At 35.3% G+C, this 121,410-nt stretch overlaps 2 protein-coding genes across 5 annotated transcripts; one reads left to right on the top strand and one right to left on the bottom strand.

Moving 5' to 3' along the window:
• Positions 1–1,329: 1,329 nt before the first annotated feature.
• Positions 1,330–30,007, top strand: LOC149808053 (ribosome biogenesis protein BRX1 homolog). Its single transcript, XM_089949100.1, has 10 exons — positions 1,330–1,475; positions 5,437–5,548; positions 12,193–12,236; positions 15,363–15,433; positions 17,566–17,615; positions 18,926–18,999; positions 20,237–20,287; positions 22,345–22,480; positions 25,767–25,861; positions 29,688–30,007. The coding sequence occupies exons 1-10, from the start codon at positions 1,359–1,361 to the stop codon at positions 29,874–29,876; spliced, it is 939 nt and encodes a 312-aa protein (XP_089805226.1). The 5' UTR covers positions 1,330–1,358; the 3' UTR covers positions 29,877–30,007.
• Positions 30,008–34,694: 4,687 nt separating this feature from the next.
• Positions 34,695–119,743, bottom strand: LOC149808052 (SWI/SNF-related matrix-associated actin-dependent regulator of chromatin subfamily A member 2-like). Of its 4 annotated transcripts, none has more exons than XM_089973063.1 (32): positions 119,607–119,743; positions 112,781–113,333; positions 111,457–111,699; positions 104,949–105,152; positions 101,941–102,307; positions 97,849–97,975; positions 94,730–94,903; positions 92,454–92,627; positions 91,780–92,007; positions 88,535–88,665; positions 86,410–86,544; positions 84,162–84,285; positions 82,285–82,448; positions 78,579–78,756; positions 75,725–75,853; positions 74,160–74,273; positions 70,936–71,049; positions 70,232–70,333; positions 68,106–68,239; positions 65,588–65,918; positions 65,041–65,271; positions 62,279–62,314; positions 60,019–60,096; positions 53,647–53,754; positions 45,541–45,651; positions 43,477–43,715; positions 42,762–42,867; positions 40,205–40,306; positions 39,838–39,988; positions 37,884–37,948; positions 37,266–37,340; positions 34,695–36,144 (listed from the first exon to the last, which is right to left on the bottom strand). In XM_089973063.1, the coding sequence occupies exons 2-32, from the start codon at positions 113,310–113,312 to the stop codon at positions 36,139–36,141; spliced, it is 5,013 nt and encodes a 1,670-aa protein (XP_089829189.1). In that variant the 5' UTR covers positions 113,313–113,333; positions 119,607–119,743; the 3' UTR covers positions 34,695–36,138. The 4 variants fall into 4 exon arrangements, with proteins under 4 accessions (XP_089829189.1, XP_089829200.1, XP_089829197.1 ...); XM_089973074.1 differs by having other exon boundaries at positions 101,941–102,304; XM_089973071.1 differs by lacking the exon at positions 119,607–119,743 and adding an exon at positions 119,471–119,487.
• Between the last annotated feature and the right edge of the window lie 1,667 nt (positions 119,744–121,410).

Below are 121,410 nucleotides of genomic sequence, written 5' to 3'. Positions count from 1 at the left end.
AATTAATTCTTCAAGACAATTGTTTGTATGCACAGTGATTTTTCTTTATTTTGCTGAAACATTTTTATAATGTAAAAGGTTTTGGGTTAAATAATCTTCAAACTAAGGGTTTGTTTTAAAATGTTCACAGATATTTCATGTGCTACATGAATGTTCGTATGCATTCAATGTCTGATGACGCATGTCCGCATCACACATGATAAGCATACGACGTATTTGGTGTGTGTGTGTGTATGTGTGTGTAATTTGTATTTTGAACGTACCTTTAACAAATTTTCAGTTACATCGCTTCGATGTCTGTAGTGTGGCAGTTTAGAGTGATATCTTGCACTGGGACATTATGGCGCAGATATGTAGCATCATGTCCCACCAATGATACCAAGCCCACCAGTCCTTGCACTAACCTCTTAATGCCGAACGCCAAAATGAGGCAGATGCATCCGAGTTGAACGCTCTAACCACTAACACCGGAGTGGTCCATACGATGGTGTTGTAGGGTTTAACGCCATTTTCAGCACAAGACAGGGTATACATGGCGGCCAGTATCACTGGTGGAGGAAGAAACCTGGAAAACCACGGGAAAAACCACCGACCCACGAGAAACTACTGGCAGGCTTTCTCACGTACCCACGTTAGCCGAGCCTGAGACTCGAACCCACGCAGGCAGAGGTGAGATGGCAGTGATCCAGAACGGCCACTCGGGGCCCCCGTTCCATACAACGTGCCATTCATCTCATTTAGACTGCAGTCAGACTCATATTGTTACACTGTTACCTTATCAGCCAGGAGAAACTCCCCGTGTGAAAATATACAGACCAATATTTTAGACAACTAATTTTGTTTCTATGTATTAAAAAAATGGCGACCTAATGTTAAATTCTCATGGTCACTTTACCCTGTGTAACACATGATCTCCCTTGTTCCTGTATTGTCATATTACACTTCTCATGTATTACTAATACTATAGCTTTGAATCAACCCATGTGTAAACGAAACAATAATTGCAGTTATAAAAATAAAACTGTGTGAAGGCTGCTCATTGATACGTTAATTTATGATGATTATTTTGAGCTGATTGTTCCTTTATAATATCTGATAATATCGGTTAAATCGTGGTATTTACAAAAGTTGAAATACTTTGGATGAAATCGTGTGATAAGGCATCATAAACAAAGATTAAGTATTTTATTTGTAATGCACGATGACCTGCGAAACTTGGATCAACGTTGCACATAACATTTGCACCTAATAGACTGGTTACAGAAAATTCCGCTCCCGTTCATGTGTCACTGTAAATTTTTAGTCCGTTTCTTTTCTCCGGAACACTACTGCATTTATCGTAGGTAGTGATCAGAAACATGGGGAAGAGGAAAAGAACACGTGAAACTGACAAAAATAGTGAGAAAGAAAATGTCAGTAAAGAAATTGAAACTTTACCCGCTACTGTATATTCTGATGAACCTCCCAAAAAGCAGGTAGGAACTATTAGTCCACTTGGCGTTATTATACACAGCACGTGCACATTACAGTTCATTACTCAGTAGGCATTTTGTCGACGCTATTATAGTACAGTAGTTTTGCATAATTCCCGTTTGTTTCTAAACACCCCCCCCCACTGATTTCATTAAGGAAAATCGTTAATACGATAAGAATGCACATAATTGGCCATTTCTTTCATTGACTTATAATTTCTATAACATGTTCAAAACAAATAACTGGCTTCTGTGAACAATTTGTGAGTAATGAACTTGTGTTAGACACAGGTGCTCGACGCGAGCTTGATGTTAAGAAAAAATAATAATGTAAAGGAAAAAAATCATACAGAGTGACAAAAATACCTTAGATTACCCCGATGACCCGTTTTGACATAGGACCCTCTCTATCATAATATATAAGAGAGAAGGTACGGAACTTCCATATACTTCACTCCACCTATGACCCTCGATTTCCTTATGCTATTTCCGTCTTTAAAGGCATACGTCCATACTATATGGCTTGTTTTATTCCTGAGATATTTTTCCATCCATCAAGCCATCATTGACTTTTCTGCGTTGTACCAAACTGAAGTTACGGCTCCGAAACGTGCGATTTTTGCGAAGTTTTCCTTTGTGGACACTTCCGTGCTCCTATGATAATAAGAATAACCTTTTGAGTCAATCATATTTCGGGGTTGACGTTAGTGACGCCTATTTTGAAAATAGAGATGCATGTATACGATTTGTTGTGCAGTGAAGAAGACAATGTATAATACTTGCATGGAACAGGATTCCTAAAGTTGAATCGAGTTAATGGTAAGTAAAACCTTACTTTTGCATCTATCGTTGTTCTGTAATTCAAGAAGGGGTGCACCATAGAGTTGAAAACATTGTCCATATTGCTCTTGTCACCAGTTTTCAGATGAGCACGGAAGTGTCCACAAAGGTAAACTTCGCGAAAATTGCACGTTTCAGAGCCCGTAACTTCAGTTTGGTACAACGCAGAAAAGTCAATGATGGCTTGATGGATAGAAAAATATCTCAGAAGTAAAACAAGCCATATAGTATGGTCGCGTGCCTTTAAAGACGGAAAAAGCAGAAGGAAATCGAGGGTCTTGGGTGGAGCGAAGTATTTGGAAGTTCCGTACCTTCTCTCTTATATATTATCATAGAGAGGGTCCTATGTCAGAACGGGTCATCGGGGTAATCTAAGGTATTTTTGTCACTCTGCATGATATTTTTTTCCTTTAGATTATTATTTTTTTCTTAACATCAAGCTCGCGTCGAGCACCTGTGGTGTTAGACTGCTGAAACTATTTAAAGCCTTATTCGCAACAAGAAGAGGTTATAAATACAAATTGTCCATGCTTTACTCCAGTTACACTGATGATCTGAAATTAGCTTTGCGCAAAAAATAATTTTCACAAAGTAATAATCACTTTTTGGATTTACCGGTGTCTCACTTAGTCCTACATGTAAAATCTTGATGCTGATATTTATGTTTTGGGCATCAGGGTCTTACTGCCTAACTAACAGTGCTGTATGTTTTGATGTCGACTAACATCGTAATGAAAGTAACATTTTCGGGAATAACTGGCAACTAAAATAAATGCATTTTTCTACAAAGTAAAGTTATGTTTTTGTCAGATTTTACTTATCCTGATGTCTTTTCTCTAATAAATTCAAATTCTCACAAAAGAAATGGACCTGTTTTCAAGTTTTATTGGCCTACAGTTGTCTGGAAAGTGATGAAAGCTGGGATATGCCAAAATCGGGTTAAGTTGAAATATTCTTTAACAAAACGAATAAAAATATGTGTAAGCGACCCACTGTCCACTTTGTAGAAACCTTACACAAAGGCCCCTCTTCTTGCAAGAAGTTTATGGGTTGGCGGATTGTACATTCTTTCAAGGTGTCTGTTTCATTTGGTTCTCGTTATTTTGAGGTTGACTGCCCTCGATGTTATTGCTCACTTAGATTAAATATAAATGTAGTGGTGAAACTTATAGGTGGAATAGATAGAGATGTGAGCAGATATATCTAACAGACCAACACGAGCCCCCGTACATGTAAACAACAATTTAATCAATTACATAGAACAACTGTGAGAATTCCATACATCAGGAATATACTCTGCTTCTAGAAATAAAACTTTCACCGAATTACAAAAACACAAATATATTGAAATAAAGTAGCTGATCTGTTTTACTGATAGAATCAGTTCATCATAGGATCGAGCGAACAATGCCTTGTACAGTTGCATAAGCTGCTTCTCTGGTTCACTCCATTTCCACTGTAGCTGTTCCTTTGACTTGCCTCTGTCTTGCCACTTTCGACCCTCAACTCTCTGCGTATCATGTAGATTCACAGATACCTGGATCTCAGGATAATATGTCTGAGAGATAATGCATAACAGGATATGTCTCAGAATACGTCTCATAGATAATAGTCACAGGAGCTATTTTCTCCCTTTGAGCTCTCAAGCATTTCTAGCTTCTACCGCCAAATTTGTTCATCGGTTTTTCTCGACAACAGTCCTCTTGATCAACAGTTTTATGAGAGAATTTCTCCCAAATTTACTCTCAGTGTCTTCTTACACTTGTTTTCTCTTGCAGAAAAGCTTAGGCTGATGTGTATTTCGATGAAGACATTATTTAATGCCCAAAGAGTTTCGTGTGAAAGATGCACCCTTAATTTAGCGTATCCAGTCAGAATCAAATATATCTGCTGATTTTTTCCCGAGGTGCCAAAGTCGTGGTCAACTTGACCTTGTAGTTTGAGTAACAGTGTTCTGGAATCTTTCAGTTCTGACATTTACATTATGGAATCGAAGTCAGCTTTTGTCTCCACCAGTCTTCTGTTGGCTAAATAAACAAATACTTAATTAAGAATAAAATTCTTACCTTGAAAAGACATAACCGATCATGACAGTATGGGATGTCTTTGTCTAAGAATTCTGTATGAGCGCTCAAATCTTTACAGGAAAGTAGAATTGTCCTTTAGAATCCAAATAATTTGAATAAACATTAAAATGTAATTCCCAAAATGTCACAACAAAAGAAACACCTTTATGTCCAAGTGTTTAGAAGCCCAACTAGAAATATCTCTATAAACAAAGATTATACAGTAATTTGAAATGCAAAACAAATTCCCGGATGAGGGTCAACTTTCCAGAATCGTCAAGAAGTATTTCTTTCTAAAAGCACATCACCCCAGTATGGCCTTGAAAAAGACCAATCATTTTACTCCAAGAATAGTATAAAAATAAAAAGTTGTTTACTTGTCTAAATGATTTCTGAATTAAGGTTATGAACTAGGTCAGCATAAGGTGTTTACAACTGAAGAATCAAGGTCAAACTATTTTCTGAAATCAAGTTCCTAGTTAACAAAACTACATTATTTTGACATGTAATGAAATTAAAAATAAAATGATTTTAAAACTTACACACAATTAAATTAAATCAAATATAAATTAAATCGAATATAAGTAACACTTGACACTGTCACTCAGGCCCTGGCATTCTTGACTATATTGGATACATAACAATCTCGCAGTCCCTGACATTTTTGTTGCTATATCAGCTACTTGACACTGTCATGCAGGCCCTGGTTTTCTTGTCTTTTTTTATTAGATACTTGACACTGTCATGCAGGCCCTGATTTTCCTCTCTCTTACCAGATACATGACACTTGTCATACAGGTCCTGGCTTTCTTGTCTCTTTATCAGATACATGACACTGTCACACAGGCCCTGGCATTCTTGTTTCTATATCAGCTACTTTATGCTTGGTATAGATACCTCATTTTAGAGCTAGAGAATTGCATGTTATAAAACCTGTTAACTTCTTTCAACCGAGTGGTTCAGTACATGTACTACATTGATTTGAAAAAATATTTCAGTACATTACATTTACATATTTTTGCTTGACAATCATTGTTATATCTCTCTCTCTGTTGTAGACCAAGTGGACCAACAAAGAGAGGGTACTAATATTTTCCTCAAGAGGGATTTCTTTCAGAGCACGTCATTTAATGATAGATCTTCGCACATTGATGCCTCATTCAAAATCAGGTACAATTCACTGTGTTATGAGTAATTTTTGTGTTGCCTGTAAATCGTAGACAAGACATAGGAATCACTTTCCAATGTTGTCATCATGGATGTCAATGTTGACTTTTAACATTTAGTTAGCTTTTCCCTGGCACTGTTTTATGTATGATCATGAAACTTGGCTGAATTAATATAACTCACATTGGGCAAAACTAGAACAGAGGCATGGGGGGGGTGGGGGCAGCAATAAAACTTAACTAAAGTTTTCTACTATGAGCTACAATGTGGACATTCATGATGACCACTATCTGTTGCATACAACTGCATGGACGGATTAATTTCCACTTTTAAAAATTGATTTTCTGAAATCCACAATGTGTGTATTATATATATAATCATGAAACTTGATCAGTGTATTTATTTTGGAGGATGCTATTCACAGTGGGCAAAGTAATCATTAAAACTTGATGGGGGAATCCATCTTGGAGGATGCTACTCACATTGGACACAGTGATCAATGAAACTTGATGGGGGAATCCATCTTGGAGGATGCTACTCACAGTGGACACAGTGATCAATGAAACTTGATGGGGGAATCCATCTTGGAGGATGCTACTCACAGTGGACACAGTGATCAATGAAACTTGATGGGGGAATCCATCTTGGAGGATGCTACTCACAGTGGGCACAGTAATCAATAAAACTTGATGGGGGAATCCATCTTGGAGAATGCTACTCAAGTGAACACAGTGATCAATGAAACTTGATGGGGGAATCCATCTTGGAGAATGCTACTCACGGTGAACACAGTGATCAATGAAACTTGATGGGGGAATCCATCTTGGAGGATGCTACTCACAGTGGGCACAGCAATCAATGAAACTTGATGGGGGAATCCATCTTGGAGGATGCTACTCACAGTGGGCACAGTGATCAATGAAACTTGATGGGGGAATCCATCTTGGAGGATGCTACTCACAGTGGGCACAGCAATCAATGAAACTTGATGGGGGAATCCATCTTGGAGGATGCTGCTCACAGTGGGGAAAAAGTAGTCATGAAACATTGATATATCCATCAAAAGTCAATGAAACTGGAATGGTGTATTCATATTGGACAGTAAAACTCATCTTGAGCAAAAGTAGTCATGAAACAATAGGGAAATCAAACATTGAGAGCACTACTTCAAATGGGCAAAAATAGTCAATAAAACTTGATGGGTATATCCATCTTGGAGAGTACTAGATGTCTTGGGCAAAAGTAGTCAATAAAACTTGATGGGTGTATCCATCTTGGAGAGTACTACTTGTCAAGGGCAAAAGTAGTCAATAAAACTAGTTGGGTATATCAGAGGTCTCGCTAGGATTTTAAAACTAGGAGTCCAGAAGTTGCAGTCCCCCTCAGGTTCAAGCTTTACTTGAATATTAGGGAAAAGTTACTACTCCTTTTGGACAGAACAGGGAGAAATGAGAGCTCAACAGGGAGAAATGAGAGCTCAACAGGGAGAAGTGGGAGCTCAACAGGGAGAAGTGGGAGCTCAACAGGGAGAAATGAGAGCTCAACAGGGAGAAGTGGGAGCTCAACAGGGAGAAGTGGGAGCTCAACAGGGAGAAGTGGGAGCTCAACAGGGAGAAATGAGAGCTCAACAGGGAGAAGTGGGAGCTCAACAGGGAGAAGTGGGAGCTCAACAGGGAGAAATGAGAGCTCAACAGGGAGAAGTGAGGGCTCAACAGGGAGAAATGAGAGCTCAACAGGGAGAAGTGGGAGCTCAACAGGGAGAAATGAGAGCTCAACAGGGAGAAGTGGGAGCTCAACAGGGAGAAGTGGGTGCAAAGCAAGAAACACAAGATATATAACAACTTAGACCTTACAGCACATCTTGCGAATTCCACAACATAGCATTGTCCCATATGCTTCTGACCTACATAATTTACATTTTAAAGTTAAATCTTTAATAAAATAATACCTAGGCTTTGCTTTCAATGAATTGTATATTTGCCCTATAATTTACGAAAACAGACAATCTAATAAACTGGTACATCTTAGATTTAGCGAAGTCAGCCATTATTTCCTGTTAGGCCTACTGGTTCACTTACAGTTTCAAACTAATTTTAGGATGAAATAGTGTACAAGAGGCAGACAATATATATCCAGATCACTGATTCTGATCCTAAGACACAAATTGCTATTTACACACTATTGTTAAAGTTTTGAAACCCAAGTTTGTATGTTTTTATCATCAAAGGATAGCATGTCTTGATGAGGCCATGTGCACTGTTTATTCCGCTACATTCGGAAATAAACACAATAACGAAAGCTAAAGACGTTTATTTGATGTACTCTTATAAATGACCACATGGCAAAAATAGTCAATGAAACTTGTTGGGTATCTCCAGCTTGGAGAGTACTAGATGTCATAGGCAGAAGTAGTCAATGAATTTTGATGGGTATATCCATCTTGGTGAGTACTACACATCATGGCAAAAGTACTCAGTGACACTTTATCGGTATATCCATCTTGGAGAGTACTACTCTTGGCAAAAGTAGTCATAATACTTGATGGGTATATCCATCTTGGAGAGTACTGTATGTTACGAGCAAAAGTTGTCATGAAACTTAGTGGGTATATTCATCTTGGAGAGTACTACTTGTCAAGGGGAAAAAGTAAATAGCAGCAGCCTACCTCTTCATTGAAGTTATTGCATTTAGCTCACTAGCTCTGACAACACTATGTAGTTATGATCTCTTATTATCTTGGACAGTACCACTAAACATGGGGCCCTGAGCGGCTGAGTGGTCTAAAGTGCTCACCGTTACGGATCACTGCCATTTCACCTCTATCTGTGTGGGGCTGAGTCTCAGGCTCAGCTGATGTGGGTATGTGAGAAAGCTTGCCAGTAGTTCTTACTGGGGTTTTTCTGGGTCGGGGGTTCTTGCTGTGGTTTTTCTGGGTTCTTCCTCCACTATTTATACTGGCTGCCATGTATAGCCTATTTTGTGCTGAAAAAATGGCATTAAACCCTATAACAGTAACAACTACAACCACTAATCACTGGCAAACATAGGTCATTGGAATCTACTTTTCACATTAAATTGATTACTTTAGTGTTTGCATTTGGCTCACTTTCTCTGACAATACTTTATGTAATCATGATTTTGTATTATTTTAGAGAGCAGAACTAGCCACTGGCAAATGTAGGTTGTAGGGATGTACTTTTCACATTTCATCGATTACATAAGTTTCTGCATATTGCTCACTGTCAAGATTTTATAATGGAAAGTACCAATCATCACTGGCAAAAGTAGGATATAGTGATCTACTTTTCATATTCTATCAATTACTTTAAACTTTTGTATTTAGCTCAGTTTTATGCTATCGTGGAACAGAATTAAGGTCCTTAGAGATTTCATTCCCAATCCATCAGCTGAAAATCTGAATAAGAGCATGGACATCAAGCTAAATTTTGTCATACCATTACAGTTAGAAAGAGAAAAGCATGGACATAACTTTTTTATTATAAAAATTAATTAGTCAAATGCCATAATGCTAGAACTGACTGCTGATCGTAAGTCATCACTGTTTTGATCACTAATAATAATAATAATGAGGACTTTATATAGCGCCTAATCTTTAGAAGCTCTAAGCACTTTACAACTTTAGACAACACCTATAAGATAAGAAACATAATAATATTATTACAAAAACAAACATGAAATTAGAAAAACATTAAAAAAATAAAATAAAAAACATGCTGAGAATATTCAGGTAGGAAACATTATTAGGTCTTTAAGTTTGTTCTTGTTGTCGAAATAAGTGAGTTTTGAGAGCACTCTTGAATGTGATCACAGTGTCTTTGTGTCTAAGTTCAGTGGGCAATTCATTCCACATTGCTGAGCCCTGGTATGCAAAAGAACGCTGTCCATATGACTTTGTTTTCATACTTGGAATAATGAGTATACGATTGTCAGAAGAGGAGCGTAAGTATCTTGCTGGTGTGTACACATGGGTGAGGTCATTAAGGTATGTTGGACTAGAGTCCAACAGTGAAATGTAGCACAGAGATCAAGTTTTGTGTTTGATTTTGGATCGAAGGGATAGCCATTGTAGGGTACAGAGCAGCGGGGAGGTGTGCTCTGATCGTGGTACTCTAAGTATGATCCAAGCAGCTGTGTTTTGAACTTTTTGAAGTTTCTGGAGCAGATATTGAGATGAACCAGACAGAATTGAGTTACAATAGTCCAGTCTTGAAAGTACTAATGAACACACAAGTGTTTTAGTGGCATCAACTGAAAGATATTTGCGAATTGAGCTGATGCGTCTCAGCTCGAGATATGCAGCCTTGCATATGTTCATGACATGTTGGTGCAATGTGAGAGTACTGTCCAGAGTAACACCAAGGTTTCGTACTGATTGTGTGAATTTAATGTTGGTGTTGCTGATATTGTTTTAGGTAAAGGATGTGAATGAGAAAGTCTTTGTGTTGTGATCAGAATGGCCTCAGTTTTATCATCATTCATCTGCAGCTCGTTACAAGTCATCCATGATTTCACATCAGAAATGCACCTCTCTACACCTTGGACAGTAGCATCAACTTCAGTTGGGTGGCTAGATTTGTATATTTGCATGTCATCAGCGTACAGTTGATAAGACACTGGATGATGATCTATGACACTTGAGAGTGACTTGAGTGTATAGAATGAAGAGAACATGTCCAATAACAGACCCCTGTGGAACACCACAACATAGATCAATTGGATTGGAGTGTATTCCATTTGCAGATACAATTTGTGTCCTGTTGACCAAGTAGGACTTGAACCACAGTAAGGCTGTATCATGAATGCCAAATACATGCTGGAGATGGTGAAGTAATATGTCATGGTCTATTGTGTCAAATGCTGCAGACAAATCAAGGAGGGTGAGGACTGTAATCTTTCTGCTATCCAATGCAGAGAGAATGTCATTAACTACTTTTAGAAGAGTAGTTTCAGTACTGTGGCAAGGGTGATATGCAGATTGTACATTGCTAAAAAGACAGTTTGAATTTAGATGAGATACAAGCTGGGATAGAACAACCGTTTCTAAGATTTTTGAAATGAATGGGAGATTAGAAACTGGTCGGTAGTTCTTTAAATCGTTATGGTCTAGTGTTGGTTTCTTCAGCAGAGGCTTTACAATGGCAGTTTTGAAAAATGATGGGAATTCCCCAGATGAGAGAGAGGTATTAATAACATCAGTTAGTGAAGGCAATACAGGATCTAAGCACTCAAGCAGCATTGATGTTGGAATTGGATCAAATTCACATGACTTTGGTGCACTCTTCATCACGATTGTACAAAAAGAGTATGCTTGCTGTTAAATTCAGTTACAGATTTGCCTCAGTAGTTCAGAATGGTCAGAAGAAAATGGGTTAAAAATTTTGAAACCTAAAATCTGTATGTACTTCTGCTGATACGTAATACTTGTGATGATCACAGTTCTAGTTTGACAGTTCTTTTATTCCTGATGTAGAGGAAACTGAATTTGTTGAACTTTATTTTGACTGTAACGTAACTTTTCTCCCATATATTTGATATCTGAGGGACAAGTGTCTCAAAGTCCTGGATTTAAAAAGAGTTGTGGTTGTTGTTGTTGTTGTTGTGGGGTTTAACGCCATTTTTCAGCACACAATAGGCTATACATGGCAGCCAGTATTAATGGTGGAGGAAGAACCCAGGAAAACCCTGGAAAGAACCACTGACCCACGAGAAGCTACTGGCAAGCTTTCTAAAAGAGTTGTGGTAAATACATGCGAGGGAGCAGAAGGGAGGCCCTGCTCAATTTATATGCAACTTTAATAAGATCTAAACTAGACTTTGGTCACTTTGTGTAAAGATCAGCTTTTAAATCTTTTCTGCAATTACTTGATCTGATACACAGTCAGGGACTAGGACTTTGAGGAGTCCATTTAGATATTCCTCTTTAGAAAGCTTTTATGTTGATTCATATGAACAATCACTTTTTCTTAGCCAAATGAAATGGTATTTAGCAAGATCTAAACTAGACTGGTCACTTTGTGTAAAGATCAGCTTTTAAATCTTATCAGCAAATACATCAGATACACAGTGAGGGACTAGAACTTTGAGTCCATTTAGAACTTCTTAAGACAGCTTTTATGTTGATTCATATGAACAACCATTTTTTCTTAGACAAATGAAATGGATTTTTTTTCAGTCTATCACACTATCCTCTAATTCATCTAATCTCACCAATGACATCATTTTATGCCCAAATCCCACAGCTGTTATCCTCAGAAACCAAATATCATTCCACCATTTGGCATATATGAATTCGTCCTGATCTAGAAGTACAGAAATAAGTCTTATCTGACCACAAAAGTTTCTACAACAGTAGTTGTCGATGATCAGTTGTATAAATTTTGTACTCATCTTGCCCACATGAATATCCTTCAGAAATGACCATGTATTTTTATTAACATTTATTTTGGACGATCATTTATCTCACAATGTTTGTCTCCCAGGGACTTTGGATAATTAACTTTGACCATTATTTATCATGTTTATTATTTTCCTTTTAGAATGAAAAATAGATGCAAAATTTATATTTAGCTTTATGTCAAAGGCAGCATACCTATCTCAAATGATTTGGTATTATTGTTTTCTTTTAGAGTCAAAGATGGATAGGAAAGATAAACTTTTTGTCATTAATGAGGTAAGTACAGATATAACTGAACAGTTTTCAATTTCAGGTTGTAAAGTCTTTATGATATTGTCCCTTGTACTTTTCAAAGAAAACAAGAACTGCATGTGTTCTTCATTCTCATGGCTACTGGGGCTGGAACATTCCCAAAATAGTCAACTTAAGGAATCAAAATTCTTATTAACTGCAAAAAATCTATTTATTTTTTTTATTATCAGATTCTGTTTAAAATTCTGAACAAGTGATACAGTTTTACCTGTAGAACAATGGATTTTTCCCTTTCCTGGTCCACTGTTATGGAAGCAGGTTATTTGAAATAAGTTGTGTCCATGTCAGTTTTTCACCTTGGATGTAAGATTGAGATTAAAAATCCCCTTATAAAAAAAAATCTTGGAGTCAGAACTGGGTCAAATGAAAAATGGAGGGGGGATTTAGTGCACAATTGAAGGTAAAATGAAAAACTGCACATGTAGGCACCTTTGTGTGGAAATACACATCTGTTAAACAGTGGTTCTTAACCTTTGTTGGGCAGTGACCCAGATTATGTTTGTGGTGTTGGCCTTATAACCCATGGAATGCTAGAAAGAGCACTTGGGCAGGACATTTCAGATTATTATGGTTGATCTTGGTGACCCACTTAAGACAGCCAGGTGACACAGTTTTGGGTCACATCCCATGGATTAAGAACCACTGTTGTAGAATAACCTGAGATCTGCTGTGGAATCACTGTTTTTCATCTTGCATAATTTACATGCTGTCGAAAATGTGCACTTTTTGGCATAACCATGAAATTTTATTGCTATGCATTTATACCTCTCCCTCTATAACTTGCATACGACATGGTAAAAAAACACAGACTGCATAAACAAGGGTGTGGCAGGACTCTGAAAAATTGAGGGGTTTACTTGTACATGGGGTGGTGGGTGTAAGTGGTTGAATATTTGTTTACCAGTATTATTATTTAATAATCACATTGGAAATAATAGCTTTTTCTAATGAAATTCTTTGCTGTTTTGTATCAATTACTTTTATTTTTAATATATCCAGTTTCACTTGACCAGACTTATTTAATTGGTAACTATTTCTTTAAGTATTGCCTGGCATTGCTGTCATTTGTCAATAGCTTTGTTGAATTTTCTTAATTATGGTTTGTTGTAGGAAAACCCCAGATAATATAACAAAAAACTTCTAAATTATTTAAAAGCTAGTAAATTTCATGGTGTTGATACAGAATTTCCTGCCTCTAAACACTATTTTTGTTAATAAAAACAAACAATATATAAAGGTTTTATGTACCATTTTTGTTGCAATTTTTTTCATGTTCAACAGATACAATTTTTTTCATTTTTGTGCATGGATTGTGTTAAGATGATTGGTTTAAGTAGTTAATTATTCAGAGATTTATTTTCCTTTTATCTGGTAGCTGTTGTAAAATTTGCAAATATATATTTGCTGCTTGCAGGTACAAATCCTAACTTATATCTGGTAGCTGTTGTTAAAGATGTGAATATATACTTACTGCTTGCAAGTACAAATCCTAAACCTTAATGTCTGTATGATTTCTGTCTATGTATGTAATCATGTAATACATTGAGTATACCATAAGTTGTGTTGAAAATTGATGGTTTTATATTGTTACATTAGTAAAGTGTAAGTTGTATTGAAAATTGATGGTTTTATATTGTTACATTAGTAAAGTGTAAGTTGTATTGAAAATTGATGATTTTATATTGTTACATTAGTAAAGTGCAAGTTGTGTTGAAAATTGATTATTTTATATTGTTACATTAGTAAAGTGTAAGTTGTGTTGAAAATTGATTGTTTTATATTGTTACATTAGTAAAGTGTAAGTTGCATTGAAAATTGATGGTTTTATATTGTTACACTGAGTAATCTGTAAGTTGTGTTGAAAATTGATGGTTTTATATTGTTACATTAGTAAAGTGTAAGTTGTGTTGAAAATTGATTGTTTTATATTGTTACATTAGTAAAGTGTAAGTTGTGTTGAAAATTGATGGTTTTATATTGTTACATTAGTAAAGTGTAAGTTGCATTGAAAATTGATGGTTTTATATTGTTACATTAGTAAAGTGTAAATTGTGTTGAAAATTGATGGTTTTATATTGTTGCATTAGTAAAGTGTAAGTTGTGTTGAAAATTGATGGTTTTATATTGTTACATTAGTAAAGTGTAAGTTGTGTTGAAAATTGATGGTTTTATATTGTTACATTAGTAAAGTGTAAGTTGTGTTGAAAATTGATGGTTTTATATTGTTACATTAGTAAAGTGTAAGTTGTGTTGAAAATTGATTGTTTTATATTGTTACATTAGTAAAGTGTAAGTTGTGTTGAAAATTGATTGTTTTATATTGTTACATTAGTAAAGTGTAAGTTGTGTTGAAAATTGATGGTTTTATATTGTTGCATTAGTAAAGTGTAAGTTGCATTGAAAATTGATGGTTTTATATTGTTAAATTAGTAAAGTGTAAGTTGTGTTGAAAATTGATGGTTTTATATTGTTACATTAGTAAAGTGTAAGTTGTGTTGAAAATTGATGGTTTTATATTGTTACATTAGTAAAGTGTAAGTTGTATTGAAAATTGATGGTTTTATATTGTTACATTAGTAAAGTGTAAGTTGTGTTGAAAATTGATGGTTTTATATTGTTACATTAGTAAAGTGTAAGTTGTGTTGAAAATTGATTGTTTTATATTGTTACATTAGTAAAGTGTAAGTTGTGTTGAAAATTGATTGTTTTATATTGTTACATTAGTAAAGTGTAAGTTGTGTTGAAAATTGATGGTTTTATATTGTTACACTGAGTAATCTGTAAGTTGTAATGAAAATTGATGGTTTTATGCATTTAATTTTGATAAATGATAGAAAATAAGAAAATATGCCATTGTTCTTATATTGTTCATACACATTTCCTTTGTGGGAAAAACCACTTTATTCCTATATTTCTGCACCCAGGTCAGCCTAACGTCCTGTCTGTTGACAGGTATTTTTGTTTATCTGCAGTATACACTTTAAATATTGCATGACATTATTGGTTACATGTATTTGTGTTTATCTATAATATACACTTTAAATATTGCATGACATTATTGGTTATATTTCTTATTTTATTTTGATGCAGATGTGTGAGATGAAAAATTGCAACAAATGTCTGTTTTTTGAAGGGAAGAAAAAGCAGGATCTGTACTTGTGGTAAGATTTTTGTCTTAAGTTCTTGTCATGTCCAATTTTTCAGTGTTTATAGCCTTACCATCCAGTCTTTTCTAATAACTTCTACATCTTTGAGCAGGAACTACATGTATTCTTGTTTTACTTGAAATTTGCCAGGGATTTCAGAAATGGTGTATATAAGTGCCTAGGACTTCAAAGATGATCACCTGTGTTAACCTTACATTCTATCACATTCTTGGGTTTGTACTTTGATGTGGAAATTTAATGTGTTACTATTAATAGCTTTCATTTAAAGAAAGCTTGTACTAAACAGCACTTGTGAAGGTTGTCAATCCACGTGTTAGCTTCAAAATATCAGTGTTTTATTGCCATTTTATGTCCAAGTTTCAGGTACTGGCATGCTGTATTTGAGAGTTCGAGTTGCTTGTCAGGGCACAAATTTAACATTTAAATGCAACGTGTGAGTTATTTTTGGGAAATGACAGTTGAGATTTCAAGCTGTTGCTTCATTTGGGGAATGATAAATTTTCCCATGACATACAGCAAAATCAATAATAAAACTCCTTGCAGTACATAAGTTCTTGAGCAAATAACTCATGTGTAATTCCAAGACATTAAATGAAGGCTGTTTTGATGTTCTTCACTTCACCAAGAGATAAGGAGTTTAGAATGTAGCCTAAAATTTATATGGCTACATCATTATTTCTATCACTCTGTATGACTAAGATTAATCGGGTCATGAGAGCATGTTTTATTTTTCTACTTGAAAATTTCTTTTTTGTGACTGGAGATTCCTACAGTCAGTACACTAAAATTATAAAGTGTGAAGAGTCACATGCTCTGAATGCAGGGCAGAGATAAAGGAGAACTGTATGCATTTTGTTGTGCCATGCATCTCCTCATGTGGTCTTAATAATCAGAGTGGTAATGCACTCATTTTCCATCACTGCAGTTCTGTGTTCAATGTCCAGTTTTCAGCAAATGAAAATGTAATAGGTCACCAATCCAAGAAAATGTATTTCCTCCAAGTTTTCAGGTTTCTTCCATATTAAAAAGACTACATTATACCGACATCAAAGTGAATCAGTAGTAAACTAAACTTACTTTACAATGATTTGCAATAAATTAAATCACATTTTAATAAGTTGAACGATAAATGTCTAATTTCTCAACATACCTGGGCAGTACATGTTCATAACATACCTGGACGATACATGTACATAGCATACCTTGACAGTACATATGTAAAACATACCTGGATGGTGCTATTATATTGTATGACAACCTTTGCAATAAGATGACCTTTGTCCCTGAAAATGGCCATTTTTGACATTTTATTTTTAGTTCTTAACAAATATTCTAAAATAACTTCCTTTTGTACAGATTCATGTGTCAGCCTCTTGTACAGATTCATGTGTCAGTATGTCATGGGAATAAGAAGAAAAGCATATTGGATACCTTGTTTCCATCTCAGACCAACAGGCAGTGAAGTACCTAAATTCCCAGCCATTGCTCTCCACAAACTCGAGACATTGTTCATTTCATTTGAAAATTTTGAGATTCTTTTCTTTCACAAACCTTGCATGACATATTTTTATATTCCAGTCAGAAATTTTACATAAACAGAATTTTAAAGGTTTCAGTAATTGAAGACTGCTGTCAAAAAAATAAAATATAGGATTTGTACAGTCCTTATTTGATTTACCATATGAATGTGAAGTCATTGTAGTAGCAATATTGACATAAAAATGTTTCAAGAATAGTAAAATGTGATGAATTTGTGGTGTGTGTGTATGTGTGTGATTTGGATTTTTAACATAGCTTTAACAAGTTTTCAATCATATCACTACAATGTCTGCAGTGTGGCAGTTTATAGTGATGTCTAGCACTGGGGCATCATGCCGCAGACATGTAGCATGATGTCCCTCCCAGTCACATTATCCTGACACCAGGCTGACCAGTCCTAACACTAACCTCTTAATGCTGAGCGCCAAGCGAGGCAGCTGTTAGTACTATTTTGTAAGTCTTTGTTAAGACTTGACAGGGGATCGAACCCACGATCTCCTGCATCCGAGGCAGATGCTCTAACCACTAGGCCACCGGTGCTGTCTGATGAATTTGTGGAATTAAACCAGAATATTTTGTCTTTACAGGGCATCAAACTGTCCAAGAGGGCCTTCAGTTAAATTTCTTGTGGAAAATGGTAGGAAATATTTTTTACTTAGACAATGTAATCATATTGTGTTGATATTATGGTTGTCCATATGTTATAGGTTGTTATAAACCTCAAATTTTTACAAATTTTGAAAGACAGCAGGGTGCCAAAAAATGTAATTTATGTTAGTTGCAACACTTGCTAGTATAAACCTTTTTAAAATTTGTGTCACCACTGAGCAGCATATAAACATTTTATATTGTAACTATACTTCATTCAGTGAATTCAGAAAATAATATTGTTAACAATATTCTTTGGTTTTAAATTTTGAAGGGAAAGTCCAATTACAGACAGTAAAAATATAACATGGCATGTGCCATCGCTGTCCTCACAGCTTGGTAAGTGAGAGATTTGAAGTGAAATGTGTCACCATTCATACTTTCCTAATGATTAAACATTTTGATTAAAAATCCTGCTAATCAACAAATCAAGGGTTTGAATTCATGAATTCAAGGGAGAGCTGTTCTGGCCATCCAGATTATTTTTTATGTAAAGTTTATAGATTCAGCTTGGATTTCAAAGGCAGTTCATGCAAAAACCAGTCTAAAGTCATCAAGAGTCAACAGTTCAGGAATATGTAATTGTAAGATCGGAAAAATTACAGTAGATCAGTCCTAAGAAATTATCAAATCATGAACTAAGTTGGAAACTGAAATTAAATGACTTTTGCAAATGTGTAATATTTTAAGTTAGCTTTTGACATTTCATCCAGCCATATTGTCTTATTTAGATTACAACAAAGCAATTGTTGTTTATGTTGATAATCCCAATCTAATACGTTGATAATCCCAATCTAATACATTGATAATCCTAATTTAATATGTTGATAATCCCAATCTAATACGTTGATAATCCTAATTTAATACATTGATAATCCCAATCTAATATGTTGATAATCCTAATTTAATACGCTGATAATCCCAATCTAATACGTTGATAATCCTAATTTAATATGTTGATAATCCCAATCTAATATGTTGATAAACCCAATCTAATACATTGATAATCCTAATTTAATGCTTTGATAATCCCAGTCTAATACGTTGATAATCCCAATCTAATATGTTGATAATCCCAATTTAATACGTTGATAATCCCAATCTAATACGTTGATAATCCTAATTGAATACGTTGATAATCCTAATTTTAATACATTGATAATCCCAATCTAATACATTGATAATCCCAATCTAATATATTTTTTAATTGATGGTTAATACCATGCATATTTCTCAACTCAGTCGAAAAGATATTTACATTTTTTTAAACATTGTTTTTCTTCTGAATTTTTTTAACAGTTCACACCATGTCAGAGTTGAAGATGACTGGAAATTGTCTCAAAGCTTCAAGACCTCTTCTGTCATTTGACCCGGTTTGTATAGCTCTTCTGTCATTTGACCCAGTCTATATAGCTCATATGTCATTTGACCCAGTTGGTATAGCTCTACTGTCATTTTACCCAGTGTCACAACTTGTAAATCCATGCAAAATAATACTGTCCTACCTCTTGTCACATTACAAAATGAATTGGTTAATTTCACTTTGTTACCAGAATTTCATAGAATATTTTCAGTTAATCTGACCAAACCCCCTAAACTTTTTCAGCTTTTATTATGGAAGACCAAAATCATGTCTGGTACAGCTGTTCTGTTATTGGAACCAGTCTTATATATAGCTTTTCTTTCATTTGACCCAGCTGGTATAGCTCTTCTGTCATTTGACCCAGGTTTGTGTAGCTCTTCTGTCATTTGACCTGGTTTGTTTAGCTGTTCTTCATTTGACCCAGTCTATATAGCTCTTCTGTCATTTGACCCATTTTGCATAGCTCTTTTGTCATTTGACCTAGTTTGTATAGCTCTGATGTCATTTGACCCATTTTGCATAGCTCTTCTGTCATTTGACCTAGTTTGTATAGCTCTTCTGTCATTTAACCCAGTTTGCATAGCTGTTCTATCATATGACCCAGTTTGTATAGCTCTTCTGTCATTTTACCTGGTTGGTATAGCTCTACTGTCAGTTTACCCAGTGTCACAACTTGTAAATCGATGAAAATAATACAGTCCTACCTCTTGTCACATTACAAAATGAATTGGTTAATTTCACTTTGTTACCAGAATTTCATAGAACATTTTCAATTAATCTGGCCATTTTGTAATGTGATGCATTATTGAACCATGATAATTACATTTATTAGAAATCAAATTTGAATTAATTAATATGCCAGAGGAATAGAACCAGCCTGCATGTTTTGGCTTTATTCAACTTGTAGACTATGTACATGTATGTAACATGATTTCATCATTTTGGCTGGCCATTGGTATGCTTACACATGAATGTTATGGTCTCTTTGTATTGAATCACATTAATCATCTCCATCTATTCTTTGGACATTATTGGAGAAATAATAGGTACCTAAATGTAGTTTTTCTTATCCCCTGGCTTCAGATTTAACCATAGCAATTTAATTCATTGGTCCATCTTTAAGTTGCCCTGTCTTCTAAATGGCTTAGTGGAAGTTCACAAAATTCTATGGTTGTATTGTCCATGTAGTAAACGTGTACTGGTTTGGTTATTGTTTTTGTCTCACTATTCTTTTTCCTTTGTTACAGACCTTTGATAAGGAAATACATTGGAGTTTAATGAAGGAACTCTTCATTCAGGTAAGTGGGGAATTTGTTTTTTATCATTAGTCTTCTGATTGTCAATTCATTGCAGCACAGTATTAGCACTGTACTGGTGTTCCATAGCATTTGATTGTCAATTCATTGCAGCACAGTATTAGCACTGTACCAGTGTTCCATAGCATTTGATTATCAATTCATAGCAGCACAGTATTAGCACTGTACTGGTGTCCCATAGCATTTGATTATCAATTCATAGCAGCACAGTATTAGCCCTGTACCGGTGTTCCATAGCATTTGATTGTGAATTCATTGCAACACAGTATTAGCACTGTACCGGTGTTCCATAGCATTTGATTATCAATTGATAGCAGCACAGTATTAGCCCTGTACCGATGTTCCATAGCATTTGATTGTCAATTCATTGCAACACAGTATTAGCACTGTACCGGTGTTCCATAGCATTTGATTATCAATTCATAGCAGCACAGTATTAGCACTGTACCAGTGTCCATAGCATTTGATTATCAATTCATAGCAGCACAGTATTAACACTGTACCAGTGTTCCATAGCATTTGATTATCAATTCATAGCAGCACAGTATTAGCACTGTACCGGTGTCCATATCATTTGATTATCAATTCATAGCAGCACAGTATTAGCACTGTACCGGTGTTCCATAGCATTTGATTGTCAATTCATAGCAGCACAGTATTAGCACTGTACCAGTGTTCCATAGCATTTGATTATCAATTCATAGCAGCACAGTATTAGCACTGTACCGGTGTTCCATAGCATTTGATTGTCAATTCATAGCAGCACAGTATTAGCACTGTACCAGTGTTCCATAGCATTTGATTATCAATTCATGGCAGCACAGTATTAGCACTGTACCGGTGTCCATAGCATTTGATTATCAATTCATAGCAGCACAGTATTAACACTGTACCAGTGTTCCATAGCATTTGATTATCAATTCATAGCAGCACAGTATTAGCACTGTACCGGTGTCCATAGCATTTGATTATCAATTCATAGCAGCACAGTATTAGCCCTGTACCGGTGTCCATAGCATTTGATTATCAATTCATAGCAGCACAGTATTAGCACTGTACTGGTGTTCCATAGCATTTGATTGTCAATTCATAGCAGCACAGTATTAGCCCTGTACCGGTGTCCATAGTGTTTGATTATCAATTCATAGCAGCACAGTATTAGCCCTGTACCGGTGTTCCATAGCATTTGATTATCAATTCATAGCAGCACAGTATTAGCACTGTACTGGTGTTCCATAGCATTAGATTGTCAATTCATAGCAGCACAGTATTAGCCCTGTACCGGTGTTCCATAGCATTTGATTGTCAATTCATAGCAGCACAGTATAGCCCTTTACCAGTGTTCCATAGTTTTTGATTATCAATTCATAGCAGCACATTATTAGCACTGTACCGTGTTCCACAGCATTTGATTGTCAATTCATTGCAGCACAGTATTGGCCCTGTACCGGTGTTCCATAGCATTTGATTATCAATTCATAGCAGCACAGTATTAGCACTGTACCGGTGTTCCATAGCATTTGTTCTGTGTTCTTTTTCTTGAATACCATAGGTATTTTAGTGTTTACTTTCAGTTTTGAAATAATCAGCCTAAATGGCCCAGGGAGAAAATGACTGGGTAGACATACAAGTATTGTTATGCTCTAAAAATTCATTATATTGAGATTATCATGAATTTTGTAAACAAAAATTGGCCAAAAACCCCCATGTTTATACAAATGGTGACGTAGTTGTACAGCATGTCGCTTAAAATGTACCATCCTAATCATAGCATCTTTAATTAAATCTATTAAGGCCACAGCTCACAAGCATTAGGCAAAACCCACTTGTAATGTTTGCAGTATTTGACAGATTATCTTCAATCCAGAGTATTAATTCTGGCATTACGTGAAAAAGTGTTTCATAGTAAAGGTCAGCCCCAGTCTTTTCTTTCAGACAACACATAAACATAGAAGCTAACAAATCATGTGTTTACAGTTCTTCATTCAGAAATGAGAATTACTTCTTTGTGATAACAATATTTGCCCATCTTTTTCCAGACATTTAGCACACCCAACCATCATCCCAAGAGTCAGCCATTCTTTGATCATGTCTTCACTTTTTCTATACTGGACAACCGAATATGGTTCAGGAATTACCAGATACTTGAAGAAGATGGATCACTGGTAGAAATTGGTAAGATACAGCAGCATGTAAAAATATTTTAACTGTGTTATGTTGATATAGAAAAACTTCACACAGCTTGTATGAAGTACCTTTTTTGGGCACACATTGTGGCTAACATAATTTTTTAGATGGAAACTGGAATACCTGGAGAAAAATCTACAATTTTTTTTCACAAGCAACATGTATGCTGTACTTTCACCAGACATGATTTTTCTGTTTTCTCCTGACTTGAATCAGATATTTCTTGATATAGTCAGTTTTTTTTATCATCTTCGATCTGATTTTTACAAAAAATGGTCTGTCCTGTCACATTCGGCAACGACCCTTGTAAAGTATTTGTTCCATATATTAGTTAGCACAAGAGTCTCGTAAAGACTATTCTGATTGGTCAAAAATTTAAATTCATCCAATGAATCTTCATGTAATGGAAACTGATGACAATGGAAAGAAGAAGCAAGCTTGCAATACATGGCATCTTGAGTTGTTGAGAGAGACCATGACACAAAAAGTTTAGATAAAGGCTTAAAAAATGTATGGAAATGGTAATGGCTGGAGGAAAAAGTTGATGGAAATTTAGTTGATCAGTTTATCTGCAGGAAAGATCTGAATTACGGTAATTGTGTTTGGAACAGCACCTGCAAAAGAAGCTGCATGCAGAAAAATTAAAGCTCAGAAGGCATCTGGAAAAAGTGCAGTTAATTACTATAAGAAGAAAGATTTCTTGCATGAGAGAACAGATGTAGCCTTCTGTCAGAATATGTGTATTGCATGTCGCCAATACAAGTACCAGCTTGAAAGGAGCAAGGCTGTCATTGAGAAGGAAAAGAAACAATTGCACATTGAGCCAAAAAAGTCAGTGGTGACAAACAGGAAGGCTAAAGAAATCTTTGCAAAAGTTGTAAAAAAATGAGCTTGACTGGTATATCAACAGGTTGTGTCCAGTGGAGAAAAAGACAAGTGAATGTATGGGATTATTTGTATATAGTTGATGTACTTGGGTGTTTATTTTACAGACTTGTATATAGTTGATGTACTTGGGTGTTTATTTTACAGACTTGTATATAGTTGATGTACTTGGGTGTTTATTTTACAGACTTGTATATAGTTGATGTACTTGGGTGTTTATTTTACAGACTTGTATATAGTTGATGTACTTGGGTGTTTATTTTACAGACTTGTATATAGTTGATGTACTTGGGTGTTTATTTTACAGACTTGTATATAGTTGATGTACTTGGGTGTTTATTTTACAGACTTGTATATAGTTGATGTACTTGGGTGTTTATTTTACAGACTTGTATATAGTTGATGTACTTGGGTGTTTATTTTACAGACTTGTATATAGTTGATGTACTTGGGTGTTTATTTTACAGACTTGTATATAGTTGATGTACTTGGGTGTTTATTTTACAGACTTGTATATAGTTGATGTACTTGGGTGTTTATTTTACAGACTTGTATATAGTTGATGTACTTGGGTGTTTATTTTACAGACTTGTATATAGTTGATGTACTTGGGTGTTTATTTTACAGACTTGTATATAGTTGATGTACTTGGGTGTTTATTTTACAGACTTGTATATAGTTGATGTACTTGGGTGTTTATTTTACAGACTTGTATATAGTTGATGTACTTGGGTGTTTATTTTACAGACTTGTTATGAAAAGAGAGATGTATAAGTATGTCTGCTGCAAAAATTAACAATTTATTGTGACTTAATTACAATGTGAACACTGACATGCACATGAAATAACTTCAGCATCAATAGTATTGGAGAATAAATTCATGTGACAATACATATTGTGAAATTACTTAAGTTAAGTTGAACATTTTAGGCAAGTTTATTAGTTTTTCAAATGATATTTTGTTTTATATTAAGTTCATAGGTTACACCAGGAGCAGCTTTTTTTTGACAAAAAATACAGGTCATTGAAACCTGTTGGCCAGTAATCTTCCAATTCAGACATGGCTTACTATTAAGAATATCTAGGGTCTGCATCTTAAATAAATGTACTGTATTGTATTGTACATTAGTATATTTATACTGTGCTGTTGTATTGTAGTATGTATTGTATTATCTGTTGTATTGTATGGTATGGTATTTTACTATGCTGTATTGTTTAGTATGATATTGTAATGTATTGTAAATTGGAAAAAAATGAATCCCCAAGGTCAACCATGTCCTGCTATACTAGAGGACAATTGAACATGGGTGGGCATATAAGGCACCATTTACAGTACTATATACACTTGCTTCAAGTCCAACTGTAAATAATGTAGACCCAGCTCTGTCATCACATAATGTGTTTGCAGATTAAGGTCTGTTTATATGAAAACTGAGAAACTAAGTCCAGTATGAGAGTATTAAGGAAATAAATCATCAATTCAATCTCACTACAAGGGCAAGACATTGTGAAATGTATTGGTGATGTGAAATGTATTGGTGATGTTGACTACTTTATTACAAATAAATTTGACCCAGTATTAGCTTACTGGAAAAGAGCAGACAACTGCTAGTTAATTAATTGACTCTACCAATAATGTGAGTTGTCTACATTGAGTCTTCTGGCTAATCACACTGAGTAATGAGTTGTAGAGTGTCAACTTTTTTTATTAATATGACAATGTGGGTAATCAAAGTCGTTTCAAAATCTGGCATTTGTCTTTTACCCATTTTTGAGTACAGGTGAAACATGCATTAGCTCATAATCCACCTTGGATGTTTTAGTTTTTATCAGCTTTGAACAACATATTTGGTGTCTGGAAATTTTAAATAGTTGTCTGTTAACATTTGATTGATAAGTAGAGAAAGCCAATGATCGATCATTTGTTCAGTTGGTCTCTTTGGAAATTTTGATTTTTGTAGCATGCACAAAAAAATCTACCAAACTTGGTACTTCATTAATAAAGGGAAATGCACATCACTTTTATATAAATTACCACATATTTACAACCCAGAATAAGAAGGATTTTGTTATAAAGGCGAATACACATCACTTTTATATAAATTACCACACATTTACAACCCAGAATAACAAGGATTTTGTTAAAAGGGCTGTTCATTGCACATATTTTGGTAATTTGTTAACTGAATAGACATAATGCAAATCTTAAATTGCATATCAAATGATAAAGAAAATTTTTAAGTATTTCCCTCATGTTGTAATTTAATAATACCAATTAAGCAGCAGTGCAGCTTTATGAGGCGATACTCAAACAACAAGTAGGGGTTGAAGTAAAAACAGGACAAAGTATTTCTTCACTTTTATTCCAGTGAAACTTCTCTATTTACAGGTCCCCGTTTTGTGTTGAATCCCATTCGAATGTTTGAAGGCAGCTTTGGAGGCACAACCCTGTATGTGAATCCACACTACATTTCACCCAACGAGGTAATTTAACAGCAGGATCCCCAGGTGTCAAACTGGATTTGTATGACAAAATTCAAAGACTGTTCAAGGCCAAGGTATTCATTTTCAAAACTGAAAAATGAGAACCAACATTATAACTAAAAAATAAAGATTACAGTCCAGTTTGAATGTTTGCAACAGTTTAGCATTAGGCCTGTCCATTAATTCCATATGTACGTGATAGGCATACATCCCAGAATTTGTGCATGTGCAAGTACGATCACATGGTTCCATAGATTGTGTTGAAATTTGGTTGATAATGTTTCCATGGATTAACATGCAGAGCTGTGTCCCTTTTTGGTGTAGACTGTATATGGTAATTCTTGTGGGTGTAACTAGTACTACAGATTTTGATAACTTGCCGTGAAATTTGGGAGACACTATTCTGGGCTAGAATTAAACCTTTTACTACTTGCAGTTTTTCATGAGTGAATAAAAATAAACTTGCAAAATCATATTTTTACTAAATTTTGTTTACCATTTACTGTTACTTGGGAATAAGAAAGAAATCTACTTTGCTATCAGTTTCAAATCTAATTTTTATTACCATTTTAAATTTTAAAAAACTTGTTGTCCAGCTGATTTGTTTTTCTTGTTTACAGCTGAAGCTTGATTTATAATTGTTTTTAGGTTTGTAATTTTGGCCCATGTTCATGAACGCTAGCATCACTAGTTTTGTAATTTTGGCCCATGATAGGTTCATGAACACTAGCATCACTAGGTTTGTAATTTTGGCCCATGATAGGTTCATGAACGCTAGCATCACTAGGTTTGTAATTTTGGCCCATGATAGGTTCATAAACACTAGCATCACTAGGTTTGTAATTTTGGCCCATGATAGGTTCATGAACACTAGCATCACTAGGTTTGTAATTTTGGCCCATGATAGGTTCATGAACGCTAGCATCACTAGGTTTGTAATTTTGGCCCATGATAGGTTCATGAACACTAGCATCACTAAGTTTGTAATTTTGGCCCATGATAGGTTCATGAACACTAGCGTCACTAGGTTTGTAATTTTGGCCCATGATAGGTTCATAAACACTATCATCACTAGGTTTGTAATTTTGGCCCATGATAGGTTCATGAACACTATCATCACTAGGTTTGTAATTTTGGCCCATGATAGGTTCATGAACGCTAGCGTCACTAGGTTTGTAATTTTGGCCCATGATAGGTTCATAAACACTAGCATCACTAGGTTTGTAATTTTGGCCCATATTCATGAACACTAGCATCACTAGGTTTGAACAAAAACATTTTTATAAAGAACCATACATTTTTTAGTCAGGATAATATCTCGTATCTCCAGTTAGCTGTAAAACAGAAAAAATTCCAGAGCAAGTCATTAGAGGAAACGTTAACAGATTTTTCCTAAATGAAATCAGATAAATATTTCCTTATTTGTAAATAAAATGGTTAGGTGTGAAAGAAATAACCTGCTTCCCATTAAAAGCATAACAGTTGTGCCCTTGTCCAAATGTATGGGTACAGTATTAGGCCTATCTCATGGTAAAGAAATTAATGCCAACTTGGCATTGTTTTATGTTTTAGAATTATGTCTGTGTATTTGAGTGAATTTGCATACTTAAGGAGTTTTTATTATGTCCTAGGTTTTAAAGTGATCCATAAAACACTGCTCAGATTGCATTCACAAGATTGTCTTGCAAAGCATTCATCTGCTGCCAAAAAAGGGTAATAACTGTAACAAAAGTCATGAGAGCATAGTGCTTTCTTTATGTGTAATTTAAGGTGATTATAACATGTACAAAGTGTCCTGGTAATTGATTGAAAATTGCGAGTGGGTGCATTCACAATATTCAGTCATACACTGCATTTGACACCAAGTCAAAGCAAGCAAAAGCTCTAACAAAACTCACAGGAGTATTGTGATCTGTCCATAGGCCCATCTGAGATGACCTTAATAATGTTTCCATTTTCACACTGATCCATCATTAACTGTAGGGCTTGTTGCATTCCAAGATCCTGTATTGCACTGCTGCAAAAGAAAAAGGGCAGTAACTCTAATATAAAATGCAGGACGGCTTGTTGATTTGTATATCTTAAATGGTGACCATAACAAAGTTTCATGGAGTTCCTAGATATGATGTAGACTTCAGGTCTGAATACAGGGCTGACAAAAGGGGGGTCAACCGGGAACATATCTCCGGGGCCCTGGGTCGAGCACCACTTTTTAATTGTATAAAAGAAATATTTTGTTTGAACAAGAACTAGGAGAGGCTTGGGTGTTTCTTACCCCAGGGCCCATGATCACTCTCTACGGCCCTCTCTGAATCCCAAACATTGTGCACTCAGAATCCGAATTTAATTGCACCTTTTTGCCCTCACCTAGAAGCAGAAGAACTCTTTGCAGTTATTGCAGAATTCTGTATTCACAAATCACTATTATCATAACCTCTCAAAATATTTTACCTTTTTGGATTCAGAAGTCCTCAACTCAAATCCTATTCAGTTTCGGAGTGAATTCAGCTAAATTAGATTCTCTTAATGAAGCCATACATTCCTGCACATAGTTCAAGAGATGGAGACAAGATTGGAACTGCCATTGACACCCTACCCCGTGATACCATCTTTAGCCAATTACTGGATAATGCCTCAGTTTAATTTTCATTAATTACAACCTTACCTAAGTCTGTGAACTACATGGAAACCTCTCAAAAACCAAATTTTTGTCATACTTGGCAAAATGTGGAATGAAAACTCCACAAACTTCAGATCAAGTGTTAGGGAATTGTATCCTCATATAGAACTAATTGTAGAGAGGACATGGTATTGTGCTGATCACATATCAAATGGACATACCTGACTTGCACATACCTCCTTAAAGTTGAGTCACCACCAGAGTGCATACCATACAAGTGTACACTGACAGTGGAACACATTCTTGTCATGCATGTTGATTTGCACCCTGTGAGAAAGACATGTTTTATGTGAACTGCATGAAGATGTACCAGCTAAAGGAATCATGAACTTTTGGAGACATTGCAGTCTATGTAACAAAATGTAGGACTAGTTTTACCCAGTTTCATAGCAGTCCTTCAAAGCCTGTGGCACTAGTTTTACCAAGTTTCATAGCAGTCCTTCTGAGCCTGTGGGACTAGTTTTACCAAGTTTCATAGCAGTCCTTCGGAGCCTGTGGAGTAGTTTTACCAAGTTTCATAGCAGTCCTTCAGAGCCTGTGGGACTAGTTTTACCAAGTTTCATAGCAGTCCTTCAGAGCCTGTGGGACTAGTTTTGCTAACAAGACTCTGCTGGACAGATTCACTGTATTCAAGATAAAAGGGCAAAAGCCGGTTTTAAAATTTTTAGGGCAAAGTGATTTGTCGATATTTGTATCTTAAGATGGTGACCATTACATGGTAATCCAAGGAAATCTTAGACTAGTTGCATTCACAAGATTTTGCCTTACACTGCATTTAATTGCAAGACAAAAAGGGCAATAGCTTGTACAAAGGGCAATAACTTGTACAAAATTGTGGGAGATTTGTTGATATACATACATTAAGATGATGACCTAAATATTTACCAAGTTTCAGGGTGATTGAATAAATTTGCAACACTAGTTGCATTCACAAGATTTTGCCATGCTTTGCAATTCATCTGCAAGTCAGTGAGGGCAATAACTCTTTGAAACTTTGTGCAATAAAAGCAATTTGTTCACATCTTCGGGTGATGACAGTAACTATTATCATTTAGTTTAATTTAGTTGAAAGATATTTTTTTCTCATGCACACAAATGGAAATGTGAAGATCCCATATTTGGTAATCTTCTCTCTTTTTTTCACAGCATAGAAGAGCACTGAGGGCCAAAGTAGCTCAGAAATACATAAACAGAATCCATGCCAAGAAGTCATTGGAAACGAGGAACACTGGACAGAGCTACATATTGGACCCAACAGATGATGTTTTTGTAACTATTAGACCAGAGGAAGCAACTGGTGCAGCCAAAAACACTTTCTACCGAAAGGCAGATTGAGTCACTCGTGTTGCAAGAAATTCTTGGGACTGCACTCAGTTTTAGATCAGACAAGTTTCTTGTCAAGTTTCCACGGGAACATGCACGAATCTGCGTACAGTGTATAATATTCATTAAAACTTTAATTTTGGTATTGTTGTTTTCATTCAGCACAACCCATCTTTCACATCGATTGGTGCATTTTTACTTCATAGTTAAACTTTTAATGAAAATATGCCATATATACTCACAAGTTGGATGACCCATATCTGCCATTGCATAATGTGCCAGCAGATCTAGGTCCATGGAGTTCTTTAGGACTGATCAAACGACATGGATCCTGATCTACCTGCACATTATGTGACAGCATATCAGGGTCTGAGTTGCTTGCATTTGGCTCCAACTTACAAGTGAGTATATACAGTCAACAGGACACATTTGTGTGATTGTTTTACCATCCATACTATGGAATCTGTTACTTCAAAACTCCTCAAAATTATTATATAAATGCATCTTTCAATGAGTAACTAAATTGTGCCAAAAGCATACTATCAAAAACCTATAAGGCGTATTTAAGCACTTTGATTATTCCATCACATAGAACTTTCAGATATCAAAATAGATATATAAAAGAAAAATGTATTAAGACAGACTGATATCATGTTGTAAGATGTTCTTGGACATCTTAAAATGATATTGGGGCCCCGAGTGGCCGAGTGGTCTAAAATGCTCTCCGTTACAGATAACTGCCATCTCACCTTTGTCTGCATGGGTTTGCGTCTAGGATTCAGCCAATGTGGGTATGTGGGAAAACTTGCCAGTAGCTTCTCGTGGGTTGGTAGTTCTTTCCGGGGTTTTCCCGGGATCTTCCTCCACCATTAATACTGGCCACCATGTATAGCCTATCGTGATCTGAAAAAGGGCGTTGAACCCTACAACAACAACAGCAACAAATGATGTTAAATTATATTGTATCAGCAATCATCTGGTCCCTAACTTTCTTTTAATGATATAGAATACAGTGGTCTATTATTCATGTACGAGTCACTTTTGTTTATTTGGATGACTGTTTATATTACCAGTTTTCTTTGATTAGTGCATTTTCTTTGACTTTTGCATCTTGTGTTGCATGTGGATGCATCTGTAAATAATTGGATAATTATTTTTGGAGAAACTTAATTTACTACCAGATTTGCTTTTCACTTGAAGCAATAATACATAATAACTTTTATCCTCCTACATGCATCTAACATCCTTTGATTACCTATATTGAGTTGTTCCATGTCTCTATTTGCAAATTAGCAAAATGTACTCACCCACTGCAGTCTTTAAACACATCTCACTAGCTGTAATATGTGAAATTGTGGTTTGTACCTGACCTCTTTGCCTTTTAATTACCAATATAATTGCCCAAACAATAGTTTTACATCAGCTCCAGTCATGATTGTTTACTGTTTATATATGCTACATGTAACGGGCATATATTGATTGTAGTGTTTTTATTTTCAAAGATGACTGAAAATTGTTTTCTTGTCGGGGGGATTGGGAGTACAAATTGTGTTTTTTGCGTGACATGCCAAGTTACAATTTGATTAAAATCTCCATTTTGTGTAGGACAGTGGTGATCTGATTTAGATTGTGCCGCGTTATGGCAGGTATGTCAACTTCTTGAAAATACATATCTGCATTTCATCAGTTTCATCAAAGTTTTCTGTGACAAATTTGATTTTTTTTTTTTGTCTTCCCAATCCCGACAGACACCTCTTGTAAAATACAGGATGGGCCCAATCTGAAATTAGAGGGGCCACAGGTGTCTAGCTAATAGAGTTTTTGAGCACTGAAGAATATCTAAGCTGAGACTTGCAATGAGGAACTATCGTGAGTGCTTTGGAGTTAAGTGATTTACAGTAAACTTGGCGATGTAGCTTTGTGGTGTTGGACCCGAGATAGATGGGTGAACGGTTACCAGTTTTACCCATCCAATTGTTGGACAGCAGTTCAGGGGCCTGAACCACCAGTCATTGGACTACTTTGCTTAGGTCACATTTACCCATTTTCATGTTGAGCCTTTACCACTTGTAGAGATAAAGATTATGGGAGAAAAATATTTATGCCACTGTACTTACCTAATAATAACATGTTAGGAGTACATCCACTATCTAGCAAATCCAGTCCTCCCAAGTAAGATATATGTTCACCATGAGTTGCCTGTTTTTTGCAAGAAAAGTGCTTAAAAGTCTTGTGCTTGCTAAATGGAAGTCTGACAAGTGGTTTTTACTGGATTTAGGAGCTGGCACTGAATTAACATCAGATGTCAATTATGTACCTGTTAAAAGGGCTTAGGAATAAATAGAGGGTGTTTACTTTTCCTACAATAATACTAGATAATACATTTATTTCATTGTGTGATACTACAAATGTATTTTAACTAGTGGCAAAGCCATGAGGAAAAGACAATTTTTTTTCTTTTTTTTGATATACCAAACTTGCTCGAGAAGCTGTGTGTAGAAAATTAAGCTCACTCTTTGGCAAAATATGCTGCCCCCCTCTTTTTTTGTTGTTGTTGTAAACTTGCCTTACTTTCATAGCCTGATGTATAAATATAAATGACAAAAATGGTTGGATTAGGTTGTCCTAATTTTTCACAGGAAATTACATTTTTGTAAAGAGAATTAGCTTGTGCCTCATCTGAAATCGTGACATAATGCAATGAACAAGTATGACACAATTTGTAATAGTAGTGCTTGGTCTTATTTTAAAAATATTCTCCACAAAAAAAATCGACTTTCTGATTTGTGACCAACTTGGCTATTTCGGAGACAAAAATTGAAAGTTAGCATTGTTATTTACAGAAAAATCATACATTTTGTTTGCAAGAAAAGTCCTTGCAAAATGGAAACTGCAGTCTATTTGGACAACCATGGTTATTTCTTTGATTTTATTGACAGAAGTTGCAAATGAAAATCTAGTTTCATGCATTTGCAACTTTCTGTCAATTTTTGTTTTGTAAGTATTTGATATAGTAAGGCATACATTCAAGGTTACGTTCCATAGGATTGACCAGTAAGTTGCAAATGCACTGTGCAAGTGCAGATTTGTTTTTTGTGTAAGATGCAGCTCAACATTGTGTGTGTGGTCCACAAAATTACTTGGTAGAGTTTTAAGTTTATCCAAAGTGCTGAACCTGTAGATGGTTTTGAAACAAAATTCATAAGATGCAAATTTCTTTAAAAAAGAATTCATAAACTTGCTATGTTATGGTAATTGCAGATGAGATTTAATTACAAGAATGATTAGGGTTTGACATTTTGTGTATTAAAAAAAGCAAAAAAATTGGCTGTTGGAAAATGATCTTCGTACAATGAAGTGTCGAGGTGATTTTGGGGTCAGAATGTCAAAGGCAAAAGTCATTGTGGCTCCAAGAAAAATTGGGTTTGTTCAATAAATTTTGTTCTATATCGAGTTCCTTGACTGAATTTTTGGGATGGTTTGCAATTGCGAAGGCATATTAAAGAAACTTTAGTTTTTGTATGTGAAGGTCACGGTAACTCTAAGAAAATTGTTATTTAAGTCAAACTTAAGTAGGGGCAGGCATACAGTTTACTATTTATGGCACTCACTGGATTATGATACAGTCATTACATAGAATTGCTTTATATTGTTAGACATACTGGGATCAGATTTCAAATGGACATATATCTTGGCTAAATGTAAAGATGACACAACCAAGCTCAGGTTGCTTAACTGATGGTTGATACCTTGCTAGTTTCATATATAACTCCAGTAATTTCAGATGGTTAAAACTCGTATCACACTTGCAGTTAAAATGTTTTTTTTTATAGCTGAATAGGAAAAATCTAAATTTTTTAATTGGTTACTTTTTAATGCCACATTTTGGCTTCATAGATTTAGTAAACATACAATTCAATCCTTTGGGTTCTCAATTTCTCGAGTAACACGTATATTTTTAAAGTGATTTTGTTCATATTGCATGACGTACATTCATATAGTTCATGGAAAAATGTCAATATACTTTATATTTCCACCATTAAATCACACTATTCCATACCTGTAAGCTAAAACACAATGCTTCCAACCCTGAAGTTGTCAATGAAATGCAAGATTTTCAGAAATCTTAAAACAAAACTAACAACCACCTCAGTATATGCCTATTTTGCATAAATGGTACAATGTACCTTCCAGTCTCAAATATGTGCAAAGATGAACACAAATGGCCTTAGTTTCAAACCCCCTACTGAACATTTTAGAGCAGCAGACTGCATCTAATTAACGCTATTCTGCCATTTAAGGGATTTTAAATACAGAAATTTGGTATATTTTTTATTTACTGTTGGTGTGGATGTGATTATGCAAGTATGTGGTGGTGATATCTGACATTCCTAAGTCTACCAGCTATATTTTTGTTGTTGTAAGTGTACTGAATGAAAATCATTTTTTTTAAATTCAGATTTTCTGTCATTTTCTATAAATTTATAAGAAAAGATAGTTTATTCTCCATTTATTCTCTTTTTTTAAATATATATCTATTGGACATACCATAAACTCACTTGACCTTATGAACTAAACACAGAGCAGCTAATATTGCTGATGTGGTATATGTCATGCCAGTCACTGTTGAGAAAATCAGTTTGTAGGTTTTAACTCCTAGACCCTTGGAAAACCTTTAAATGTCGATGGATCTTAATGAACTGCACACTACAGTACCGAATACATGACAGTGTGGCTAATATCTGTTACAAGAGAGACTTTGAAACTAAATGTAGATTTTTCAACTGTGTGTTTGATGAACACAAAAAAATAAAGAACAAAAACAATCAGTGCCTTTTTAACTTTATTACCAAGTACAGCATACTCATGTACAAAAGCAATATCATAAAAAGTCTCTAGAGGCGACTTTGCATAATGCAAGATATGATACTAATTTGTCCTTGGTCATGACGGAAAACTTGGTAATGCATCATGATGACCCATTATGAACTTTATTCATAAAGAATGAATACAACACAAAGGGTATTTTGGAATAATACCACTTACCTGTCCAGTACCACTGGTACTCAGTACAAAGCAAAGGTATCACATGAAAAATACATGTATAGCCTATGACCTATTTTCTACCTTTTTCTTAAGAACACAAGGACATAAACACATAAAATCAAATTTAAATACATTTCCTATTATTTCCTAGCTGATTTCAGATGTTACCTTAATTTCACTAGATCTTCATGAATAGATAGTGCTTATTTTAGTCATGGCAAATGTGCCGAAATTCTTTTTTTTAAAAACATTAATTTAAAATTTAGAAGTTTTTATTTGAGAAGCAAAAACTAATTCTCTAACCATCAGAAAGGTAAGGATGATGAATAAGGAGTTGTGATATTAAATGATTCTTCTACACATGACAATGAAAACAATATAAAATAAACATTTGACAAAAAAAGATAAACATGTGCAGTGACAGTTTTTATACATTCATAATTGCAGATAGCAGTTGAACACAATGATCAGATAAATGAAAAAAACTAATTTGAACCAATTAAAGCTGAAAAATGATATAGTTTAATCCAATTTCTTTATCCTTTTCCAACCTCAAAATGAAAATATAAATTGATCCAAATAAATGCAACTCTGTCTCTGAACAGAAACATAATTTATATGTTGTTCAATGCTAAAAATGAAGAAATATCTGCATTTGGAGCATTTAATGTCAATTTTCCCTGGTTTCAAACATCTGTACATTTTCAGTTTTAAAAACCACCAGTGGCTTAAACATTTGAGAACTTAATGTAAGTAATATGCGAGTAATTCTGTAAAAGATAAACATTACAGAAAAAAATCATGGAACTAAACATTAATACAATACACATATATGTAAGTCTGAAGTTTTAAAATGAATTGATGTATATGTACATGAACATAATTTACAGAATTTTCCTCCAGCTGATATGCAGCCAATGTATTTGTTTGCTCCAGACAAAACTGTTCAATTAAGTACACACTCAACTCGCAATTTTGTCCTTCTGCTCATTTTCTAACGAAGTTTTTATTTGTCACTTTCTCAATGATGAGCCCACAAATAACACGCTTGTTCCAGCAATTTAGGTTCAATGCAGTTATCCTATCATAAATAATCAGCATGCAAAGTCTGCGCTGAGATTCAAAGTAGAGACATTTTATAAAAGCAGGACCAATTCTCCATTGGGAAATTCTTGAAGGCTGGACAAAGTTAGTAATTGTTCATTGTTCCAAGTCTTGTGTATTTCTTTCAATCCTGAAAAAGAAAAGCACTGGTCTTTTTAAAAATCTAATCACATATTTCACACTTTCTGACCTAATGCTAAAAGAGTACTTTTTGTTCATTACATACCCTTATGTCTGATCAACAGATATTTCCATATCATTCAGACTAAACTATTCAGGTGTTTTCTCTGATGTCTGCACATAAATAATCTTAGATTACTGTTATAAATCCCAATTCAACTGAATTTCATTCCACTGTAAAGCTAAAAGAATTCAGAAAGCACAAATGACAAAATATTTAATAAATAAAAAATCATATTCATGTTATGTTCCATGTCGAGGGAAAAGAACTTCTTTGATACAACTTATAAAACCTGTCTCGGCTTGATTGCCTTGAGATAACCCTATGTCATAATGAAACTTATTCTTTATACAAAACACACATACATCTTCCTACTTTTTGTTATTTTAACTCCAATTGAGCAAAAATGTTTTCTTGCCCAAGTTCCTCCAGCATGAGATTAACATTGCTGTCTACATCTTCAGACCATTCAAACTCTATCCTGAGGTTCCAAGACTATATCCTATTTCAAGTTGTGCCACCCTATGCACAGAAGGGGGGCACCTCAACAATATGCAGACTGACAGGGGTACCTCAACAATATGCACAAATTGATGGGGCATCTCAACAATATACACAAACAGGGGACACCTCAACAATATGCACACATTGATGGGGTACCTCAAGAATATACACAGACTAAAAGGGGACACCTCAACAATAAGCACACTTTGATGGGGCATCTCCACAATATGCACAGAAGAGGGCACCAACAATATGCACACACTAACGGGGCACCTTAACAATATGCACACATTGATGGGGTACCTCAAGAATATACACAGACTAACAGGGGACACCTCAACAATATGTACACATTGATGGGGCATCTCAACAATATGCACAGAAGGGGGCACCAACAATATGCACAGACTAACAGGGGACACCTCAAAAATATGCACACATTGATGGGGCACCTCAACAATATGCACACACTGACAGGGGACATCTCAAGATCCAGATGAATACAATTTTACATTTGGTCACATTGTGTGCATACATGTATCATCCTTTTTACGAGATCAACATACCTCATCGTCCTCATCATCACTGATAACTGGTTTCTTGCCCCGAGATTTTCTCTTTACACTGACAGTTGATTTCCCCTGCAACAAAGAAAATGAAACTTAGATATCTATATAAAAAAATACCAATATTATCCTTGAGTCAATTAAATGGTGAAGCTTTCATGCTAATGAAGGTTGTCGAATACAATAACTCCACAAAACCAGGTACCTCCAAAAACTGTGAATTAAGAGTTACCAGGTGTCTTACCTGTTGAAGAATCCTGACAGTTCAGGAGAAAAAGGGGAATTTATTTTGTTTTCAATTGTGCAATCCATGTAATATTTTCTCAATGTTTTACTGTAAAAGTGAACGCTGTGGAAGATGTGCCTGAATTTAATTCACCATATTAAGGAAGTCATCTAAATAAAGGTTATTGTCTACTAAAAGGTTTTTTTCTTTCTTTTAAAAAAGCCTTCAAACCCTGTTACCACAAAAATTATTCCTGTTTTGCGAGTCACATGTCTTAATGGAATACCTTTTAATTTTGAGAGTGAAAAGCAACAAATAAAAAACCCTTCAGAAATAACACTAATCATGTTCAAAGATGTTATGAAAATGCTATCACAAGAAGTAAAACAAACCTTGTCTGACACTTTGTCTTTTTTCTTTGCCTCCTCCTTAGAACTCTTCAACTTTATTTGTTGACCTGCAAAAAATTTAAACATTATACAGTACAGATCATTAACTTATAATGACCCATTTCTAACAAGATTTATCACCTAGATGATCATCCGATCATGGATCTATGTTGTACATTTTTCACAATGTGACCTCCTAACAAGACTCCATAGCCAGTAACTCATTTAAATGGGTGCTAAAGTTGTAATCCAAGGGTAGCAGATTGATACCTGTCCATGACATCAAGGGTCGGCTGCCGGGGTGTACTTTTAGAAGACACGTGGCTTCCATTTCCTTGACATGATAGAGTCAATATGTTAAAATTGATGTAAAAACCAACAAAAAAAACTGATGATACCAAATTTTCATTACAACAGTTAGAGGGAGACAAATGTTTCTCTATGGAACTCTCACAAAGTGAACAAAAGCAACCTGGATGATTTACCATCAAAAGACCCTAAGATTTTGCTCATACAGCTTAATATGACCTACAATTAGTCCTCAATTCCTTTTGTACACAGTGACCTGTGGGAAAAATAGCCATAAGTTGTTACACGTGTGTTTTCTTGCTTTGACTGTGTGTAAAGTTTAATCCCAAAATGTTTTTAAATGTCACTGTAATTAAAAATTGCAGTACAGTTAACCTAGTGACCCACTTCCTATAACTAAAATGTAGGGAACCAAGATGAGGTCCAAGTGGGCCTGATATTGCTTAACTGGGTGTTTGTGTTTTTCAGACTAATAATGTAGCTTTTCCAATTTTAGTCATATCACTACAACATCTGCAGTGTGACAGTTTATGGTGGGGCATCATGCTGCAGACATGTAGCATCATGTCCCATCCAGTCACATTATCCTGACATCAGACTAACAAGTCCTAATATTAACCTCTTAATGCTGACCACCAAGCAAAGCAGCTGCAAGTACCATTTCTGTAAGTCTTTGGTATAACTCAGCCAGGGTTCAAACCCATGATCTCCTGCATCCAAGGTAGATGCTCTAACCACTTTGGCCACCAGAGTGGTCAAATAATGCTCATCTTGCTTACACAACAGTTAACATATTTCACTATTAATAAAATATGGTACTGTAAGAACAACAACCAATGTAAGCTATCTCCCAAACTATGCATCATGTAAATTTTACCTATTTTGCTATAGTCTGATACAAATTATTTAAGGATAGAGACGCTATTCATACTGCAGCAAAATCAATATAAGAAGAAAAAATTATTTGCAAACAAACATCCATAATTGTGTAAAGAAACTCTGATCCTTACTTGCATCAATGCACAGTTTATCTTAGCCTGCAATTTAACCTTTTCATAAACTTTTTGAAATATGTGCATGCTCGATTCCAAAATTATTTCATTTAATCTGATTTGCATTATTTGGCAAGGTGATATACTCTTTGTAACACCAAACCTGTGATTCTCAATAGTCAATATAATGAATTATTTGCCTTGCTTCCTTTCAATGAATGAAACAGGTTAAAAGAAAAAAGAAATTGGTTGCATGGCATAAAAAAATACCCTATTTCTAACTGCACTAAATTTCAATCCTTTGGATAGATCTTTCTGAAGATAAATTAATTGTATCTTGATGACACAAGCAAAATAAAATTCAGAAATAGTTACTAATGTGCTGACAGCCTGTCAGATACAATATCACCTCATCAATATTAATTTATTTCACTAAAAACAGGAGCATCAGAAGCAAAACTAGCTTTTCCAGTCACAAGACAGCTAACTCTTGCTTGAATGTAACTAGTGAATATAGAATTATCTGTTTCTGTGTCGGTAATCCATTATTTATATTATAAACCTACCAAGGTAATAAATGGAAATGTTTCAAGCACAGTCCATGCTGCTTACAGTGCAAACTCATTTTAATGATGAAGGAGATGAAATTTTCTTACTTTCTTCTTCCTCATCTTCGTCATCACTATCATCGCTATCGTCACTATCATCACTATCACTATCATCCGAGTCTTCTGATTCCATTTCTTTCTCAAGCCTTTCTCTGGCCTCTGTAAAGACTGACTGCAGTACTATTGAATCTTCATATATCTGAAATTAATGAGCATTCAAATTTAATTTTAGATGTAACTAGAGTGGTTGAAAACTCCTTGTACATTACTTCTCTATAACATTATTATGCCTACATTTAGACTTCTTTCAAATTATGTGAATATTTAGGTCTACTGTCACACTGTGCAAACTTGACAAATTTAGAATTCAACCTATTTTCAAACTATGACAGATTTTAGGCCTCCATTTACTTACCACAGATCCCTCCACATTGTACATTTGAGCATTTCCACACAGGAGCATAATGTCATCTTCCAGGTCATCTACTGATCGATACCTGTGCTCTTTAAAACGTTGCTGTGGAGTAAATGCAAAAGAACAGAATGTCATTAATGTACTTCAGACACAACTCAACCTCTTCCCTCACGAATCAAGCCAAGTTTACTTTAGTTATGAAGGTCATTGGTCCAGATTATCAATCATTATGTATTTGACAATACTTAAGGAATGAGGCACTAATATTAATTATTATTTCATTAAAATAATTTCCAATCTTATTGTAAAAAAAATTAACAAACTGATGTGATAGTTTCTATTAAGCGTTTCTTCTGGAACCTGCTAACTCAAGTGTCCAACTCAATGTGTCGTTTCCAAGCACGTTCCAAATTGAAACTTTCAGAACTGAAATTGGAACAGCATAATATTTTTAATAAAAAAACCAAAATATTTGTCTGTAGCTGTCTTTGTATTTTGTGCTATTATATATAGAATTCTGTTATAAACACTGAATGAAATTGCCATGGTATTTCCATACAATGTTTAAGATTGTTGACTTTTTTCTGCACATGGTGGTTGTCAACTTCTTGGTTCTTACGTGAACATGGTCTGATCTGAAATGCAAGTTATTCTGTCCCTTATTATGTATTTTAAATTTTCACTTAAATTTGGTTTTGAAAAGTGCTGTAGAACTTCAGTGATGAAAAAAATTAACATCAGTAGACTCAATAGTCATAGAACATACAGTACAGGTAAACCAAAGAGTTTCCAACAACAGATGGTCCGGCTTCTCTTTTAGTCCAGACAAAATTACGAGCGGGCACTTGAAATTCCCGATGCCGCCAAATTAGTTTACTGAGCGTGCACTCATTTGGATTGTTTACAGTTGTTGGTGGTGATACTTGTATTTTGTGCAATTCTTAGCTTATTTTACTTACATTTAACCCTAGCTATCGCTTGAAAGATTCAAGTGTCGGTGGTGGTGTCAAGCGTAACCACTCAATATTGATATAAAATAAAGTAGAACTGTTGAAAAAACTGGACCATGGTGTTTCCATGCTAAAGCCCTGATACATGTGGTATTGGTTCATCAACTGTTTACGATATAAAGAAGCAGAGGGACAAAATATTGAAATTCTATTCAGACAGAGATTCCAAGAAGCGAATGAACATTAGAAAAACTATGAAAGACGGTAAGAGTACTGAGCATGACTGAGTGATGATGGAATGGTTTAGAAAATGTTGGAGTGATTGAGTGGACTTGTCGGGCAGGATGGTAATAGACCAGGTTCAGGTGTTTCATAAAGAACTTAAAGTAGAACACGAGTGTGACTATAGTGAAGGATGGCTTCAAAGATTCAAGAAGGATCATGGAATTTCCATGCATAAAGTGTGTGGAGAAAAACGATCTTCAGACCAATTAGGAGCTGCCGAGTATGTGGATGAAATTCAGAAGCTTGTAGTTGATGAGCACCTTAATCCAGAGCAGGTGAATAATGCAGATGAAATTGCATTATAGTGGCGATGCATGACCTCGGTTGGTCCGGCAAAACTGTTAATCCGGCAAGGCTTTGGAACCAAGGGTGCCAGAAAATTGGTGGTTTACCTGTATGTCAGTCCCCAGGTAACATCTTGTAATTTTACATACGTTACAGCATACTGATCTATACAGGTACTCATACTAAATAAATGCACTCACAAAGCAGTATTTAACACCAAATACTTTACTAAAAAACCATAAACTTCACTTACTCGTTTATTTACAATCAGTTTAAACTTTACAGTGTACTTCAGCAACAATTATTTGTGCCTTTGGACACTTAAGTTTTGATTCTATTTCACTTAAATAAATGATGTACATTTTTATTTCAGTCATAGTTAGAAAACAGCAAGTCTTATAATGAATGTCACAGTAATTAGGAAGATACCCATGTCATATTTCAGTGGAATCAGTGGCAGGTAAATCTAATGGATTAAAATAATGATTCTTCATTCAACGTGACAAATACTGTTGCGAGTCCTTTGACGAGTTACTGACTCCTTTCCTTTGATTACGAGTTAAACAATCATTTAGGTTCTGGTTAATATGCATTACACTGTATACACCTGCATGGGATTTCAACACACAAATAGCTCATTATTATTCATAAAGGTCAAGCAAGTGCTAATTACAAGTTACCAATGAAATATGGAAAATAGAAATAGTATTATTCTCTATTCATAAGACAAGTGCTTCACTCTGCACAAAAAGTTTATAGATTTATATACAAATATATACCTATGTCTTGACCAAAGCAGGAGACTGAATATTAATTATTTACTGGCGACTTTCAGGGAGTCTATCATATAAATTCCATATTTCTTGTTTAAAATTTGGCAGGCAAAGTTGATCAACATGGTGGCGTATTAATTTTTTTTTTTTTTTTTTACAAACCCCAGTCAATTTACTTAGCATATGGCAATCGACTGGCTAGAACTGGAGGTATTGCATATCCTGTATTTACTGCATATGCAGTTTCTCTGCTAAAATAGTTACCTTGATTTTTTTGAAGTCCACAGGGCTGGAGATGATCTCATAGTATTCTGGTAACTCCTTCTTAGATGGTAGTTTATAGAACACCTGACTGAGAACTCTACCATCACTGAAAACGATCAGGAGAAATGTTCACAAGAGGAAATTCATATTATATAAGAAAATGGCTATAAAATAGTTGTACAAGTTCTAAATTATAAAATGTGGAGTTTAATCTTCTATAATGAATTTAATTCTGGACCGCTTATGTATTCAAAGTAATACTGTAGGAAGAACAAATACCTTTATATTTCATTACAGTATTTCAGAAAGAAGTCTAAGTGTTTCTACAATATAATTTTGTCTAAAGTAAAAAACAAAAAATAATTATATCCAAAACAAGTGAAATACAAAATTTAACACCATAAAAAGGAAAAAATCTGTGGAGTACAATTTATATTAATAAATAATAATAACAAAAGACTTTAAAAAAATATGGAATTTAACTTGAACTATTCAACAACATTCTTCCTTGTAGAGATAGTATATGTAAATGGAAACATGATACTGCATGCAAAAATAGAGGATATTCTTCCTTTGCTGTATGCATATGATAGAATGCATTCATCATGGAACATTTTCAAAAACAAACTTTTCTTTACACACACATCTGCATAGGTAAAATATTTTTGAAGGACTTGATGTTAAATCCATGCATGGTGTAAGTTTGGAAACTCACTTGTCCTTGTAGTTCAGGACTACATCCAATAATTTCTTCAGTGTGTTTGCAAGTTTAGGTGGATTGGGTTTCAGCTTCTCCATTGGAGGTCTACCCCTCTTTTTCTTGGGCTTGGGTGTCTCAGGCTGAACCTGAACCTCCTCCACTACTTCCTTCTTTCTCTTTCTTCCAGGACCGCCTTTCTTTTTACCTTCCCTCTTCTGCTCTTCAATCTCCTCAAGATTCCCATCCTCTATGGCCTGTTAATATAAAAAAAAGGGGGAAAACCTGGATTGTTTCCAACACTTAAGTTTGCAGTAAGTAGATGATAATGTATCAAACTGCTAAATCCAAGTCCCTTTCTGGTTTTATAGAATGGTCGCAATCAGCAGCTGTTAACTGCTTTCTGTGATTGAAATTCCCTTACAATGGTTGAATTTCAGTAAATATCCTTATTAGATCATAAAAATCAATTTAATACATTTATATTTCTTTCATTTTTTACAAGTACATGTACAACTATCAGATTTATCCTGAAACTACCTGGATTTTGTGGTTCTTGCATCAATATTAAACATTTAATAATCTTTCATGCAAAGAACATAGATTTATTACTGATTTCACTGAGGGGGTGGGGAGATGCTAGGATTCTTCATAGTTTGCTGCAGTATGAATAAAGAATTGTTTTTATTTCATAACTGAATACAAAAAGTAGAAACTGCTTTGAATTTGGTTGGACATTAATGGAATGGGAAATAATTATCAAAAGTAATTCTTTTGGTTACTTACAAAAACAAGAGTCCATTGACAGGACTGATGATCTATTGACTGAAAGGAATTTCCAGGATTTCAAGATATGGCCATATCTTCCTTTTAACAGCTGAGTGTTGAAAGTGTTTCCAATATTCTTCAGCAATAGCAAGGTTTTCAAAAGTAGCTGCTCTAGTGGACATACTGGTGTCAGATTGGTACAATTTTCATTTATGACCATTAAGACATTTCACACGAACAACAAGACACCACACAAAGTTTTCAGGAGGAAGATTTTTTATGATGGGTGCTGTGGTAGCCATATTAGCACCATTTGCATTTTAGTTGGTTTGATGCTGTGGGGTTTAACATCATTTTTCAGCACATGCTTTGACTATATATGGCAGCCATGTATATTTGGTGGAGGATGAACCTGGGAAGACAAGGGAAAAAACCACTGACCCAAAGGAAACTACTGGCAAGCTTTCTGACATAACCATGTCAGTCAAGTCCAGACTCCAATCCATGCAGACACAGGTGAGATGTGAGTGATCTGTAAAAGCCTTAGACTACCTGGCCCATTTCATTTAGGACAGGTGCTAACAGTCAGATGGAAGATGGATGAAAGACAACAGAACATCCCATAGGTTCTTCTAGACTATGAACAGTAGAGCTAAACAATGCACAAACCAGAAACCTGCTTTGATCAAAAAAATTCTGATTCTGTAACAATAACAATTCCCGATTTCTTCATTCTATTGTGCTCTTGAGTAAAACACAAGAACTGGATTATTCCAGTTGACTTGGCTGCAAATGGGTACAGAATTTGCAGACAGTTAACCTGTGATAGACTGGTGTCCCATCCATGGGAAGTTGTGCAGGTTAATATAGTCACTTCATATCAAAAATAAAAAAAGGTAAAATCTGGCTTTTGAACCAATTGCTGATGAAAGAAGTTTTCAATCAGTATTTAATTAAATTTTGAACCAGGTTTATCAAACTCTTTGTGGATATGAAATGAATATTCACAAAAACTAGAATTTAGATGAACATGTGAAGATGGAAACTTCCATGGGTTGTATTTGTGCAAATATATGATTCTGGAGAATGTTGTGTTTAATTTTTACAATTTTGGCAATTGACAGCATGAAGTGTTTTTCTCCATTATTTTCCATGACTTTGTACTTGACTGAAATAGTTGCAAACACAAAACTACCCAGAAATTGTACACCATGTACTACTCCAAATCTACATCATTAGGGGACATACATGTTTGAATTATAAAAATAAATCTAGATGAGCAAGCTTGAGAAAGATGTAATCTTGATAACGTACCCTCATCCACTGTTTCTCTGTCAATGAATCAGAATAGTCTACTTCCTTGCGCTGACGAGAGCCACGGCCAAATAATTTCTCCTCTTCCTCTTCAAATGTCAGTCTATCAACCTGTTATGATCATTAACATCATTACATCTGTTACGATACTTTCATGTATTAAAAACACATATTTTGCAAAATATAAAGCATAAATTATGTAAGAACTGAGACAGACTATTGATGCTACAACAATCAATGAAACATCTAAAATTTAGGTTTAATTTCTAAGTAGAAAATATTACAGTCATGTACAAAGAGCTATATAAAGACAGAAGTAAACATAAACTTAATTCAGTTGAGTATTGTGAATGGCATCCATGTCGGAGGCTCAGTGAATTTTATTGTAATCATCTCAAAATATAGATAAAATTACGTAACTCGTTTTGCATATGAATGATTTCAACAGAGTAACACCGCTCATTCCAACAAAAAAACATTGGTACATGTAATCTGCCATGTTGATATTAGAGCAGGGGTGCACAACCTTTTTTGGCCAAGGGCCAGATTGCATTTTCTAGGACCACCTGAGGGCTGCAAACACTAATTTCTTTAATATAATTACTGTTCATGGGCCAGATTTCTATGTTGTTTTAATTGACCCTAAGGGCCGGACAGAACGCGTTCGCAGGCCAGATCTGGACCACAGGCCAGGGTTGTGCACCCTGTCTTAGAGTAACTGATGAGTCTATTTTTTATACAGAGTAACTGTGGCAGACATCGCCTGTCACAATTAAAAAAGTCTGCATCATCAAGTTTTCATTAAACTATATTAAATTTCTATTTAATATGTTTATAATTTGTCAAATGAATAGACAATGTCTAAATATGACATGCAATGGCCCCTATAACAGGTCAGTCCTGCATCAAAACTGGATTACATCCATAACTTCAGGATCCGCAGTCTTTTCAGCATGCATCAAATGGATGCTCTCTACGTCGATACAAATGGTGCTGAAATTCGTGTGCAAAACAAATTTGGTAACTTTATCTACTTTTCGAGATACTCACATGAAAATTTACTGAGCAACAGACTTGGATATCATTCATGATGCAAAGCTGAATAAACTCTAATTACATCCTTTGGGCTTTAAAAAACCCATATCAAGCCTTATTACAAGTAACAATAGTAATTAATAAATAAATGACCTTCAAGAAAGTCAATAAATGAAAAACATATCAATAAATTAAGAATGGTTTAAGTACATACATTTTAGAATTGTAACTCATAATACAGTCAGCTTTCAATCTGTTATGAACTATAGCCACTTTCAATCTCTGCCAAAAGCATTTACCTGGCACAGTTACAACCAAAAGTATTTAGCTGGCACAATTACATCCAAAAGTATTTACCTGGCACAATTACATCCAAAAGTATTTACCTGGCACAGTTATATCGAAAAGCATTTACCCTGCACTGTTACATCCAAAAGTATTTACCTAGCACAGTTATATCGAAAAACATTTACCCCGCACTGTTACATCCAAAAGTATTTACCTGGCACAGTTACATCGAAAAGCATTTACCTGGCACAGTTACATCCAAAAGTATTTACCTGGCACAAGTACATTCAAAAGTATTTACCTGGCACAGTTACATCCAAAAGCATTTACCTGGCACAATTACATCCAAAGCATTTACCTGGCACAGTTACATCAAAAAGCATTTACCTAGCACAGTTACATCCAAAAGTATTTACCTGGCACAATTACATCCAAAAGTATTTACCTGGCACAATTACATCCAAAAGTATTTACCTGGCACAATTACATCCAATGCATTTACCTGGCACAGTTATATCAAAAAGCATTTACCTGGCACAATTACATTTAAAGCATTTACCTGGCAGTTATACTGAAAAGCATTTACCTGGCACAGTTACATCCAAAAGTATTTACCTTGCACAATTACATCCAAAAGCATTTACCTGGCACAATTATGTCCAAAAGCATTTACCTGGCACAGTTATATCCAAAGGTATTTACCTGGCACAATTATATCCAAAAGCATTTACTGGGCACAGTTACAATCTAGTTGAGAATTATTTAATCCCTTCATAGTGTACAAATTTAGAAACATACCTTGTGTCATCCACCCAAACTTGTGTTAATTTGGAAAAATACAGTAGTTGTCAATGGAGAGTGCGATATTTAATTTGTGCTATTTTATGGAGATTTGGTAGCTTAATATAAATAATAAGCTGTGGGTGGGTTTGACCATAATTTTTATTCAGGAAAATAAAAATAAAGTACTTATACCAGTATATTGTATACATCATGCTAGATTCCTACCACATCAATGGTTACAATTAAAATAAAGGTAGATGAAACTACAGTTACAAAATTATCTGAATCATAACATAACCTTTAAGTAGAGTATCTTTGTAGTATTATAGGTGAAATATTCCACAATAATACAGTCTGAACAAAAGTGTAGTTATGTTTGAAATTTAATTCATATTTGAATGGAATTTAGCATGCAACCAATTTTACTAACATTTAAAAGGAATATGTCATGTAATGTTACTGTTACTTTTACTATTTAAAGAAAATTTACATAGAGATAAAAATCTTAATAAATTTCTTAATTTTAAAATTATGATAGAAATACCATGCATTACTTAAAAATGTTATTTATATTTTTACTTTTATCTGTCATCAATATTTATAACCAAAATCAATTTGTCTGAACATTTTTATTATTAGATTCCTCATGCATGTTAGTAGTTCTTTTTGTCAATAATAATAATAATAATAATAATAATAATAATAATAATATAATAATAATAATAATGTCTAAATTAGTTATTTTTGAAATATAGTCAAAGAAATGACATTTTAAATTCTACTTAATTGTGTGTTTAAAAAAATTATAAAGCAATTTTTATCCAGGCTGCGTTATTGAGGAATATTTAACATATAATAAAAATGGGATAAAATAATTCAGTCTCCTTATATGACATTTTGATGATTAAGAAAACTTTGTCACCATGGCTTCATCTTTGAATTGCAGACTTTATAACAGTAAGTATGTTACTTAGTGTATACTGCAGACATGTACCTTAATTGCAGACTTTATAACAGTAAGTATGTTGCTTAGTGTATACTGCAGACATGTACCTTAATTGCAGACTTTATAACGGTAAGTATGTTACTTAGTGTATACAGTAGACATGTACCTTAATTGCAGACTTTATAACAGTATGTTGCTTAGTGTATACTGTAGACATGTACCTTAATTGCAGACTTTATAACAGTAAGTATGTTGCTTAGTGTATACTGTAGACATGTACCTTAATTGCAGACTTTATAACAGTAAGTATGTTACTTAGTGTATACAGTAGACAGTTACCTTAATTGCAGACTTTATAACAGTAAGTATGTTACTTAGTGTATACAGTAGACATGTACCTTAATTGCAGACTTTATAACAGTAAGTATGTTACTTAGTGTATACTGTAGACAGTTACCTTAATTGCAGACTTTATAACAGTAAGTATGTTGCTTAGTGTATACTGTAGACATGTACCTTAATTGCAGACTTTATAACAGTAAGTATGTTACTTAGTGTATACAGTAGACAGTTACCTTAATTGCAGACTTTATAACAGTAAGTATGTTACTTAGTGTATACAGTAGACATGTACCTTAATTGCAGACTTTATAACAGTAAGTATGTTACTTAGTGTATACTGTAGACAGTTACCTTAATTGCAGACTTTATAACAGTAAGTATGTTGCTTAGTGTATACTGTAGACATGTACCTTAATTGCAGACTTTATAACAGTAAGTATGTTACTTAGTGTATACAGTAGACAGTTACCTTAATTGCAGACTTTATAACAGTAAGTATGTTACTTAGTGTATACAGTAGACATGTACCTTAATTGCAGACTTTATAACAGTAAGTATGTTACTTAGTTTATACAGTAGACATGTACCTTAATTGCAGACTTTATAACAGTATGTTGCTTAGTGTATACAGTAGACAGTTACCTTAATTGCAGACTTTATAACAGTAAGTATGTTGCTTAGTGTATACAGTAGACAGTTACCTTAACTGCAGACTTTATAACAGTAAGTATGTTGCTTAGTGTATACTATAGACATGTACCTTAATTGCAGACTTTATAACAGTATGTTGCTTAGTGTATACAGTAGACATGTACCTTAATTGCAGACTTTATAACAGTAAGTATGTTACTTAGTGTATACAGTAGACAGTTACCTTAATTGCAGACTTTATAACAGTAAGTATGTTACTTAGTGTATACTGTAGACATGTACCTTAATTGCAGACTTTATAACAGTAAGTATGTTACTTAGTGTATACTGTAGACATGTACCTTAATTGCAGACTTTATAACAGTATGTTACTTAGTGTATACAGTAGACATGTACCTTAATTGCAGACTTTATAACAGTATGTTGCTTAGTGTATACATTAGACATGTACCTTAATTGCAGACTTTATAACAGTAAGCATGTTACTTAGTGTATACAGTAGACATGTACCTCACTTGCAGACTTTATAACAGTAAGTATGTTACTTAGTGTATACTGTAGACATGTACCTTAACTGCAGACTTTATAACAGTAAGTATGTTACTTAGTGTATACAGTAGACAGTTACCTTAATTGCAGACTTTATAACAGTAAGTATGTTACTTAGTGTATACAGTAGACATGTACCTTAATTGCAGACTTTATAACAGTATGTTACTTAGTGTATACTGTAGACATGTACCTTAATTGCAGACTTTATAACAGTATGTTACTTAGTGTATACAGTAGACATGTACCTTAATTGCAGACTTTATAATAGTAACTATGTTACTTAGTGTATACAGTAGACATGTACCTTAATTGCAGACTTTATAACAGTATGTTACTTAGTGTATACTGTAGACATGTACCTTAATTGCAGACTTTATAACAGTATGTTACTTAGTGTATACAGTAGACATGTACCTTAATTGCAGACTTTATAATAGTATGTTACTTAGTGTATACAGTAGACATGTACCTTAATTGCAGACTTTATAACAGTATGTTACTTAGTGTATACTGTAGACATGTACCTTAATTGCAGACTTTATAACAGTATGTTACTTAGTGTATACAGTAGACATGTACCTTAATTGCAGACTTTATAACAGTATGTTACTTAGTGTATACTGTAGACATGTACCTTAATTGCAGACTTTATAAAAGTATGTTACTTAGTGTATACTGTAGACATGTACCTTAATTGCAGACTTTATAATAGTAAGTATGTTATTTAGTGTATACTGTAGACATGTACCTTAATTGCAGACTTTATAATAGTAAGTATGTTACTTAGTGTATACTGTAGACATGTACCTTAATTGCAGACTTTATAACAGTATGCTACTTAGTGTATACAGTAGACATGTACCTTAATTGCAGACTTTATAACAGTATGTTACTTAGTGTATACTGTAGACATGTACCTTAATTGCAGACTTTATAACAGTAAGTATGTTACTTAGTGTATACTGTAGACATGTACCTTAATTGCAGACTTTATAACAGTATGTTGCTTAGTGTATACTGTAGACATGTACCTTAATTGCAGACTTTATAACAGTATGTTACTTAGTGTATACTGTAGACATGTACCTTAATTGCAGACTTTATAACAGTAAGTATGTTACTTAGTGTATACTGTAGACATGTACCTTAATTGCAGACTTTATAACAGTATGTTGCTTAGTGTATACTGTAGACATGTACCTTAATTGCAGACTTTATAATAGTATGTTACTTAGTGTATACTGTAGACATGTACCTTAATTGCAGACTTTATAACAGTATGTTACTTAGTGTATACTGTAGACATGTACCTTAATTGCAGACTTTATAACGGTAAGTATGTTGCTTAGTGTATACAGTAGACAGTTACCTTAATTGCAGACTTTATAACAGTATGTTACTTAGTGTATACAGTAGACATGTACCTTAATTGCAGACTTTATAACGGTAAGTATGTTGCTTAGTGTATACTGCAGACATGTACCTTAATTGCAGACTTTATAATAGTAAGTATGTTACTTAGTGTATACTGTAGACATGTACCTTAATTGCAGACTTTATAATAGTAAGTATGTTACTTAGTGTATACTGTAGACATGTACCTTAATTGCAGACTTTATAACGGTAAGTATGTTGCTTAGTGTATACTGCAGACATGTACCTTAATTGCAGACTTTATAACAATATGTTGCTTAGTGTATACTGTAGACATGTACCTTAATTGCAGACTTTATAACAGTAAGTATGTTGCTTAGTGTATACTGCAGACATGTACCTTAATTGCAGACTTTATAACGGTAAGTATGTTACTTAGTGTATACTGTAGACATGTACCTTAATTGCAGACTTTATAACAGTAAGTATGTTGCTTAGTGTATACTGTAGACATGTACCTTAATTGCAGACTTTATAATGGTAAGTATGTTACTTAGTGTGTACAGTAGACATGTACCTTAATTGCAGACTTTATAACAGTATGTTGCTTAGTGTATACTGTAGACATGTACCTTAATTGCAGACTTTATAACAGTAAGTATGTTACTTAGTGTATACAGTAGACAGTTACCTTAATGCAGACTTTATAACAGTAAGTATGTTACTTAGTGTATACAGTAGACATTTACCTTAATTGCAGACTTTATAACAGTAAGTATGTTACTTAGTGTATACAGTAGACATGTACCTTAATTGCAGACTTTATAATGGTAAGTATGTTGCTTAGTGTATACTGCAGACATGTACCTTAATTGCAGACTTTATAATAGTAAGTATGTTATTTAGTGTATACTGTAGACATGTACCTTAATTGCAGACTTTATAATAGTAAGTATGTTACTTAGTGTATACTGTAGACATGTACCTTAATTGCAGACTTTATAACGGTAAGTATGTTGCTTAGTGTATACTGCAGACATGTACCTTAATTGCAGACTTTATAACAGTATGTTGCTTAGTGTATACTGTAGACATGTACCTTAATTGCAGACTTTATAACAGTAAGTATGTTGCTTAGTGTATACTGCAGACATGTACCTTAATTGCAGACTTTATAACGGTAAGTATGTTACTTAGTGTATACTGTAGACATGTACCTTAATTGCAGACTTTATAACAGTAAGTATGTTACTTAGTGTATACAGTAGACATGTACCTTAATTGCAGACTTTATAACAGTAAGTATGTTACTTAGTGTATACAGTAGACATGTACCTTAATTGCAGACTTTATAACAGTAAGTATGTTACTTAGTGTATACTGTAGACATGTACCTTAATTGCAGACTTTATAACAGTAAGTATGTTACTTAGTGTATACTGTAGACATGTACCTTAATTGCAGACTTTATAACAGTATGTTGCTTAGTGTATACTGTAGACATGTACCTTAATTGCAGACTTTATAACAGTATGTTACTTAGTGTATACAGTAGACATGTACCTTAATTGCAGACTTTATAACAGTAAGTATGTTACTTAGTGTATACAGAAGACATGTACCAACATTTCTTTTCTACCTGTACAGTCTGCAACACAAGTCATGCCGCTTATCATTTATGTTAGACTACTTCAACTCCTAAAAATGCATGGATTTAACAATGCACTCACGGTTGACAAATGTATTTTTGCCAAATTACAGAAATGTCAGTGGATGGAGCAAGACATGGTTTAAAATTTTAAAGGCATGAAGAGATAAATAATGTTTAGCTAGACTGTATTAGGTAAAATAGTTTCAGAGATAAATGGAAGGGTACAATTCATAATGGATCAGAAGCTGACTCAAGCAGAGCAGGAAATTAAATCGGATTAATTTAATACCTTCAGTTTGTATGTTTCTGTTGGTGACTTGCTCACTTACAATACACAAGCTGTAACACAATTTTCCTATCAGATGTAAACTAATCATGTGAAAATTTTGTTGCCAGATTTGTTGTATATCTTATGAGCAAGAAATCCATTTACATTTAATGAAGTGAAAGCAAAGAATATGGAAAGGTCTATAAACAACATTACCTCCGCTTCGTCCTTGACTATCCAGGCTGGCAGTTCATCTTCCTCTATCAGACGAGGTTTGCGTTTGGGATTACGGGCCTCTTCCCGACGCCTCTCTATATCCATACGCTACAGTGTAAACAAATAACACATTTTAAGGTCATACTAAGCCAATTCTAGAGAAAGGAGATTAGCATATCTTAGTGTCACTGTCTAACAATGAAATGATGCATATTTTAGTGCAGGGGGCTCAAACACGCTGCCTGTGGGCTGCATGTGGCGCACCAAGCCATATCCTATGGCCAACAAAGTGACTGGCATCACAAAGTATCATGAGTGATAACAAAGGTGGTGTGGCCCTTGGGCCATCGAAATGCCCTCAAGTGGCCCTCAGGGTGGTTTGAGTTTGAGACCCCTGTTTTAGTGTCACTGTCTAACAAGCATATCTGAGTGTCACTGTCTAACAAGCATATCTTAGTCACTAACATGCATATCTTAGTGTCACTGTCTAACAAGCATACCTAAGTGTCACTGTCTAACAAGCATATCTAAGTGTCACTGTCTAACAAGCATATCTTAGTTTCAATGTCTAACAGGCATACCTTAGTGTCACTGCCTAACAAGCATATCTTAGTGTGACTGTCTAACAAGCATTTATTTTGTCTTGGTGTAATTGTCTAACAAGCCTATCTTAGTGTCACTGTCTAATAGGCATATCTTCGTGTCACTATCTAACAGGCATATCTTAGTGTCACTGTCTGGTAGTCTTTCCAGGTTCTTCCTCCACCTAATATATTGTTAAAAAAACAAAACAACAGGCATATCTTAGTGTCACTGTCTAGTAGTTTCCAGGTTCTTCCTCTACCTAATGTATTGTTAAAAAAAAACAAACCAAACCAAACTAAATCAACTAACTAATCTACTGTGGCAACAGCAGCAAAGGTACTAGTCCATCATTTTTATCACAGATGTACGAGTTTATAAATTTTGACTCTAGTAATTATTGTAGACCTTTGAATATCGTCAATTATGCCTTTCTGACAGTTACCTAAAAGTCATCATCAGTTGGTACAAATGGAATTTTCATGGTAAGCATATGAGATGGAGAAGTCTTCAGCAATCCTGCATCACGTGCTGCCAAAAACTTTACATTTTAGCCCACTTAAAGTTTCTTTAACAGTGTCAGTTGTTCCAACTAAAACTGCTTATAATTTATTCAAGCTATATTCACAGATATCTTGAGATGTGCATCTGTAATACATATTGTAACAAAGTATGAGAATGCATCAATGTTTTTCAATGATGCATTTGAACTGACCAACAACCAGAATCAACAAACCAAGAAATGAAATTATTCACATCTCTCAGGCAGAAGTACAGTGTATTATCATGATCTGCCAAAAGATTTTTCAATCTTTAAATTTGCTAAATTTTTTCTCCAACCATACAAATTCAGTGGACACAATCACCAGAATGGACAGAAACAGACCAGAACAGATATAACCAAAAGGTTAAAATCGGTTTATTACATCTTTTAAGTAGATAAATTCACATTGTTTAGTTAACTGTACACCTTTTGTCTTCCCTTGGATGTAATTTCTTACTGAAGCTGAGAAAATAATGTTGTACACATAAAAAGAGAGGCACACTTCTACTCATTATTGTTGTTATTAAACTTTTCCATTCCAGTCTGTTCTTATGATCTTGTCCCTCCCCCACATACTGTTTGTCTTGTTTATGATATCTATCTAAATGTGTCACTTACTTTTCCTACTTCTATACTAATTGTCTCAATGTGAAATGCAATGGGGAGACTAAATCCAAGATTAAAAACCTCTAAATTTCTGGATGTATTCTGCTTGGGTTCCATGTTTTTGCACAAAACTCAAGAATTCAGGACTCGCTGTACTAATTTAGTTCCCACTGTAAACCTGTGCAAACACCATGATATTAAAATTCAATAACTTTAAATTTTGAGTGCTCATGATCAAATTTGTATCAGTATAGACACATCTATGACGACAGCTTTTGTGAAAAGAAAACCATAACAGACACACCATTTTCTGTATCTAAACAAGTATGAAATGTGTGTTTTCAATACTACACCAAAAAGTCAGCTGCTGATTTCAGTAACGAGTCTTCCAAACTCAGGTCTGTAAAGGGCCGGAAATTATGTTAATAAAACAATGCCACTCACTTTTTTTTCAGTTATAAGTAGGACAAGCTCTCAAAAGATTCTTTTTACTAAAACTTACTTTCATTATCAACCAATCAGGGACAGTCAAACCCATATATACTCTATTTTATCTTCACTGATTTATAGCATGGTTCTCATTCTTTCGTATCTTTAGTAATGTGAATCCATCAACAACTCTCAATGGTTGTAAGCCTTTTTCGACCATGCTGACTGGACACACTGTAAGATAATGTTCAAGTAACAGAAATACCATGGGATAACCAAAGACCAATAAAATCAAATAAAATGGTCAAGTTATCTCCCCTGCAGGGATGCTGCCAGGATTTCAGGATTTAATCTAAGTTTTGTGTGTGTGTGTGATCTCCAATGAGGAAGTGGTGGTGGGAGGAATAGCCATTGTTAAATATCTCCCTAACACTTATATATCTGCCATTCTTTCTTACTGTTCCACTCTGTTAAGGCTCTCCTGAAATCAAAATACTCGAGATGTCATCTTTTGTTGTATAGCGATTATTATTGTGATGTCATTGGGCATGGTCACACGGTTGTGGTTGAGTCTTGGTTGCGATGGCAGAAAGACCATAGGCTTACTCCATATCTGACAGCTAACTACGATGTTGTCAAACGAATTAAACATTTTCTAACAATTTAGTTGGACTCTGATTATATACTTGATTCATAGTCAATGAACAGGTTCTAAAATTGATGTGTTTATTTTGGAGCCATGTTCCTTCATCACATTCAAGATCTGAATATACCAAAATTAGGACATTTCCATCCTAAATTACTACTATCATGGCTACTTCAAATGTTATTTAATGTGAAATTAGTACATTTGCATCCTAAATTACTATCATGGCTACTTCAAATGTTATTTAATGTGAAACTTTAATGCCAGAACTCATAGCTTCAGTGATTTTTGGGTTAAAAAATGAATTTCTTCTCAAACACAATCTCTCAAAGTCAGCATTACAATGGTAAAGAACCAATATAACCTGACAAAGAAGAGGAAATTATGACAGAGACAACCTGATATGTACAATGATGGAAACATTTTTCAAATATAGAATGCAACTCCTTTATGAATTCCAGTCATCACTAATGCAGTATCAGCTGAAAACCCCATACAGTTCTGCCAACTTACGTTTATTCAAAGCATTATCAAGCAAATAATGAAAATGGTTTCTCCAGTGGAATCGACTGTTAATTCTGGTAATGAAAGAAGAGCATGGCTTCTGCAATTTTAAGTGAAGTGTCTTCTGACAAACACAAAACAATATTACATGATTTTGTTCTTGCACTTGCATATTTTCTGCAATTTTGGAATTGGGAATCATCCGTTTGAACAAAGGACAAATGTAGTCTTCTATCGCTAGGGGTAGTCCATGTTTTATTAAGAACTCGGTAGATAACACCTCTGCATTTATAAAATTTGTGTCCACAATTAAGTTCTGCTGTAAAAAAGAAGTTACCTTACTAATGAAGTTAGTAAAATGAGCTAATTCAAGGTTTCTTTGTTTTACCACCATGGCCAATATTAAAATCCTTTCCATGTAGCCTGCAAGGGGCATGAAGCTTCCCTAGAATGGAACGCTGTATTGTGTAATTCATGTATTCATCTGTGAACCATTTTTTTTTCTCTCCTAATCCATCTGTGAAATTATTTGAAAAATACTTTTGCTCTAAAACACATATCGACTAGAATAAATCTGTGTCGACTTTTAGACTGGTTCTGTACAATATTAGAACAAATAATCTGTGAGCAAAGATTAAAAGTTTGAAAACCAGTCTGTTCTCTCCTAACTAAGGCATACAGCTGCTATAAATAGCAACCGAGGTCAAAAGTAGAAACCAGCATGTTTCTTGGAAATAGGTCAACTGCTATAATTAGAACATAATACTGTTAGGAAAGTGCATGCAAGTCTTTGAACAAGTGTACTCTTATGTCGTAGTTACATAGAAGCCTTCTTTTCTAGAATACGGTCTGTGGGATTAATGGGATGTTAATAAAAATGAGAAAACAAATTAATTTTTTTGGAGGGGTATATACTAAAATTATGTAATCTGAATACAGTTATGCGTAAGGCATAATTTAGTGGAAAAAAGCATAACGATTATGCCAAAAGCATACTGGATGGCATGTATTTGTTTTTTTCTGACAACCCCACCATTTATTACTCTTTTTTTTAACACAACCCACAACAGAAGGGATTTTCCTAACCAACCTTCCATGTCAGAATCAAAATAGTTTGCAACACAACCTCCTACAGAATTTTTTTTAAAGTACTTGACACCACAATTTCAATTGACTCGTCGTCACCATACAGTAGGGATACAGAATTTGAGCAGCAACAATTAGCAGTATTTGAACCTGTCTCTATGGATTTCGTACGTACAATCCTGATGAAGAGTGCACCAAAGTCATGTGAACTTGATCCAATTCCAACATCACTGCTGCTCGAGTGCTTAGATCCAGTATTGCCTTCACTATCTGATGTTATTAATACCTCTCTCTCATCCGGGGAATTCCCATCATTTTTCAAAATTGCCATTGTAAAGCCTCTGCTGAAGAAACCAACACTAGACCATAACAATTTAAGGAACTACCACCCAATTTCTAATCTCCCATTCATATAAAAAATCTTAGAAAAGGTTGTTCTATCCCAGCTTGTATCTCATCTGAATTCAAACAGTCTTTTTAGCAATGTACAATCTGCATATCGCCCTTGCCACAGTACTGAAACTACTCTTCTAAAAGTAGTTAATGACATTCTATCTACTTTGGATAGCAGAAAGATTACAGTCCTCACCCTCCTTGATTTGTCTGCAGCATTTGACACAATAGACCATGATATATTACTTCACCGTCTCCAGCATGTATTTGGCATTCATGATACAGCCTTACTGTGGTTCAAGTCCTACTTGGTCAACAGGACACAAATTGTGTCTGCAAATGGAATACACTCCAGCCCAGTTAATCTATGTTGTGGTGTTCCACAGGAGTCTGTTCTTGGATCTGTTCTCTTCATTCTTTACACTCAAGTCACTCTCAAGTGTCATAGATCATCATCCAGTGTCTCACCAATTGTACGCTGATGACACCCAAATATACAAATCTAGCCACCCAACTGAAGTTGATGTTACCATCCAAGGTGCAGAGAGGTGCATTTCTGATGTGAAAATCATGGATGACAAGTAACAAGCTGCAGATGAATGATGATAAAACTGAGGCCATTCTGATCACAACACAAAGACTTTTCTCATTCACATCCTTTACCTCAAACAATAAATATCAGCAACACCAACATTAAATTCACACAATCAGTACAAAACCAAGGTGTTATTCTGGACAGTACTCTCATATTGCACCAACATGTCATGAACATATGCAAGGCTGCATATCTTGAGCTGTGACGCATCAGCTCAATTCACAAATATCTTTCAGCTGATGCTACTAAAACACTTGTGTGTTCATTAGTACTTTCAAGACTGGACTATTGTAATTCAATTTTGTCTGGTTCATCTCAATATCTGCTCCAGAAACTTCAAAAAGTTCAAAACACAGCTGCTTGGATCATACTTAGAGTACCACGATCAGAGCACACCTCCCCGCTGCTCTGTACCCTACACTGGCTATCCATTCGATCCAGAATCAAACACAAAATTTGTTCTCTGTGCTACGTTTCACTGTCGGACTCTAGTCCAACATACCTATCTGACCTCACCCATGTGTACACACCAGCAAGATACGTACACTCCTCTTCTGACAATCGTATACTCATTATGCCCACTATGAAAACAAAGTCATATGGACAGCATTCTTTTGCATACCAGGGCCCAGCAATGTGGAATGAAGTGCCCACTGAACTTACACACAAAGACACAGTGATCCCATTCAAGAGTGCTCTCAAAACTCACTTATTTCGACTGCAAAAACAAACTTAAAGACCTAATAATGTTTCCTACCTAAGTATTCTCAGCATGATTTTTTTTTTTTTTTTATGTTTTCTAATTTCATTGTGTTTGTTTTTGTAATCATATCGTTATATGTTTTTTATCTTATAGGTGTTGTCTAATGTTGTAAAGTGCTTAGAGCTTCTAAAGACTAGGCACTTTACAAAGTCCTCATTATTATTATTATTTATCTACCCAATGTTTGATCATGTTACAATTACAACTGATCATAGTATACTGACCTGATAGGCATCAAATTCCTCCTCTGTCCTGGCCAACATCTGGTTGATGGTCTCATCATCTGGAACCTCATCTTCCTCCTAAAAGAAGGTAAAGTATGCATTCAAACTTATAGGCATTATCCATATATCACATTCCCTCAAGGATAAATCCTCATGTTTCACATAGTATGATATTAAATCCCACTGTCTGTTCTTATGAATCAAATGAACAGCACATTCCTTGAATCCTCCTGTGCATTATATGACAGCAGATCCTCGTCTACACAAATTAAATCAAGAGCCCCTCTATGGGACTGAGGTTCTAATGGCCAAAAATAAAATTAGTTGCTGTAGTGGACATAACAGGTGTCATATTGTCACCATTTTCAATTAGTCTTAATATACCACCCCATTTGTTTGTACCCCTACTGATTTAAAACACGAAAAGCATAAATGAAATAAAAAAAGGCACAGAACTTAGTTCATTCACTGATTCATAATTTCAAACTTGATTATAACCAGGGGGCCCCTATCACTATTATCATCTGCGCGTTTCACACCAAATGAAAGTTTTCAGTGAAAAAGACGACCCTATTTGCTGCTAATTTCCACTTCCAGTATAAGACCATCTTCAGCGAAGGGGTGAATGCACAGCTACACAGGTATGTACATAGAAGGTAAATACTACATCATCTACTTCTGATATTTACAATGTCAAATCAAGCAAAGGTAAAGAATGACCACTACAAACAGACTTAAGAAGTGGTGTAATTTTTACATATATATATGCAAAGGAATATAACTTTCAACTCTCAACCTTACAGCTATTTACAGAATTATCTGGCAGTTACCAGATAGGATGAACTATGTCACTCTGTTGTCTGAGAAAATAGACTTACCCATGGTGCAGCCAATACAGCACCATGTTAGCATGGAAACTCCAATAAGTATGAAACACACAGACAATGAGAGTGTTAGGGCTACCCAGGTCACAGTTAGGTTAGAAATGATAAATTAATGAAATAAATTACTAAGTTATGAACATTTTTTTAATCATGTTAATGGTTTTTATTATTGAAATCAGTTGACGGATACAAATAAACAAGGATTTATGCAAAAACTCTACAATTAATAAGACATCACTTGATGTATTTTGGTGAAAACCCCATGTCAATATGACCAGTCATCCTGAGGGAAATAAGGACAAGATTTTCAAGACAGCCATCATGGCAGTCATAATAAATGCACAATTGGAGGGGCCCCGAGTGGCCGAGTGGTCTAAAGCGTTCACCGTTACAAATCACTGCCATCTCACCTCTGTCTGCGTGAGTTCGAGTCTCGGATTTGGCTAATGTGGTTATGTGAGAAAGCTTGCCAGCAGCTTCTCATGGGTTGGTGGTTCTTTCCAGAGGTTTCCCGGGTTCTTCCTTCACCATTTATACTGGCCGCCATGTATAGCCTATCTTGTGCTGAAAAATGGCGTTAAACCCTACAACAACAACAACAGCACAATTGGAATCTAGGACTAACAAGGTATCATAAGAAGCCTACTGGTGAAAATCCCATGTTGATATTGTGATCCATTTGAGAAGAGAAAGATAACAATATTTTCAGGATGGCCACCACTGTGCACTTAAAGAGGTTAGTCTGCATCCTTTTTCATTCAGGACCAACTAGTAACCATTATGAAAACCCAATGTCAGAATGACTTTCCATTTAAAAGTAGTGTTAAGATTTTATAGTAGCCATACTGGACATCATATCAGCCTCATTTCATTCTTGACCAACATAATAAAAAGTCTTCTGGTGAAAACCCAAATTCAATACATTTTACATTCAGAAGCAGCAATAAAATGAGTTTAAAATGGTTGCCATGGAAGCCATATAGGATGTTAGAATAGCAACATTTTCACTGAGGAATAACTAGACATCGTTAGAAGTCTTTTTTGAAATCCCCATGTATATATTGCTATCCATTCAGGAGGACATGGTTCATACTGATATTCCATCTGGGAATTCAAGCACCTTTAAAAGGCAAAAGAAAATCAAGCACTATAATTAACTGCGTTCAAACTTAAGAAGAATGTTGATTACGATAAACAGAGTCCTTACAATATCAGAATTAACTATTTCCACGCAGAGCAACCATGACAGCGATAGAAGTGTAATTAATGGTAATATAAGTGGCCAAAGGGTGGAATAAAAAGTGCAATCTATATGTTATATGCCATAATTACAGCAAACTGTATGAATAAAATGTGCTTTTAATTATGCTACTAACCTGGTCCTGCAGCTGGTCAAAATTCTTGTCAGAAATCTGCAAAATCCATGTGGATTAGAACCAGAAGGCAAACACAAAACATACTATGAATTATTTGTAATCAACACTCACTTTACCAAGTCTAAATGTCTAACTTTTGCTGAATAATCGCGAATTCCACAATTTCTGCAATGAGCATGATAATGTACTCAATCTGAGTGCTTTGTTAAATCACTTCTATTCTTTCTTTCAAATCTGTAAATCAGAGTTGATTTATCCTTTTTCTGATCTGATATGTTTTGAAATTTGAAAAGATCCTTCTGCTCAAACATTTTTCAGTCATATTACATCCACAAGCCTGTTCTGATTAGCATCTGGTGCCATTTTCTTTAAAAATACAGACTAATCCGCTATATTATCAATGTAATGAATCTGTGATGCAATGTATCAAATAGAAGAAATCCATCAATTTTCTTGGTAATGTGTCATATAAAGCTGCTATAAATAGAAAATAAGGCAAGCACATATATATCTAGGATAGTCAAATGCAGCAATCTTCTTTTTTTTTTAGAATATTCTGAAATTTATATGATGAGTGGGATTAAAGAGATGATGTAAAAACGACAAGCACAACTTTATTACTATATTTTTATTCTTTTTTGTACCAGAAATGTGTAATCCACATACAGGCAAGCCTAAAAGATAATTATGTCAAAAAGCATAATGATTATGCCAAAAGCATAATGGTTGGCATTTATGTATTAATTCTGAAACAAGAACTTAGTATTTTTTGTTAAGCTAGGCCTGGAGGAAGAAATTAGGTCAATGGGTTTTGAGGGATAGGGTTGGGGTGCAGTCATCTCATCTACTTAACATTTTAGGAAGCTACCAGTGTTATTTATTTTGACAGTTTTTCCAACTCCATGAGTTTTTCATGTTTTATGCAAAATATCCTGAATTCATTTTTATTATCATTATTTCATTCTATTATTGTTTCTATTATCTTTCATTCTTGTTATGCTTTTCATTCTTGCCACAAGACTTCAAGACTTTTATGCATTGATCTAGTTGTGGTCACTTTAGCTCTACAAGTCCCTAGCTATACTCACTGATCTAGCTGCGGCTGCTTTAGCTCTACAAGTCCCTGGTTATACTCACTGATCTACCTTTAACTACCTTAGCTCTACAAGTCCCCAGTTATACTCATTGATCTAGCTGTGGCCACTTTAGTTCTACAAGTCCCTATTTATATTCACTGACCTAGCTGTGGCCACTAGCTCTACAAGTCCCTAGATATACTCAATGATCTAGCTGTGGCCACTAGCTCTGCAAGTCCCTAGTTATACTTAATGATCTAGCTGTGGCCACTTTAGCTCTACAAGTCCCTAGAGGTGCCATATTTTAGCAGTTTTTAAATTTCTTCAATAATTTTAACTAATAAAATATGTTAATTTTTTAGAAGCAATTTGAAACTTGTTTTGATTGTCAGACTGCAGGGCAAGAAGCATACCAGTTTAAGACTTTGATTTTGATGACCATGATCTGAACATATGCTGATGGTAATGTAGCCACCATCAATAGTGCTTATCTAATTTCTTATTAGAAAATAAACTTCCTATCACAAAGCACTTGACTGATTTTTTTCCTTGGCCTTAATGGCCTAAGCAACGCAGTATTCATTCATTTACACTAAACGATTACAATCACAAACACGGCAAAATACTAATAAGCATACAGAAGTCATACTGAATACACAAGTGACTCAACTGGAAGCCATAATGAATACACAATTGACAGAGCCAGAAGTCTTACTGTATATATAAGGAAGCCAACAAAAAGTGTAACTCAATACACAAGTGACCCAACTAGAAGTCTTACTTAATACACAAGCGACCCAACCGAAGTCTTTCTGAACATATAAGCAAGTCAACTAGAAGTCCAACTCAATACACAAGCAATCCTTCCTGAAGTCTACTCTTACTGAATATACAAGTAACCCTACCTGAAGTCTACTCTTACTGAATACACAAGCAACCAAACTACAAGTTTAACTCAGTACACACACAACCCAACTACAAGTTTTACTTAATACACACGCAACCCAACCAGAAGTCTTCCTGAATACAGAAGCAACCCAACATGATATTAAAATCACATGGTGATTGGGTTTAAAACTTTTTTAAAATAGATCCTTATTTTCGTTCTTGATATTTGTCTGTAAACTGATAGTTTTCAAAGAAATGTGCTTGTTTAAAAAAATTCAAGCATTTTTCAGAACTACTGGGTGTTTTCAGGCATTTTTCCTGTACTTTTTAAAGCTGATTTTACATGCAAGTACTTTTAAAGGTAAACACCAAAATTCATCCACTTTTCAAGGTGGCTCCTGTTGCAGCCATAATTACTGTCCAGGCTGCAGCATTTTTATTTGGGACCATAGACCTTGGGATGAATGTGTGCGTAAAATTTTATGGCAATCCTACAAGTAGTTTAGGATGAGTAGTGTTAAAAAACTTGCACTGATAGATGGACAGAAAGATAATGGACAGATGTTAAAAGGCCATCCCAAAATTTTTCTGGCCATCATTGAACAGAACTCAAAAAAAACCCCAAAAAACTTCAACATTGACATTGAGGTTAGTCTTGAAAGCAGATGCATATATGCACATGGCTGCAAAGAAGGCCAATGTTACCTTCTGCCATAGTAGGCTTCATGAAAAGAAGTGTAATTATGAGTATGCTAGAATAGGGTATTAAGTAGACAACAGAAATCAAAATGATCTCACCTCATCCTCATCTATTTCTTGGGTCAGTAGCGCTCTAAGAAACTGTTGTCTCTCACTGCCTGTTGACTTCTGGTCAAACATACCAGCTTGGATAACCTTCTCATCCACATTCAGCTTGTAACGAGCTGCAGCCAGGATTCTCTCTTCAACACTGTTCACAGTCATCAGACGTAGCACACGAACCTCATTCTGTTGACCAATACGGTGAGCTCTATCCTGGGCTTGAAGATCCTAAAAAGATTCAGGATTCAGAATTATAAAAAAAAAAAAATCCTGTAAGTTCTAAAGATGTACAGGCCTGTTCTAATAAATGAGGGTCTACTGTTGGGGCAATAATGAACTCTAGTTAAAATCATAATGTTTTTTAACACACTTTTATTATTTAATTTGTATTAGTTACTGTGCAAAATGGTACATACAGTAATCTATCAACTTTACTTTGGATTATCTTACAATCAGATGAATTAAGAGCAGTGTTGAGTTTATTAATGTCAGACTTGATCTGTACTATATGAACAACATTAAGCAAGTTGACAAATTTGTGTACCTGGTGTGGGTTCCAATCAGAATCAAAGATAACAACTGTATCAGCACTCTGCAAGTTCAAACCAAGACCGCCAGCACGTGTGCTTAGCAAGAAGATGAAGTATGGCGAGTCCTCCTGATTGAACAGGAAGAGGAGTTGCCCTCTATCCTCAGATTTGGTAGTCCCATCAAGGCGAAGGTATCTGTATCCACGGTACAGGAAGTAGTCCTCCATAATGGACATTAGCGATGTCATCTGACAGAAGAGCAGTACTTTGTGGTTGAAAGCCTTCAGTTTTGGCAAAATCCTGTCTAGCAGCTCAAACTTTCCGGCTGCTCGATAAAGCTCAGGTCTACAAAGTTAAAGAAATCAAAATGAGGTTGGTAGTCTATATGAGACAAGTACTTGCTTTCACTCAATGCATATTTACACTAGATACAAATTCAATAACCTGTGTTGCACCTTGGTTGAGCTGTCAAGGGAATACTTAGCAGTCCTACTATAATGATCAATGAATATGTCCCCTGGGTTCACTCAAGGTGCAACAATAAATAACTCCCTTTGTTCTGATTCCATCAAGAAATATAAGACCTTGATACACGAACATTGTGCCACAAAAAGTGATGTCAGAAGGTGATAAAAAATTTTTAAGAAAATGTTTCAGAGATCACAGATAATAAAAGAACTTAGCTGAACTGAACAAAACACATTAAGAGTAGATCCACCGCTTTACAAATCCAACCTCCTCATGTTTAAAGAGAAGTACATCACATATTCTGTTTTTGTATTAGCAAAATAAAAGTTACTAAAAGGTCATCTGCTTGATTAGGCAGAAGTCAGACTAGAGTGGTCTCCTCTTGGATAGATGCCACCTCTAATCAGTTGTCAACAAAGTACTAAAAAGTCATCTGCTTTCATGCAGAAGATTAGAGTGATCTTCCCTTGGATAGTGGGCTTGGTGTCAAATCCTGTCCAATGTCAGTTATTGTTGGAGCAGATGTGCACACTTCCAAGAGATGTAACTGCAGGCAGGTTGGGATGTGTGCCTGTATTATGATTAGGCACTGTAGTATCAATAACTTTCACGGGTTTCCATTTTTCAGTGATTTTGTTGTTGCCACCATCCTTTTCTTACTGTGTTTTATTCCCAGAGATAAAAAAAAACTAGTAGATCCTTATTTCTGTAATATGGTAATAAAATATTTGCAATTACAAGTTTATTTTAACCATTTTAAGAAAATAATTATATTGCATTTATACTGTTTCAATGGACACATATCTAAACGGTAACCAGGAGTGTAATTTCTTGTAACTGACTTTAATAGAAACTCACTGATATGTACCTGTTTGTAATGGAATTACACAGATATTAGGAGTTTTTATAAGCACTAGAGAGTTGCATGTACAAAATAATTATAGTCCGAACTGAAATGTGAAGTTGCTTAGGCTCCCCATGCAAGTACCTAAATGTGTGACGATGACAAAGTGTTAGCAAATTGTAAAGGCAGAACTTTATTGGGAGATATAGATGGAGTATGTTTCCTCAGAAGTGAAAAACTCCAATTTGTAATGGTATATCTTCCAAGTAGATTCTGGCTTTTGCGAGGTCTCTCATGATGAGAGTGTGCTTCTTGACACACGCAGAGTAGTTCTTAGACTTTGCTGCCAAGTCTTATACATACGATTAGATTACTCTGTCTGACTGCCACATAGATCGACAGATAACTTCCAGCTCCCTTTAGCTAAAAGTAGTTGCTGGAAGGGCTGGATTTGAGAGGTAGTAGTAGTTCTCCCTAAGGTATTATGATTGGGTAACATTTAAAGAAACAAAAAAAAGGTGCAATGCTGCAAAATAAAAATCACATTTTAGAGATTTTAGTAGTAGTAGTTCTCCCTAAGGTATTATGATTGGGTAACATTTAAAGAAACAAAAAAAAGGTGCAATGCTGCAAAATAAAAATCACATTTTAGAGATTTTATCATTAAATATTATGCATGCTGTGTACAAATGCACACTCTGAGATGTCTATTTTCAGTTTGGAAGCAGCTTATTAGCTTTCATATTTATCAAGTGTCATTTTTTTTTTGTTTCAACAATAATAAAAATCATTCAATTTAGAGATGAAATTATAAAAGGAACTATGATCGAAAATAACATGGAAAATGCAAACATACTGGATGAACTGGAATTATTTACATTTGACTGGCATGTTTTAAATCAGTTATCGTGTTGGCTCTCCCTCAGAACACTATAAATCTAACAGTTGTCAATAAAAAATTTCAGACCAAAATGAAACTGAATTAATATAATGCATAAGCATAATGTTAGATATCATGTTCAAGTTCTTTTGTTCTTCTGTACATCAATTCTAATCTTTCTACCACCAGACACATGAATTTTTGCCATGTTAGATCATCTGAAAAGTCAAAGTTTTCCACTATTTTACCTAAAAGGATGTGAAGTAGAGTGTCACTGTCATGACTGGATAACCATTGTTAGTGTAATATTAAGTGTGTGCCTGTATGTATGTGCAAATACCCAGAAAGAATTCCTCCAGTGTAACCAAGATGTTCAGCAATGGCCTCTTCAATATGCTGGAACATGAAGGGATGGTTACAGATCTTCCTCAGCTGCATAATGGTGTTCATCAGAGCTTTGGCACCACCCTTACCCTGTAAAAAATAATACAGGCACCTTTCAATCTTATTTCATAGGTGAAAAATATTAATTTTTCCCAGTGGTTGGTACTTCAGACTTAGGATCAGAAAGTCAAGGGATTAAGTCCAACTACTGTCATTTCTACTGTAACCTGGAGCAATGCATTTAAACTTCACCAGTCAATACAACTTTGAAACATGCTATGGAATGGCAGTGTCATCCCATCTAGAGGGAATCACACTTTCTTTAATTTTCATACATTTTGTCACTGTGAGAAAGTCATGTGGGATACACTTTGCCATGTGAGAACGTTGTGTGGAATATGCCAAAGTACTTACACTGTAAATGACATCATTAACCTTACAGAATTTCCAGTGTCTTCAGTGTTTGTTGTGGCTTTAGAACCAATTTGTCCAGCCTATAAGTAATGATTCCTGTTAACCAAGAAATACTAAACTTCTATGTTCTTTCTAATGGCCTTAAAAAAAACTATGAAATACTTGGTAGTTTGTTTAAATGTATCAATACTGATAATATTGTATTTGTTGGGACACCATAAATTAACTTTGAAAGTAATTTTTTTGTGCACTGTGTGTTCTGGGACACGTTTTCTTGAGTCATAACTTGTGGGACACCTTTTAAATCATTAGAAGATTATGTGTCGGAAAATGTACTCCAACTCAAATTTTGTTTAAAAAAATATAAAACTGTGCACATGAGATAAAACTCTTTTAATCCACTTCTGCATCATCTCGTCAACAAAACCCTTCTCCTGCACACTTACGATCCATTCTTTCAGTGCATGAATATTTATGTTAGCTTTCTCATACAGTGAAAAATTGTCATTAGAGGCAACACATCACCTAAAACAAAAACTGCAAGGACTAAGGTCAGATTTTTTCAAGTCTGCACCAGTCAATCCAAACTCCTCTACTTCTGTTTCCCCCCCGACCATTGTCACTCCGTCCAAGAATGATATCAAAGTACACTAGAAATTCATCCATGTTAATGATCATTTTGTTGGCAAAATGATCTGTTTCACCAATATATATGGTAAATACGCTATACCATATTTTTTTCTTCAACATTTTCCAAGTGAGAAAAATATGACATCATATATGTCAGTCTGGGATAAGGAAATCCAATAAGTATGTGTACATTTCGAATCACATAAGTATGTTGTTGTTGTTGTTATAGGGTTTAACGCCATTTTTCAGCACACGATAGGCTATACATGGCGGCCAGTATTAATGGTGGAGGAAGAATCCGGGAAAACCCCGGAAAGAACCACCGACCCACGAGAAGCTACTGGCAAGCTTTCTCACATACCCACATTGGCTGAATCCGAGACTCGAACCCACGCAGAAAGAGGTGAGATGGCAGCGATCCGTAACGAAGAGCGCTTTAGACCACTCGGCCACTCGGGGCCCCCACATAAGTATGTGTACATAAGGAAATCCCATAACGATGTATACATAAGGTAATCTCACACTCAGGATGTATACATAAGAAAATCTCCCCACTCAGGATCAAAGTTTGTTGGCTTAACTTAGCAAAACCTTATTCCTGCCTAAAAATAATGACACTTAGAAGGGGTTTCATTTGATGAATTTTATTTTCCTGTTCATTCATGCCATGAAAACTGGAATACCAGTAGTTATAAGATTCATAAAAAGACCTGAAAGGACTTTACCCAACTGTGGTAGATGAAAGGGTTTTCCTATGAGTAATATGAGTAAAACAAGATAATGCAGCTGTCCTGCTTCCAACTTTCTTTTTATTCTCAGGCAGCTATCACAATATAGATTCAACATGTATACATAGTAAATTACCTACAAAAGTACCTTGCTCATTTAAACTCTTCAAAATACATCAAAAACAAAATGCTGGAGAACAGATAAACAGTGGGTTATACCAAAAAGGCAAGCCAATTAGATGATCCTTAAATATGATTTGGATAACAGTCATGAAAGACATATTAGTCGAAAAAATGTTGAGTACCATACCTTCTTGTCCTTGTCATCAGTCAGCATAACTCCTTTATTTTGCATGTGACGGTAGATTAACCTCTGCAGGGCAGACATGTCACATTTGATCACATACTCCACCTATAGATATGAACAACCATGAATTAATGTTAATATAAAGTTAGGGTTCCATAATATGGTAAGGACTTTGATTGATTATACACACACACCTGTCATCAAGAGGCAAGGTCAGGCACATACACTGTCTATAGATGAAAGCACATTTATATTTGTTCATTATGTACTTTCTCACACACACACACATATGCAACTGTATGGATTTCTTCAGTTTAAAGGACAATTGGACGCCACTCACGTGACGATAATAAATTGAGGTAAAACTGAGTTCTCAATATTGTCATTTATATTAGGTTCCAAAACATCGTAAAGTCAAAAAATTAAAGAGCAAACATTATGCTGCAAATATAATAAATTTTCACAAACTCAATTTGATAAATAAGTAGAAAACCTTGTCAATGACTCTATCACCTGACTCACCAACTAAAGTCATTTCATATCTTTAAGTCTTACAGTGGAAATTCCCCCTTTATGACTAAAGGATACAAAAAATGCCAAAAATTACACCAAACAAAAAGATACATACTCAAATACAAAATATTCTATTATGAGTTAAGTCTTTTCAAAATCAACATATTCAAATAAATATTATTTCCCCTCTGTACCTTCTCAGGTAACTGTGATTCCACCTCTTTCTTCAGACGTCTTAACAGGAAAGGTCGTAATACTTTATGGAGACGGCGGATAATAAGTAGGGTTTCCTCTTGATTTAATTCAACCTGTGAGAAAATTAATACAAAATATTACAACTCACATTCCATAAACAAATCCCTTAATGTGCCTGACTCTCTACTGTCCAAAAAGAATTTCCAGAAATTCTAGATAGATCATTTCTACTTTTAAACTGAAAAGTGGTGAAACATCTCTGATATTCTTAAGCATTAAGATTTTCAAATTAGACAATTTAGCAGCCATACTGGATGTAAGAAGGATGCAATTTTCATTTTGGTCCAACTTGACACCAGACTTTTAGTTTAAACCCATGCTGATATGACCATTCATTCAGGAGATAGGATTTTCCATATGTTCATTGTGGCAGTCATATCTGAAGTCATATTGAAACCAGTTTAATTCAGGATCAACCAGACATCATAATTAGTCCTTTGGTGAAAACCCCATGTCAATATGACCTTCAATGTAGGAGGTGTAGCAATAACAAGATTTTCAAGGTAGCTGCCATGGTCATACTGAATGTCAAATCGGTAACATTTTAGTTTAGTAACAACTTTACATCATAAGCTCTCTTCTGAAAACCGAGTGCTGATGTGACTTTCCAATTTGGAGAAGTATCAACAAGATTTTCAAGATGGTTGCAGTTACGGCCAATTTGCAAATCAGATCAGCACAATTTTTACTAAAGAACAACTAGATATCATAAGATTTATTCAGGTGAAATCCCCAGGCTTATAAGACTTTCGATTTGGGAGGAACTGCAATAATGAGAATTTCAAGATTGCTGCTGTGGTGGCCATACTGGATGTCTGGTTGGCACCATTTCATTTTGAAGCAATCAGACATAATGTCTTTCAGTCACACCCCATATAACCATTCATCTTGATGGTGTAGCAATAAAAAAAAAAATTCATGATGGCTGCTGTGGTAGCCATATTTGATAGCCAGGCAGAATCATATTCATTTAGGACCAACCAGACATCATAGGAAGTCTTCTGCTGAAAACCCCACTTCAACATGATAAGGGTGGCAAAAGCAAGTTTTTCAGGATAACCACTGTGACAACCATACTGGAAGTCTAAATGGAACCATTTTTATTTAGGACTAACCAGACTTGATAAGAAGTCTTGTGGTACAATTTCATGTTGATATGACTTCCATTCTTTGGAAGAAGTGACAACAATATACATAGCTGCCAACCTTCCAGGCTCACAATTAGTGAAAATAGGGATAACAAGTCGTGAATTTGGACATGAATTCGTGAAAAATACCATGACAATAACTCCATCTACTCTGACTACTCCGACCGTCAATACTACACTATATCAAGTTTGCAAAATAAAAATAAAACACTACATATATGCAGAAATATTTATTTATCAAGACATGATACTGTGGCAGACTTGAACTTCCTCAACTGCTTGATCGTAAATTTGTTTTCTAAATAGTTCTGACTTCTTGCCTGCTGGTTGATCTTGGGGACTAAAATTGCTGACAAATTTTCTGCAGCTAAGGAGGCCTTAAAGTCTGTCTTTTTTTCCTCACTAAAGAAAATATTCTTTCGCTGTCACTGTTGCTGTGAGGAATGCACAGGAGCTGCAGCAGTTTTGGTTCTTCCACAGGAAAATTTGGAAGCAATTTTCGAGTCCGGGAACATATGTCAGAACAAATGTTTAGCATGGTCTCCAGCTGATAAAGGTAGATTGTGTTTGACACAAGAAAACTCACAAATAATGCTTAAGCGTTGGTAGCCTGCGGGTCTTCCGCCAATGGTGTAAAATATTCCAGAGCTGAAATCTGCGAATTCTTAATTTTCCCAACTTCTACGTGCTTTTTGCAACCAACATTCTTCCTGACATCGTCTCTGCGATGGCACACTGAGTGCAAAAAGCATGAATGAATATCAATGTTTAATGGCAGAATGCACGGCCAGTTTTTTATATATTCCAAATTAAACTTCACTTTTTGAGTAATACATTTCTTTTTCCTTGGTGGTGAAGACATTTTCAAAATCTTACATGCGATGCTGAACGGCAACTCGAATCAGTGTTTTGATGCATGCGCGGAGCAAATTTCTGGTTAGGCCCCAGTTTCTTTCAAAAGCACTTGTAAAACTACTCTTATACATATAAATTAAAATAGGCTAAAATGCTTGCGACCGGGCCAACTGTACTAATCGGCTGTAGATCTACTAATATCGTGACCAGCAGTACTGGACCGTTTCGGCAACTGCGAAAATCACGACTAGCGCTTAACGGGAAATCGTTTTTTTTTTTATTATTAAAGATTTAAAATAACTGAGGATCGGAAAATTCGTGAATTTTTGTCTTACGGCGTGAATCCGTGAATCGCTGAAAAAGTCGTGAAATTCACACCAAATTCGTGAGGGTTGGCAGCTATGAATATATTCAAAAGTTAAAGATGGCTGCCATGGATCACATACTGGATATTAGCTGATTACCTTTAGGACTGACTAAAGATCATAGGATGTCTTTAGTGACCCCCCCCCACCATGCTGACAGGACCAGTCTTCTTGTGAAAACTCCATGGTGATATGACTTTCTGTTTAGGAGTAGCAGCAATAACAAGATTTTAAACATGACTGCCAAGGTGGCCATGTTATATGTCAGATCAGCACCATTTTATCTAGGACCATCTAGACATCATAAAAAGTGTTTCAGTAAAAACCCACTTTTGCTTTAACCATCCATTTGGGCTGAGTGGCAATAATATTTTCAAAATAATTGCTGTGGCTGCCATACTGGATGTCTGATTAGCGCCAATTTCATTTATGACCAATCAGATGTTTTTATTTTCATTTATGATCAGACATTTTCATTTTCATTTATGACCAATCAGACGTTTAGATGAATGAAGATTAATAGAAGCAATAAAAAACCAGTGCAATCAGATGATGAAGTCATCAAATACTGCATATTTAATAGGAAGGATGTCTTGGAAAGCAGGCAGAGGATAATAAAACTCCTTGTTGAAAAAAATAAACTGCCTGCAAACATTCTACCATGCAATGAATAAATATTTTACTCTACATGACAACAGATAGAGGCAACGAAAAAGTACATTTATAAACAGTTTGCATTTTAAGTCTGACTGATACCCTTATTTAGAATAAATGCAAATTTAATTAATTTCTTACCTTTTCTCCAGTCATAGCAAATGGTGCATTAAACCACTGTTCAAATGTAACACAGGACTTGAAAATGCTGGGTAGCAAAAAGTTTAGTAAAGCCCACAACTCTGGCAATTTATTCTGAAATACAATTATAAATTAACATTTAAAAAATATTGCTTTATAAAGAAACTTGTACTAATTTAAACATCACCAGTCTGAATGCTCTATAAAGAGTCTCGTACTAATCCTGAAAATCACTTGTCTGAATGCTCATTTTAAGAAACCTGTCAATGTAACATGTTCTTTTTTGTGCAAAAGTTTAATACTGACCAATTTTTGGACCTTGATAATTTCATCACTGTCTATTAACAGTTATATCGGCAATCCAGTCACAGGACTATGCTGCTGAACAATGACAATAGAGAAATACTGAATAACCTGTTATTATAAAACATATATTACATACAATATTTTCTGAAAGAAATTGTATACACAAGACAACTTAATAGGAAATGATAACAGATCACTACTGGTGCAACTAGTTCAGAATGATAAAATGGCAACATTTATTCTAAAATCTATATTTTACAATAGGGTCCATGCAAAGAAAAAGAAATCTATATAACAACAGTTTGTGTTCATCTCTTCTTTAGTGTTCACAAATGGTAGACAATGGTTGTATTTTAAAATCAAAGTGATCACTTATTTTCACAAAATTTTGGGCAAGATCAATTCAATGCTAGGCAAAAGACCATTAATTATTACAAAATTTCACACCCATACTGTTCAATATCCAAAATCTTCACATCCAAAAATGCTTGCCAATATCCAAATATTCACATCTGTACAGCTCAATATCCATATTTTCCACAACAAAATAAATGAAAGCAATATAGAACACGGAATAGTGCTGTATTTGGATAAAGTTAAGCCATTTCATATGTAAGCATTCTTTTCATGGAACCAGCTTCATATATAATTCTTTAAAAACGGTAAAGTAACTACCTACACCCCATAGTTTTGTCACACTACCTGTATGTGAAGACACAGTCCAGGTCATAATACCTCAAACAATGATCAAATAATCAATGTGTCTCTATGCATAAAATAAATTTCAGGGTTCCTTTATTTCTTTGCATACCTCCTCAAAGAAAGATTTCAATCTCCTTTCATGATGATGAAATATGAAATACAATCCAATATATCCACACATGTTGACAGTACCTATTTTATATTGACTGCCCCAGAGCCAAATGGGGTATGTCTATAAACCTGATAGTTTTGTAACTGATACAACATCCAAGTAATTAAACTATATTGCAGAAGAATAGCTGGATATGTAAATCTGACTGTTCATTCCATGGCATCATGCTGGTCATATAGACTTAACTCTGCATGGTTATGTGGGTCTAGTATGCATTACATCAGGGGTACCTCACTGCAAACCAATCAAACTGCTAGTTTTATTTTAGGAATGATCTGCAAGAGTTTTGGGAAATTCACTTGCCTGGAATGATAAGTTAGAAATGTAAATAGCAAGTTCTTGCTTTCCCTTCTTCTACAGTCAAAGTTATAATGAGCTGTGTTACCTGCAGAGGTGTTCCTGTTAGCAGAACCCTGTGAGGGGCCAAGTAGTGGGTATTGAGGACTTGTGTCAGCTTGCAGTGATGATTCTTCATTCTATGACCCTCATCCACTATCATGTACTTCCAGCGAATCTAAAAAGAAATTTCCATTGTTGTACAAGGCATTGAATATAGGGCCTCATGATGATAGCAAAAGGCCATGGTAAAACAATGTAAATCGACAGTCTTCTGTTGAAAATCCCCTGATCTCTATTATTGCCCCCCCCCCATCTCTCTCTCTATATATGTGCATATATATAATGCGTATAAAGTACTTCAAGATACACAGCCTATGATATAATACATTATTCGTACACATATCAACTTGATGGTTTTCCCATCTTTAGAATGTCTGTCAGTGGTAGGTGGTGCCCTTTTATGTGTTGACATACTTTATTTCCAGTATGCAGATTACAGACAGATAGGTGTGAGTGTGAGATTAGGATTTTTAACATAGCTTGAACAATTTTTCAGTCATATTGCTATGATGTCTGCAGTGTGGCAGTTTATAGTGATGTCTAGAACTGGGACATCATGCTGCAGACATGTAGCATGATGTCCCACCCAGTCACATTATCCTGACACCAGGCTGACCAGTCCTAACACTAACCTCTTAATGCTGAGTGCCAAGCAAAGCAGCTGTTAGTACCATTTTTGTAAGTCTTTGGTATGACTTGGCTAGGATCAAACGCATGACCTCCCGCATCCGAGGTGGACACTCTAACCATTAGGCCACCAGAGCGGTCAAACTAAAACTAGAAGGAACTGCTTTCCCTGTGGTATTAATTGATAATGGAATATGGTACTGTACTTTTGTACATGAGTATGATCACTGTCATTAAGAAAGTGAACAATATAAGATTAATATACAATCGTAAATACATCTCTCACTCTCTCATAATGGGGCATAACTTTTATTTGATGAAGAGGTGCAGCAAGAAAATTGTAATGCAATATCGGTCTCTGTCATGCTTATTCATCTTCTAACTTTTCACTTCTAATGCACCTGTATCAAATTTAAACAACGTATATTACACATAAAATATATTACTAATGCATGCTGCTTTAGTGCAATTACATCGGATATAAGTTAATTCTAATACTGATGATCATGTAATTGTTTCAAATCCTGTATTTTTTCACACATGATCTCTTCCCCAAAACGAAATATATTTTTACACAGTTTTTTCGTACTTATGAAGAATTTTTTCAATAATCTTTTTTATGTGACATACAATCAAGCAATTTGGATGACAAAATCCATACACAAGTCCATTCGGAGTGTAAGACGAAGCTAATATTTTCTGTCAAAAAACTATTGTCTAATAGGCCAGCAAATACGGTAGCAATGAAATTTTCAAGCTGTTTGCCATGGTGTCTATGTTGGATGTTATATTGGCACCATTTTCACTTAGAACCAACTAAATATGATGATAAGTCATTAATGAAAACCCATTCAGGAGGAGCAATAACAGGATTTTCAAGATGGGTACCATGGTGTTAGATGTCAGATTGGCACCATTTTCATTTAAGACAAATTAGATATGAAGTATCTGAGGAATGAAAACCTAAAGCTGATATGATTTTCATGATGGTCTCCGAGGTGGTCCTATTGGATTTCATTCCTGACAAACTATACATGATATGAAGCCTTGGAGTTAAAGTCCCAAGCCAATATGACTATTCATTTGGAAGATTGGAGGTATGATCTGTGTAATTTTATTAAGGACCAACTATATGCAATATGAAATCTTTTCATGAAGATACCACATCTCTATGACAATCCATTCAGAAGTAATAATAACAAGATTTACAAGCAGGCCAGCTTCGCTATCCCAGTCCATTCAGAAGTAACAACAAGATTAGGTAGCCATGTTGGATATCAGATCAACATCATTTTCATTTAGTACCAACATCAAATTTTGTTTAGTAGAAAAACCCATGTTGATATGACTGTCTGTTCAGAAAGAGCACTAATAACAAAGATTTTTAATTTAAATTGGTTGTCAGAAAAACCAGACATCATAATAAGCAGTTGCCTGAAACTATGAACATAAGGAGTAGCAATAACAAAGATTGGTGGCAATATTATGTCAGAATGGAACTATTTTCATTTGGGACCAAAATGACATCATAAGATGTCTTTTATTGAAAACGCCATGCCCATCCACTGAGAAGGAGTAGTGATGGTAAGATTTTCAAAACGGCTGCCATGGCACCATTTTCATTTAGGACCAACTAGGTTTTGGGATGAAGGTGTCAGTTAAGTTTAATGAAAATTTTCTCAGCAATTTAGGATTAGAGATAATAAAACTTGTACTAATGGACTGAGGCCATCAAATATGTTCTTATGATCTCTGACGAGCAAAGAATGTCATTATAAACAAAACCCACAAACAAATGACACTTCAAGTTGATCAACATGTTGAGATATAAACCAATGGATAGTCTCCAAATTGTCACATTAAAACCTCACTCCAATTTAAGGGCTGCTCCAGTAAAATATAGATGGGACCCAGGGAAGACACTTTTAATGTAAAATAGTCACCCACAGATGCAGTTTAGAATTTTGTATTGTTTTCATATGAACTCTTTGGGTAATCTGAGTACCCTAGCATATATTTTTTTTAAAGTGCCTTCTCTGGGTAAAATGTATGTTTAAATGGAATAGACCTAATGTTATATAAGATTAAAATTTGATAACGAGTTTTAATATAAACAGTTTCAAGACAGGTCCAGCTCTGACGGCCATTATGTGATGAAAGATGGTATTCAATGTTTCTTATAGTTTTCATACAAGTACATAGTTTAATGATACCTTAGATAGAGTCCCCTTGTCCTTGATGATGTATTCATAGGTAGTAAGCAGAACATTGAATTTACCAGCCTTCAACTGAGGTGCAAGAGTTTTGCGGACGTTAGGAGAACCTTTGTATGGAATCTTGATGACAGATGGAGACCACTTCTCAAATTCAATCATCCAGTTGGACAGTGTTCTGCAAACACACACATGCATAGAAGTTGTTACAGATACAATAAAATCAATGCAAAAACTAGGGTTGACAAAAAAAGCCAGTTGTGAAATAAAGATACTAAGGTAAACATGGGTTCCCCCATTAAAATAAAGAGCTTTTGGAATAAAATATGTTTCTCTGAAAATAGTTACCTGATCAAACTTCATTAGGAGTACATACCTCACAAGTCCAGTTCTCCCAAGCTAAAGAAAACATTCACCTACTCTTTTGGCTTGTGTTTAATCCAAAAGTGCTAAGAGTTATCTGCTTAAGAGTGGTCTTCTCTTGGATACATGGGCTGGCATCAAATTGTGTCACTCTTCAGATAGTACTATGAGCATGTGCATGTTCTTCCCGATAGTGTGTGCCCATGTTATGACTGGTAAAGTATTACCCAAAAACATATATTACTGGAGTTCCCAGGTGGCTGAGTGGTCTAAGGCTCTCACCTTTACAGGTCAACGACATCTCACCTCTATGTGTGGGTTTCAGTCTCGGCTTGGTGAATGTGGGTATCTGAGAAAGCTCGCCACTGGCTTCACATGGGTCAGTGGATCATCCCAGGATTCTTCTTCCACCAGATATACTGTCTGCCAAATATAGCAAACAGTGTGCTGAAATGTGGCATTAAACCCATAACAACAACAACAACATGTCAGTCCATCCCTGAGGATAACAGGTACAATGAAGATGTTACACTCCCTTACCCTGGCTTTAGTCTTCTAACATGTGAGAAGCAGTGTAAGGTATGGGCGAAGGACAGCATACGGTCTATGATTAGATGAGCTTTAAAGAAACCAAAAATTTAATAGAACATTATTGAAACTCCAGACCTAGCTGGGAAAAGTAGCCTGACATGCTGCTGACATTGGTTCTACCAGGTCAAACTGAGCTCTTTCAGATGAAAGGTCTCAGAGGTAAAAGCTTGAAAATGTCTTTTCTGATCTCCATACAAATACTTGGATGCCAGTTAGGAAGCAGCTGTGTTCAAACACCATGTTAGTACCATGCTAAGTGCCATAACCTTGTGAGAGGATATGCATAATTTATCTGATCTTTGGTTAGTTTTCAGTAGGCTGAGCAACCTGCCATCACCTTGTGAGCTGATACATTGTATATTTATCTGATCTTCTGTAAGTTCTCAGTAGGTTGACCAGACTGCCATCACTTTGTGAGCAGATATGTTGTAAATTTATCTGATCTTTAGTAAGTTTTCAGTAGGCTAACCAGACTGCCATCACTTTGTGAGCTGATACATTGTAAATTTATCTGATCTTTGGTAAGTTTTCAGTAGGCTGAGCAGATTACCCAACAGAGCCATATCCTTCCTTAATTCTATCATTGTGAAAACAAACAAGGTCTGGCTCAGTTTCATGCTGGTGTAACTTCAAAACCTTAATGGGGTCATGTATATGCCCCTGGGATGAACAAGTTATTGATTCAGATACCACTTCTGACCCGTAACAGGTTCTTATGTAAGCCCCTGGGATGAAGGACACCAGTTTCAAGACAAAGGACTGATTTTCCTTGAGTGGGAGTAGGTTCTTGGCAATGACAGCTGGACCATCTGTATCAAGGGGTTGTAATAGAACTCTTATCTCAATGTATTGTGAAGCACAAAGGACTGGTAGAGGACTTCCTGTAATGGCAAATATCAAATCTTATTCTGAGGCTTTTAAAAAGGTAATATGTGAATGGAGACCTTAGCAGTTTTATCAAGACTGAATTACGCTGTTCAAGATGAGGACAAATGTGTATGCCAAAAAGAGCAAAGAAATTTGGTGTATAATTATATAATCTTTCATATCTGGGCATAAAGACAATGCCATATGCAAGATTAGATGTATTTGAGGATAATTTTGGCAGTATACTGAAAAGTCAATTTGGTTTATCTGAGATAAATGACTGTTCATTTGCCTTAACATATAGGATTTCTGAAAGGGAAGTTCTAAATACTCTCAAAGTCGAAGTCACTTATTGTGTAACGGCTGAACCATCTGCAGGAATGAGAAACAACTAAGCCATAGTTAAGTTCTGATCTAACTTAAGCATGGTTTAACTTGAGTAACTAGTTGTAATCTGTTGCCCAATCTGTGTTTGCCACAAATCTTATCAAATCGAGATTTTTAAATTTTATTTCTACTACAAATGTTGACATCGAATGGATCTCTGAAAATAATCTGCAGGCCATCTGAAACAAATTGCAAGATCTACATATCATCATGGAAGAGTCGCTCCCATTCTTCGATTCCCACTGGGATGTTTGACAAAGGCAAGTAAGAGCATGGAGTCATTTTCTGTGGAAAAGCTTTCAGCAAAAGTAGGTGGGTCAAAATCTCTATTTGTCAACACACAACACTGACTACAAGACGTGTCTGTCTGTGGGATCCTCGGTGAAGGGCTCAAGACTATGTTCAGATTGCTGAGATATAGAAATCGAGAGCAAGTACAGAAATGAGCCAGTTGCTATGTGTTGTGAACCAGCTAGTGCAATTTGAGAACAGACTTCTGGTCCATGCGCACACAAAAAATTTTGACATTCCAAGGCAAGATGCTGTCTTCAATGCAAGTCCAGCATGGAGTCTCTTAGGAAGATAGATCTCTGTATCTAATCCCAGTACAGGAGGGTGTAGGTCAAGACTGTGCCAGAGCTGGAGTGGACAAAGTCCAGGGCTGGCCAACATCTGGTACTGGCCACTGAGGTAATGATCACCACAGCCAGTACCAGGAATTTCATGTTATGGATTGTCATGGACTGATCCAAGTAGCTACTGTACCACGTAAATACTGGTCCTAATTAGATTAACATAAAATGAAGTTAGACAACTAGAGTATAAAATATTTAGGTTGATCAAAGAGCAAGATAACTCCAAAGATTTGCTGAAACTGGTGAAAAGGAAAAAAGTGGATGGTATTTGCAAGGCTTCTTTCTAGAGCCTGCTGACCAGGCACAAGTGAAGGTAGTGATGATTGATGAGATTTGGCACCAATCATTGTATCCAAGTGAAGACTATTCTCACCTGAATTCTATCTCAGTAAGCAGACAAGTTTTTAGCTGTTTTGATGATAAAACAAGGCAAAGTTATTGTGAATTTCTCTTCTAGCTGGATGGACTTGAGAGGTTGTAAATGTACAATGATTGGTAAACGAATCTGAAAAAGGAACCAAGTCTTGCCTTTCTACAGTAGTATGGTTGTACAAATTTCAAAATGTTAAGACTAGTACTGCTGTTAACAGCAATGACACTCTCACTATTAAAATAATGATACTTATACGCAAACAAAGCAATACAAAATGATTAATGAACAATAATACTGTAAACAATAGCATACTCTGGTCAATACATCAGGATTTCAAAATCGTCTGAGGCAAAAATATGTTACTTAACAAAATTATTGTCATGTAATCATTAATATGAAATCATGATCAAAATTGCAGATCAAACGGCAAAAATGACACAATTACCAACCAGACAGATCAAATGGCAACACTAATTATATAAGTACTTACGAGAGAGGCACAATGATGAGGAAGGGTCCGTTAACTTTCTTCCTCTCCATTAGGTAGGTGATGAGTCCTATGGTCTGAATGGTTTTCCCCAGACCCATTTCATCAGCCAGGATCCCATTCAGATTGTTGTTGTACAGTGATACTAACCATTCCAAGCCCTTCAGCTAGATGATTGAGAGACAAAACAAATAAATAAATCAGATAGAGATTTTCAACTTAAATACATTTTTGAGGGGAGTGATACCCGTACACCACCTACTTAAAGCAGCTAAAGAAATCCTTGTACTATTAAACCAGCTACAGTTCAGACCCCTTGTGTACAAAGAACACATAAGTAGCAAGACCAAGTTCCCTAAGTACTATAAAGATAATCATAACCAGATCGAGATTTTCTTCTTATATATTTTTTCGAGGGGTGTGATGTCTGTACACCATTTATCTGTTTACAAAAGCCACCCTGCTTACAAAGAAAACATAAAAATCAATGGTATGATTATAGGTCAGTTATGACCACAGCTGGGTTAGGGGCATGAGAAGGAAAACTTAACATCTCAGTAGTGTCGAGTTACCATCTTTACTTGCTAAATAATAGGGTTTCAGTTTCTTGTTTAACTTGCAGACTAACTTGTTGGCTATTGACAACTCTGTTTTAAGAAGTTCTGACTGCGTATCAAACATGCTCATTTCAAAGAATCTGATTATACAGCTATCTGTGCACTCATCAATCAGTTCTCTTATTAAGTGCAAGAAAAAAAAGTAAATAAAGTGCAGACATTTATGAATGCATTTCTAGTCTTTGTATTCAGAGGGTCAATCATACTATTATTCGAAGTTTAGTGTGTGTGATTTAGATTTGTAACATAGTTTTAACAATTTTCAAGTCATATCGCTACGATGTCTACAGTGTGGCAGTTCAAAGTGATGTCTAGCACTGAGACATGTAGCATGATGTTCCACCCAATCACATTATCCTGACATCAGGTTGACCAGTCCTAACACTAACCTCTTAATGCTGAGAGCTTGGCGAGGCAGTTGTTAGTACTATTTTTTAAAAAGTCTTCGGTATGACTCAGCCGGGGATTGAATCCATGACCTCCAGCATGTGGGGCAGACGCTCTAACCACTAGGCCACCAGAGTGGTCCAAAGTTTAGTGTGAAATAGTTTTCTCTAAAATGATCTGAAGAGAGTTATCAAAGATCACAGTAACTGTTATTTTCCCTATCAGTAGATTTTCATATGTGAGTAGTGTCAAGACAGTTACAATTATTAACCAGAACTGGAGAGCTTGAGTCAGTTTCCATTATCAGCCAATCAGGAACAAGCTTTCATAAATAATGCCATTTGTGATTGGTCAAAATAAAAGTTCAAGCTAAACCTAAAGCTCAAGAGTTGTATGATTTTATTTAAGCTGAGCATAATATTTATCTCCTATGATTTTTTTAAATAAAAAATTTGTAAATCTTTTTCTTATGAGGTTTTATCACATGGTTTTTCAAAAATACTTAAGTTTTTATTAGCCTTTGAAGGGATTTGATGTCAATAATGTTCACTTTTAATATACTCGCGTCAGAGTACCAAAAAAATTCTACTTCTGCACTAACAAACAAAATGCAAATAGTAATAAAAATTAAATTCAAGTCCATAAGTTAAAATTAAAACATCATGTTTGTGATGTGCTCACCTGAAGTCATATGGTCCAAATACAAAGTGTATTAAACAAAAAAGCAGAAATAAAATCAAGATAAATTCAAGAGTATACAGCATAATTTTTTATTCCATGTTTCACAAAAATTACTGATTACAATGTCCCAAGTTTGCAGATATGCAGATATGAAAATACAATCCTGTGCAAAATATGGTGTCTACCTGTACAGACCTGATATTCTTTAAGCTTCCCATTGATCATGATAGAGGCCTGCTCCTTGATCTCTTCCCTCACTGTATGGGCCAGTGTGTAGTAGTTCCTGGAGTCAGTACGATACTCATCATCCTCAGTAGCTCTGCCAAATGTAGGTCAAAAATGCATTTATATCTTTCTCTGACAAATATACATGGCCAAGATTGTATGTAATAGTCTCCAAGTACTCCACCAACAGCACAACGCAAATATCAAACAGAAAATTATTATAAGCAAAGTACAGGAATGGTGAGCAAGTTGCTCACATAAATCTATCCCAACCCTTCCTGCATCTGAACCTTCATGACAGAAAAGAATCCACAGTCTAAAAAGTGCACTACTCTTCATGACAGAAAAGAATCCAGTCTAAAAAGTGCACTACTCTTTCAAATTCAATGACTGGTCAACATGAATATCTTACATATATAAATGACAACTTTTGTCTTTCTGTCACAGCTGCCAAACAAGAGGTGGTGGGTTCGACATCCCAATTTATTTTTTACATACTTTTTAGGGGTATTTTTATGTCCAATCTTTCTTTTTAACTTGCTCATCCTAATTTTTTATTTTGTTTTTACTTGTTTAAAAAATATTATCTTGAAATTCTCTTTTATCACTCCCATCATAAAACGGACAATAACTAGTCTTCAAATAATGACCATAATAGGCACTAAGTTTGACAGCAATCCACTGAAAAAAGTGATGCTAGTTGCATTCAGAAACTTGTTACATACTACAACCAACTGTAAGCCAAATATGGCAATAGATTTTATAACTAGATGCCCAACAACATTCTTTTGTGTATGTCAAAGTAGACATTCAGAATGACTTGATAAAAACCAGAGAATAATTTCACATTGCGTGTTTTAAAATAAAAATCATTCTTCTTAAAATCTACTTTTCATAGAAACTAAAGTACATTCCTGGAATCAAGATTTTACTTGGAAAAAATCATGGGTTTGGAGTAACTTTGGAGTGACTGCCAGTATGACCACTATAAGAAGTATAGTTCACGCAGTAATAGTTTCCCTTATCAGCACTAAAGAAAAATATGAAAAGCATGCAGTCCACTAATCTAATTTCTATACTCATTCACAAGTACAGTACAGTTAACCTTAGTAGCATACAATGTACTATTATTAATTTGGAAAGTTTACCACTGAATAAAAACATTTAATTCTACTTCCAACTGTACAAAGGGCTGAAAAGAGCATGGAAAAATGTATGTGATCATGAGGTAAACATAGATATTTAACCTATAAAAGTAAAGCACAAAATGTAGATCACATTGATCTTTGGTGGTTATGGTGTGATGATAAGGAGATACATCTATCAAGTTTCATTATTTTAATATAAACAGCACCCAAAAAATGACTTTTAAACACAAAATGTCAACAAAGTAACTGAAGCATTAGATGTCAGAGACCCCATTTTGCAATAATGATATGGTATATACCAAGACGTACCCTCTCACAAAATTTTATTATTCGAGGTAGGTCACACTAACCTTCTTTTGTTGTAAAGGTGAGGTATTAATAGAAGCATAAAATCACCTAGTAAACAGAGAATGTACAATCACACATGAAAATTTAACCAAAGTCAGTGAAACATGAAATATAGGTCATAGTGACCTACTTTTGTGATGAGGGTGCAGTACTCATCCAGATCTCTAGTCATGTTGTATGATTCCAGGTATAATGATATGTATACAGAATGAAACAAATCTGAGCTCAACACAAAAGTAAAATGGAGAATGTCCAACTAATGAAACATGTACAAAGTATGTGTACAAAGCTAGCACCCTCTGCAAAAAGTAAGTGCTATGAAACCCAATACAGACTGTTGCCCAGGACATAGGAAGGCAGAATGGTTAACATTCATTAGGGCAGACATCAGTAAAAGCATTTATGTGCTGACAACAACCCCAACATGGCAAGTACAACTCTGTCCTTTACTATTAGAGTAAATTGATACATTGCATAGTTCATACAAAAATCTCAAGACCAAATTCAAGGAGTTTTCAAAGACTTTATAATTTTTTTCAAGGTTTTGCTTAAAAAATTTGCCCAATATTAATGTTGAATTCGGAAACCTCTTTTATGGAACTGATGTGAGTCCATCTTCCAAATTTTAAAATAAAAATCAAAAGGTGTGACTTAAAACATCAACACATATACAATAATGAATCTGATGAAAATAGAATGAAATTGGTAAAGTGTCAACATACACAACTGCGACACTATCTGCTAATTTTTCCCTTCTCATCTCCTCTTCCTCATCATTCTCTGTACCATCATCATCCTCATCACCAGACACATCTTCAGAGTCGTCTTCTCCCTCATCACGAGGCGCCACTTCATATCTGCAATAAGAATACAGAAAAATATAATCTATCATTTATCTTTGGTGCAGACAGAGAAATTAAAACCCTTTGCTTATAGTTTACTATAGTTTACCCAGGCCCAAAAGTGGCATACAATGACTAAGTTTATCTGCATGTTTGGTAAAAATTAGTATTTACAGTGGTTATAAACTTGAAAAGTGACCATATGCCAGAGATGCCCCTGTCAATATAATGCAATTCAAGTGTAAAGATTCAAGTCAAACAGTAGCTACAACTCGATCAAATTCTGCCAGAAAACAGTAACGCAAGAATGAATGATATATTATACACCTAATTTCATAACAAGTACAATTACACTTTTTTTAAACCCTCTTTCACTAGATATTTTGTGAAACCCTCTTTCTTTGGTCAGACACTTTGTTAAACTCTTTCACTGGTCAGACACTTAGGTACCAAAAGATGTCTCCCCTGATATTAAAATTCTCACACAAGCAAATTGGATTGAGTTGAAATATGTTTCATTAAACAAAAACAAATAAAAATATATAAATAATAAAGTGTTTAGATAGCTTCATTTCGTTCAAGATACTTATCATCTTTTTAACCAATTTCATCATTTCCCACGTCCATCTAATTTCAGATAACTGAAATGTAGGTCAACGGAACTTGAAAACACATTAATGTGGTTGTGTGAGAAGTTGAATTTATTAGAAAAAAGACATCTGAGAAATAAGACTTTAAAATGTAGAAAAGCGATGATATGGGACACCAAGTGTGAGAAATTCCTGAAAATCTGACTTCTCATTCCAATCTTAGTCAACCCTAAAACACACTACACAACACTATTATTTAGTCAATAAGACAATGACACCAAAAACATGAAATATCATGGGAGGCATCTTACACTGTAGGGCACAAAAGTTGTAGTACCAGTTAAACTTGTATTCTATGCCAATAATATTACGTGATGCTGCCTGGTAAAACTATTTAAAACATGCTGTTTCACTGGGTAATAACAACATGTGCATTTTGACAGTCAATACAAAGTATGTGTTAGGCTTCTCAGTGTAATGGTGTTAATGGGAAGGGTTTTATTTTCCCTATGGTGTTGTGTGATTTGGAGTTTTATGATTTAGCTCAAGTTATTCTGCAGAAACCACTTTTCTCCTTTCAGTCTTGATGACTTTGACTGTTGATCTATTGCCCCCAAAATCGATAAGCACCATGGTTGGCATATGATTTGAGTTCCGTTGCTGAAACAGTTTTCCTTCAGAAAGTCTTTTTGACCTGGAACTATGATGTTTTAACACCAAAATCAATAGTCTTCCTTCTCTCAAATGCAAGCATTTTCAAAGTTTAGTTAATTAAGACATGTTGTACAACTCGGCAATATTTTATTAGGAATAAATAAAAAATTAAACTATTATTGAAGAGAAAGCAAATTTGTTAGTAAATAATGTTTCTCCTGAAATTCTTACCCAATTACATTAATGTTAGGAATATAAGCCCTATTACTTCATGAATCCAGCTCTCCCAAAAGAAAAGAATTCATCTTTCCTATTTTATACACAGGGCAATAATTCTTGCACATTAATTTCCCTTACTCCAACAGGTGGCACTAGTTTTAAGCTTTCTTTGTGATCTGACAACACATTTTACTTCACTTACCAAAATTATTTTCATTTTATTCAGTTTTACCAATCTGTATTCATTTTGATAAATTCCTGTGGGTTTTGGCAAAAGTAATTAGTTTTCCAACATATTCAAAGAAATTTTAAGGGAAAAAAAACCCAACTTTTTTTTTATTTCAGGATGTTTTCAATGCAAACCCTCTAATTCAAGGATCTCTGATGAAGAGGAACAAAGGCAGGGCAATGATGGCAAACATGAGATTAGAAAGGCAGAGGGGAGAGGCACTTCCCGGTTTATAATTAGCTGAGCAGTGCAATGTGCAATCCAGACTACAATTATTGCCACCAAGGAAAGGTGGACTGACATGGCAACCTACCCTGGATTCATCTCCAACCATGCATCAAGCTGACTTGCCAGAGGAGCCTCTTCTCCTGTCAGAACCTTGCCAGTGTCTGTCTCAATAACCTTGATTCTGATTTCACTCATGCTGGATGATTCATCTTGATCCTAAATAAAAATCATCAAAAGGGCCACATTTTTAATCAGGGATGAGTAATTAAAAAAAGATGACATATTACTTTTATAGTGTTGGTTTTTGGTGCTTTTAAAACAATTTATTGTAGGTTTCCTTTGCATGCTAAAATTAAAGAACCAAGAATGAATAAAAAAGGACAAGCAAATCTTTCATTTACTGAAAATGCATTCATAGAGTATAAATGTCACAAGATAAACCAGCAAAAATGTAACAAGTGTAATGCTACATACCCCTACCACAAAGTGGCAAAGCATAACAAGTTTTCTGATGGCTACAATCATGCATGAACCTAAGTACGAATCGAGAAATGTTTAATCCAGAAATTCTCAATCTCTTTAATCTATCTTATTAACTGTGGATGAACAAGTGGATATGAACAAGAACACAATGTTCTACTTGTCTTAGTCCAAAGGTTTAAAACATGGATAAAACTTGTAAAGTATCATTGGGCTTTGAACTGAAGTAAGTAGTCATTCCTTGTCCTTGTTCAAAGTAGACTCAGCTTTCACAAACATGGGTTTCAAGGTACAACCTGTCATGGTGTCAATAGCACCATGACAACATGGCTATACACTAACAGAGCAACTGGAATCCTGACATACTAATGATGCAGTAATACTGTTACACCAATGGAGCAATACTGGAATGCTAAGAATAAATACTGTTCTACCAATGTGGTAACACTGGCATCCTGATATAACAATGATGTAGTCATACTGTTCCACAACTGATGCTGTAAGACTGTCACACCAATCTAATAATACTGGAATCTTGGCATGCTAAGGATGTGGTAATACTGTTCCATCAATGTAGTAATACTGGAATCCTGACATACTAATAATGCAGTAATACTGTTCCACCAATGCAGTAATACTGGAATCCTGATATACTAATGATGCAGTAATACTGTTCCACCAATGCAGTAATAATGGAATCCTGACATGCTAAGGATGCAGTAATACTGTTCCACCAATGCAGTAATACTGGATTATAATATACTCATTTTTTCTCCATTAATTTTACATTGTCAGAATCATTCAGTATTTTATGATATTGAACTCGCGTGCACTTCATACTGCACTCATAAAGGAACTACTTTCTATTGTAAACAAACAATGGATGCAGACACCAGAACTTTCTAAATGAACTAAAGCAGATGATTCATGGACTGTCACATATCAGCTGTGTTAACTTTTTCTACACAATGTTTCGGATTTAGGCTAGCTATAGATGCCAGACAGGGTCCTTATAAATAACATGCAAATGACAAGGCATGAACTGTCTTATTTAGCTGGTAATAAGAATGGCTAAAAACATACTTACAGTTTTACGTTTTGAATTTCCTTAAAATGTACTTTCTTAGTTCTGCAGATCTGAATTACATGAGGCATGTCATGGGTTCTCAAGCTTGATTAAACATTTCAAAATTTTACTGTAATTTTGACCATATTCCAAGTGCAATTACATCCTCCTTACTGCACTCAAAATGAAATAAACATTAAATTCCATAGTGTCTTTTTGATAATTGCAATTGAAAGACTTCATATTTATCTCATATTATGATTTCAAACATTCAATGACAGAACAGAAACATGCTTTGAGATGTCAACACGCTTCTCCCTTGCTGCTTCAATCCAATGTATTTCATGTAGAATTGGCACAGATAAATCCAGCCCATAATCACGAAATTTCGTAGAATCGACAAAAATACCAAAATCTATTCATTCCAGATCAAATGAAAAAGTTGTTCCAATGCACATTCATTCATGACTCCAAATTTCAATTTTAAGTAGACCAAAAAGCCATTTCTTTTCTCTAAAGTTATGTCTAGAATGTGACTAAGTTCAAATTTATTTGGGTGGATTTATGTGCACATTAATAATGTTGTTGTGTAATGATGAATCTGCACTTGTGTATTTAGTTTGGAATACGGCATACATTCAGTTATTTTGTTTTTTGTAGTGTATATTTGTTTATATAATTAATCCTTAGGTAGAGTAAGAAAATGAGCATATAATGAAAAGGTTACTGCATTTGCATGCATGGGAAAATATTAACTCGTTTTGTCAGATGGATATATTGCACTCCCAAGGTCATGCCGTATTTCCATCTGAAAAACTCATTCATATTTTCCCATACAAATGCTGTAAACTATAAAGCCCGACATACTAATGAAGCAGTAATAATGTTCCACCAATGTAGTAATACTGGAATCCTGACATACTAATGATGCAATAATACTGTTCCACCAATGTAGTAATACTGGAATCCTGACATACTAATGAAGCAGAAATACTGTTCCACCAATGTAGTAATACTGGAATCCTAACATACTAATGAAGCAGTAAAAATGTTCCACCAATGTAGTAATACTGGAATCCTGACATACTAATGATGCAATAATACTGTTCCACCAATGAAGTAATACTGGAATCCTGACATACTAATGAAGCAGTAACTGTTCCACCATTGTAGTAATACTGGAATCCTGACATATTAATGAAGTAGTAACTGTTCCACCATTGTAGTAATACTGGAATCCTGACATATTAATGAAGCAGTAACTGTTCCACCATTGTGGTAATACTGAAATCCTGACATACTAATGAAGCAGTAACTGTTCCACCATTGTGGTAATACTGAAATCCTGCTATGCTAAGGATGAACACTGTTCCAGTTTTCAGCTGATAAATTTGCAAAACCTTTAATGTTTACAATGATGCTGTTGTTTAAAAAGTAATATTAATGCCTGACTTGCTATCCACTATATAGACGATAATTATTATCCATGACTTTTACTGATATTTCCTTTGACACAAAACTATGGTATTTTCTTGAATAAGCTTGCATTATGAGAAACTGCAGCCTTACTTGTGGATATTCTAATGGTCGAATTTGAGTGAAATGTTTTTTTCCTAACCTAAATCTGCTTACTCAACCAAGTTTTATTTTGATTCAGACTTCTTAGAGAAATCTAAGGATTTGTTTGAAGCAACCTCTTTAAACTCAATACAAGCTAAATCATTAGGTAGTTACATAATAAACAGTCTTTCAACTTCTAAACTGGGACTCATAAGCAGGTTTACCTGTACTTCTGAACCATTCTCATTTTCTTTCTTTTCCTTCTTCTTCTCTGCCTTTTTCTTTTTCCTTTTCCTCCTTTCTTCTTTGACTTTTTTCTTCTGCTCAATTTTGTGCTGCTCCACCAACTGGCTAAGATTGGCTACATATTCATCTGTCTGGTGTAGCAAGTAAGCTAGACGTTTGTCTTTCTTCTGGTCGATGAGTTTTCTGTAGCCTTCTTCATCTTCAGCCTAAGACAAAAACATTGGAGGGAAATACTGAAAATAATACTGTCTCATCTGTTATGTGTCACCCCATACAAAACACAATTATATGACTAATGATTCATGTAGGATCTTTATGGATCCCGGTATCCAAAGGGTCCCACTCCCAAACTATTTTGCCCTCTAATGTCAGTATTAAAAACAGAAAAACCTTAAAATAATCTCTCTTAAACTATTCAGCAGAATTTGACCAAATTTGACAGGTAACATTCCGGCATGAAGGCTTTACAAATCTGTTCAAACGATGCAGATTTGCCATAAAATATGGACACAATTATTCAATTCAGAAAATCCTTTAAACAACTTCTCAAAAACCACTTAATAAATTTTCCTAAATGGTAAAGTACTCTACAGATGTTTGCATGTATATTGTTTGTTAACTACAAACAAATCTTTTCTGACTGTATCTTTACCATGAGTCTTCTCATTCTTTCCTTCTCTAGTCTCTCCTGTTCTTTCTTCTGTTCTCTCTCTGTGTTCATGTGATGGGTGGCAACTGCCTTGTTGATCTTGCTAATCTTTGAGGAAATATTGCGGTGGAACTCTTTGAAATCCTTGGCATGCTGCAGAACTGCATTCAAATATTCCTAAAGAAGCAAGAAAGATGTGAAATTACATTAAGAAAATGATAGCTTTTAACACATGTGCATGCATGCATACATGTGCACACACACACACTAGTATATAAACTTGCAAGCATAAAACAAACTTTGATGTGTTCATACATACCCACACTACTCTTCAATGCACATAAACACACAAAAGTATATAAACTTGCCAACATAAAATGGACTTCATTATCAGCGGTCTCGCTAGGATTTTAAGATAGGAGTCCAGGACTTCTATTTTGGTAAAGATAGTAGTCCCACCAGCAAAAGATGCAGTCCCCTCCCATAAGCATATTTAGGCACACCTGAAGTGGCTAAATGTCCAGATGAAAAGAACCATTAGTTGTCACTGAGTTTATTTTTTCAAATTCTTTACACCACTGACATATAGCTCTTGTTTGTCTGTTAGAGTCAGACTAAATTTTGTCAATTCAAGGAATGGCCTTATTCCAGACACTAAGCCCAGGCATCACACACTTTCTTAAACTTGGCTACTGTTCCATTTAAACTATCAATTCTAGCAACTTTAACACTCTTCTGAATCTCATTACAATCTTAGTCAATTTGCCCTTTAACCCCAAAATAGTTATCCAAGTTTGCTAACAGCATTTTGTCTAAGTCTCAACATGTCTTGATTTCAAGGTCACACGCACTACTTAGTCGGCCACACAAGGAAATACACAAGATAATGAAAGCTCAAGTTGTTAACTTGATGTACTCTTAAAATATGACCCCATGTACATCTTTGGATTTTCCTGCCTCAGAATTCAGTAATTGTCAATATCACCACATTTTCCCATCACTCAACAGCTAGTCTAAGTCTTTAAACTTGCCGCCCAGCCATTGGGTCATGTTCTTTTGATGTACTCTTATAACGACAACATATTCATCTGGGGACCTTACAGCCACTGAATTCTGTCATTGAAAAACATCAGCACAGCTAAAATGATCAACTGATTAACACATTTTCCCACTCAGCAGGTGTTTGAAGCAGGACCAGCAAGTCTTTGAATTTCCACCCAGCTATTGTGTGCATATGGAAGACTCCTGCCTATGTGATTTTTTCTGTGTCCCAGATAAAAAAAACCTGTGTCCATGACTAAGTGTTTCCGAGACTTCTGAATATGCATTCATACACCCCCCAAAACTCTTTAAAGTGCATAAACATTTGCTAACATACAAAACAAGCTAGTATAAATGCAATTTAATATACACTCATACACATCCATACTACTCTGTAATGTTCAAAAACACACAAAAGCATATAAACCTGCCAGCATAAAATTCACTATAACACACTTATGCACAACCATGCTACTCCAAAATGTGCATAAATACACAAAAGTTTATAAACTTTCAATTAACTATAATATACATTCATATACACTCACACTATTCCTACATGTGCATACAAGTATAATCACATAGAAGCATACAACCTTGAAAGCCTAAATTCCTCAATCAGGGTCTATTTAGAAAACAAAATAGGAGATGGAAAATTCATATCTCCATTTTAAAAAAGAGGGGAAATGTTCTCAACAAATGAGGATTCAATAAGACATAAATGTAGGGCTTGAAAATACGATGCATGATTGTAGTACATATGGATGATTTTTCAGTGTAATGTTTAAAGAAATTAGCATGAATCCTGCAATGGTGTGTCCTTGACTAGACCCAACCTCAATACACATTCAATCCCTCATTTCATTCATGTTGTTGCTACATAGTCAAAAATTTAAATCTGTTGTAAAGTAGTTCCACTTCTAATAAGACATTTCTCAGTTATTTAAAGCTCATCCCCCTTTTCACTTGTTCAACAGTACAGACCCACTTGTTAATTACAATTCTGAAATAAATGTAATAATAAATATGTCGTGTATATTTTAAAATCATATCTAATAACTTTTCCAACAAGAAATTAATTGATAAGCTATGTACACAATGCATCCTCAGCTGGATAAAATCTTCCAGCCCACTCCACCGCCTTTTTTCCCCCCCATTAACATACTAGTGTGTAAAAAAGAAGTGATTTAAGGACAGTTAGAATGGTGGATGAGGTGACATAATTCCAAAAAACATGCCTGATGTTTCTGCCGTTTCTTTCTCTCCAGTTCTAATTTCTGTTGCTTCTCAAGCTTCTCTGTAACTCGGGCTTCCCTCAGAGACTGCCTCTTGCTCCGTCGATAGGCTTTGGTGTTCAATGCTGTCTCTAGCGTTGTGTCCCTTCTCATGCAGGACACCACCTCAGAACGCAACTATAATAGGAAAAATCAAAACTTTAGACATATTGCTTGTACTGTGACTATGTGAATATACGATTTTTCATAGATATCAATTTTTGTGGATCTCGTTGTTGCTAGAAAACAGTTTTAATATCAAATAAACAATGATCCTGATGTGGAAAAAAATAGAACAGCAAGCCCCAAAAAGTGAATTTATGCCCATATGTGGAAAAATAGAACATCAATCCCCAAAACGCGAATTAAAGTCCATATGTAGAAAAATAGAACATCAATCCCCCAAAAGTGAATTAAAGTCCATATGTGGAAAAATAGAACATCAATCCCCCAAAAGTGAATTAAAGTCTGTATGTGGAAAAATAGAACATCAAGCCCCAAAAAGTGAATTTAAGTCCATATGTGGAAAAATAGAACATCAAGCCCCAAAAAGTGAATTTAAGTCCAGATGAAAATGTAATTTTGCACCAAACCAAGACAATGATACCCACAAAAATAATGAATTAACAGTATGTGGTCTTACCAATCATAGTTCCTCTTCCAATGACCTTAACGGCCTATTATTTACAATTGCTTTGATTTGATCTGGAATATCCTGGGGACTACTTTCCATTCCGATCAGTTTCCAGTGCAAATGTTCAGAAAATCCATGCAATATATTAATAATAAGAAGAAGAACAACAATGCCATTCCTCCATGACTCTGATCACATTTCACAAAATCCCAGATTAAAGTTAAAACACTGTAATCAGTCCTTCCTGCAACCCAACTCTCACTGCTGTAGCCAATCAAAGTGTACAGCAGGCTTTATGAGCAACTCTATCTTCATAAACTACAACAGTTTTGCTTCCACATCATGTTTCTGTTCTTTACGGTCATAGTGATATGACTTAAAAGCATCAGATGTCATTAATAATAAACATGATGTGTAGATAGGAAGAACAGAGAATAGTAAAGTAAACTCATGCTCACTCTCATCAACTCTTATGATTTTGGTATGGGCTAGATCACCTTTGCTAGCCAAGGGAAGTTCAAACACTTACTTTTACGCCGATGATGTATTAAGTGAAGCAACTAACCTTGAATAGGGGGGCTAGGTATTCTAGTATATTCTTAAAGAAAACTGTTTTCTACCTAACATGGAATGTACCAATTTGATGACAGAATGGAGGAAAATTGTTATTATAAAGATTAAATGGTCATAGTTGGATATTATTGCTAAGCAAATTTGATCTAATTACTCACAAACATAACAAAGTCCTTTAAACTTCATTTACTTTGTGAGTGATTTGGCAAAATTTACACTTTGATAAATACCCAACCATGATATATTAATCCTGAGACATTTTTTCTTTCTTTCTATCTTATGTGCCAAAATGTAATGATAGTCTTGTAATCCAAAATAAAAGTACCATATACAGCATACTATATACCCAATTTAATAATTTTCTATGCAAATAACATAAATGTAATGAAAAAACTTTTTTTTTAATTTTGAGGACAAAGTCATTATACTTCTTCCTTATCCAGAGTATAAGAGAGTATAAGCCATCCAGAAAGTTTGGTCATGGTCTTTGATGCAGAACTAATGTTATTGAGCAGACATCATTTTCTTCTTACAATGGCCCTGACCTTTCACTTTTTTAGACGCAAATCAATAAGGGTCTACCTAACCACAAGTGCAGGTCATTCAAAAAGTTTGGTAATTGTATATGGTGGAGAACTCAAGTTATTTTGCTGAATTCATCTGATCTTTCCAATACAGTAACCGTTACATTTGAACCTTTGACCTTGATATCAATAGGATTATTCCTTACCTCCAATACATGCCATCCACAAAGTTTCATAACTGTAGATGGTGGGTAATTCAAGTCACTGTGTTGACACAAAATTGGTAACAGACTGAGAGATGAATGTGTAACAGCATAAAACATTCTACACCTAATGGCAGGCAATTCCAAAGGATTAAAAGTTTACAGTGACAAGAAATTAATAATGAAGCTATGACCATTATGTCTTAACTCTATAACATTTATCAGAAAAAAGAAAATAATGAGCTTACAAAGCAACCAATTTTTCCTATTATGATTGAGTAACGTATTTAAAAAAGAAATAAAGGAGTTAGAAGTTAAATTGCCGCAGAAAAAGAAACACACAGGAAATAGGCACAAGTTAGGAGTTGCTTAACTCAGACTCTGGTATTGAATATTGTTTGTTTGAGGGGAATCTTCAACACATTTCTAGGGTTTAATGCCATTTTTCAGCACAAGATAGGCTATACATGGCGGCCAGTATAACTGGTGAAAGAAGAACCCTGGAAAACCAAAGGAAGAACCAATGACCCACGAGAAGCTACCGGCAGGCTTTCCCACGTAACCATGCTAGCTGAGATTTAGACTCGAACCCACGCAGAGGTGAGATGGCAGTGATCTGGAAAGGTGAGCGCTTTAGACCACTTGGGGCCCTGATATTCCAGTTTAGATATCTTAATAGTTAGGTCAGTGGTAAGCATGCCAGATTCTGGATTGAATGGGTTTTTGAAAATGAGACTGGATTATTGGATTGGCTGGCTCATGCTGTGTGTCCTAGGGCAAGATGCTTTACTCCACTTGCCTCAACAGTAAATAACTGACTTGTTTTGTTCTGCCATAAAGCATACACCATGCTAAACCTTATGATAGCTTTTGTCTCCATGTTTTCTTTTGTGCTCTGATGTATGGATTAATCTTCGTGAAATAGCAGATTAATTGACAAAATGACTCGAGTAGTATGACCAATCATTAAAATACAACTTGCTGCATGTTTAAATTAGAGTTATCAAGGAAAACATTTTAAAATTCCACGTCTTACTTGCAGCAAAAGAGTTATATCTGAACAAGAACAAAATATGTATCTGATTATGGTTAAAAATGAAAACGCCGGAATTATAGAACTATAAACGAAATATTTTTGATCCTATGTACCTGTCTCTGGAAGTTAAGAAGGCGGAGAGCTCGCTGCTCTATCATTGCCTTGATTTTCATGTCTTCAGACAATGTTGCTGGAAGGCTTGACAACTCCTTTATTCTCTGTCCAATGCGATTAGCTATCCTGTAAAACAGAAAACGATTATCATATTGTGCATTTCAGTGTTATATATTCAAAACTGTCTTGCATGATTTTAACTACTTTTACTCTGAAATTGTCTTCTTGTTGAATTTTCAATTCAGAAATATTTTGGCAATTTAGCATCTTGAAGAGTAACTAATTGTAATTGGTGATGGTGCTGGGATTTCATTTACACTTTGTGATTAAATTATATATGGGTTCAATTTTTTTTACAGAATTATCCAAAATCTTTATTAACAAACAAAAAAAAGGGGCTAAAGTAAGCCTGAAATTGCTCACCTCGCTGACATTTGCCAATAACGAGAATCTGGCAACAAATCGGGATACTTTTTTAAAGCACTTTTTTGGAAGTTATTACTTTTTCTCCTAGTGACTTGAGCCATATTTCATGGTGGATCAACATTATTTGAACTGAAAGCTGTTAACACCATGGTGCTTTTTCATTCAAATTTAGTAAAATTCAATGGTTTGGTTTTTTTAATTTAAAAAATTCATTTTAAGGTCTTGCCATATTTTGTAATGGGGGCCATAACATATGGTGAACCTGCATCATTTGTACCAGCTTGCAAGGACTTAATGCCACAATGCTTTGTGTAAAATTTGGTAAAATTTGCTGAGAATTATTGTTATGGTTTATCTATCTTGATTAATGGTTGCCATATTTGATGGCAGACTTGGTCAAGTTTGGTTGAAAGAGATTTTAAAGAAGATTAAAACAGCCAAAGCATGGATAGACAATGGATGCCAATGCTAGAGCTGTCAAAATTGTAGGAAACATCTACTGGGTATCTGTTAATCCTAATGTTCAGTTTATCAAGGTTTATAATCAAAAGGAAATTGAAATAAATGTGAACCATTGTTGTAGGTTCATACATGCCAACCCCCAGGAGAGGTATTATTCATAATATTAGTAGCAATAAAGCATAACTTGAGCTTAAAAAGAGCAATCTATATATCACATGCCATAATTACAGAAAACATACCAAAAAAACGAACATTTACTTTTGCTACTTATCTGGCGCTCAGATCGGCTAAATCCACATGGTTCAGTACAAGAGTATGTACGTAATAGTCACTTTAACTAGTATACATGTCTAACTTGCTGAATGGTTATGAAGTCCACAAATAATGAATGCTGTATTATACCACTGTCAAATTATTCTTTCAACATTCGTAAATTGCTATTGATTTGTCCTTTTCTTGATGCAACATATTTTTTAGTTTAAGAGAATCCCCCTCCTCTAAAAATTTTAAGTCATAACATCCATTAGCCTCATTGATATAGCTCATTTCACTTAAAACTTGGCTCCATTTTATTTCAATCCAGACTGGTCCAATACGTGTGTATAAACATATAATGAATTTGTGACATGTTTCACGTTTTTTTAAAAACTGTCTGCTTTCTTGGAAATGTTTCGTGTACAGTTACTATAAATAGAAAATAAGGAAATTTGAGGTCTAATGATAGATAAATGTGCAGCAGCCAATAGTCACATGACAGGAGCCATGAACCGTACTCGTTATTCTGTGTCTCACTTGCTCCTGATGTCACATGATGTTTTTTTATGTGAAATAGGAAATGTTGATTTTTTTATACAATTACATACATGCCAACCCATGTCGAGGAAAAAGTGTAATCCAAGTGGACAAAAAGAGTAATCTGAGTAGAAAAAGACTAATCAACATATAACATGACAAAAATTAAATGAGCATATGTACAAAATGATTTAGTTATCCTTCTGGACTTTTAACATCAATTACTGCTAAAGTTTTTATATATAACACTTTGAGCTTTAAAAAGCAACAGACTTATATTGCATTTCAAAGCACTTTGTACCAGCTTAGACTATGAATGTTTTGCACACCAGTAGAGCACTAAGTGCTGAGTTACAGAGCCTGGATCTGAATTCAATTTTATTATTTTTAACAATACTGAACAATTTCTCACAGTCAGCATTAGAATGGTAAAGAACCAATATTCCTTTCATAACATGACAAAGAAGAGGAAATTTATATCTTCCAGTTATTTGGTCTTTTAGCTAGGAAATAAGATGACAAAAATCAACTCTGTCCGCATGAAGTACATTGTCAGGTAGAGTGCCAACTTGATACTTCAGTTCTTCTAATTTATCAGCAGCTTTTCTTGCAGCAAGGTGCATCATATGACAGAGACAACCTGATATGTACAATGATGGAGACATTTTTTCAAAATATAGAATGCAACTCCTTTATGAATTCCAGTCATCACTGATGCAGTATCAACTGAAAACCCCATACAGTTCTACCAACTTATATTTATTCAAAGCATTATCAAGCAAATAAAAAATGTTTTCTCCAGTGGAATCTACTCTTAAATTTAGTAATGAAAGAAGAGCACTCCAACTTTGCCCTTTTCATTGTCAAAGTCTTTTACACAGACTGGGTAAAACTGTTTATCATCATAATCACTACTCCTGTCTGCTGCAATACTGAATGGCCGAATTTTCATGGCTTCTGCAATTTTAAGTAATTTCTGTTAAACACCTAACAATATTAGATGATTTTGTTCTTGCACATGCACATTTTCTGCAATTTTGGAATTGGGAAACATCCGTTTGAACAAAGGACCAATGTAGTCTTCTACTGCTAGGGGTAGTCCGTGTTCTATTAAGAACTTGGTACATAATGCCTCTGCATTTATAAAATTCATGTCCACAATTTAGTTCTGCTGTAAAAAAGAAGTTACCTTAGTACTGGAGTTAGTAAAACGAGCTAATTCAAGGTTTCTTTGTTTTACCACCATGACCAATATTAAAATCCTTTCCACACAGCCTGCATGGGGCGTGAAAATGCCCTAGAATGAAATGCTGTACTGTGTAATTCATGTCTTATTTTCTGAATTGGTTTTTCATCGTTTCCTAATCCTTCCGTGAAATTTTTTGAAAAACATATATGTTCTAACATGCATTGACTAGAATAAATCTGACTTGACTTTTAGCACCAAATACCTACAGACTGGTTCTGTACCAGATATGAATTAGAACAAAGAATCTGCAAACAAAGATTAAAAGTCTGAAAACCAGTCTGTTCTCTCCTAAGGCATACAGCTGCTATAAATAGAAACCGAGGTCAAAAGTAGAAATCAGCATGTTTCTCGGAAATAGGGTAGCTGCTATAAATAGAACATAAAACTGTTAGGAAAGTGCATGCAAATCTACGAAATACATTTACGTGTGAGGTATAATTTAGTGGGAAAAAAGCATAATGATTACGCCAAAAGCGTAATGGTTGGCATGTATGTAATTAAACAGGTACTCGGTTGGCCATTACCTGGAATATTATCAACCTGTCGACAGCTTTAGCCAATACCATATGATAATTTGACCTATGGCCATGTAAGCCAAAAATTTCAACATTGTGACAATTTTTTTTTATCTACGTGTATGAAATTGAATCATCCAACTGGTAATTTTTTTAAATTCACTTCAATATTTTACTTAAAAATGAACATATTACTTGCAACCCATAATTATAATGGACATACTGGAAAAATATTTTATTGTCTGTAAGTTATTCTAAAGTACCAACACTGATGACATTCAAAGAATCATCATTCACATATAACAGCACTGGACGATATAGTTTCAAACATAAAAATGTCTCACTTTTCCTGTAAAACAATAACAAAAAATTCCCAACCATTACTCAATAAAAGAATCAAGAATTTTCTAACTAACAGGGTCTGGCATAGCTACTTAAGTAAGCTGGAGTGATGAGAGTGAGTTGAGTCATAAAAGCAGTTTTGCAATCCTTAAAATATCTGCTAAATTGGACAGATGGCTTTATTATTTTATTCTGTAAACCCCTCATAATATTCCTATGGAACACTGTATCAAATGACCCTCTGGAAAATGAATACAATGTCTACTTGTTACAAAGAGTCAAAGTTCAAAATGAAAACAACCAACCTGTTCTCCCTTTCATTGAGAAGCTCAATTGGATCCAAACCAGTAGGCTTAGCAACTGGCGCTATACGGTTTTGCTTCTGTTGCATAGTCATCATGGCTTGGACTGAGGGAGGGGGTGGCTGAGAGAAAGAGGATTTCTGATGGGATGGTGAGGTCCCCGACGGTTGCTGGACATCTCCCATGGACTGTGATCCTGTAAATGTCTCACTAGATGACAAAGGGGTCTGAGAAGGGGGCATCTGCTGGTGAGGAGCCTGTGGAGGGGGTGTAGGCTGATGCTGTGGAAGATGGGGTGGCTGTTGTTGCTGCATGTGCTGGTGTTGCTGCATCCTCATCTGCTGCATCTGTTGCATGTCTCCCACACCTGCTAAGATAAGAACTTGAGGTAGGTTTTCATCTTTATAATATTTTTTTATTTTTTAACTATTCCCATGCAGTAGTATGATATATTGTGGTACCATCTGTCTATCCATCCACCTGTCCATTAAATATCTACACAGCCACATTTTGTTATAATTTCTAAATGTAACCAATTGTTCAGATTTTCGAAAGATATAGAAAAATATCTTTTACTGATTTGTATTTTCTTTGTTTATTTGTCTAGGCAAATATTATGTCTCTTTACAGACAACTCTTCATATGTGGATTTGATTTAATTTAAATCCATGTGCTCTCCAGGTCCTGGCATCAACCAGAAATCAGTACCAAAACAGTTTATGCTTGGGGAGGGTAACCATAAACTCTATGACAGGAAGACAGAGATTTTCAGTATTAAAAGAGAAAAAAGACATTACCTGATATCAAGTTCTTCTGCATGCTGCATAAATAAACAATTACTGCCTAGTCACAATTTACAGATTTAAACAATGAGCAATATTCATCATCTCCATTCGTTAAAGGTAAATAATATTGTCATAGGTGCTTTGATGTCACTAATCACCTCCCTTGTCTAAAATGTCTAACAATTGTTTAGGTTCTAGTTGATCTGGTAAACCATTGATGTTTTACAGTATAAGCATAGGCAAGGGACACATTCATAAAGGACAAATGAGTCCTAATTATAGACAACCAGTGAAGTATTGAGAACAGAAATAGCATTGTTTTCAATGTAAATGTATTGAAGGCTAATCCAAATATGGAAACAATCATCTTGAAGGTGATGGATCTACATGTAGTGTGCTAACAGGAAGCTGAATTATCTACCATTCACCAGTGTTTTTCATGAAGTCCATAACAAAAGAACCATATTTTATCACCCAATGTTTTGGGACAAGCCCAACAGACAAAAAGCTTACAACGCAGGAGGGACCCAATCTTGCACTATCCAATTTTGTGAACACTGCATTCCCTTCTATATGCCAGCAATGGGAATCATACCCAGCACCAAGTGGACAAAAAAAGGTTTATATAACATAAACAGTGCCATTCCTGCTTTGGCAAAACTTGATCAAAGCTGAAGAAGCATTAGCATGTCACAGTCATCTACTTTAGGTAGAGTGGTGTAATGCCCACCCAAAGGCATCTATGACCCAGCAGCCATTGTTTGAGAAACAGACTTGTACATACAACCAACTTAACCCAAGTCAGTGGGTCATTACATATTGGTCACAATGATCTAGTTCTTGTAGGCCGATATTTTCACCAAGATGTGTCAATGTACAAAGTTACATGACAATGCAAGAAATAATCCCTGAAAAAATGAACTTACTGCAAATAACCTAGATAACAGAACCATCCAATTTTTGGGACAGCATATTTCCAAATTTTTTTAAGCCAATGAAAGAAAAATTTTACTGTTGGAATGTAACCTAAGAAATGCTTACTGAAAAACTGGTAACCGAGTAGGCAAATGCGAGTGATCAAGTCTGGCCATGAAACTGCCTGAGTACCCTGATTATTACATTGTATTTACTGAAGGTGTTGTCAGTAGGCAGCAATAAAAATAGATGACATTCTCCACAACTCAAGATTATGTAGTTCCAAAAACAAGTAAACTGCAGGTTTGTTAAAAGTAATATAATGGAAAAACAACCTTTCATCCTGAGACAGTCGAAAGAATTAAATAATGAAGTACTTTGATAAATGTAAAGTTAATGGTTATCACCATTACATTAAGCCAGCTTGGGACTGCATGCTTCTTCTATATTTAATGCTGGACAACATACAAAGGGAGACAAAGTAGTCATGTAATTTATATTCTCCCTAGAGGTGATTAACTTGTACTGTATGGAATGTTTAAATATGTATGCCGGTTATTGTCTTTTTCCCCCATTTTCAGTAAACTAAACTGTGTTTACACTTGTATGTGATAAAACAGTCAATATCTCGCAACAAGTGAGTTTCACAAGCTACTGTAGGTCTCAGTTTTATTTAATGGCATTTCTTTGACAGACATAGATGGTTTGGTCTCCACACCAGTAATCAGAATAATGCAATTAAAATCCTGAAGATGTCTAACTGATTTTGCTTTATATATATTTTGGGCAATAACTGCCATTATTTGGAGTTTTAGTATCAAGGTCACTTCAAGCATTCTTGAAGGAAACTACTGATTATCATCCAAAAATTTCTAAGCTACAAGAATATGAAAAAATGTATATTAGTTTTGTGATATATTCTTTTATCAAAGAAAATTATGAAACAATAGTGATATTAGAACTGGGTCACATTCATGAAATTACCAGTAAGACTTGTCACCAAAAGAGTACATGTACATGACGAACAAACTGTTATAGTTTTGGAAATAAAAAGAAACACTTATAGCGTGGAATACTGTAGAATCTTATATCTGTGCTCATTTCAAACAATATTTATGAAATTCATTTAATAACATCAATGTCTTGCTCGATGCGATTCACAAAAAATGATGGAATCATCTAACTTTTTTTCATAAATATAATCTGAGATAAGCATTCATGTAAGACCCTCCGTTTACTGCATAGCACATTATGCCAGGTCTGACCAAAAGTCATCTATCGTAGGATATGCATAAGTATGAGTTAAAGTACCTGGAGGTCTAGACATATGTGGGAAAGGTCTCTTGCCATCAACTGCCATCTTCAGCTGATCCGGTACAGGTTGGCTGCGAGCTATAAACTTGTATGCCATGATTTGGGCACGAAGCTGGTGAAGCATGGGTGGAGTAAAATACCTCTGGGAAGATTGACCTGGCATTTGACCCTGCATATTGGAACCAGGCTGCTGACCCATACCTGGATAAAAAGATCATGAAGTTACAGACATTATTTTTCATCATGTGTAGTTGTTGTGAAAACAAAGCCTGAAGCCATCAAAGATATAACTCAACTCCCTTTCCAGTGCTGATGTGTGTATCTAATTGCTGGTGTGAGACACACCTAAAATGTAAAGTACCCCTCTTTCTGCTTGCATATCTTAAAGTTTTCTTGTTCAATACAAATTTAAGAACTATATGTTTGTTTGCTGAGGGAGCAGCTTAGTTTACATTTTGCCACTTTCTATTAATGTGTGTGCATGATATGAATTTTTAATGCAGCTTTAACAATTTTTCAGTCATATCGCTACGATGTCCCACCCAGTCACATTATCCTGACACCAGGCCGACCAGTCCTAACACTAACCTCTTAATGCTGAGCACATAGCAATGCTGCTGTTAGTACCCTTTTTTAAAATAAGTCTTTGGCATGACTCAGCTGGGGTTTGAACCCATGACCTCCTGCATCCAAAGAGGATGCTCTAACCACTATGCCACTGGAGTGGTCACACTTTCTATTTATCAATGACTGTTAAGTTATGTGATCTATAAGCCATACTGAAGCTGAAGAGTTTCATCTGAACTAAGCCACTAAAACTAAACACTTATCTGACACATTAAATTTCAGAACTATTTACTTTATAAATGAACTCTGAACTGAAGTTGTTACATGTCTTTGGATTAAACTGGTGACTGACAGTGATGATATTGAAATGGGGTTACACAAATTTTGTGGTGTTGAATTGTTCATTATCAATGAATCTCCTGTAAAGGTCAGAAACCAATTTTTTTCTAGTTAAATGTTTTTCAAGAATACTTACTCAATCATAGTACCACAGAACAACTACTACCTTGCAAACCCAGTTATCCCAGGTTAAAAACTTTCAGCTAAAAGCTAAATGTTACCTGCCCACCTAGGTGGTGGCAAGGAAGAGTCATCTCCCCTTGGTAAAGAGATTGGCACCAAATCTCAAGAATATCTCAGTTACTAGTGGAGTGGAAGGCATTCTCTCTATATGGATGTAACTGTGGGAAGGGTGTGTATTATGATTGGAAAAGTATTCTGAAAGAAACACATTTTACTAGAAAAAACTAGTTACTTCTTTAAATATGTAACCCAATCACAACACCTTAGGAGAATAGGTATGAGGTACAGGGAGATGCATCCCTTTACCCTGGAGATGTCGTCTTCAGTCCCCTAAGGTAAGTGAGACAGCTTCTATATGGGAACATTTTCCCTTCCACAAATCCAACAGAAGTTGTGAAGCTGCGCTTATGAATCTGTTGAACAGCCTGGAAAGGTGACACGTTGAAACATGGCTATAGGTCCTACCAGATCGAACTGAGCTCTTTAGGATATGAGATCTTGGAGCAAAAAAACTGTAGAATGTGAACTCCGATATTGAAAACAGGGCATGGATAATGTCAAAGAACAGTTGTAGTCAAAGGCTATGCTTGAAGCAACTGCACTAACCTGGTGCATCAAAATACGTAACAAATTCATTGAGCTGGAGTTAATTTCAATATGCAGAGCAAATAATCCACTTATTCAAGGATGTGCTGTTATATCGTATATGCCCTGTTTGAGAGGTAAAAATAATCATGATCTCCTTTGACACAACGGCTCTGATATTTTAAGATACCATTTCAAAGATCAAACCAGATCTTGTAGGTGGTCTTGAGCTGAAGCTTCCACAGCAGACCGTGATTTCATTGCAAAAGCCTGGATACCCATGGATAGGAGCCTGTTTTGGCAGTGAAGAAGGTACTGTCATGAGTGAAACTGACCCACCTTGTTGGAACTGCATGTACCCATTTTCACATATTTTTTCATACACGAAAAAATAATTATTCTTTTCAGAGTATGAAAAATTATATGTAAAAAAGAATATTATTCTGAAGAAATGACCATGTACATAAAATAAAGGGTTTAGACCTAAACAAGGTTATGTGGCACATGATGCTTGGCAACCTAACAGCACATAAACATAACAACACTTTGTCTAATTTTGCTTTCAACCAAATTAGTTTTTTTTATATGTATAGTTAAAAAAATATTTGTTGTAGTGGGCAAATTTATGAAGATGATCTGGGTCAAATCGAACTTGTAACATTACTTCCAACTTGAGATATTTGTTTCAGTGAATGTGTCTGCATATGAGAGTTGGGTGGAGGGGAAGGGTTACATGGTGATTGTAATCTGTATTGTTCAGTTAGCTAACAATTGTGCTACTCCTTATGTAAACACTACAATGGCACTATTATATGGCAAACATTGATCTTCAAAGTAGAACATTTTAAGTATGAAAAATAAAAGGATTTGAGAAAAAATGTGAATTGTTAAGTACAAAAAAATATGATTGACATAATCATTATTTTTATAGCATGATGGTATATTAAATATTAAAGGGTATAAAAAAATGACATAAAATATGGTAATTCAGGTCCAATGATAAGGCACTATTGCTCTGATTCTGCCTCCCATTGTTAATGGAAATGAGAAAGTAGTTCTTGTAAGAAAGGCAAGACATTAATGGAAATGAGAAAGTAGTTCTTGTTGTTATTGTTGTTATTGTACGGTTTAATGGCATTTTTCAGCACAAGATAGGCTATACATGGCGGCCAGTATAATTGGTGGGGGAAGAACCCTGGAAAACTCCGGGAAGAACCACCGACCCACGAGAGGCTACTGGCAGGCTTTCTCACATACCAACATTAGCCGAGGATGAGACTCAAACTCACGCAGACAGAGATGAGATGGCAGTGATCCGTAACGGTGAGCGCTTTAGACCACTCGGACACTCGGGGCCCCAGTAGTTCTTGTAAGAAAGGCAAGACATTAATGGAAATGAGAAAGTAGGTCTTGTAAGAAAGGCAAGACCATGACACCTTTGCAAGTGGGAGGTTTCATGAGTGATACTGATCCATTATGTTGGAACTGTTAGTAGATCGGTCCAAAAAGATATGCACTGCTGATTTTACTGCCAAATCAGATCTGCTGACCCTGACGAGACCGTCTCAGTAAGGCAGATTATTTTTTTCCGTAAGTTTAACCAGTTTTCAGAAAGGCGTAACAACGTTTTAAAAGTTTGGTATTGGAAACAGACAGTGATGGTAAACATTATGTTCAACTGAAAGGTACATGTAGACGTTATTTACCACTAGTACAGTTGCACAAACTTCAGTTCCAAACCAAATACAGCTCAATGGCTTGCTGTTATCTCTCAACTTGATGTAATTCTTTGAACTTTTATTACTAATTCATATGACCATGGGAATCTTATCTCCCACCACAATATATATTCAAATTGGCACATGATGTCCAATAAATGTAATTGTGTCCCTTCCTGCTTGTATTCAGAAGAATCTAAATATTCCTTTTATTATGCGGTGCTGATTATTAATGCTTATTAATAGGCTTATTTTCACTTTCTTCTTCAGCATGTCTCACTCGGTGAATGCCATTTTTTAAAACAAACTCTATAATCAACAGTTTCATTATGCAGACACTTTGCATGACAAAATATGTGCAGTTTAAAGCATCTGAGGTACTGCTGTAAAGTTAGTCTGGTTCCCTGACTAATTCAAATAATTCTAAGTTGAAAGGCAGACCCAGATCAATCATGGATGAACAAATTATTCAGATTTTTCAGCAATAATCATTTTTCTGTAGTTTTTGCTTTTATTCTAAGTCCATATTTTAAGGGTCATTTTCATAAGACATATGGCAAAATCAAAAAGGGTTGGCAGTTCTGCAAACTGTCGAAGTAGTGAGGAGGCAGGATTTGTACAATAGGTCAACTAATTAAGCTCTCGAGAGAAGTTCAATTGGTGTCCTGTTCAGCCAGATTAATCCCCATGAAAAGTCCATTTGGGAAAGGGTCCAGTGCCATTGGCCAAATGAAATCTAATAGAACAGATAATAGGTCTTTGTTTTGTGCAATATCCTCTCTTCTATGATGGCACTGTGTGCAAGCGATGGTAGAATGGTAAGTTTAACTGTGATGGGTGCTAACTGTTTCTCATCAAAGAGCCTACAAAGTTAGCTATTGTGGAATGGATTTCTCCATTGGAACAACATATTCTGGTGTGAAACATTGAGATTAAGTTCCACTGCCTTCCTATACTGACCTGGTTGGTCATGTATTTCCAGTTTTAGTCATCAGGATAGGCAGATGCTTTGATTCCTGTAACAAGTTCAGAATCCAAGGTGTTTAGATGTGTATTCAGCCATTCCACAGTACAGGGAGCTGCAATCAGCCAGGTCCTTGGGCCCAGGATTGGTGTTACAAGGTTGGGACTGTTGGCATTCCACATAGTCAATAATGTCCACCATAAGTCAAACTCATCAAGCATGTATCGTATGAAGCTGAGGGGTGAAAAAGTCCTTCTGTTTGAATGAATTCCTGCTTGCAGAAACCATGAGTCTGCCATATAGTAGTCAGTCTAGGATATGTCAAACAGAAACCTGGATTGTCATTGATTACATCACTTTAGAGAATCAAAAACAAGAAAACAAAGGTCTGAGTACTTGTTCCATTTGAGATCAGCACCACAGTGAAATTATCAGGCAGAATGAGAACTAAATTCCAATATAGGTTCACCAGCCACCAATAATAGGCTTTCAAAAAAGGCATCCATTCGATGATGTGGACATATAAATAATGATCCTGAGAGGACCATGCTCCTATATCAGTCTGAAAAGGTAGCATACTTGCTCTCCCCCAGCCCTATGTGTTCAAGTCCACAGGGATCTTGATTGATGTAGGATGTGTATGCAGCATTACACAAGAACTGGTAAGTTTGTTTTCTGGTGGCTGATACTGTATAATTGGTTGTGGTCATGGCCCATTGTCAGTTATATTGCAAATCAGCTCATGAATGAACATGGCCATAATAGCTGGCATGACATTGTCCAGTTCTTGAGACTGGGATGGGTTACAGGATGTTTGATCACATATCTGCTCAATAGTTTTGAAATGAGAGACTTAACTACTTGTTACTATTCTCCATCTCACTGCCACTGTGTCCAATCAGATGAATTCATCCCCAAATTTTGATTGATTTATGTCCATAATATGCAAGTCCAACATGCAGTCAAGGGGTGACAACCAAAGAAATTATGCCTCTTTTGAGTGATTGTCTGATTGGTCTTGCCCATGGTCTAAATCTGCAAGACAAAACAGAGACCCTTTATGCATGTAGTGTAGTAAGTGTCCTGTTTTATGAGCAGATGAGCATCTTCGCAGAGTTACCCATGAAGATAACTACCTGTAATTCACCTGGAAATAAGTTAAAGCAGATGAGTTAATAATGCAATGAAGTGTCCAGGTATAAGTTATAATACTACCTGTAGGAAGGTCCATGGGTGACCTGTACAAGTAAAATCACTAAAGCTTGGTGTCTGGACTGTAAAAGTGCCTTGTAAAGAAAACTCACTAGTAAGGACAGAATTATACATATATCGAGTTTTTTAAAGGCATAACGGCTTGCACACATATTAAAAAAATACTGTATTCAGAACCTATCCTGTAGAAGTCGCACAGACTCCTGGTGCAAGTGATGAAGTGATCTTAAATATGTTAAGACACAAAGTGTTTGCAAACTGAAAGGCAGAACTTTGTTGGCATAAGAAAGTGAGAAAAGTTGGAAAAAGAGTTGGAATATTTTTTCCTTCGAGGTCAAAGGACTCCTCCAATTTATAACGGTATGCTTCCAAAGTTGAAACTGGCTTTGCATGGTCTCTCATGTGAGAGTGTACTGCTTAGTAATGAGTGGAAGTACTAACTGAGCGGTTCATGGGTTCTGCTGCCAATCATTATACCAAGGGGAGATCACTCTGCCAACTAGGCCAGCAGACAATTTTTAGCTACCTTTAGCTAAAAGTAGTTTGATTGGGTAAAGTATTTAAAGAAATCTGAATATACTGTCTGATACATCAAATCTGGATTTATTAACAGAATCTATGCACAAAATTACTGTACAACTGTTTGATTTGTATACTGAATTAACATAACAGTCATAAAATTTGTCATCATTTTTTTTTATCATGGGGCTGGAAAAGGTCCTTATTCAATACATTCATTTGGAAAGAGAATGTGGTTCCTCAACAACTTTCAAGTCTGGCTAGAGAACAGTAAAGTAAATACAAGTCAACTTGATTACAGTCAACGAGAGCAAATGTGCATTCAAAAGTATCGATTCCAATTAATATGCTTTAAGGACCCTGCATCAAAGGAAATATTAAATGTATAAATGCTTAAACTCAAACTGTTTACACTAACCTTGATTGTAGTTTCCAGGCTCTACACTTTGATTCGGGGGGCCTCCCATATGAGGGCCTCCAGGAGCCTGACCCTGGTTAGACACAGGTGTATTCCCCATCGATGTACCTCCCATACCAGGCCCCATCATTGTCTGGGCTCCCATTCCATGGCCATCAGTTACTCCACCCATTTGGCCCCCTCCAGTCATCACTGGTCCTCCCATGGCAGGGTTATTTATCCCATGAGTAGGTCCACTTCCACCTATATTCATTTGAGATATGTACAAATTGTGTCCTTGACAAAATTCTGTACAACTATTTATGAATTTCTGCCAACTGAAGACTTTAAAAGAATTTCAACATAATATAACATGACACGAATAACATTAAACATAAACTTTAAAATAGCAACAGATTTCAGAACCTTTTAAAAAAGAAAACTAAATCTGTAAAAATGCTGTGCATTCTAAACTTATTTTGCATTATTGTAAACACAATCATAAACTGTTTGTGATAATGTGAAATCGCACAATCAAAAATTATTTTCTTTGCAACTAAAGATAGTTTCTATTCTAGAGAATCAAATAGGTTTCTACATGACTTAACTTATGACTTGTTGTTTCTTATTGATTTTCAGTGTCACCCATACAGTACCTGTTAATACTCTAAACAGTAAAAAAAAAATTTTCTTTTGGAAAAACTCTTTCAACAGATAATGCTAAATCTGTATAATTAGCATCCTGAACTCTTGTCACACTCACAAAAGTCAGGGATTGATGAATACAAACCAAACTCAAGTGACAATCAAAATCTCAGCGGTTTCTGTTGCAGAACTCGACTGCAGCTACTATGGCCACACAATTCATGTCTCAATGCAGACATATATACACCCCCCCAAAAAAATCCCCACAACAAACAAACAAACAAAATAAAACCTAAATATCCATAGGTAAACTCATAATAATTCAAATCTTTTGTTTAAACATGTTATGCTGTTAAGTCTGTTGGATATGACTGCTCAATGATTATTCTACAGAATCACCACTTCAACTGTTATCAATCTGTGCAAGAAATTAATTAAATTGATCAAAGTTTGATTGAAGAATGGAAATGATACACTGTGCATACCAATAATCATCTCACTCACCAGGTAACTTTGCATAGCTGGTAGATAACCATGATAGTAACACATAAATTGCTGCCTAAGGCTGTATACAAATGGCTGAGATAGGCTAATATATATTAAGTACAGTGATAACTGTAACATTTTTCACTCTCTTGCTAAATCAGTATCCGACAGCAATGAAAATATTCATTTAAATAAAACTCCTCATGCCACAAACCTGCATGAGGTCCTGGTCCTCCCATCGATGGAACTGGTCCACCCATGCTACTCATGTGTGACCCAGTCCCTCCCATGTTTTGTCCACTATGCATGCTCATATTCTGTCCAGGTCCTCCCATATTATGTCCTACACCAGGGCCTCCACCTCCCATGTTCGGATTATGACTGCCTGGCATCATGTTAGAAGAGGTCATGTAATTGCCCATATTAGAACCTTGCATTCCTGGTCTCCCCATATTGGGCCCCATTCCTGGACCTCCACCACTCGTGCCCATGGTAGGAGCCGTCATATTAGGTCCACCCATGGCTGGATTGGACATATTGGGTATTGGCCCAGGCATCCCCCCTGAGGGTCCACCTGCCATTCCTTGTGGATGCATTCCACTCATTCCCTGTGGTGGCCCTCCCATTCCTTGTGGGGGACCTGACCCTGGGCCACCCATTCCCTGGGAATGCATTCCTGATGAGCGAGGTCTGTCAGTCATATTCATCATTGGGTTGTAGTGAGACTCATCTGGAGGTCCTTCCATTTACTAAGACCATAGAGCAGACTAAAAAGAGAACAAAAGTAAGAATTTGGGATGTGTTAAGTTTATCTCATGATTTAACAAAACAGGTGCTATATGTCTAACAACTGATTGGTAACAATTTGGCTGAATTTATTTTATTCTCAAGATGTGCAAGAAGGTGAGTATACACTGCAGACAGATAGGACCAAACAATAAAATATGTGCTTCCTTTTACAGTGGTTTTAAAATTTGGGCAGGAACTTTTTTTTAAAAAAGCATATATATATATATATATATATATATATATATATATATATATATATATATATATATATATATATATATATATATATATATATGTGCGTGCGTGTGTATGTGTCTGTGTGATTTGTTTTTACATGGAGGAAAAAGTGCTAAGGTCAGCAATGAGAAACAGGGACAGTCAGTTGACCAGAAACATATTTTTTTTTGTTTGTCCTAATGAAGAATTGTAATTCTGCCAATTATCAGAGAATTTTATATACAACAGAAAATATATCAAAGAAACTCATAAATAATCATTATACTCATGTATACTTCATAAGTAACATATGGCAAATACAATGAAACAATTTATCATTGTCATCCACACCCCCGTCTATCCTTTCTGAAATAAAGCTGTGAAAACTAGTTTATTTTAATAAAGATTTTAATGACAGTCTGTGTGAAATAAAATAAACCCCACTAATAGAAGACAGCAGAGATGCCTTGTGCCTACATCCAAATAATAACTGCTGAAGTAAAAGGTTAGTCACTGTAACTCAACGTATCATCTACTCACACACCAGATTGATATGCATCATATTTTAACTTTTCCGACTGGTCTTCTCTACTAGGCATTATGAAAAGCAAGGCATACTAGTGTCATTATTATGAAACATATAACAACCAGCATGCCACAAATGGGTTATACAACAAAATAAATTTATTACAACTGCACACCCATCAGTACATGTATACTATACTTCTGGAACAACTTTCTGAAAGTTTTTGTCCAAAACCATGAGATGTTTCCAAATAACAAGGATAGAAAGGAAAATGCTTATATGGCCTCAGGAAATTTGCAGCATTCCTTGCTTTCTGGACAAATTTTAGTCTAATTTAGGGCATCTACCTGATCAGAGAGCTCTGTAGATTCAGATTCAACCACAGCTGCAATCCATCTGAATGATTTAGCTACAAGAAGCCTACATAACTATGTATACTGTAATTTCTGGTAATAAACTCTCCTAATAAAACTTAAACTCCTGAAAGCATGTTTTTTTGTAATTCACACGTTTTAATCCAAATGAACAACAAGACTGTAAAATAATGGATCTATTGCCTAAACACTGTGTATAAACACTAATAATAGAAAGGTACGTTTGCCTACACACTATGTACAAAGACTAGTTACAGAAAGGTACTATTGCCTAAACACCATGTATAAACACTAATAACAGAAAGGTACTATTGCCTAAACACCATGTACAAACACTAGTTACAGAAAGGCGCTATTGCCTAAACACTATGTACAAACACTAGTTACAGAACAGCATTATTGCTAGAACAGTCAATTTTGGTCAATACTGTGTCATCCATATCCAATACTTGCAAAGTCTAGTTTTAATATTTCTAAACAAAAATTAACAGATAAAATAAAAAGGAAGAACCCTTGTAAGCATGATTTGAATGTTCAAAGACATCTAACTCCAAAATTTACAGAATTGTCGAGATTATCAAAGACTGAACTAAATCACATCTGTTGCTTCAAATCATACTGTTGCCCATGCAAACTGTGCTGCAAAAGCATTACCACCTGTACCTGGGATCAAACTAGAACTGAATTTTATTATGAACTGACTTTTCCTTTTCGATAGAACAGGGAGAAGTGGGAACAAAGTAAGACACGCAATATATTTATGTGTGTTGTTTTCATTCTCTTATTTGATATGTGTCCTCTATTTCCCAGTATGCATATTTGCATTTAACATGGTTTTAAGCAATACTTTATTTTCAAGTAGAATATTTTCTAAGTTCTATCTATATTATAAACACATTTGGTGCATGTTTAAAAACTGTCATATTCATATGCAATGTTTTTTGGCAATATGACTTAAAAAGAGAATACAAGAAGCTATACATTGCAATGAATATTAACTGAGTAACTAGATTACAGTATTGTAATTGAAAGTTAGCACAAATGCTCAGTCAACTACCTTTAATCAAGAATTTTTCTTTTTACTTTCTGAAAGTTCACTAGTAGTTGAAAAGATTTCTTAACTTTTTGAAACAACCCTGTACCATGTACATGAGAGCAAATGTACATTCTACAGATTTTGCAGATTATAGTGTTCATCGTAATTTCTTTACTGCTGCTGAAACTTTACCGGAACTGTTCATAAACAACACACTGAAGAATTAATGTCAGTATATGAATGAACTAAACCCTTTTTCAACCCAATCAACACAGCCAACATACAGTAGCATCTATTTTTAGAAAGAGGGGTCTTCTGAATATAACAACTCACTTTATAGCTCTGTTACAACAGTCCATTGATAGGATTCCAAATGTAAGGTTTTATTAGTTGTCTGTATGCCAGTAGTAACATTAGGCATTGATTAAACAGCTTTGCCATTTTCCTTTTCTTTGTATTTTCACAGTAATGACAGAAATCTTGGAAACGCTTAATTACGTGTATTTGGACTCCAATTTTTGATCTGGGACACAGAAAATCACTGAGTTGGGAGTCCTCCGTACGCATGTAATGGGTGTGTGGCAAAATTCAAAGACTTGCCAGTCCTGCTTCAGCCACCTGCTTTGTGGATAAATGTGTCGATCAATTAGCTGTGCTGATATTTACAATGACAAAATTCAGTGACTGATGTACATACATGTTGCCATTATAAGAGTACGTCAAAAAGAACATGATGCAATAGCTGGGTGGCAAGTTCAAAGGCTTTGACTTTGATGATAAAACATACAAACGTGTTTTAAGATCAGAATCGATGATCTGGATATACATTAACTGCCTCCTGTACACTATTTCGTCATAAAATTAGTTTGAAACTGTAAGTGAACCAGTAGGCCTAACGAGAAATAATGGCGGACTTCGCTGTCTGGGATGTACCAGTTTATTAGATTGTCTGTTTTCGTAAATCATCGGGCAAATATTTTCAGAAAAATATACAAATCATTGAAAGCAAAGCCAAGGTATTATTTTATTAAAGATTTAACTTTAAAATGCAAATTATGTAGGTCAGAAAAGTATGGGACTATGCTATGTTGTGGAATTCGTGAGATGCGCTTTAAGGTCTAAGATGTTTTTGACTTGACATGTATTTGCGAAAATAAGGGAAAAAAACAGCAAATCACATACTATTTAACCATTGCCTAAAATGACTACAAGGACGTAGACAAATAAATAAACCATAAATTTGCAACCCTGTCAATGGACTGTTGTAATGAAGCTATATTATAGTGAGCGATTACATTACGAAAACCTCTCCATCTAAAAATAGATGCACTCGCGTCTGTGTTGATTCTGTAGGAAAGAAGGGACTGCAACTTTTGATGGTGGGACTCCTATTTTTACCAAAATGGGAGTCCTGGACTCCTAGTTTTAAAATCCTAGCGAGACCTCTGAATGAGTGAACTCAGTATACAACCTTGACCATACAGTGTCTCTCAAATTCCATAATATTGCATTGTCCCATATGTTTCTGACCCACATAATTACATTTAAAGCTAAATCTTCAATAACATAATATTTAATTTCTGCTTTCTATTCATTGTTTTCTTGAATATTTTTGCCCAATGGTTTACTAAGAGAGATAGTCTAATAAAGTGGTACTTCCAAGATACAGCGATGTCCACCATTATTTCTCCATAACGGATTCATTTACAGTTCCAAACTTATTTTCATAAAGAAAATAATGTATAAGTGGCAGTTAAAATATTCATGTTACCAATTCTATTCTTAAAACATAAATTTCCAATTACATAAGTTTCAGTTTTGAAACACGATTTTTATCACCAAAGGAGAACTTCCAGAAATTGGGCAGTGATAGTTGCTAACTTACTTGGGAAAGGGTTAATGGCCACGCAGCTATCAAAACACATGCCTGTGAATGTGCAAGTTTGTTTGTTGGTGCAAATTATATCAACACCATCTGATGGCTTGAAACCTACATTTCGCCTTGAGCCTTAACAATGGAACTAACCAGCCTATAGTGAAGGAGCATCTAAATAAGGTTGGTCATTCTATGTTCCTCTAAAGAATCACATCGCAAAGTCATTTTCACTTTCCTAACAGAAAAAGCAAAGTTTACATTTGTTAGGGGACTTAGACGCCCACATTGCCTGGTAGCGTGACTCCTGCTGTACTGGCTGTGTGATTTGGATTTTTAATGTAGCTTTACAAATTTGTCAGTTATATCACAACAATATCTGTAGTACGAGTTTCCTCTGACCCTTGCCACACCATTTTTGATATTTGGACATTTGTGTTGGGGTGTAGGGTCAGAGTGCATTCCCTATCGAAAAGTTGGAATTTGCGAACACCATTTGGTGTCGGCATGGGGTAGCCACTTTCTAGCCGATCCAGCACACTTGAATGACCTTTCATCAAGATATACCTACATGAAATCGTTAGGAATACGATTTATTTTCCCAAAAATCATGAGCATAGCATTTGTCATGTCTTTAATCCACTGACAGACAAGACGAAAGTACATCGTTGCTGAAATTTGACCTGGATCTGGTCATTTGCATTCCGAGTCACATGACTATACAAATCTCAGAACCTACATGTCAATGACATCAGAGGTCATACAGTCAAGTGATATCGACATTAAACAAATTTCCAAAGTTGTTGTACATATAATTTGGACATATTATATAGAAGTCACTTAATGTTTGTAAAAAAATAAAATGCACATTTAATTCTCAACATATTCATTCTGAGAACAACGAACAGAAACCTGTAAGTATTACAGCAGGGTGGAGAAAACCATTTTCAAGAAGCACTGAATATGTGTCACCAATGTTTTTTGTTGGTGCCATGTGACTACCACACTGAGAAGTGCTCTTCGTAGTGAATCTGGTTTTCTTCAAATTTCTGCAACATTTACACATTTTTGTTGTTGTCTTCACAATAAATTTTTAAGAAGTTTATGTTTTTTCATTTTTATATAAAAATTACATGACTTTTATTTATATGTTCGATTTGTTTTCCTACAGCAATACTAGGAATGGTCTGTTGTTGATATCACGTGACTGTATGATCTCTGATATCATCAAGATGTAGGTTGCGAGAGTTGTGTAGTCACATGATTAGGAATACAGATCCTGGTGAAATTTTAGCAACGATATACTTTCATCTCATGTATCAGTAGATTAAAGACATAACAAATGCTATGATCACAATTTCTGAGAAAATAAATCATATTTCTATTGATTTCATGCAAGTATATCTTTGATGAAAGGTCATTCAAATGTACTGGGTCTGCTAGAAAGTGGCTACCCCATGCCGACACCAAATGGTGTCAGCGAATTCCAACTTTTTGATAGGGAATATGCTCTGACCCTACACCCCAACACAAATGTCCAAATATCAAAAAATGGGGTGGCAAGGGTCCGAGAAAACTCGGACTATAATATCTGCAGTGTGGTAGTTTATAGTGATGTCTAGCACTGGGGCATCATGCTGCAGACATGTCCCACCCAGTCACATTATTTTAACAACAGCTCAACCAGTCCTAACAGTATCCTCTTATCGCCGAGAAGACTTTCGAGGAATTTATACAATAATCTTCAATGGAAATTTTACAGACAAGTCACAAAGGTATGTGTAATTAAATTCTCCAAAATGACACCTATAGTTGCAAAAAGTGACTCAGAGGGTGTACATGAGTAATGTGAGTTGTACTATAATACTAAAATATACTATTACAGGTTGGATGCCCCTCGATCCATTCACAGATCCTCTTAATTTTCTTTGCAACTAGCCCCTGTGTACGCGACCATAACTCACCAGAACATAAACTTTAAAGGAGAGAGAGAGAGAGAGAGAGAGAGATTTAGACCCATGGATTAACATTCAAAATAAATGCAAAGATCACAAATATCACTGAAATAAAACAGACATAGATTAACAGACTAAATTTAAGACTCCACTGCAGTGCTGAGTCTTCAACGCAGGACTCCATCAGCATGAGAATCGAACAAATCCCATCACGCCAATGGAATTAAACAAAGAATACACATGTAAACACACAAATCGTCTATTGGCGTACCCTGTGACTATCATCAACTGTGTACGCGAATACACAGCAGCAGTTAGTAGCTTTCTTTGAGACACAGGTCCACTTGCGATAGCAATCCCACTAGCTGGTTTTGTGAACAAGCGAATAGGTCAGACGCGCACTTCTTTGCGCATGGGAAGCGCTTTGTTCGTAGCTTATAGTCAGTTTCAAAATAGTTAAAACACATCACCTGGTGCAGATTTTGGTAAAGAGTTCATGGCAACTACCACACAAAATGGACAACATAAAAAGTTTTGTACTTCAATTGCTATATAAAATACATATGAAAACAAATCTAAAATAATGTACAAGTAGTGGAAGTCTCATATTGTGGACATAACTGAACATGTGAAGGACAGTCAACAGGGTCTGTAACATAGTAATAAAAAGACACAGTATGAGTATACTATGCGCGCGCGTGTGTGTGTGTGTGTGTGTGTGTGTATCCCATCATGCCAATGGAATTAAACATATCTATCTATCTATATATATATATATATATATATATATATATATATATATATATATATATATATATATATATGTGTGTGTGTGTGTGTGTGTGTGTGTGTGAAGCAAATACTCTAATATGACATACACTATACTGTGACTGTGCATGAAGTGTTTGCATGCATCTGTGGGACAGTTCTACAGACTTGCGCTAAATCAATGAGAGTACATGTGATAAAGGCTCTCCGCTACATCCACCGTCTTGTATGATTTGATTACAACATTGATCTTTGCTCTGTATTGTAACTGAAATACACATTAATGAAAGTCTTTATGACTTTTGGGTCGCTTAGAGTAGCAGAAGTAGTGTTTTGTTGTTACTGTTTTTATTTACTTTTCGCTCTAGTGGTTATAAACAGAAGCACTTATGCAATGTCCTTTCGTATGACACCCAGCGTCGGTTAGCACAAGTTTGTTATCACTAAAATAGTCCTAAATTTGTCCAATAAATCACACACACCCATGTGTTGATACTGATGGACGCCAATCAGTATCATCGCGGATGAGGGGCCGATTTACGGGCCTAGTCCTAACTCACTGCGAGGATCGCCGCGAAACTTTAAACGAGACACATTTATCCCACGGTCTAGTTGCGATCTCGTAGCCTCGACAAAAACATAGTCATCGACAGCGTAGTAATATTAGTAGAATATCGGAGAACTCGCCCTGGGACAACTTGCCCCATGGAGAACTCGCCCCTGAAGAACTCATCCCAGGTGTCAGGAGAAGTCGCGGCATGGTGATCGGAGAAGTCGGCCCAAGGATCATATATAGTAATTCTGTGATGTCGCCACAAGGTTGTTAAGGCTTTTTTTATTACTGTTTTTCTTCAACTTAATAATTTATTAAATCTATAAAATTTGCAATTTTTTAACTTTTCCATTTGATCAACTCCGCTTCTGTACTTATCGAAAAATAAGTGTTATCTCTCCCTTTTTGCTCTGCTCTTCAAATCTATTTTATTTGGAAAAATAGACAGGCTGTAAGTATGATGTGATGTCTGCAGTTTTATATACGAAAGGCTTCCAACCTAATAACCTAAGTCGTGAAGGATTAGATTGTATTGTGAAAGGATTACATCTCTCTCTCTCTCTCTCTCTCTCTCTCTCTCTATTTTACATTCTGCTGTGTTTAAGGCCTTATGATGGGTAAGATTACAGGCTTTGTTCAGCGCAGAATCAATTATATGTGTAGGATAATTTCTGTTTTGTAAATATGTTTGTAATTTAGTCAACGAATATTGTAATTGACATTCATCTGAAATAATGCGTCGGTATCTTTTGGA

Source organism: Sinohyriopsis cumingii, chromosome 1, assembly GCF_028554795.1.
Source record: "Sinohyriopsis cumingii isolate HCF-2022 chromosome 1, ASM2855479v2, whole genome shotgun sequence".
Taxonomy (NCBI): Eukaryota; Metazoa; Mollusca; class Bivalvia; order Unionida; family Unionidae; genus Sinohyriopsis; species Sinohyriopsis cumingii.
The sequence above is the reverse complement of the archived record's forward strand: the minus strand, read 5'-3'. Positions and strand labels throughout refer to the sequence as shown.

What these genes read in the sequence shown, in the direction of transcription:
- LOC149808053 (XM_089949100.1), top strand. Translation starts at nt 1,359, where the DNA reads ATGGGGAAGAGGAAAAGAACACGTGAAACTGACAAAAATAGTGAGAAA. An exon ending in CTCTTCTGTCATTTGACCCG is followed by an intron (nt 19,000 to 20,236) that starts GTTTGTATAGCT and finishes CCTTTGTTACAG; the next exon opens with ACCTTTGATAAGGAAATACA. An exon ending in TGGATCACTGGTAGAAATTG is followed by an intron (nt 22,481 to 25,766) that starts GTAAGATACAGC and finishes CTCTATTTACAG; the next exon opens with GTCCCCGTTTTGTGTTGAAT.
- LOC149808052 (XM_089973063.1), bottom strand. Translation starts at nt 113,312, where the DNA reads ATGGAAGGACCTCCAGATGAGTCTCACTACAACCCAATGATGAATATG. An exon ending in CTGATTGGAACCCACACCAG is followed by an intron (nt 65,272 to 65,587) that starts GTACACAAATTT and finishes GAATCTTTTTAG; the next exon opens with GATCTTCAAGCCCAGGATAG. An exon ending in TTGACCAGCTGCAGGACCAG is followed by an intron (nt 60,097 to 62,278) that starts GTTAGTAGCATA and finishes ACCTTCTTTTAG; the next exon opens with GAGGAAGATGAGGTTCCAGA.